Genomic DNA, 131,608 nt, shown 5'->3' with positions numbered 1-131,608 from the left:
TTTCGGACAAATGCGAAAAGCCAAAATTATTTGATTTGTCATTAATTATCAAAGACCATTAAGATTTTTGAATAATAAAAAAGCAAGTACCAAAGGATCAATCATTACTTTGGAGTGAAAAATCTTTATTTGCAATTATGCTCAAAAACTTGAAAAAGGAAATTAAGCAATCAACAGAGGTAGTGTCGAAGCAAGTCTTGTCAAAAAACTTTTCGGCAAAAAATTCCAGCGTTTGAAGAACGAATAAGCAAAGACTGCCAAACCCTCAATCTGAATTCCGTATCTTTTTCGAAGCCTCTTAGTAACTCGGTTGACGATCTTTCTCGATTCCAACCATGATTTTCAAGCCGAAATTGTGCACACTATCAACCTTTTTCCTCATGATTGTTGGTTCATCGACTTCTGCGAGTTTCAAGTTTGTTTATAGATCAATGAATCTATTAATTTTCCCATTGCTCTCTCCGAGCAACAAAACTATTTTAACAAACTTCCACCGAATTTAAAAACTAATCTATCACCAATAACAGCAGGAAACTGTCTCTTTGACAATAACGAAATTATATTTGTAAAGGAACCAACTCCTTTATATTTTATCTCCCCCCACACCCTCATTTTCCTCCCCCCACCTACACTTTCGTCCTCCAAAACCCATTCATTTCCTGATTTCCATTCCCCCAACCTATTTCCAGCTATTTGAAGCAATTTATTCAAGTTGATTTTATTGAAGAAGTCAGAAGTGGTTGACATTCACTTTCAATATTATTCATAGTAAGGGATTTCCCGTTTTTAACCACAACTTGTGTGCCAATGGCGCGAATTATGATGTACTTATAGAGATTGATTTGCTACCATGGTTGCGAATTTCAGAAATACAAATATTAATGAAAAGTTGTCTTGGTATGCAAGACTTAGGCCGAAGAGCATAAACATTTCTGGTGTATCCTAGGGTCAAAAAAGGACCTTTGAAACTTGCTCGAATCAGATTGGGGAATTTTTGATTTTATGGAGGGAACTTAGTCATTTGACACTTAGCACATTTAAACTCTGGTTTGATAACTTCACCTGTTTTAATCAAAAACATCACAACCACAAAAGATCCAACTGATTTTTAATCTGGCTCTAGAAGTGAAGACTGATTTGAGAGTTCTCCTGAGAAGGATGCTTGCGTGGGATGCCTAGTCACGACAGATGGGCTAGCCTTACTTGCAGAATTGAAAGTCTTCATTTCGAAACTTGTATTTTAATAGGCGTCTAGATATCGTTGGATCAATATAGTATCTTTCCGCATTAGTTCTGAAAGGAGTAGGTCCTCCTCTAGGTGAAATTTGAAAGCACCACTAACACACACACATTAAATTAGGATTAGTTGCAAGGCCTGGTATGCCCTTGCTACATTAAGGTTTATAGGAACGTGAAGATATCCCCCCAACTAGTGTCAGTAGACACACACATTAGTCAAAAGTTAGCCACCACAGGTTAGGGTTCTTTCTATCGCGCTCGAAAAACAAATATGCAACCGGACAAAAAATTATAATTGTCTACGTCTGCAAGAATTTCACTGATTAGTGAAAAGGTTTAACTCTATACAACTTATTAACGAAGCTTCATCAAACTTCACTGATTAGTGATTGCGACACGCTAAAACATAGCAAACAAACATTAGGCAAAAAAACATTAGCTAAGCACAGTAAGCAACAGCCTCATTTAAATTAACATTTAACACTAGGTTTTAACATAACAAAAGATAGAATAGGGCTGTTACAAGGAAACATAGTGCAGTAACAGTGCAGTATAAACTTTGTAAAATAAGAAAAAACTTCTAAAACAATCAATATGCCAAACAAGTCCAAAGCATCATCAGCAGCAAAGAACAGCCTAAAGCAACAACTTCAGTTGAAAGTGAAAGAGTGGAACGCTGTAAAAGACCTCTTCGAAGAACAAAGCAACAGTAAGGAAGGTCTAAGCACACTACGTGAAACTTTGGAACTCTTGAGGTCTCAAAAAGAGAAGTTAGACAGAAGTTGCAATGAACTCATGAAGCTACAGCTGACAAGTGAAGAGTTGACAACATTTGCAAATGAATTTGCCGAAAGAAACATAACCATGCTGAAATTCAAACAAAGAGCAAAAGCACACAGAACAGATGCAAGTGACACTGAATCTGCTTTTAACACATCAGCAGCGCCTTCCCCTAATCTATTGAGAAAGTACCCTTTACGCAATAGAGCAATGAAACATCATTTCGCAAGCCGCAACCATCAGGAAAGTAACAACGCTGACTCGTCCGACTCAGAAGACCCTGATAATTCTCAACCCGTTCTTAACATTGAAGATAAAAGAAGAAATCGCGAATTTCTCACAGGGGCACTGAGAACGGATGAACGATCGAGAGAAGAGAACAATGTTCAAGGACAGAGCCGACATGAGAGTGAGGACAGCAGAGCAGGTCATTTGCAACAACCATGTTCTTTTCACAACAATAACCAGGCTGCTCCGACCATGAGCCATTGGTACACACCGCAAACCAATCAACTAACAGTGAACAATTTCAGTGGACCTGATGGACTCAATAACAACGGCTATAACAACAACCTATACAATGGCTTTCCGAGTTTCCCACCAGACTGGATGCAACACCAAGCACTGATGATACAGAACACATTGCGTTTGCCCAGGATATCAAATGATATTTTCACAGGCGATCCTCTGAAATGGCACCAGTGGTTCAGTTTCTTCAAAGCAACCATTCACAACAACAGTGGCCTCTCAGACGCCCAAAAAATGACATACCTCCAAAACTCTGTAACACATAAAGCAAGAGGTTCCATAAGTGGATACTCCTACAATGGGGACTACTACCATGAAGCCATCGGTGAACTGACCAAAAAGTTTGACAAACCACAGCACATTGTCGCTGCATACCTGGATCAATTGGAGAAGTGGGCGAAACCCAGACAGGACGAACCAAACACTTTTGTGAGCTTTTCAACTTTCTTGAGGCGACTGGTACAAACATTCAGGCTTCACAACTTTGAAGCTGATTTGAAGTCTTCAGCTGTCTTGAGAATGGCCAGAGACAAACTGAACCCTAACATGATAATCAGATGGCATCAGCACACAAGAAGCCAAGGCTTGCTGCCACCTAACCTTACCCACTTTGCTGATTGCATTGACTCATACGCAGAGGCGTGCGAAGACATCTCCCCACAACGGAACCAAAGAACCAGAGTAAACACTTTTTCTAGAAGGGGGCCTTCAGATGTTTCATGTCAACTCTGCTCACAAAACCACAACCTTGGTCGTTGTCCCGAATACTTGGAAACGTCAGTATTTGACCGACAGGGTTGTGTGAGGAGGTTCAATTTCTGCCCTAACTGTCTAAGAGCTCACGAAAAGGGTCTCTGCCAATCGAAAACAAGGTGCCTTGTGGACAGATGCGATGTCTTTCATCACTCAACGCTCCATAAGACAGATGCAAGGCAACAGCAACAAAATGCACAACCAATTGGTTACTGGAATCAAAACTCACAAAACAATGTCTTCAGAAACCAAACAAACCAAAACCAGTCAAGCTATGGACGTAACTGTAATAATGAAAACCAAAGGCAGCAGTTGAGTTCAAACTACAACCAACAGAGTGGAAACGAGAACAGGCAAAGTGGATCTAACAGCAGCACTTCACACAGGGGCAACTGGAACAAAATCGGTTTTCATCCTCAGCCGATGAACGCGCAGAACAACGTCAACAGACAGCAGAGTAACAATAAACGCACTATAGCCCAACAGCAGGCAACTACTCCGCAACAAAACTACACTTGCAGCAACCAACAGGAAACTTCATGGATCAGACCGCAGATACAATTGCAGGCGATACGAGTAACACTTTTCAACACAGATCTTTGCATTGAAACCTACGCTTTGTTGGACAGTGGCAGTGACATCACTCAAACAACAAAGAAGTTTGCTGATGCACTTCAAGTGCAACAACCGAAAGACATAACCCTACACCTAGCTTCACTTCACGGTGAACACTCATTTAAAACAGCAGAAGTAACGATCGGCATAGGAGCTTTGTGAAGCAGTTGTCCTGTGATTCAGAACCCCTGTGTACGGAACAGCAATGGAGGAGTTTCGAATGCCAAGAGTTCAAATTGAAATGTTGAATGAGATCTGCAGAGACCACTCTCTCCTCCAGAACATAAGATTTCCAACAGTCAGAGACAACCGGATCGGAAGTTTGATTGTAGCAGATGCATTCACAGCAACGGTTTTCAGAGAGTTCACAACAGGACCCACTGGCACCCCATACGGAGTCAACACTCTGCTTGGCTGGACACTGACAGGGTCCATTCCTCAGAGGTACACACAGAAGAGGGTCGGACATTCAAACAGCACAAGCATAACACTTTTCAATCATATCAGGAGACGACAAGACGAACCAGATGAAGATCTTATCCAACTCTTCTGGACAATTGAAGGTGTGAACTTCAACCATTGTTCTTCAAAGGGACAGTCTGCAGATGACAAAGAAGCTCTGTCCATCCTCAATGATACCATAAAACACATTGGTGACAGATACCAGATTGGACTTCCATGGAAGAAAGACATCAAGTTTCCTAACAACTAGTTCATGGTCAAAGTTCAGTGGCACGCTCTGCAGCAGAGACTGGAGAGGGAAACAATTTTGAGAGAACGCTACGAGGAAACCATCAAAAATGATTTGGACAAAAACTACATCACAACTGCAGACCCCAGTTGCAGACACTCTGTCTGTTACCTTCACCATCACCCAGTGATCAACAAACAGAAACCAGATGAAATCCGCAGAGTCACAAATGCTGCTTCCAAATATAAGGGTGCCTTACTCAATGATGCGCTGCTAAAAGGGCCGGGTCTACTCTGCAACCTGCATGGCCTTCTTCTCCGCTTCAGACAGTACTCAGTGGCAATCACAGCTGACATCGAGGCAATGTTCATGCAGATTGGCATCCAACCACAAGGCCAGGACTATCTCCGTTTTCTGTGGACACAGAATGGCAATGGAAAGATCATCAAATACAATCGACTCATTTTTGGAGCCACATGCTCACCTTCATTGGCGATTTTTGTTCTGCCGAAGTGTGCAAATGACCACCAACAAGAACATCCAGAGGCCTACACATCAATCATGCAGCAGTTCTACATGGATGATTTCATGCAGACCTACCCTTCTGAAGAGGAGGCCCGCAGAAGTGCAGATGAGATCAAAACTGTTTTGCATACAGGAGGATTCAATCTGGCAAAGTTCCTGAGCAACAGACCAGCCGCATTAGATAACCTACTGGAAGAAGACAAGGCGGAAATGAAAGCCCAAAGAATCCTTGGTCAGACGTGGGACCCCAAAACTGACAAGTTGATGTATGCAAAACCGAAGTTTCTCTACACAGGACAACAGATGACTCAAAGAAAAGTGCTTTCAATGGCAGCTTCTCTGTTCGATCCAGTCGGACTGATTTCACCTTTTGCCATCGAAATTAGATGCATTCACCAAAAAATCATTAAAAAGGGAAGAAACTGGGATCAACCTGTGTCGGAATGCTACCAACAGGAACTACAGGATTGGATGGATGAGTTCAACAGCATGACTTCAATTGAAATTCCTAGATGCTTGATTCCCAGCACCAATGGAACCCATCAACTTCACACGTTCACTGACGCCTCAATGAGTGCAATTGCTGCCATAGTTTATGTGAGGACAACCAAAGCCTATGGATCTTCCACATCCCGATATGCGATCAGTAAAACAAAAGTGGCGCCGATCAAGCAGCTGAGCATTCCAAAACGGGAATTGGAAGCGGCGACGCTTGGAGCAGAGCTAGCTGGATTTTGTGAGAGCGAGATGACAACAACCATAAGTTCAAAACACTCTTGGACAGACAGCACCACTACACTTGGATGGATCCAATCCAAGGAGAGACAGAAGATGTACATTGCCAACAGATTGACCAAAATTCATGAGAATTCCAACCCGGACAATTGGAGACACATCCCTGGAAAGATTAATCCCGCTGACCACGGCACACGAGGCCTCAACCCATCAGACATACAAAAGCTGTGGCTTCAACCACCGGACTTTCTGAGCACACCTCAAGACTCCTGGATTTTTGCCGAAGACAGTGATCCCCACATATGCGCTACACAAGCGACACCACTTCAGACGCCAGTCGTTGAGGTTGAAAAATTTTCAACATGGAGCCGACTACTCAACTCTACTAGAATGGTGTTCCAGGCAATAGGACGCTTCAAGGCAAAAGTCCGAACTAGAAGACAAAATGAATCACCTGAGACCTCCAACAATGACAGTTTTGCATCAGATGAGAAAAGGGCAAGGAACCACCTCATTAAAATGTCCCAAAACGAGCTGTTCTCAGGAACACTTTTTGCACTGTTGAAGGGAGGCAATCTTGAGAAAGGAGACAAGCTGATGCCCTTCACTCCCTTTCTAGATGACGACGGACTCTTGAGGTTAGGAGGAAGACTCGACAAGGCAACTCTAACCTACAGTGCGAAACATCCTCTTGTTCTCCATAGCAGGAGCAAAATTGCAAGACTGTTGATTGAAAAGGCGTCCCATGACTGTGGCTCTCAGGTCGTGGAATATGTGAAGGCTCACCTGCAACAGACTTTCCTGATGATTGGGTTGAGAAGGGCGCTGAGAAGTCTTGGCAAATACTGTTTCATTTGCAGACAATGGAGGGCAGACAATGTGAGACCGAAGATGGCCGATCTTCCTGAATTCAGATTACCAGATGCAAACAAGCAGTACCCCTTCGTCAACATAGGAATGGACATGTTTGGATCATTCTACATTTGGGACAAGAGAGAGGGCAAGCCAGACAACGAGTACATCAGACTGCAATTGGCTCAACAGAACATTCAGTGGACTTTCAACCCTCCATTGCACCACACTTCGGAGGAGTCTGGGAGAGGCTGATACAGACCGCGAAGAGGAGTCTACTAATAGTGCTGGGCAGTCGGAAACTAACACTCTCAGTTTTCCAGACAGTTGTGGCAGAGGCCGAGGCAATTTTGAACTCCAGACCATTAAATCATGTGGGCTGCAGCATCTCAGATGAGGGACCACTTACTCCGAATCATTTCCACCTTCGCAGACCTCACATGTGTTTAAAACTTCTTGTGAACAGCAGCCAGTGGTTCTCCACTAAGGATTTCAAGTTAACGCAAACACTACTTGATCACTACTGGAGTAGGTTGCTGAAGGAATATATTCCTGAGCTGAACAAGAGAACGAAGTGGCAAAGATCAAATGATGAGCTGGATGAAGGTGACATTGTGTGTGTGCTCAGGGACTTTACACCCAGAGGCATCTGGCCTCTCGGGAGGATTGCAATAGCACACAGAGGTTCAGACGGAATAGCAAGGAGCTTCGACATCCAGACGTCTACAGGAATGGTACAGAGACCAGCAGTAACCCTAAGCCGTGTATTCCCGCAATTGTCAAGTGCGCGGGAGGGTCACGGAAACAAGTTCATAGAAACACACACACAAACACAAACACATTAGAAAAACTCAATATCAGAAAGAAAACTTTTTGTGCTTTATTTTATTGTTTACATTTTCATTTCAAATGTTGCCTTTTTTATGCCGGGAGTGTAAAAAAACCAAATTCCTTTATATTTTATCTCCCCACACACCCTCATTTTCCTCCCCCCACCTACACTTTCGTCCTCCAAAACCCATTCATTTCCTGATTTCCATTCCACCAACCTATTTCCAGCTAATTGAAGCTATTTATACAAGTTGATTTTATTGAAGAAGTCAGAAATGGTTGACATTCACTTTCAATATTATTTGTAGTAAGGGATTTCTCGTTTTTAACCACAACTTGTGTGCCAATGGCGCGAATTATGATGTACTTATAGAGCTTGATTTGCTACCATGGTTGCGACTTTCGGAAATACAAATAGTAATGAAAAGTTGTCTTTGGTAATCTGTCAAATTGTGCTAGTCTTAGGCCGAAGAGCATAAACATTTCTGGCGTATCCTAGGGTCAAAAAAGGACCTTTGAAACTTGCTCGACTCAGACTGGGGAATTTTTGATTTTATAGGGGGAACTTAGTCATTTGACACTTAGCTCATTTAAACTCTGGTTTGATAACTTCACATGTTTTAATCAAAAACATCACAATCACCCCATAACAGTTCTTTGCCATTATTACCAAACAACGCAGTGAGTGGTCATGTAAAGTATAGCCCACTCCGCATTTACCTTAAAGTTATAATGATGCGAGAGTGAACAATAGATCCATTTATTTATATATACCCTAGTCCAGATCTCAACATATGAATAGACTATGCTCGACGCAAAAATTTACGCTGGACTGCTGCGCGACCCAAAAAAAATTAAGTTGAAGCTTTGCTCGACCAGAATAAGCTCTGAACTTTTCCTTGTCCAAAAATAAATTATCAAGGACTAAAAATTGCGTCGATCAACAGTCAAATCACAAGACAAAAAGTTGTATTTGTCAAGGCTCTTTTTTTGACCAAATCAAATCATGTGTCGAGAAAAATTCTTTTCGTGAGCCTGCAGTTTTGGCTTAAAAGTTTAACATGCAATTTTGCTCACTATTGCTTATAAGGCAATCTGCAATCTTCTTTTCAAATCCGAAAAGCCCTTAATCTGTCAAACTTCTGCATTTTTCTTGGGAAATGATACTTTATAGTATTGGAAGGAAAAACAAATCAACAATGCCACATTTTCATCATAATGGCTCATGGGAAGAAAATCATTACAATTAAACTACCTAGTTTCATTCAACCAAGTAATGCAGAAAATATAGTCCCGCTGGGATAACTGCCTAATCTTAAGAATTGCATAAATTCTTGAGACTTTTAGCAGTTTTACAACTGCGTTTTAGTTCTGTGCAGTGCGGAGCAACACTATTTAGTCTTGCTCGGACTCCATAGTTGCTTCAGTATGTGTAGCAGCAGATAAAACTTTTTTCGCCAATTTAGAAGCAAGCAGATTTATGAAAAAACTGAGAAGAATTTTGCTCGACGCAAAGGGCCTATGAAAAAAACGTTCTTGATTCCAAAATCTCTTGACCACAAGTTCTATGAAATGACTAATTATCTAAACTAATTCAAACATGAATTATGTATTTCCTTATTAGTCATACAAAAATCAAAAAGGAGTTTTTTTTGAAATTATACGAGGGTCATAGAAAAATATGAAAGCCGAAAAATTGTTTCATTTTAAATTTTTGTTATGGTAAATAAAACATTGAAGAGGCCAAAAATGTCCGTATAAGGCAGTCAGAGAGCATTTTAATTTATTACTTCGTTTGTGCAGTCAACATTGGAATAACTGCGTGCGCTAAAATCCCTCGTTTTTGTTTTTATACCTAAATAGACAATAATTTACAACCGATTGAGAAAATTATTTATTTGAAAAACCAGGATCTTACTAAGAAATCAAGCATGGACAGTATGAAATCATATATCATCCGTATATGAAATCAAAGACACTTCAACCCGTACTTTGTGACTCGTAAGATCGTGAATATTCCTCCTGTCGTATCCGGTAGGTCGCTAAAACACATCTTGTTTGTCTATGGAGATCATGAATACCCCTCCTGTGCGAGCAGATAGGTTTTAAATGCACCTTCTCAATATAACAGCTGAACCGGTAGTTCGTGATTACATCTCCTATGTGTCTCAGTAGGTCGTGAATGCGCCTCCTTTGTGAACAAACAATGTCGACCCGCCTTCACACCGAAGTTAATCCGAACGCACCCACCTGTATCCAGTAACCAATATCCAATATCAAGTTTCCAATTTTAACAATCATATTATGGCAAGGTCCTGACGGCAAAAACGCATGCGGCTTTGGTTATCCAAGGGTAAAACCATAGCATTTTTGCCATTTTGACAAAATGTTTCTATAAGACTCCAACCATATTTGGCGCTTCATTTAGGTTGAATCTCTAACGGATTATTTTTGTACGAGTCATTTTCAACCTTATCTCTTTCATCATCATCCATTAAAGATTTCAACTCCGTTGTAGGTATTTTGAGCCATGGTCTCTGATAATAGTATAAAGTTTACCACGCCAATCCATAAATCCTGACACTGTGGCTAGGTACGATTCGCTGCCTAATGACCGCAATTTGTACTGATCTGATTGCGAGGCAAGTACATAGGAAAAAGCGTCCCCAGGTCGCGGTGGCCAGACCGAATTGAGCTCTGATCAGACCATCTTCGAGCGCACACATGTTCTCGTTGCGCTCGAATTACATGGTCTGGAAAAGGTTTCGAGCGCACTTTTGTCTGGACAATGGTCTGGAACTTGCCTGATCAGAGGCCACTTTGGTCTGAGACCGTCTGATCAGAGGTCACTCTGGTCCGGGACGGTCATATCAGAGGCAGTTTCGAGCGCACACTAGTCTGATCAGAGGCCTATTGGAGCGCACACTAGTCTGACCAGAGACCACGTCGAGCGAATTTTTTTTTCAAGTTTTCTTTACTGACATTTGTTGTCTATGGTGCGAGTCAACAAGAAAGCAGCATTCCGATCAGAACTCCATCTGAAAATCTTATGGGTTTGATCAGAACCAAGAGATCCAGCTGATAGCAACTGCCGGTCCCATCAAGAAAAGATTTTGAATCAAAGTAGATCAGGACGTTTTTATGCAAAGCTGTCTAAGTTCATTTATTCAGTTAAAAACATATATAAATGGCACGCTCAATAATTTTTTTGAGTACCTTTTTTGGTTTTAGTTTCATTAGCAAATCTTTCAGAATTGGCTTTTCGTTAGTTGAATATAAGATTCATAACATCAATTTTCATGAAATGAATATATTATAACGATATTGAGAGATTTGCTCATGTTCAAAACCATTCTCTGATCAGACTATTTTGAACGCAATTTAGTCTAAACAGAGGCAACTTCGAGCGCACTTTTGTCTGATCAAAGGTGATTTCGAGCGCACTTCAGTCTGATCATAGGCAGTTTCGAGAGCACTTCAGTCTGATCAGAGGCTATATCGAGCGCACTTCAGTCTGATCAGAGGCGAATTCGAGCGCACACTAGTCTGATCAGGGTAAGACTTTCGAGCGCACAATAGTCTAATCAGAGGAGTTTTTCGAGCCCACTTTAAGAGCACATGGAGCTTCGAGCGCACTATAGTCTAATCAGAGGACCCTTCAGTCTGGGTCGGTCTAATCAGAGGTCACTTTTGTCTGGGACGGTCTGATCAGAAGCCATTTTGGTCTGGACCTCAACCTGGGTCGTTTGAGTAAATTTTTAGAAACCTGACTTGGATTGGGCTGCAGTATTGTAAACTCATGGGTATGTGAAAGGAACCATATCTCTGTTAAATATCACAGGTGGCTTCGTTTGGTTGGCGTTATTGTGCCGCATTTTGAAACTTAGAGCCTCGGTTTTTCGCAGATTAATGTGCTTTCCAGTGATCTAGAGCTCTTGCTGGAAAAAAAATTGCATTTATTTTGTAACTTTTTGTCAGTTTTTGCAATTTGTTGTCTCCAAGCAGAGATGCGCTCTGTAATATATTACGGTTTGCCATAATGGAGACTACTCAGATTGTAGTCACTTATCAAATTTTTAGGTCGATCTTCAAACAAATTTTGCGACATTTATAACAAGTGGCTCTAGTTGTTGACGAGTAAATGTATCGCAAGCTTTCAATTTGAGCCATTCGGATCTTTTTGTTAGCGGCCTTCCAATTAAATTTGGGATGTACCTTCTATTTAAATTTGAGTCATACCTAATTTGAGACGTATCTTCTAATTCTTGTTTAAAACCAGCCAGGCTTTATGTTTATGCCAAAGTACACAATAAAAGTTACATCTCTCAGATCTGTTCTTGCGATGATACCTGGTAGCACTTACGAAAATGAGAAAAATTTTGGCATGATTTAAAAAAAAACTGCTCGGCGCAAACATTGAAACACACAAGATGCTAGAAAAAATTTCGAGTCATTTTTTGATGTTGAGGGAAAAATAGATCAAAAGGTATGTGGATGACATCGTTTGCACAGCTAGTGGAAGTACCCCGTGTATATCAGATTATGAAAATCAATACACAAAGGTTTGTAATTTATTTAGAAAAACTGTACAATAAAAAACTGGAAGTTTCTTAATATCAAAGTAAACGTGAGCAACGATAATAAAACTACATGTCATTGGCATCAAAAACCAACTATTAAGTGATTTATACTGGGTTTCAGCAGCTGTGCGCGCCTTGAACGTAAGAAAAACGTAGTTCAAGGGACGGTTCACAGGGATTTTAACGCAAGAACTAGTTGGCTGTCCTTCGATTGGGAGCTTGTAAAGAACAATACATGCTGGAGCAAAAGTTGGCGTACAGATAACTGGCAAAAAGGATCAATTGAAGACAAAAGAAAAACAGGAGTGAAAAAACCTGACTAGATCTCATAAACATCCAACAACTTTTCTATAATACAGAAGCAACTATAAACAAACTTTTGCAATTTTTGAAAGAAAAATCTGAATTGCAAATTTCATTCACTATGCAAAAATTAATTTTATGACACCACACCCGGGAATCATCTTTTTAGTAAAAACTTGCAATAACACCTAGTATATGAACTGAAATGTAATGGATGCAGATCTAACCATGTTGGAAAAAGCAGACAGGCATGTTACAGCTAGGATATGAGAACAACATAAGAAAGACTTACCTTGCCGAATGTTTTGGCTTCCTGAGTAGCAATGAATGAAATATTCTCAATGTCTGTTGCACAATAGAAAAACTCATGACCATCGAACCTATATACATCAGCAGCTTGGCAACATAGCTAAACACACGCGGGGAATCTCGGGGCGTGAGGGAAATCACACTATAATCTTAGTTAAAAATATAATTTTGGTTGAATTATAGTTAAAAAAATATTTGGTGCATGGCGAACTATATTTTGCAAAACGCCTCAAGAATGATGCTTAGGATTAAAGCAAAATTCTGAAGTATTCTGGAAATCTGGAATAGGAACTTTTCAGTGTAAATGATAACAGATGTAAATATGATGTTGTGAGTAGACTAAACATTGTGTGCATATGCTAAAAAAATTTAAATTCTTTTAAGATATCGCTTAGAATTGTTTAGAATTCTGGTCAAAGGCAAATAAAAATATATGTTCACTTCATCCTTGGTTTTGCGAAAACGATTTAACCTGACCATGAATGTAAAGTTCGAAACTGTTTGTTTTAGAAATCAGAATTATATTCAAATTGACACATCAGCTTCTAAATTTAGAACTCTTTCTGATGATAATTCTAATAAAAATAACACAAATTCACAACCGATAGAAGATCAGATTGGTAAAGATTGGCACAAAGGTATAGAGAACTATTGTTCAAATATTTCAGGAACTGCTTCCGGAGACGCTTTCCCATGCGATGCTGCAAATTATGAACGCCTTGGTGACCAAATCATGCAGAATATGACTCTTTTCTCTCCTGATCCACTGCTACAGGTGTCTATCTGCTATCTTAGTGTATCACTGTATCGAATTGTACGCTGTACTGGTAATTGCAGTCTTTTGATTGCCTTCTCCTGGAACTGGTCGCTATCATTGCAGCGCCACACTAAGTTGTTATTGCAAAATTGAAATAGGAAGAACAGTGCTGTCACAAATTTTTTTAATCTGCACCATTATATATTGGAAATTTATCAACATCAAAGTCATGCTTGGTTGCTTATGATTCTTCTTAATCGTCAGTTGAATATGTTAATCGAATTGTCAGAATGAATATTGCCAAGGAAGCCCGTCTCTTCTTGCTGGGCAAATCCATGAACGCGGCTTAAGCGTTTCTTGGTCTCTTAATTTAACAAACAGTTCAACGGAATTCGAGTTACCTATGGCTAAGCCGTTGCTCCAACACCATGGATAATTATAATTGAGAATAGTGACATGATGATAACTATAATTGTAACAGCCCAAGACAATATAAGTAGCGCGTCGATAGCAAATTTAATCAGAAATAAATTCAAACCGGTATTTTGTAAATGATCAACAGGACTGAATAGGATTGGGTCGAACACAGCGAACTGAGGTACCCCTAGATTTATGGTTCTCAATTCTGGGTTCTTACCTACCCATAGTCGTAACAAAATGCTTTCGCCTAACCAGGAAGCTGGCAAACAATTTTCACTATATTTCCAGGTATCTCTTGAGCTGAAGCAATTCTGTTGATAATCACATAATGCGGAAACCGATTAAACGCTCTCTCAAGATCCAATTAGATAATTCGAACGTAATCAAGCGCGCTGTGATCACGGAAAATAAGTAGCAACTTCAACAAGTTCATGTGATCGCCCCAGTTTCGGCGAAAACCAAACTGTTTTCACAATATTGCTGTTGTAAAGATTTTAAATCCGCCTCTCGAAAATGGGCAATAAAACTGAAGTAAAGGATATAGGTGTGATGTCATAGCGAAGGGTATTTGACTGGGAAGGGTAGTTAATTTCTTGATTTCTTTTGTAAAGGTGTAATTTTTGCGATTTTCGAAATTCCTGGAAAGTGCCTTTTTGTAAACAGAATATCATAATATGATGTACAGATGCAGCAATAATGTGTGCACTCTGCTTAACAACAAAACAAAGTGGTGAGTTAAACATTATTGAGAGCGGAAGAGACCTGGGTCACACAATCAATTAGAAACTCGAGAGCGCTCAGAAACAATGTAAATATACATTGTGGAAATATTAGCGATGTGATTGTGAATTTTTTTATGTAATGCTGTTATCGGTTTCCATTTGTCCGCGTTTGCCAGAAAGGGTTTCCGCGTCGTTCCACCATCTTTGAGCCTTTCGTAGAACGACTAGGGTCATGACCAAAATAACAAGATTAGAATTCGATCATGAATATTACAGATTGCATTTTTTGATTGTTGCTATCTTTGAAAGTGTGGTTTTATAGTTTCTGCTGATTGTATAAAAAGATTGTTATAATTCTATTCAAATGCTTAAATGTAATTGGATAGAACCTGAAAAACAGGGAAGTTGTCTTACCAAAAAAATGAATTGAAGAAGAGTTGATAGAAATGAAAGTTGATTGATGAAATAAAAGAAGAGATAGGTCTTAATTGAAGTTTTGCACAAAGATTTTACAAAGGGTATAGCCACATCGAATTCACTTCTCATCCGAAGACTTGAAACATAGAGTGATAAGATTTATAGGAACAAAATAACGCAAGCGTTAAAAGATGGTGACATTTAAAAGTGGCTATAAAAATGCCTGATTTTATGAGCACAAATGTTAGCGAACAAAACATTTCACTCAAACAAAATTCGAAAATTGCCAAACTCAACTCGTTTCACATTAACATTGCAAATTTTGATATAAACTGAAAACCTTTCACATGGGAATTAATATTTGCAGAAATCTCATTCAAATTATGGATCTATTTTCAACTCACTATACAAAACAAACACAATTATTGAACTTGAACATTCTTAAAAAGAATTAATAAAAAGAAAGCTAATTGCACAAAGTGTTGTTGCCAAGATTGATAGATTTAGTTTACGACTTGTTGAGTGACAACAATAAATTTTCTACTTTGTACTCCGAACAAACGTTTTTCAAATTACCTGACTGCAATGCTACACTACTTGCAACATTTTTGGACAACTGTTATCATTTTATAGCAATGATTATATCAAAAGACTTACAAAATAAATAAAAATTTTTATATTTCTGTCTCTCACCTCACAAATTTTCTGTTATATAAACAACTACGTAACAAATTCTTCATTAATTGAACTTGACTCATTAGAAGTTTATTGTTTGAATTTATGATTTAACAATGGGTGATGTAGAAGCAGCAGCTATGGCTTTTGCCAGCGCAATAACAACAAGTTTAGCTACAAACCAAGCAGCTCCAACTGTTAATATTAGTCCCTTTTCCTGGGGACCAACAGAAGACTTGAAAATTTTAAAAGAGCAAATCCGAAGCTCTATGACACTCGAGCAAGTCCCAGATGGACTTAAAGTTGATTTTCTAGAACCTCATTTGGCCGGTGGTGCACTCAGCTATTTTCTTGAACTGCCAGCGGCGGTTAAAACAGAGCTTGCCACAGCACTTACAGCTTTAAAAAGACGGCATTTTAGCACAAATCAACTTGAATTCTAAAGAGTCGAATTTCAAGAAAAAAAAACTCGATACCTCAGAAGAAACATCAGAAGATTTCTTAAAGGATCTATTACAGATTGCAAACTTGGCCTTTGCTAATTTTTGAGGAGTAGATGGATCAGGCGAGCAAACTCGAAGAATTTGAGATGCCTTTATAGCAGGAATGCCAACACAACTTCGTTTGAACTTACTCATATGACCATATACAGATACAGTTGACACGCTTTGTACCTAATTTTCTAAATGACTAATCTTGAAAGCATATTACCTGATGAAGACTCGGTTTCGACTGCAATCAATGTTGTTTCAAGTACTCATCCATCTACTATCTTGACACAAGTGCTAATCTCAGTGGTTAAAGCTCAAAAAGGTCTGGCAGAAACACAGAAGAACAATTGACAACAGGCAACAGATAATGCAAATTGACAGAAACATTGAACAAATGAGCCGTGGTGGATCAGTTAGGGGGAGAAGAAACAGCAACAACCGCAACAAATTTGGACAACGATACAATCATAATTATTCACCCGCAACATGGCAAACTGCAGACACTCGTTTCCGCGATCAAACTACAGCTCGACAAGAGTGCCTATAGAGAAAAGTACCTATAGAGCTACGTTTAACTATGTTATATGTCGAATATGTGGTAAACCTGGCCATATGCAACGTGATTGTCTCTTAAGACAACCTGCTCAATGTGGGAAAAATATTTTTTTAATTATTACGGAGGAAACTAAAAAAACTAATGCAGCCACAGTCATATATTCTACTTTCATCAGTAATCACAACTAAACGTACTTTATCCAATCAACTGCATGAAGACAAATTTTATTACATACAAATGAGTTTCCCCAAATTTCATATAGATGCTCTTGTTGATACTGGAGGCGTTTCAAATTATCTGCCACTCAAATCGTTTCAACTTATCCAGAAACAAGCAACAATTTGAGTATAAATCAACCTCAAGTATCTCATTTCCCAAGTTGTTTAAATTAGATAATGGAGAAAAATTATCTGCGCTTTTGAATTTTAAATCATAGTTTACATCACTGGCACATTTTTCATTGAGTAGTTCCTTGTTTAGAAAGAAATGAACTCACCCTTATTAGGCATGCCCTTCGTTAAAAAAATGATACTATATTACATCTTCACAAAGATTTGCTTTGCGCTACCTGATTTTACACTCAATTTGAACAACATTAGCTCATCAAAATCGGAACAAGGAAACTTAACAATGGCAACCATTTCCAAAATAACCATATTACCAAATCAGCAAGAGATAATTGAATGTAAACTTGATAAAACGCACCGATCATTACAAAGTATTATTGGAATTATTGAGCCGTCATTAATTTTTGAACGAAAATCTGGATTATGTGTCATGTCTTCCATAAGCAAAACTGATTCTAACTTTCGAACCAAAAATGGAATAATTAACTCACAGCCTTACAATGTAACGGTGTCACCACAAACTTGAATTGCCAATTTTCAATCGGTTACACCAAAACAAGCATCATATTTGTTACCAAAACATCCATCAATATTTAACTGCCATACGGGTCTAAACACAATTTTTGAAATCCATCCAAATTTAGCGGCCTCCAGAAAACTATTCATAATACAATAAAACGTTTCAAACAACTACAAATAATGGATCCTACAACCAATGAGGGAAACAGCAAACAATTTTTAGAGAAATTGAGACGACTCCATTTTTACACAAACGGAGCAACGTAAAATGGACGATTTGCTCGTAAAACATCATCAGATATTTGCGCGACACAGATTGAATCTTTGAAAAAAACTGATTGTCTAGTAAAACTGACGCCAGAAAAAGATAAACCAATATACACATCGAACCCTACAACACCAATTTATTTACGTGATAAAAATTTTTTATAGAACTTGCTTTAATGCAGTACTATGACATTATTACAACGCTCACTTTTTTAAAATATTAATCACCTATATTTGCACAACGTAAATCTTGGTGTTGATTTTCTAAAACTTCATTTGGCCGGTGGTGCACTCAGCTACTTTCTTGAACTTCCAGAGTCAGTTAAAACAGAGCTTGCCACAGCACTTACAGCTTTAAAAAGACGGCATTTTAGCGCAAATCAACCTGAATTCTAAACTGTCGAATTTCAAGAAAAACATTCGATACCTCAAAGGAAACGTCAGAAGATTTCTTAAAGGATCTAGTACAGATTGCAAACCTTGCCTTTGCTGATTCTTGAGGAGTAGATGGATCAGGCGAGCAAACTCGAAGAATTTGAGTTGCCTTTATAGCAGGAATGCCAACACAACTTCGTTTGAACATACTCATATGACCATATACAGATACAGTTGACACGCTTTGTACCTAACTTTCTAAACGACTAGTCTTGAAAGCATATTACTTGATGCAGACTCGGTTTCGACTGCAATCAATGTTGTTTCAAGTACTCATCCATCTGCTATCTTGACACAAGTGCTAATCTCAGTGGTTAAAGCTCAAAAAGGTCTGGCAGAAACACAGAAGAACAATTGACAACAGGCAACAGATAATGCAAATCGACAGAAACATTGAACAAATGAGCCGTGGTGGATCAGTTAGGGGGAGAAGAAACAGCAACAACCGCAACAAATTTGGACAACGATACAATCATAATTATTCACCCGCAACATGGCAAACTGCAGACACTCGTTTCCGCGATCAAACTACAGCTCGACAAGAGTGCCTATAGAGAAAAGTACCTATAGAGCTACGTTTAACTATGTTATATGTCGAATATGTGGTAAACCTGGCCATATGCAACGTGATTGTCTCTTAAGACAACCAGCTCAATGTGGGAAAAATATTTTTTTAATTATTACGGAGGAAACTAAAAAAACTAATGCAGCCACAGTCATATATTCTACTTTCATCAGTAATCACAACTAAACGTACTTTATCCAATCAACTGCATGAAGACAAATTTTATTACATACAAATGAGTTTCCCCAAATTTCAAATAGATGCTCTTGTTGATACTGGAGGCGTTTCAAATTATCTGCCACTCAAATCGTTTCAACTTATCCAGAAACAAGCAACAATTTGAGTATAAATCAACCTCAAGTATCTCATTTCCCAAGTTGTTTAAATTAGATAATGGAGAAAAATTATCTGCGCTTTTGAATTTTAAATCATAGTTTACATCACTGGCACATTTTTCATTGAGTAGTTCCTTGTTTAGAAAGAAATGAACTCACCCTTATTAGGCATGCCCTTCGTTAAAAAAATGATACTATATTACATCTTCACAAAGATTTGCTTTACTCTACCTGATTTTACACTCAATTTGAACAATATTAGCTCATCAAAATTGGAACGAAGAAACCTAATATTGGCAACCATTTCCAAAAAAACCATATTACCAAATCAGCAAGAGATAATTGAATGTAAACTTGATAAAACGCACCGATCATTACAAAGTATTATTGGAATTATTGAGCCGTCATTAATTTTTGAGCGAAAATTTGGATTATGTGTCACGTCTTCCATTAGCAAAATTGATTCTAACTTTTGAACCAAAAATGGAATAATTAACTTACAGCCGTACAATATAACGGTGTTACAACAAACTCGAATTGCCAATTTACAATCGGTTACACCAAAACAAGCATCATATTTGTCACCAATACATCCGTCAATAATTGACTGCCATACGGATTTAAACACAATTTTTGAAATCCATCCATATTTAGCGGCCTCCAGAAAAATATTCATAATACAATAAAACGTTTCAAACAACTAGAAATTTTGAATCCTACAACCAATGAGGGAAACAGCAAACAATTTTTAGAGAAATTGGGACGACTCCATTTTTACAAAAATGGAGCTACGTAAAATGGACGATTTGCTCGTAAAACATCATCAGATATTTGTGCAACTTATATTGAATGTTGGAAAAAACTGATTGTCCAGTAAATCTGACGCCAGAAAATGATAAACTCATATACACAACGAACCTTACAACACCAATTTATTTACATGATAATTTTTTTTATAGAACATGCTTTAAAGCAGTACTGTGACATTATTACAACACTCCCTTTTTCAAAACATTAATCACCTATATTTGCACAACGTAAATCTTCAGGGAAAATATGAATACTAATTGATCTTATGAGGATTAACCACTTTCTTCGATATGACTATACTAGTAAAAATTTCCTCTCAACCCTACAATGTCCAATGCTTCAGCACACTTAACAGGAACAATTTTTTCGCAAAAATGGATTGTAGTAAAACCTACTTCTCAAGTTTGCCTACAAGTTTGCCTACATGTTGGCAAATTTTTGGATTTACTTTATATTTCCTAATTGAGCAGTCAAATTACACTTTTTTTCAAGTTATTAGGCATAAACGGAAAATTCATAATCGTAAATGAACACACAGAAAACATTGAGATTTTGAAACAAGCTGGCCAAATATCACTGAAAATGACCAAACCAAACTCTCAAATTATTCTTGTTTGTGACGCTAGCTTTAATGCAGTAGGATATATCTTATTGATTGAAGATTATCACTATCACTTAAATACACCCACAGAAAAATTGTATGCTCCAGCCGGTGTTGGATCACACTTGCTCTCTCCGAAAAAACTCAAGCATTCTAATATGTGAAAAACTTTCTGAGCGTTTATTTGGCATTTGAAACATTTGAACACCACTTATGGGGAGTATCTAAGAAGCCAATTATTGTATTAACAAAGTGTTAACAAAATCATTCCTGGAAACCATTTAAAAGCTGCAAAGTATATCTTATATTTTAATTTTGTAATTGGTCACATCCCTGGAAAAGGAATTGCGGTGGCAGATTATCTGTCACGGACCAACTTAAATGCAACTACAAAAAGGAGACTGAAATTGGAAAGCCGAATATCAGTAAGAACAAAAAACATTTCATTTCAAAAAAATACGCCCAAAAATCAACTTTGCTAATTTGCGCCTGTAGAACATAACTAAAAAATTGAAGACAATTTCAAAATATCAACAATTGTAATTGAAACTGAGGAACCCAAAATTGATACAGTCATTGATGAAATAACGTCAATAGAGTCGCTAATCAACTTGATTGATGCAACTAATCCGTTAGATGAAATAAACTTTTGATCAAAATTGACACCATTGAATATCGAAAGAAAACAAATAAAATACGTATAAAAGACGTAGATATTCAATTGCTGGAATACAGAAAACTAGGCCTGATATAACTGATTCACCTTACGATTGTCAAAAAATCATAAACAACTCAATAGATTAATTACTGATGACGGAATTCTTTATCGAAAAATCAATGATTTAATTGGTCAAATATTCACCAATAAAATTAATGTGCCAAGGCAGCTCTGAGAAGAACTAATTTTTAGAAAACATTATTTAAAATTAAAAGGTCATCTTGGCAATGCAAAAGCAGTTACTGAATTCTGCAAGATATATAATTTTCCCAGTTCCACTGAACTTTTAATTATTTGTGTTAATAATTGCCTCTGTTGTCTTCAATCAAAATCAACAAAAGCAAAAATTTTACGCTGTCATTAAACTCAGTTTAATCTACATAAAAATTTTTCTGCAGAATTGTTACAAGCTGATATTGTTGGACAACTTTCAAAATCAGGAAGTGAGTTGTACGTGATTACCGCAAAGTATGTATTCTCAAAGTACATCTTTGGTCAGCCTATTACATCGTTTTCTGCTGAGACAATAGCTAAAATATTAATGCAATGGTTGTTGCAACATTCCTACATTCCATTAGGAATCCTAACAGACAAAGGTTTAGCGTTCACATCGAAACTAATTCAAAGCCCTTCAGAAATTCTAAAATTTAACCTAAACCATGCAACGGTTATACACGCCCAAACAATCGGGCTTCTTGAAAGATCTCATGGACCACATAAACGATATGTTAAGATTTATGAGAACGAAAATGAACATGACTGGCATAAATGCGTTGATCTGGCTGTCTTCCAACACAAGACAAGCTATCATACAATACTCGGATGCCCACCAGTTTCGATTTTTCATGGCAGGATACCAAAAAACCCGAATTATCTTCGTTTAAACAAAACACTGCCAAACTACTCAAGTAAATTTGATTACGTTAGAAATCTATAAACTAAGTTAAGTGACATTATTGCTACAACCAAGAAAAATTTAGTTGCCTCCCTCAACAAATACAGAGATTATTATTAAAAAAAGTCACACCGTTGAAAGTACATGACTTTGGTATGTTACTACGGCTACTGATAACAACAGATAATGAGAAATTAAGAGACTTACAAATCAAATTGACAGGTATCTTCCGTGTTGAAAAGATTCTGACAGAGTAGCAACTACCTAATCCAGAAATCAGAAACAATTTTTACACAATTTTTCTAGAGTCAGACTGAAACCATTTTCACCGCAGTTCAAATTGGAGATATCGATGATATTGATAAACAAAATCTTCTTGAAAATCCCTCAATTACTGAGGCACTGAAAAAACCCTCCCTTTGATGCACACGTAGATGATAGAAGTTCTATAGATGATAGAAGTACACCACACATAAAATCAAAAGTTTTTCAACAACAAAGACTGTCACAATCAGACCCTACTTCAACACCAGCAGCATTACCTTTAGCAGAAGCAATTACAAACCCGGGAGGAGCAACTCCACAATCTACAAACAGCTCTCAAACAACACCTCAATTTCTAAAACCTGAGCAATATAATACACCAACTTCAGATTCATCGGCAACAACATTGTCATCAATTCAAGCACAACCCTCTGCTTTCATACAACCACCAACGTCTAATCAAGCAAGGTTGTTAAAAGAAAAACGTGAGCGTCGAAAGCAAATAACAGAGCAACAGCCGTCATCCTCTCCGACATTCTCTCAACCTAAACAAACGCACTCAACGGTACAATCAGTACAAAAAATAACAGAAACTGCATTTCGAGTTGCTAACATTACAATACGATATGGTCGTCAAAGAAAACAAACGCAGTTTTTTCTCTTCAGGTAAAAAGTTCGTGAATTATTGCATTAGAAACAAGAATAAATAGAATTATTTTCCTTACATTTACCTAACTATGTCAATTTTTTTAAGCTTAATTAGTATTCAAATTTGTTTGCTTACTACAATTCGTTTTTAAGGAACTTAACCATTGCAAAGTAGTAACTCACAGAATAAAACGTCAGCTCTTAATACATTGGAACAACTCTATATAGAGCTATACTGAAATTATTAGATTAATGTGTATTCAACAGTGTATAATAAGAAATAGCAAAATAAGTATGCCATTACAATTTACGTGCAGGCGCCTTTGGAATGCATTGGTTACTCATTAGTTCCACAATTTGAAACTTCAAACTAAAATCTTCATCCAAAGCGTTGTTCGTTTGTCATTACCTATCTTTTGGTCTATAATATGTTTCAAAACCTTTACTCAGAGCTAAAGGAGTAAATAATTTGAACTTATTGTAATACCTTATTGACACGGAATTATGCCTTTCTGCATGACTCAATGTACTAGGAAGCCATTTTCAAACAGCTACATCAATACGGGAAGTAACTGCCAGGCATTGCGTGTATTGCTGTAAAAATGCGCTGTGGTCCAAAGTAGGAATTTTAGCACAATTGGCCACACATTCGCGCCAGGTGAATTACTTTATAAGTTTTATCCACTTTCTTAATTAACACCTACAAAAAAAATATAATTTCAAATACTTGACACTTCTTATGTTGGATTCATCTTCTTCCTTAGCTCACTTTGCATTGTATTTGTTTTTGTTGGCTGGATATTGGAGTCTTCTTTTCATTCGTTTACTGGCGTCGTCAATAACCGGTTTTCGCCCAAGCTTTATTCTGGAATTATTACTACTTGTTTTAGAGGACTGACCAGATTGTGTAAACGCATACAAATGTTCTGTTAAACCACGTGTTAGAACTTTGCTCCATTTATCCTGTTCTTGGCTTATTTGACACGCGCCTTCAGTTCCGGCAGAAATCAAGTTGATTTAAAGCCTTCATGTCTAATTCCACTTCCATAACTTCTCAGAGTAATCTCCGCCCTGTTCAATTCTTTCATGTTACAAGCTTTACCAACCCACACTAATGATATACCAATGCTTGAAGTTAATACTGTATGTGCACATATACTGGGTTTGCACAAAATACGGTCAGGTTTTTGAATGTAATAGAAAACATTTTTCTGAATTACTGAAGTATCAGGACGATCAGATGTAAACTTTGAAAAATCGTCCAATGTACGCAATCGTTTTTCAAAATTTACGGAATGAACACCAGGCGTGCAAACAAAATATATTATCTCCCCAATGGAAGTAACTGAGATAGAACCTTTGCCTCCTGTTTCAATGTGTCCATCAGTCCACAAACAATTGTATTGAATAATATCATCGCTTTTTGTTTCCTTTAAAATTGATGCAATTTTGTACTCGACGAAATCTCGCATAGTCATACTATGACACCATGAACTTCTACGTAAACTCTCCTCTGGACGTTCCAATTTTGAATGCAAGCAAGATTCTCGTCCCCTGTTAATGTTCTTGATGGCAAATTGAAACGCTTATTATTTTTTGTAAGAAAATCAAACTCGCTAGTATCGTTATTTATTAAAGAAATAAATACAGATTAAAGTCAAACAACTGATAATTTGTTATAGCAGTGGGAATTTTCACCTAATCGTTTTCCACATAATTCAAATATCCTTCCGATATTAATTTCTCGGCAACTTCTAGCCAATCGGTAGACTGATTCTATTTGACCACGGGTTCAGGCTGTCAACCAATTGATTTTAATTATCTTGGTTTAAATACTCATTATTGAAGTTCCGAAATCGTGTCTGAGTATCCTCCAAGTTTCATTTACAACGAGTAATTGCCATTTGATCTTAAAAAAGAGTCACTGTTATTAAATTTTGCAAAAAAAAACTATCTTTGAAATGCCTTATAAAAAATTTTCATTTACTAAAAACCTAATTTAGTAACGACACTTAATAATTAGAGCAATTAATGCCGGAATAACAGAGAGCCCAGCTACAAAGCCCGATCACCCAGCACAGCATAGAAGAGTCATCGTCACCAAAATCGATTGTTGCCTCACTAGGTAATCCAACTTGTCAGTTGAGAACACCACAACGCCATTCTCAACCCAAAACATATTGTCCTGACAACAAAAAACCTTCGTTTCTGCGTCAACCCAATTGTGGTACAACATAAAGGAGAAGAAAAATATGAAGCCAACAGAATGATGACAAGCGTTATTAATCTAAAAAACCTAAACTTGTTCGCAACGTATTTGTTTAAAAGGTTATAAGTTACAATTGAAGAGCTGAAAACAAAAATATAGTTAGTTAGTACAAATTTCAACAGATATTTTATCAATGCGTCTCGAGAACACCTTACACCTTACCTATTTTATGCATGCCTATGAAAACTAATTAATACATAGAGCGCAGAAAGAATGTTATAGCTAAAGCTTATAATTAAATATCTTGACTCACAAAAATCAATTTTGAGAAGAAATTTCCACTTCAATTCAAGTTATTGCTTCCTCCTTGAGCCTTGTTTAGATTACAAGCGAAGTTTTTACTTCCTCTGAGCCATTATAGCACTCTAGGATTAATTCCCACATTGGGATGGCTGAATTCTGTTAATTTATAGTCAGGCGACATTACTAAATATCCCTTAAAACTTTTTACTTTCTTTAGGCAGTGAAATTTTTTCTGGCCGACTGAAGTAAAACTTAAGTCTTGCTCTTACTTCAACTTCTGAATTACACAAATCATGTAAGTAATAAGGAAAAGAATTGACCATGAATAATGGCCTCCAAAGACTTTACAGAATTTTTTCTATCATAATTTTTACAAAAATTGCTTTGTTCTGTGATAAAATTATCAATAATAGCATTAAATTTGTTTATTAACAGAAACTGTTACCCGCAGAAAAGTTTATCAATGTAGATTCATAATTCGTTTTCCTTTGTTGCCCAGTAGTCTTGATATTCAACTGGCAAATATTTCATCAATGTTAGAACAGTCTTAGAACAATTATAAAGACGGATGAAACCTGACCTAAATGAATAACAACAAAAGCCTATTAAATTTTAATTATTTGTCCGGATTTGTTGAGAAAGAATTTTATCTTGTCAAGATCTGCAAGACTTGCGAACAGATATTTCTGAAACATATTTGAGAAACGATTCACTTGATAGAAAACGACTTGGAGTCCCTTTGATTGCCTTTGCAGCTCCTACTTCTGTTACAGCCAGAGCAGGAATCGCCTGTTTGAAGGGAAGTATATTTGGAGTTTGTGGGCGTTCAACGAAAAGTCGGGATGACACTAATTTTGCTCTACAAAATTTTGAAGAAATTAAAAACCTATGGATCGAAGTTCAAAGCAAACTAATGAAAAATTCTATAACGTAGCACCCCAATTGAAAGATGTTAAACAGACTCAAGAACAGGTTAATCAAACGCAGCAAAAACACGCAATTATACTGAATAAAGCGATAGATGTCAAAAACTAAAACTCGAGAAACCTGATGACCTGCACACAATATTTCAACGCACGAGACCAGAAATTGAAATTGCAAAGAAAACTAGATAATTCTCTTTTGGGACCTATCAATGAAATTGCGAGTTATCGCATTGCTACTTATTTTTACAAAGTATCAATGCTCAGCTCAATTATGACAATGGTTAATAAAGTCATGCCAACGGTTTTTTCTATAGAAAAATACTTGATGAAATTCTTCAATCTTCAGCTACTCAACAAATAAAAGAGGATGATTGATTGACGCTAGCAATACCTCCCTCTTAAACTCTTACAAATTATGAAAGAGAATTGCTGACAAATGTCGGTGTAAAAGACTATGAAATGATTTTCTGTCTCGCCGTCCCTTTGCATCTGGGTAAGCTGCAATCAATATTTATTGTGCTATTACAATATCTATCCCGACAAATGATACAGACGGATTCGCCTCTTAGTATGATACTGACGCGAATTACATGGCAATTGCGGAGTCAACCAGACGAATTGTTCCTCGATCTCAACCTGAAAGTGATTCTTGTATTGGATCAAGCTGTTTCTCAGTATACACAACTGGATTTTCTCTTGAGACAGCCGAGGACACAAGCCTTGGAGCATCGGAAACCAGTTTGCGGCTCTACAGAATTGTAACATAAACACTGTGAAACTTCCTCTCAAAGTGAAAGCTAAACACTTGGGTATGGCAAATGGTTAATCACTTCAGCTTCGGCAAAATTTGACATGTTTCACAGTGAAATGAAGAATAATGACCCCCTGAAGCAAAAAAGATTGCCAGGATGTGAAACTTGCGTGTTAGAATTAAAATGTGAGACAAAAAAAGAACCAAAATTCATGAAACTGAGAGCTGAAATGTTTTCTTGTGGATATGATACTGCAGTTATGGTTGATTTCAACCTTACGGATCCCTTAGAACATTTATTCGATCTTTGAACGGGATGTCAAATATTTCAAGTTTGACTCATGCAACAGAAAAATTTATTGGAAAATAACAAATTGAATTGGGAAAAATACCAGACTACCATGAGAAATCCTTCGATCGCCTTGACGAGTTAACTGAACCGATAATTGGAAACATGAAAACCTTTAGAACAAGCCTGAGAAACAGCTTCACATATAGCTCATCATAGAATGTAACGATTACCCTTGGATTCATATCATTTCTTATTTCTCTTGTCCTACAATTACTATTTGGTTATCTGACAAACAGACATGGACAACAGTACAATATAAAAAAAATTCTTGCCGGCGGAACTATCAATCAGCCGAGACAAGTAGTGGTTATCAGTGATACGCAGATTAACGTTCTAAAGTTTTAAGGGACCGACTTCTTTGAAAAAAACTATGCGCTAAATGAGAAAGATCCAAGAGAGCCAACCCTAGTGACTCCAGCAGGAGCACCACAAAAATGAAGAACAAAGTCCTATGCAATATTTGTGTGAGCAGATTGCTCTCCAAATTAAAACCTGAACTCAGCCCAGCTAACTATCGAAAATAAAATTCATGACTGTGAGAGAAAAGCTGCATGTGTAAAACAAATAAATCAGACTGAACGCTATTCATGAAAATTGAACAAATTCTTTTACATAGTCATTACAAGTTTTTCTTTAACATACATGCTACATCCGAAAAGAACTCATACTAAAACAAGGCGCGGTGTCATTGCTTATATGATATAAATAAGTTTATTTAAAAAACGCATCGTCTTGACCGAAATAACAAGACTAGAATTTGATCATGAATATTATAGATTGCATTGTTTGATTGTTGATGTCATTGGTGTGTGGTTCAATAGATTTGTCCTGATTGGATGGAAAGATTTTTAAAATTCTATTCAAATGCTTAAGGGTTGTTGTTCTTGTTGTTGTTGTTGTTGTTGTTGTTGTTGTTGTTGTTGTTGTTGTAATGTCTTTACATCAAAGATTAAGGGCATTGATCCCATGCCTTCAGTTTAGTAAACTGTGCACTTTTCTCTGCAGTTTTGGCAGTTGTATGCAAGCAGCCAGTTGCAGGTGTTGTTTTTGTTGAATTTCAACTCCACGATTTTTCAGAGGAGCTATATAATTTTTTCCTCACGTCCAGTCGATGAGCTGAATTCAATCAAGTGTTTTGTTTTTAGCCAGTCGAGATGTGCGGAAGATGAATTCTTCTCGCACTTCTTCTGTCCTAGTCTTTTGCATTTTGATCATTTCATTCAATCGTGATGACATCCTGTGTTTGTAGTAGCTCGATACTCTTTTGTGGTTCCATGAGAGATGGGAAAGTAGCAACAAATTTAGCGAATGTATGTATATCGGCAACGGGAGTATATTCAGCACTCTGATCTGTTGAATCTATGAGCAAGTTCCACAGATAAAATTCAATATTTTCTTTGGAAACATTTCCAAGATGGAAACATTTGACTTTGACAAATATATGCATTGAATGCCATATAGGAGAATTGGCAGTTTCAACGAGTTGAATCGGCATGTTTTAGCTCCCATGCTCACATTGTAAGCAATGTTTCTTCGGAGTAAATGAATGAAGCTGTCTGTTTTAGCTATCCGTTTGTTGATCTTAGCGTTCCAGTTTAGTTCTGAGGGCAGTAGGATTCCTAACTCTCTAATTTTGTTTTACTTTTCAGCACTACACCGAAGAGATTGAAGTAGAGATTAGAAGCACGGAGTTTGACTTTGGCATGTTTGTCCAAGACAAATTCCATCTTGTTCTAGGTAACCCAGTTTTCGATGGAATGCAGGTCTCTCTGAATTTGAGCTGGAGTGCATTTTTTCTGTCCTAGTCTTTGGCATTTTGATCAATTCATTCGATCGTGATGACATATCCTGTGTTTGTAGTAGCTCGATACTCTTTTATGGTTCCTTGAGAGATGGGAAAGTAGCAACAAATTTAGCGACTGTATGTACATCGGCAGCGGGAGTATATTCAGCATTCTGATCTGTTGAATCTATGAGCCAGTTCCACAGATCCAATTTACTACTTTCTTTGGAAACTTTTCCAAGATGGAAACATTTGATTTTGAAAAGTATATGCTTTGAATGCCATAAAGGAGAATTGGCAGTATCAGCGAGTTGAATAGGCATGTTTTAGCTCCCATGCTCACATTGAAAGCAGTGTTTTTTTGGAGTAAATGAATGAAGCTGTCTGTTTTAGATATCCGTTTGTTGATGTTAGCGTTCCAGTATAGTTCTGAGGGCAGTAGGATTCCTAAATCTCTAATTTTGTTTTACTTTTCAGCACTACACCGAAGAGATTGAAGGAGAGATTATAACCACGGAGTTTGACTTTGGCATGTTTGTCCAAGAAAAATTCCATCTTGTTCTAGGTAACCCAGTTTTCGATGGAATGCAGGTCTCTCTGAATTTGAGCTGGAGTGCACTTTTTCTGTCCTAACCTTTGGCATTTTGATCAATTCATTCGATCGTGATGACATATCCTGTGTTTGTAGTAGCTCGATACTCTTTTGTGGTTCCTTGAGAGATGGGAAAGTAGCAACAAATTTAGCGACTGTATGTACATCGGCAACGGGAGTATATTCAGCATTCTGATCTGTTGAATCTATGAGCAAGTTCCACAGATACAATTCAATATTTTCTTTGGAAACATTTCGAAGATGGAAACATTTGATGGAATGCAGGTCTCTCTGAATTTGAGCTGGATTGCACTTTTTCTGTCCTAGTCTTTGGCATTTTGATCAATTCATTCGATCGTGATGACATATCCTGTGTTTGTAGTAGCTCGATACTCTTTTGTGGTTCCTTGAGAGATGGGAAAGTAGCAACAAATTTAGCGATTGTATGTATATCGGCAGCGGGAGTATAATCAGCATTCTGATCTGTTGAATCTATGAGCCAGTTCCACGGATCCAATTTACTACTTTCTTTGGAAACTTTTCCAAGATGGAAACATTTGATTTTGGAAAGTATATGCTTTGAATGCCATAAAGGAGAATTGGCAGTATCAGCGAGTTGAATGGGCATGTTTTAGCTCCCATGCTCACATTGAAAGCAGTGTTTTTTCGGAGTAAATGAATGAAGCTGTCTGTTTTAGGTATCCGTTTGTTGATGTTTGCGTTCAAGTATAGTTCTGAGGGCAGTAGGATTGCTAAATCTGTAATTTTGTTTTACTTTTCAGCACTACACCGAAGAGATTGAAGTAGAGATTAGAAGCACGGAGTTTGACTTTGGCATGTTTGTCCAAGACAAATTCCATCTTGTTCTAGGTAACCCAGTTTTCGATGGAATGCAGGTCTCTCTGAATTTGAGCTGGAGTGCATTTTTTCTGTCCTAGTCTTTGGCATTTTGATCAATTCATTCGATCGTGATGACATATCCTGTGTTTGTAGTAGCTCGATACTCTTTTATGGTTTCTTGAGAGATGGGAAAGTAGCAAAAAATTTAGCGACTGTATGTACATCGGCAACGGGAGTATATTCAGCATTCTGATCTGTTGAATCTATGAGCAAGTTCCACAGATAAAATTCAATATTTTCTTTGGAAACATTTCCAAGATGGAAACATTTGACTTTGACAAATATATGCATTGAATGCCATATAGGAGAATTGGCAGTATCAGCGAGTTGAATAGGCATGTTTTAGCTCCCATGCTCACATTGTAAGCAATGTTTCTTCGGAGTAAATGAATGAAGCTGTCTGTTTTAGCTATCCGTTTGTTGATGTTAGCGTTCCAGTTTAGTTCTGAGGGCAGTAGGATTCCTAACTCTCTAATTTTGTTTTACTATTCAGCACTACACCGAAGAGATTGAAGGAGTGATCATTACCACGGAGTGTGACTTTGGCATGCTTGTCCAGGGCAAATTCCATCTTGTTCAATCTAAACCAGTTTTCGATGGAATGCAGGTCTCTTTGAATTTGAGCTGGAGTGCGGTTTATTGGAAGAACTTTGAGATCATCCGCAAAGAGATATTTTTCAATGAAAATAACAAACTCAGGTAGATCCTCAGTATAGAAGGCAACAATTTCACTGCTACTATCGTCGCGGAGTGCTTTGTCTTTCCTTTTACAGGAAAGACAGCACGTTCGTTACTGTGGATTTTTTGTCGAACAAATCCGTGTTGAAGTGTGCTGAGAAATTTTGAGAAATGATTGTACAATGCATCATACAGGTATTTTGCAGTCAAGGTTTAATAGTGAGATTGGCCGATAGTATTTGACGAGGTACTCTTCATCTATTTTGTGGATTGGTGTTACCGCGGCAGTTTTTCTGCAGGTGGGTATTTTTCGTAATCTCTTGATGTTCTTGAGCATCACATGGAGCGCGCTTATCATGCCTGAACTGGATAGAACCTGAAATACAGGGAAGTTGCCTTGCCAAAAAGTTAGAATTGAAGAAGGGTTCATCCGAAGACCGGAAACTTAGAGTAATCAGATACTTAATGGAACATAATAACGTAAGCGTTATAAGAACTATTGCGCAAAAATTCACTTGTATTCTCTTAGTCAGATTTCTAACCAAGTTGCTGTTACCAGCCTAATTTTCTGATCTTTGCGAAATTTGATGCAAGGGGAACACGGGGAGAATACAACTATACATTTTAAACAGCAATTTTAAGGGACAAATGTAATCATAATAATAGAACAAGGTTGAATAAATGGTCTCGAAAGCTTTATTTGGATCATGAATAGAATGAACTTCAGAAAAATTAGCGTAATCTACGGAGACATACTGAGCTTGCTTCCGCGTTTTACATGGGAATATTTTGCTGAATGGCAAGCAGGATTAAACATTATTAGGGACAAAACTATTAAAATCTCGCGGTAGATTTAAGTAGGCCCCAGGATGTTGAAAATGTAGATTCTCAAAAACCGTCTAAATGTGGTTCTCGAACTTTTTGGTCTGTGTCAGAAGTTTTTGATCTGGTAACTTCTCTAGTTAAGGGTTTGCGACCTGACAAAATGCTGCTTCAATTTCCGCCAATTATGGGGCAATTAATTGTGTCGTTCCAATCAATTATTGCAATTAAAATAGAGTAACCAGTCAATTATTGCAATCAATTAATTGCCAATTATTGCAATTACAATTAATTTTTCCGAATCCCTGGTCGGTCTACGTCGTCCTTCACCAATCACGTGTATAAAATTATTTAACAAGTTGATCACAATAATTAGTCTACATCAAAACAATTCTGCGAAATTTTGTTTTTAAATTTCGGAAAACCACGAGATGTTCATCGGTAGTCAAAAGATTTTCTCGGTTGCTTTTGTGCGGCGTTAAGCTATTATTTATGACGTCAGGTGAAAAGATAATGTTGTGGGCAGGTCTGTTTTGGAACATCTTTAGAGGCTCCTTCGCTTCGAAGTTAAGGGATAAACCAAAAGCAAGCTGTAACTGGACTTATTTCGTATTTGAATTTCTGTCGTATCTCAAAAGACTCGGGGCATACTTTGGCAAAGGAGCTGGCAACAACAACTTATATAACTGGGGACCATCACGGCTGTCTCAGGAAATAACTTTATCTGTTTAGTTTGTTTTAAACGGGCTTGACTAGTTCAATGAACGCGAACTTTTTTGATTTAGAAAACTACTTTTTTCTTTCCTACGTTTGATGAGAACAAACAACAATGCCTCAGCCTATATGTACACCAAACCCTAAAGTTTACGTCATCGATGTTGAAACAAATATAAACAAATAGCTAATCAAATGTACGGCGCTTGATGATTGCCAGTTTTTTCGGATCTTTTCCGTTTGTGTACGTTATGCGCCCCCAGTTACAGAGCACATGCCATTAAATAGTAAAACATCATGTAACAATATGGCACTTGCGTCTGGGGGGTGCAAATAATATGCGCCCACTAAGCTGGGGGGCACAAACGGGAAAGATCCGTTTTTTCAATTTATGTATTGAAATGTCCTCCTATTCTAATAAAAATCATAATGCATTTAACAGATTCATATTCATTCGAATTCAAATTCATTTAACAATTAACTGTTGAATTATGGCTCAACTAGTGACTCTGTCCTTGAGCTGATTTTTAATGTACCAAAACAATGCTTAGAATAATAATTTTCAAATGTCCGCGTGATAGATCTACTTCGTTGTTTCACTCCGTGTTGGCGAATGACGTTTTTCAATTTTGTTTTCTTGAGATTAGACAGTATGATGGAAATCAGAAAACTTAAGTACTAATGATTAGCAGCATAGATGTCCAATATAAATGTGATTTAAGAATTAATTGCCATTGCAAGCTGTGTCTCATGAATATATTCTGCTTCAAAAAACATCTTGTGATGTTTCTTCTGTTCCTAGTGGTATCGAATTCAATCTTTGAAGATTTTTTCTTTCGGTTTTGTCATACTCTGCAGCCCTATATTTTGCTGTGTTCCATTTAATCAAAGAGAACTAATTTTGATGGCTTCTTTTGGTCTTAGTGTTCTCCTATTCTAATAAAAATAATAATACATTTAAAGATTCATATTCATTCGAATTCAAATTTAAATGTCCTCCTATTCTAATAAAAATCATAATACATTTAACAGATTCATATTCATTCGAATTCAAATTCATTTAACTTATCAAGACTGAGCTCAGAACGAAGTGGCCTCAGTCTTGATAAGTTCCTCCGCGTATCAGACATTCGGTAAGTAATATATTTTTCTTTTTTTTTGTTTCACCCATCTTTTCGAAAAATTCATGCGGACTTTCAGGATCACGGTCTCGAGAATATATTCTGCTTCAAAAAAGATTTTGTGATGTTTCTTCTGTTCCGAGTGGTATCGAATTCAATCTTTGAAGATTTTTTCTTTTGGTTTTGTCATACTCTGCAGCCCTATGTTTTGCTGTGTTCCATTTAATCAAAGAGAACTAATTTTGATGGCTTGTTTTGGTCTTTCAGTGTCCTCCTATTGTAATAAAAATCGTAATACGTTTAACAGATTCATATTCATTCGAATTCAAATTTAAATGTGCTCCTATTCTAATAAAAATCATAATACATTTAACAGATTCAGATTCATTCGAATTCAAGTTCATTTAACACATTCATTTAACTTATCAAGACTAAGCTCAGAACGAAGTGGCCTCAGTCTTGATAAGTTCCTCCGCGTATCAGACATTCCGTAAATTATATATTTTTGTTTTTTTTTGGTTTCACCCATCTTTTCGAAAAATTCATGCGGACTTTCAGGATCACGGTCTCGAGAATATATTCTGCTTCAAAAAAGATTTTGTGATGTTTCTTCTGTTCCGAGTGGTATCGAATTCAATCTACGAAGATTTTTTCTTTTGGTTTTGTCATACCCCGCAGCCCTATGTTTTGCTGTGTTCCATTTAATCAAAGAACTAATTTTGATGGTTGTTTTGGTCTTCAGTGTCCTTCTATTCTAATAAAAATCATAATACGTTTAACAGATTCATATTCATTCGAATTCAAATTTAAATGTGCTCCTATTCTAATAAAAATCATAATACTTTTAACAGATTCATATTCATTCGAATTCAAGTTCATTTAACACATTCATTTAACTTATCAAGACTAAGCTCAGAACGAAGTGGCCTCAGTCTTGATAAGTTCCTCCGCGTATCAGACATTCCGTAAATTATATATTTTTGTTTTTTTTTGGTTTCACCCATCTTTTCGAAAAACTTATGCAGACTTTCAGGATCACGGTCTCAAGAATATATTCTGCTTCAAAAAAGATTTTGTGATGTTTCTTCTGTTCCGAGTGGTATCGAATTCAATCTATGAAGATTTTTTCTTTTGGTTTTGTCATACTCTGCAGCCCTATGTTTTGCTGTGTTCCATTTAATTAAAGAGAACTAATTTTGATGGCTTGTTTTGGTCTTTCAGTGTCCTCCTATTCTAATAAAAATCGTAATACGTTTAACAGATTCATATTCATTCGAATTCAAATTTAAATGTGCTCCTATTCTAATAAAAATCATAATACTTTTAACAGATTCATATTCATTCGAATTCAAGTTCATTTAACACATTCATTTAACTTATCAAGACTAAGCTCAGAACGAAGTGGCCTCAGTCTTGATAAGTTCCTCCGCGTATCAGACATTCCGTAAATTATATATTTTTGTTTTTTTTTTGGTTTCACCCATCTTTTCGAAAAATTCATGCGGACTTTCAGGATCACGGTCTCGAGAATATATTCTGCTTCAAAAAAGATTTTGTGATGTTTCTTCTGTTCCGAGTGGTATCGAATTCAATCTACAAAGATTTTTTCTTTTGGTTTTGTCATACCCTGCAGCCCTATGTTTTGCTGTGTTCCATTTAATCAAAGAGAACTAATTTTGATGGCTTGTTTTGGTCTTTCAGTGATTTTGATGGTGACAAAATGGAAATCAAAGTCTATGTTCTGTTTGCGAATTTTGAGTCCAAGTATAAATGCAAACCATTAGGATTTACAGCAGCGCTCTTAGAGTGCGCTTATTTACGCTACCAAGAGATTGACGCTAATTTTTACTTGGAGGTAAGGAAAATTATTCTAACATTTGACAGTAGTCTGCTTTGTATACTTGCTATTATGCCAGTAGATTTAGGGTGATGAGAATGCATGGCTGGCTTGCAGTTTATATGAGCAGTACAAAGAGAGCTCAGAACGAAGTGGCCTCAGTCTTGATAAGTTCCTCCGCGTATCAGACATTCGGTAAATTATATATTTTTGTTTTTTTTGGGGTTTCATCCATCTTTTCGAAAAATTTATGTGGACTTTCAGGATCACGGACTTCTTCAATAAAATGAGCAATTGGATGGAAATGGCGGCTTCAACACCCACATTTCAAGAGCACGTTAATGGCTTGAAAGACATGTATAATTGCAGTATGACTATCTTCAGGCGTTATCGAGTTATGTTCTGGGACATTTTTGACAGCGTTGAACGGCACGATGATCTGGAAAGTAACATGTATGTACGTAGCAGCCTTTTTGATATTTCGTTACGCTTTTTGTTTGTTTTCTTCTCAAATTTGGGTTTTATATTCGTGGTTTTTTTGTTTTCTTGATAGTTTTTTATCAAGATTTTCATTGCAAAAATGATCTTGCAACTTTGCAACTTTTCGCCTTTTTATAGGACCTTCTTGAGCTTAGATGAGCTGTTCTACATAGTCTGGCTACTGCACATTCAGATCAAAGGTATTATTTTGAATTATAGAATTATGAAGCTTCTTCTCCGTTGTGCCCCCCCCCCCCCCCCCGGACGTTATGCTCCCCCCCCCCCCCCCCAAGTTACAGAGATTGGCACGTGCGTTTGGGTGCAAATATACCCACTAATTTGGGGAGGAAGGAGGGTCGGGTGAGGTGGGCAAAAGGAAAAGATAGAATTATAATGTATTATTATAAATTTAAATTATATTTTGAATGCAAGATTTATCAATACTTGGGAATGAATGTTCTGAATATCGTTTCTCATGCTTACTGTGGAAGTATAATAATTTTCAGCGTCTCTGGGAAATATCAGGGATGATTTGGCGACCAGTGCTCAGTTATTGCTTTGCTGCCTGGATTTTGTGGCCTGTAGTTTGATTCAGACCGGTCGCACAGATCTCTTCAAAGCTATTGTTCTAGGTAAGTAGAGATTGTTTCTTCGATTTTTCTTCTGACCTTTATAACTTTTTGTCCGCAAGAATGGGATAAACAGGTAAAGCCTGAGCGGCATTAAGTGACTGAACAGCTCTGTATGAGCCGTACGCTTTTACTAGTCTCCTAAGTATGCGATTCACCAAAATTGTTTTAAGAAGACAATTTCATGGCGTAAAGGGCGGTTGTTAATTAATAGCCGCAAAGCGATAGCTGGGGCTCTTATTGGCTTTATCTTGGTTGTTTACAATTCAAATAATTTAAATTTATTTGGGGTGCTGTCTTTTTTTAAAGATCTGTGGTTTTCATGATTTTTAAGTCAAATTGAAGTGATGGTTTTGGTCACACTGAACAGAAAGTGGAGCGAAAGAGCAAGTGGTTGTGGGCTGTGAATTTTCTTTGCTTCAATTTCAAGGTAGTGTGAGAAAACGGTGTTTGAACGAAAATTCGCTTTCTCGCTCATCCTTTATTGTTCCTATGCGGGATTTTAACCGTGAGGATCTGATTTTTTTCTAAATGGTTTTCCTTATCCCTTCATTGTCCATTCTAGGTCTATTTTTTTGTTTAGTCAATGAAAATTCTTTGAATTGTGTCAGCACTTGTTCTGCTGTATTTTTCATCAAGATTTTTGTTACGACCATATGACGGCAGAATCAATTGAAATCGCTTTTTGTTCATTCGTTAATGCAAATTTCACTGAATTGCTTGCGTGACGTCAGTTTTAACTCTTAGTAGAGTGTTTTTTTGTTCATTTGGTTGATAAAGTTTTTGGTCAAACGAGACCTATCTCAAAAATGACTGCCTCATTCTGAATTTGACTTTCCTTTACTTTAAGGAGATGTAGCTGTCGGACAGAGCGGCAATTCGCCGGTAATTTTGGCACGATACAGGCGCTTATTGCCGTTTTTAACTGGTACCCTAGATTGCATTTGTATCTTAATAATAATAGGTATTTTAATAGTAGTGTGTGACTGCCTACCCACAGCTTGCTTGTGGTGCGGCGACCTTTCTGCATCTACGCCGTGGTGAATGACTTGTGTTCACCGGATTAATGGGGACCAGGAGGGGCATCGTCAACATCAGGGGAAAGAGGCAAGGAAGGCGGATTATTCTGTGCAGTGCGGTCGTGTAGGACTGATTGAATCAAGTCCAGCCATTTGGCTACCTCTACTGGTCTTTCCCACAGGTCAATTAATTTCAGGTCCGTGGTATTCTTACTGCAATGAAAATGTTGTTTACATCATGTGGTGCTACATCACATTTGGGACAGCGGTCATCAACATTGTTACAGATCCTACTCAAGTAAGAGTTTAGCAGGGGACAGTATCCAGTTCTCAGTTGCGCTAGTCGGTTACGTGCAATTCGTGGCAACGTTTGTTCTTCTTCTGCTATCTCTGAGGGAGGTGTACCTAGTTGCTTGCTGTCTTTGTTCAACTGAGTATGGACCGTGTGTCGGTGGCTCCTTTTGAGCGCATTTTTGTATTGTTTGCGATTTAATTGCTCTTTATTGTTTGTGTTGGTTCACGCGGTCCCTATAAGTATCATTTAGTGTCGGTCTCTTGGGACGAAGAGTGGTTGACGAGGTGGTTTCATAATCAGCACGATGGCTCTGATAACTGCCAAATAGCAATTGCTCTGCTAACATTTCAATGCGAGCCTTGACAGGCAGAAGTTCACCCACATTGTGTAAGTCATTGATGTCAGACATTTTTACAGAGCCAGTAATTGTGCGAAGAGCAATGATTTGTTTGGTATTCAGATGGTTCCAGTTTGTATTGCTAATTGTGGAAGGCCAAATGGGAGTCGTAGTTCAGGACGCTTTGACCAATAGCTTTGTAAGTCACTGAGGGTGTCTGTTTTGTGCATCCCCAGTCGCTACCAGCAATCTTTTTCAGTATGTTTGCGCTTTTGTAATTTCTTTTTGGTGCTTCTTACATGAGCATACTATCGAAGGTGGCGCTCAGTACTTTGACTTTGGACTTTACTGGTATTGGTGAATTGTTGATGGTAAGGTTTGGGTCAAACTTGGCATCCTTGCTCCAGGTTGTGAACACGGTTGCACTTGATTTTTAAGCAGATAACTCAAGTTTTGTTGATTTTAGCCAGTCCTGTAATGTGTTTAGGTATGGGGTTGTTATGTCACGTAAATTTTCAATTTGTGGGTGACATGTAGTTAAAGTTATATCATCAGCGTACGACGTGATGTTTATATTTTTGGGGGTAGAGGCAGCTTGCTCATGTGGTTGTTGAAGAGCATTGGCGATAATACACCACCTTGGGGGACACCATGTTTGACTTTTCTCTTCTTCGATTTTTTATTATATTCTACGTAACAAAAACTGCCTTGTAAGTATGAAGCGACCCATCTTTTAGCGCTGTTCTGTATTGGTGCCTCGAGTATGTCTCTTAGTAATAGGTTGTAATCAATCGTGTCGAAAGCGGCGGTGAGGTACGATTGCAAGGTTTCTTTTGATTAAGGCTTCTCTGTATGTTGTTGGTGGCAATGTTGAGAGCTGTTGTTGTAGAGTGCTCAGGTCTAAAGCCATGCTGATGTTCTTTTAGTGAATATTCTTTAAAGTCACTCAGTAGGAGTTTTTCTTAGTTCTCAAGTATGGACGCCTCTACGCGGCAGAACTACGAGCGGGCAACCGCTCCCAGTCTCCATACACACTGTACACAGACTGCGAGAAACTGATTTTTGCGGCGGGATCAGGCAAGCCCAGTCTCTCTGGTCCCTAGTATGCATTTGACTTTAAGAAGATAAGCTAAAATTAGTGTGTGTCACGCTAATTGAAGGGTATTTGAGAGCAGCTGATAGAAGCGACATTAATTTTTACAGGTTCTTAATCAAAATGTAACATTTAATTAAAGAGTATTCTTTTTCGGTTTCTATTACTATCTTTTTGTTAATGCAGATCTACGAAGCTATTACGGCTATTTTCAGGCAGTCTGCCAGCTCTGTTCCTAAAAGCTTGATCCCCTTCACTCTTAACTTAATAACACCTCTCCCCAACTATGGGTGAATATCGACTGATCCGGGGTGTTTGCAGCTCTTCGTCTACGCATTTTTATATTCCAATTTTATCAATAAAACAACGATAAATTGATATGAATACAAATGAAGATTATTGAAAGTCAAAGAATGGACGTCAAAACAGAAAAAATATTGTGATTACATTTAGATACGTTGGAGTTCCGCGACTCTGCAAATAATAAGCTCCAAAGTGGAATGATACCACACTTTTCGAATGTCCTGGAGCTTCTCTGTCGCAAACACGGAGGAGGACAGTTAACAGAATGTCATACAGTACGACAACACTGGTTCAGACCACACATTGTGAAGTTAGCAAGCGAAGGAGCTCTAACAGTTGATGATGGAAATTTTGTTTCCCTGTTTACTTCCAAAGAAACTTACTTCGCTAACAGGTTTGATGTCAAAGTCATATATTTGATTGGGTATTTTATGACCGCACAGAATTTCAACATGTCCGAGGCACCGTAGTTCAATTTCTGCTTTGATTAATGCCTCTTTGATGAAACAACGATATGTAATGATTGGCTTTTAATGCTGTTTTATTGCTCTTGAACGAAGTTTGACGCATCATTGTAGTCATGTGTCTTTTAGGTAAAGTTTTTACTTGACCGTTTTCATTTTTCGAGTAACTTTCAAATCTGTTCTCTCGTTCACAGTTTTGAGCAGCTGAACTCAAGTGGCGACTGTCTTCTACCAGAAGCCAAATGAAAACCGAGCTGTAATTGGTTTCATTTTATTGATTCAAATCTCACTGAAGCAGGTTGCAATAGAATCGCGCCACCGCCTGTTGTGTGAGAGCAATTTGTCCGGCGCGAGTCGATTGTTCTTTCACGAAACTAAGGCGAAATTTACCTCTGAAGTTTAACAAGCTGTAGTGAGTGTGATGGTATTCTCGTACACAGAAAACTATGATTTTTTCATTTTGTAATTTACTGCTGTTTTTACCACCAAAACCAGAAATTTTGGAACTTAGAATGCTGACTTGAAATAAATAATGATTTCAGAAATTATCTCGACACCAGTTACGAGCTTCTAATTCATAAGGCTGGCCTCATTGACGAGCGAGTGTTCGTCCGGGAAGCAGTAACGGGAGATTCCTCGTCATTTAGTATTCTGCCAATTTTCGACGACGTGAACGATAACTCGCGCAGGTGTGACAAGGATCCAAAAAATTGCGAAAGTGACCTCTCTGGAATTGTACGGTTGCAATCATTGCTTTATGGTTACTCGAATTCTCCAAGTCATGACTTGCTTCGTATTCTTGAAGACTGCTCTCCAGTGACCGTATCAAATGTGCTGCAGCGCGTGACTGAATTTGGAAACAAGTTTACGAAGTGTAGTCAGTTGGTGAGCTTTTTAATGCTAGGAATATTTGCCTCGATCCCTACTCTCCGGAAGCATTTTGATTTATTAGGGTCTGCTGTATGTGTTCGAGTGAGCTCGTTGCGGATCCTTGGTGATACTGTATCTTTTAAATGATCTGTATCACCAGAATAAGTTCACAATTCAATATAGGTTTTAAGCAACATGGTAATGAGAAATGCCGACAAGATTCTGATCTGTCGACAAGTCATTCTCATTCGGAAGTGATCAAAGCATCACTATAAAACAATTACAATTGGTGGGACTTCGGATTGTTATTTTAATCCTCATTTTTAGTTTGTTCGGCGGTGACCGGTCAAATTTTTGCGGTGGGTAATTTAACTTAATTTTTGTTTCCAATTAACCTTTTCAGTGAGATGAAGTTGATACATGTGCTCCGTCGTAAACGTCAGTTAGACAATTTGTGTTAAGTTTATCTGATTTTGGAACAATGAAAATTTTTGATGTCTTCTTGCGCTGGGAGTGAAAGTTTATCCAGAAATGCCTGACGTCCAAATCGTTCATTTGGATCAGTTGCTTTTCCCCCCAGTAATGAGAAAGTATAAAAGCCTGAAAGCATTCGATTGATGTGCAGTTTTCTTAAAGTCTTACTAGTCTCTCAGCCTAGGGTTAACCGGAACTGCTCAGTTATTAATTGCTCTCGAACAACGTTTGAAGCAATAATTCTAATTGAATGTAATTGTAGTTGTTCTAGAAGATGCTGGAATTTCTTGCGTAACTTTTTCACACCTCTGAATTGTATTGGGGCGCTGTATTTTACGATTCGAAGAGGAGTATTGGTGGTGCGTTTTTTTTTGTGTTTTTGATCGGTAATTTTGTTAGTGTATTTGAAACAAGAAGTGAAATGCGTGAAAGCAAAGTGTTTGGTCAAATTGCTGAAGAGCTGTGAGAAGAGAGTGTGTGTTTTCATGTTGATTATTTGAGAGAGAGAGAGCGAGAAAAGTACGCGAGGAAAAATCTCCCATAGGGCGTCTTAACTCCCATTTTTTCAGTCAAAGGTGTTTCGCTCAATTATCTAATAGTGCGCCTGGAAGTTTTTTTGACCATCTAAAACGAATTTTACACTGTTGTCAATTTTCAGCTATTTTATCATTTTGCTTTATTTTAAGCTTTGTCAGCAATTTTTCTATTCTTCAAATTTAAATAGCGTTTGGAGCGTTTTGTGGGTTAAATCGGTTTTGGTGTTCTTCTTGCACTTTTGGTTGTCTCTCAAGTCCATTAGTATTAACTTAGAGTTGTTTTTGTTCAGGAAAATTGAGTAAAATTGAGCAAATTTCTGTCAGTTTTTAATTTTCCTATTCCAGTTTTCTGGTTCTTGTTGTCGTTTTTTTGATCAATTCTTTTTTAAGAGGAATTTTATAGGTGTTTTTACACTGAAGTTACTCTAAAAGCTAGACAGGGCACTCTTCACTGAAATAAGTCAGACAAATTTCTCATTTTTCAGGTTTTTTCTTTGCTTTTCTAACTTTCTAAATTTTTTTCTGCAATGTTTTGGTCGGATGTCTGATCCCGCAGAAAATTTAGTTGTAAATTCTCGAAATATTGTTTGAGAGCTTGCATTTTAACCGTTTTAGAGAGTTTTGTTTAATTTTTTCTAGGGAATATTGTTTTTCATTTTGTCCTTAGTTCCTCTGCACTCAATTTTATCGTTGCTCTATTTTTTCTTTGGTCCTTTTAGATTGTCTTTCAGTTCATACTATATTTTTGCAGACTAACTGTTTTTCGGTATTTCCAAGTCCTAAGTGTACTTTTTGAGTCTCAACTTGATGTAAATTTTATCAGATGCTTTTTGTTTTTGTCAATTTGTTTTCTTTTGTGACTGCTCCTGTCATTGTTTCAGACTGATTAGTGCAATGAATTAGGAGGTGCACCAAGTCAGTGGGGATTGCAGGCCTTCTACTGCGAGTCGTTTCCATATTTCGTCCGGCTATGTTTTTAAGATCTGTTCACAAGTTTTCTAGTTTTGTTAAGTAATATTGCAGTGATGGATTTGGTCACACCGAAACAGGAAGTGGAGCGAAATTGGAGTGGTTTTGCGGCGTGAAATGTTTTAAGCAGAGTGAGAAAATCGTGCTTGAACGATAATTTGGTTTTTCGCTTGTTTCAAAGTTTTTTCTAAATGATTTTAATTAATGTAATCTAATTATTGTCTATTCGAGGTTTAGTTTTTTATGTTTAGTCAATGAAAATTCTCGAGTTGTATGTCAGAACTTGTCCTGCGATGTTTTTAATAACGATACGTTCACACATTTTCAGATTTGAGGTCGAATTGGAGTAGTTATTTTGGTCACGCACTTAAAATTTTTTTGCACATATCTTTTATTTTTTCAATCCCAATAGGGATTTTGGGAATCAACGTTGGCTTTTTTTTGCAGTTTTGGGTGATCTGTACTCCTCTCGTGCTGAAATAAAGTCCGTTGGTATATGGGAGTATGAGCGAACGAAAATCAAAGCCTATGTAGCTCAGTGGTTAAGATGTTCGGATGCCAAAATGGAAGTCTGGGTTCGAACCCCGTCTGGGGAGGTTTTTGGGGAGTTTACACCACCTCTAAAATAAAGTTTCCATGTTTGTCGTTTTTGAGCGACATTCGGTTTATGTTCTGTGACACACACTTTTCGTCGGATATTATTGCGCTCCTATCAGTAATTGCTCTCGAACGAAGTTTGCTGTGTGTAATTTAACTTAATTTTTATTTCCAATTTACAATTTCAGTGAGATGAAGTTGATACATGTGCTCCGTCTTAAACGTCAGTTAGACAATTTGTGTTAAGTTTTATCTGATTTTGGAACAATGAAAGTTTTGGATGTCTTCTTGCGCTCAGAGTGAAAGTTTATCCAAAAATGCCTGACGTCCAAATCGTTCATTTGGATCAGTTGCTTTTCCCCCCAGTAATGAGAAAGTATAAAAGCCTGAAAGCATTCGATTGATGTGCAGTTTTCTTAAAGTCTTACTAGTCTCTCAGCCTAGGGTTAACCGGAACTGCTCAGTTATTAATTGCTCTCGAACAACGTTTGAAGCAATAATTCTATTTGTATGTAATTGTAGTTGTTCTAGATGCTGGAATTTCTTGCGTAACTTTTTCACACCTCTGAATTGTATTGGGGCGCTGTATTTTACGATTCGAAGAGGAGTATTGGTGGTGCGTTTTTTTTTGTGTTTTTGATCGGTAATTTTGTTAGTGTATTTGAAACAAGAAGTGAAATGCGTGGAAGCAAAGTGTTTGGTCAAATTGCTGAAGAGCTGTGAGAAGAGAGTGTGTGTTTTCATGTTGATTATTTGAGAGAGAGAGAGCGAGAAAAGTACGCGAGGAAAAATCTCCCATAGGGCGTCTTAACTCCCATTTTTATAGTTTTAACTACCATTTTTTCAGTCAAAGGTGTTTCGCTCAATTATCTAATAGTGCGCCTGGAAGTTTTTTTGACCATCTAAAACGAATTTTACACTGTTGTCAATTTTCAGCTATTTTATCATTTTGCTTTATTTTAAGCTTTGTCAGCAATTTTTCTATTCTTCAAATTTAAATAGCGTTTGGAGCGTTTTGTGGGTTAAATCGGTTTTGGTGTTCTTCTTGCACTTTTGGTTGTCTCTCAAGTCCATTAGTATTAACTTAGAGTTGTTTTTGTTCAGGAAAATCGAGTAAAATTGAGCAAATTTCTGTCAGTTTTTAATTTTCCTATTCCAGTTTTCTGGTTCTTGTTGTCGTTTTTTTGATCAATTCTTTTTTTAAGAGGAATTTTATAGGTGTTTTTACACTGAAGTTACTCTAAAAGCTAGACAGGGCACTCTTCACTGAAATAAGTCAGACAAATTTCTCATTTTTCAGGTTTTTTCTTTGCTTTTTTAACTTTCTAATTTTTTTTCTGCATTGTTTTGGTCGGATGTCTGATCCCGCAGAAAATTTAGTTGTAAATTCTCGAAATATTGTTTGAGAGCTTGCATTTTAACCGTTTTAGCGAGTTTTGTTTGATTTTTTCTAGGGAATATTGTTTTTCATTTTGTCCTTTGTTCCTCTGCACTCAATTTTATCGTTGCTCTATTTTTTCTTTGGTCCTTTTAGATTGTCTTTCAGTTCATACTATATTTTTGCAGACTAACTGTTTTTCGGTATTTCAAAGTCCTAACTGTACTTTTTGAGTCTCAACTTGATGTAAATTTTATCAGATGGTTTTTGTTTTTGTCAATTTGTTTTCTTTTGTGACTGCTCCTGTCATTGTTTCAGACTGATTAGTGCAATGAATTAGGAGGTGCACCAAGTCAGTGGGGATTGCAGGCCTTCTACTGCGAGTCGTTTCCATAATTCGTCCGGCTATGTTTTTAAGATCTGTTCACAAGTTTTCTAGTTTTGTTAAGTAATATTGGAGTGATGGATATGGTCACACCGAAACAGGAAGTGGAGCGAAATTAGAGTGGTTTTGCGGCGTGAAATGTTTTAAAGCAGAGTGAGAAAATCGTGCTTGAACGATAATTTGGTTTTTCGCTTGTTTCAAAGTTTTTTCTAAATGATTTTAATTAATGTAATCTAATTATTGTCTATTCGAGGTTTAGTTTTTTATGTTTAGTCAATGAAAATTCTCGAGTTGTATGTCAGAACTTGTCCTGCGATGTTTTTAATAACGATACGTTCACACATTTTCAGATTTGAGGTCGAATTGGAGTAGTTATTTTGGTCACGCACTTAAAATTTTTTTTGCACATATCTTTTATTTTTTCAATCCCAATAGGGATTTTGGGAATCAACGTTGGCTTTTTTTCAGTTTTGGGTGATCTGTACTCCTCTCGTGCTGAACTAAAGTCCGTTGGTATATGGGAGTATGAGCGAACGAAAATCAAAGCCTATGTAGCTCAGTGGTTAAGATGTTCGGATGCCAAAATGGAAGTCTGGGTTCGAACCCCGTCTGGGGAGGTTTTTGGGGAGTTTACACCACCTCTAAATTAAAGTTCCCATGTTTGTCGTTTTTGAGCGACATTCGGTTTATGTTCTGTGACACACACTTTTCGCCGGATATTATTGCGCTCCTATCAGTAATTGCTCTCGAACGAAGTTTGCGATGTGTAATTTAACTTAATTTTTATTTCCAATTAACAATTTCAGTGAGATGAAGTTGATACATGTGCTCCGTCGTAAACGTCAGTAAGAGAATTTGTGTTAAGTTTTATCTGATTTTGGAACAATGAAAGTTTTTGATGTCTTCTTGCGCTGGGAGTGAAAGTTTATCCAAAAATGCCTGACGTCCAAATCGTTCATTTGGATCAGTTGCTTTCCCCCCAGTAATGAGAAAGTAAAAAAGCCTGAGAGTATTTGATTGATGTGCCTTTTTCTTAAAGTCTTGGTAGTCTCTCAGCGTACGGTTAACCGCTCAGTTATTAAGCAATAATTCTAATTGTATGTAATTGTAGTTGTTCTAGAAGATGCTGGGATTTCTTTCGTAACTTTTTCACACCTCTGAATTGTATTGGGGCGCTGTATTTTACGATTCGAAGAGGAGTATTGGTGGTGCGTCTTTTTTTGTGTTTTTGATCGGTAATTTTGTTAGTGTATTTGAAACAAGAAGTGAAATGCGTGAAAGCAAAGTGTTTGGTCAAATTGCTGAAGAGCTGTGAGAAGAGAGTGTGTGTTTTCATGTTGATTATTTGAGAGAGAGAGAGAGCGAGAAAAGTACGCGAGGAAAAATCTCCCATAGGGCGTCTTAACTCCCATTTTTATAGTTTTAACTACCATTTTTTCAGTCAAAGGTGTTTGGCTCAATTATCTAATAGTGCGCCTGGAAGTTTTTTTGACCATCTAAAACGAATTTTACACTTGTCAATTTTCAGCTATTTTATCGTTTTGCTTTATTTTAAGCTTTGTCAGCAATTTTTCTGTTCTTCAAATTTAAATAGCGTTTGGAGTGTTTTGTGGGTAAAATCGGTTTTGGTGTTCTTCTAGCACTTTTGGTTGTCTCTCATGTCGATTAGTATTAACTTAGAGTTGTTTTTGTTCAAGAAAATCGAGTAAAATTGAGCAATTTCTGTCAGTTTTTGTTTTTCCGGTTCCAGTTTTCTGGTTCTTTTCGTCGTTTTTTTGATCAATAATTTTTAAGAGGAATTTTATAGGTTTTTTTACACTGAAGTTACTCTAAAAGCTAGACAGGGCACTCTTCACTGAAATAAGTCAGACAAATTTCTGATTTTTCAGGTTTTTTCTTTGCTTTTCTAACTTTCTAAACTTTTTTCTGAAATGTTTTGGTCGGATGACTGATCCCGCAGAAAATTTAGTTGTAAATTCTCCAAATACTGTTTGAGAGCTTGCATTTTAACCGTTTTAGCGAGTTTTGTTTGATTTTTTTCTAGGGAATATTGTTTTTCATCTTGTCCTTTGTTCCTCTGCCCTTTACTTTAAGGAGATAAGCTCAAGTTAGTGTGTTTCACGCTAATTGAAGGGTATTTGAGAGCAGCTGTTAGAAGCGACATTAATTGATACAGATTCTTAATCAAAATGTAACATTTATTTAAAAAGTATTGTTTTTTGGTCTCTTTCTTTTACTATCTTCTTGATAATGCAGATCTACAAAGCTGTTACGGCTATTTTCAGGCAGTCTGCCAGCTCTGTTCCTAAAAGCTTGACCCCCTTCTCTCTCAACTTAATAACATCTCTCCCGAACTATGGATGAGTATTGACTGGTCCGGAGTGTTCCCAGCTCTTCGTCTACACATTTTTATTTTCCAATTTTATCAATAAAACGAAGATAAATTGATATGAAAACGAATGAAGATTATTGAAAGTCAAAGAATGGACGTCAAAACAGAAAAGCAGACTACATTTTAGATACGTTGGAGGTCCGCGACTCTGCAAATAATAAGCTCCAAAGTGGAATGATACGACACTTTTCGAATGTCCTGGAGCTTCTCTGTCGCAAACACGGAGGAGGGCAGTTAACAGAATGCCAAACAATACGACAACACTGGTTCAGACCACACATTGTGAAGTTAGCAAGCGAAGGAGCTCTAACAGTTGATGATGGAAATTTTGTTTCCCTGTTTACTTCCGAAGAAACTTACTTCGCTAACAGGTTTGATGTCAAAATCATATATTTGATTGGGTATTTTATGACCGCACAGAATTTCAACATGTCCGAGGCACCGTAGTTCAAATTCTGCTTTGATTAATGCCTCTTTGATGAAACAACGATATGTAATGATTGGCTTTTAATGCTGTTTTATTGCTCTTGAACGAAGTTTGACGCATCATTGTAGTCATGTGTCATTTAGGTAAAGTTTTTACTTGACCGTTTTCATTTTTCGAGTAACTTTCAAATCTGTTCTCTCGTTCACAGTTTTGAGCAGCTGAACTCAAGTGGCGACTGTCTTCTACCAGAAGCCAAATGAAAACTGCGCTGTAATTGATTTCATTTTATTGATTCAAATCTCACTGAGGCAGGTTGCAATAGAATCGCGCCACCGCCTGTCGTTTGAATGCAATTTGTCGGACGCTAGTCGGTTGTTGTTTTCACTAAACTGACGCGAAATTTACCTCTCAATTTTAACAAGTTGTAGTCAGTGCGATGATATTGTCTTACACAGAAAACTATGATTTGTTTGTTCATTTTATAATTTTCTTCTGTTTTCATCATAAGGCAGACTTAGAATGCAGAGCTGAAATAAATAATAATTTCAGAAATTATCTCGACACCAGTTACGAGCTTCTAATTCAGAAGGCTGGCCTCATTGACGAGCGAGTGTTCGTCCGGGAAGCAGTAACGGGAGATTCCTCGTCATTTAGTATTCTGCCAATTTTCGACGACGTGAACGATAACTCGCGCAGGTGTGACAAGGATCCAAAGAATTGCGAAAGTGACCTCTCTGGAATTGTACGGTTGCAATCATTGCTTTATGGTTACTCGAATTCTCCAAGTCATGACTTGCTTCGTATTCTTGAAGACTGCTCTCCAGTGACCGTATCAAATGTGCTGCAGCGCGTGACTGAATTTGGAAACAAGTTTACGAAGTGTAGTCAGTTGGTGAGCTTTTTAATGCTAGGAATATTTGCCTCGATCCCTACTCTCCGGAAGCATTTTGATTTATTAGGGTCTGCTGTATGTGTTCGAGTGAGCTCGTTGCGGATCCTTGGTGATACTGTATCTTTTAAATGATCTGTATCACCAGAATAAGTTCACAATTCAATATAGGTTTTAAGCAACATGGTAATGAGAAATGCCGACAAGATTCTGATCTGTCGACAAGTCATTCTCATTCGGAAGTGATCAAAGCATCACTATAAAACAATTACAATTGGTGGGACTTCGGATTGTTATTTTAATCCTCATTTTTAGTTTGTTCGGCGGTGACCGGTCAAATTTATAACGATACGTTCACACATTTTCAGATTTGAGGTCGAATTGGAGTAGTTATTTTGGTCACGCACTTAAAAATTTTTTTTGCACATATCTTTTATTTTTTCAATCCCAATAGTGATTTGGGAATCAACGTTGGCTTTTTTTCAGTTTTGGTTGATCTGTACTCCTCTCGTGCTGAAATAAAGTCCGTTGGTATATGGGAGTATGAGCGAACGAAAATCAAAGCCTATGTAGCTCAGTGGTTAAGATGTTCGGATGCCAAAATGGAAGTCTGGTTTCGAACCCCGTCTGGGGAGGTTTTTGGGGAGTTTACAACACCTCTAAATTAAAGTTCCCATGTTTGTCGTTTTTGAGCGACATTCGGTTTTTGTTCTGTGACACACACTTTTCGCCGGATATTATTGCGCTCCTATCAGTAATTGCTCTCGAACGAAGTTTGCGGTGTGTAATTTAACTTAATTTTTATTTCCAATTAACAATTTCAGTGAGATGAAGTTGATACATGTGCTCCGTCGTAAACGTCAGTTAGACAATTTGTGTTAAGTTTTATCTGATTTTGGAACAATGAAAATTTTTGATGTCTTCTTGCGCTGGGAGTGAAAGTTTATCCAAAAATGCCTGACGTCCAAATCGTTCATTTGGATCAGTTGCTTTCTCCCCAGTAATGAGAAAGTAAAAAAGCCTGAGAGTATTCGATTGATGTGCAGTTTTCTTAAAGTCTTGGTAGTCTCTCAGCCTAGGGTTAACCGGAACTGCTCAGTTATTAATTGCTCTCGAACAACGTTTGAAGCAATAATTCTAATTGTGTGTAATTGTAGTTGTTCTAGAAGATGCTGGAATTTCTTGCGTAACTTTCTCACACCTCTGAATTGTATTGGGGCGCTGTATTCTACGATTCGAAGAGGAGTATTGGTGGTGCGTCTTTTTTTGTGTTTTTGATCGGTAATTTTGTTAGTGTATTTGAAACAAGATGTGAAATGCGTGAAAGCAAAGTGTTTGGTCAAATTGCTGAAGAGCTGTGAGAGGAGAGTGTGTGTTTTCATGTTGATTATTTGAGAGAGAGAGCGAGAAAAGTACGCGAGGAAAAATCTCCCATAGGGCGTCTTAACTCCCATTTTTATAGTTTTAACTACCATTTTTTCAGTCAAAGGTGTTTCGCTCAATTATCTAATAGTGCGCCTGGAAGTTTTTTTGACCATCTAAAACGAATTTTACACTTGTCAATTTTCAGCTATTTTATCATTTTGCTTTATTTTAAGCTTTGTCAGCAATTTTTCTGTTCTTCAAATTTAAATAGCGTTTGGAGTGTTTTGTGGGTAAAATCGGTTTTGGTGTTCTTCTAGCACTTTTGGTTGTCTCTCAAGTCGATTAGTATTAACTTAGAGTTGTTTTTGTTCAAGAAAGTCGAGTAAAATTGAGCAAATTTCTGTCAGTTTTTGTTTTTCCGGTTCCAGTTTTCTGGTTCTTGTTGTCGTTTTTTTGATCAATAATTTTTAAGAGGAATTTTATAGGTTTTTTTACACTGAAGTTACTCTGAAAGCTAGACAGGGCACTCTTCACTGAAATAAGTCAGACAAATTTCTCATTTTTCAGGTTTTTTCTTTGCTTTTCTGAGGATTTGAGTGATGGATTTGGTCACACCGAAACAGGAAGTGGAGCGAAATTGGAGTGGTTTTGCGGCGTGAAATTTTTAAAGCAGAGTGAGAAAATCGTGCTTGAACGATAATTTGGTTTTTCGCTTGTTTCAAAGTTTTTTTTAAATGATTTTAATTAATGTAATCTAATTATTGTCTATTCGAGGTTTAGTTTTTTATGTTTAGTCAATGAAAATTCTCGAGTTGTATGTCAGAACTTGTCCTGCGATGTTTTTAATAACGATACGTTCACACATTTTCAGATTTGAGGTCGAATTGGAGTAGTTATTTTGGTCACGCACTTAAAAATTTTTTTTGCACATATCTTTTATTTTTTCAATCCCAATAGTGATTTGGGAATCAACGTTGGCTTTTTTTCAGTTTTGGTTGATCTGTACTCCTCTCGTGCTGAAATAAAGTCCGTTGGTATATGGGAGTATGAGCGAACGAAAATCAAAGCCTATGTAGCTCAGTGGTTAAGATGTTCGGATGCCAAAATGGAAGTCTGGTTTCGAACCCCGTCTGGGGAGGTTTTTGGGGAGTTTACAACACCTCTAAATTAAAGTTCCCATGTTTGTCGTTTTTGAGCGACATTCGGTTTTTGTTCTGTGACACACACTTTTCGCCGGATATTATTGCGCTCCTATCAGTAATTGCTCTCGAACGAAGTTTGCGGTGTGTAATTTAACTTAATTTTTATTTCCAATTAACAATTTCAGTGAGATGAAGTTGATACATGTGCTCCGTCGTAAACGTCAGTTAGACAATTTGTGTTAAGTTTTATCTGATTTTGGAACAATGAAAATTTTTGATGTCTTCTTGCGCTGGGAGTGAAAGTTTATCCAAAAATGCCTGACGTCCAAATCGTTCATTTGGATCAGTTGCTTTCTCCCCAGTAATGAGAAAGTAAAAAAGCCTGAGAGTATTCGATTGATGTGCAGTTTTCTTAAAGTCTTGGTAGTCTCTCAGCGTACGGTTAACCGGAACTGCTCAGTTATTAAGCAATAATTCTAATTGTATGTAATTGTAGTTGTTCTAGAAGATGCTGGGATTTCTTTCGTAACTTTTTCACACCTCTGAATTGTATTGGGGCGCTGTATTTTACGATTCGAAGAGGAGTATTGGTGGTGCGCCTTTTTTTTGTGTTTTTGATCGGTAATTTTGTTAGTGTATTTGAAACAAGAAGTGAAATGCGTGAAAGCAAAGTGTTTGGTCAAATTGCTGAAGAGCTGTGAGAAGAGAGTGTGTGTTTTCATGTTGATTATTTGAGAGAGAGAGCGAGAAAAGTACGCGAGGAAAAATCTCCTATAGGGCGTCTTAACTCCCATTTTTATAGTTTTAACTACCATTTTTTCAGTCAAAGGTGTTTCGCTCAATTATCTAATAGTGCGCCTGGAAGTTTTTTTGACCATCTAAAACGAATTTTACACTTGTCAATTTTCAGCTATTTTATCATTTTGCTTTATTTTAAGCTTTGTCAGCAATTTTTCTATTCTTCAAATTTAAATAGCGTTTGGAGTGTTTTGTGGGTAAAATCGGTTTTAGTGTTCTTGTAGCACTTTTGGTTGTCTCTCAAGTCGATTAGTATTAACTTAGAGTTGTTTTTGTTCAAGAAAATCGAGTAAAATTGAGCAAATTTCTGTCAGTTTTTGTTTTTCCTGTTCCAGTTTTCTGGTTCTTGTTGTCGTTTTTTTGATCAATACTTTTTAAGAGGAATTTTATAGGTTTTTTTACACTGAAGTTACTCTAAAAGCTAGACAGGGCACTCTTCACTGAAATAAGTCAGACAAATTTCTCATTTTTCAGGTTTTTTCTTTGCTTTTCTAACTTTCTAAACTTTTTTCTGCAATGTTTTGGTCGGATGACTGATCCTGCAGAAAATTCAGTTGTAAATTCTCCAAATACTGTTTGAGAGCTTGCATTTTAACCGTTTTAGCGAGTTTTGTTTGATTTTTTCTAGGGAATATTGTTTTTCATTTTGTCCTTTGTTCCTCTGCACTCAATTTTATCGTTGCTCTATTTTTTCTTTGGTCCTTTTAGATTGTCTTTCAGTTCATACTATATTTTTGCAGACTAACTGTTTTTCGGTATTTCAAAGTCCTAACTGTACTTTTTGAGTCTCAACTTGATGTAAATTTTATCAGATGGTTTTTGTTTTTGTCAATTTGTTTTCTTTTGTGACTGCTCCTGTCATTGTTTCAGACTGATTAGTGCAATGAATTAGGAGGTGCACCAAGTCAGTGAGGATTGTACGCCTTCTACTGCGAGTCGTTTCCTTAATTCGTCCGGCTATGTATTTAAGATCTGTTCACATGTTTTCTAGTTTTGTTAAGTAATATTGGAGTGATGGATTTGGTCACACCGAAACAGGAAGTGGTGCGAAATTGGAGTGATTTTGCGGCGTGAAATGTTTTTTCTCTAGTTTTAAAGTAGAGTGAGAAAATCGTGCTTGAACAAAAATTTAGTTTTTCGCTTGTTTCAATGTTCACATGCGGCACTCGAATTTTAATGTTTTTCATTTTTTTGGTTCTAAGTTTTTTCTAAATGATTTTAATTAATGTAATCTAATTAATGTCCATTCGAGGTTTATTTTGGGAATCAACGTTGGCTTTTTTTCATTTTTTGGGTGATCTATGTTCCTCTCGTGCTGAAATAAAGTCCGTTGGTATGTGGAAGTATGAGCGAACGAAAATCAAAGCCTATGTAGCTCAGTGGTTAAGATGTTCGGATGCCAAAATGGAAGTCTGGGTTCGAACCCCGTCTGGGGAGGTTTTTGGGGAGTTTTCACCACCTCTAAATTAAAGTTCCCCTGTTTGTCGTTTTTGAGCGACATTCGGTTTATGTTCTGTGACACCCACTTTTCGCCCGATATTATTGCGCTCCTGTCATTAATTGCTCTCGAACGAAGTTTGAAGCATTTATTGTAAATGTGTTGGTCTTTTTTATGCAAAAGTTCTGCTTGACCGTTTTGGCTTTTTGAATTGTTTTTTTTTTGTTTTGCGTGATCTAAATATCTCTCTCATTCTCAAGAGTCAGCAACTGAACTCAATTGTCAGCGCTTTACTACTGAAAATCAAATGAAGTGCGCCGAAATTGGTGTCGTTTTCACTTCAAGTTTTATTAGCAGTTATAATGGTATATAAGCCGGCTGCAATATATTCCGGCTCTCACTAGTTTTTCGAGAGCAATTCATCCGACGTTATTCGGTTATTAATTGCTCGCAAATTTTTCGCTTGACAATTTTGCGCTTTTCTTCTAGAACATTCTTTGACTTCTCAAGTGACTCCCTTTGCAAGTAACTCCGTGCAAAAGAGGGAACGAACCCCAACATTGTACGGTTCTCCCGAAGAATGGCAAAATAGACATTATGAAGATGAAGAGAAAGCTTTTTGAGAATGACAGCCAGGTCAGGATATTTGAAGACGTCAGCAGAGCGAGACTAACTTCATTAACATGATGAAAAGTGACAAAAGAATTTCTGTAGTATGGACCAAGGAAGGCAGTATACTATACACATTCCATAATGATAGAGAAGTTTTGAAGATTTATAATCTGTATGATGGTGCTATTGCTCTAAGCTATGATGTTGAGGATGCTTTACAGTGTTTTCGTAGGCAGGTATTTCCTGCCGGTAACTTCTAACTCCACCAATATCTAACCAACTGCCAACTCTCCAACTCATCTTTCTGTTCTGCATTTAATCATCAGATCTTTAAAAAGTCCGTTAAGGAACTGGAAGCACTAGTTTCAAGCTTTGAGTCTCCGCCTGATATTTGTTGAACTGAAACATGGCCAACCGATAATTATCATCTCCCAAGCTATACACTTAAAGGGGTACAACCAATTCGTTACCAAAAATAGGGAAACCCCATATGGAGGTGTAATGGTTCAAGCAAAAGAAAACCGCACCATCCGTAGACAAAGCCTTCTAGACTTTGATGAAGCAACCTCCGCAGATATAGCGCTTGGGAGATACCAGTTTAAATTAGTTACCATTTACAATAAGCCGCGCACCAACAAAATGGACTTTATAGAAAAATCGGATGAGTATTTAGAAGAAATTATCTCAGCCAGCGTTCCTTTCGTGCTCTTTGATTATTTCAACATTGACACTCTTTCTACAAATCTGGTCTCTAGTAAATATAAAAATGCCTTAATTGCCAATGGATTTGAAATTCAGCCGGAAAATCCTACACGTGTTACCGAAAATTCAAAAACATGCATTGACCATTTTATCTACCAGAATATGCTGAATTCAAGCATCGAAGTGTTAGAGAATGAGGCGATCACAGATCACTAACCTATTCTAATGAAATGGGATGTTGAACTGGATTGCTCACCTTCATGCCAACTGTATAGAGACACAGCCTTCCTATCAAATCATCGAAATACAGAAAATTTCACTGAAACACTAACTGAAAATTTAAGAAACATTCAAAATCAGCTGAGTATTGAACCAGACGTTGATAAAGCGTTCCAGATAGTTCATGATACATTCGATTCAACACTACTTGAGTTTGCCCCATTAAAATCGGCTAAAAATAAGACAAAGGTAATCCCTGCCTGCGTTGATAATAAGCTGAAAATATATCTTCGATCAGAACAAAACAAGAGCTTGGAAATATAACACCACAAATGAAGCTCTCAAAGTGAATTTCCAGGAAATTCGGAAAGTTTTTGAAAGTTCCATTAAAAAAATCAAGGAAAATTTGTATTGAAATAAGTTCAATAGTTGTATCGGAGACTCAAGGCAAATCTATAAACTCAATAATGACATAAACGGCAAAGTGAAAACAATAAAAAAACATACCCCTCTAGATAATATTGTAAATGAAAACAACCAGACACCTACTGAAATAGCTAATCAATTAAACGTTTTCTTTACTAGCGTAGCGGATTCTCTCACAAAAGACATCCCCAAAACTCCATTACCAGTTATTGAACGCGTAGATAAATCAATGTTTCTATATGATGTCACTCCAGCAGAAATAAAGTTTATCTTAGATAGTCTAGACAATAAATCATCTTCAGGGGACGATTAGATTCTCATTCTGAAGTCAGTTTCTCATGAAATTGTTCCTTATATGGTCTATCTCATAAATCTATCTTTCAGAAATGGCATTTTTCATCAGAACTTAAAAAAGCAAAAGTCATTCCGCTGCGCAAAGAGGGTTCCAAGACGGATCGAAATAATTACCGGCCCATATCGTTAACTTAGTGTTCAGTAAAATTTAGGAACGTGCAATGTATAACAGAATATATAACTTTCTAGAAAATTTCATGCTTCTATATGGAACACAATTTGGCTTCCGTTGCAAGTTCGGCACAATGGATGCTCTAGTTGAACTGCAAGATTGAATAAGACAAAAAACATTTACAGTTTCTTCTTTGATTTGAAAAAAGCCTTTGACACTGTAGATCACAAAATTCTGCTATACAAATTGGAAAGATATGGTGTTAGGGGCAACGCTTTTACTTGGCTGAAATTGTACCTGTCCAATAGAATTCAGAGGGTACAAGCAAATGGATACTTATCTGAGTGGCAGAAACTAACTACGGGTGTACCCCAAGGCTCCATTCTCGGTCCATTAGTTCCTTATATATATTAACGATCTGCCTCTGTCTTGTCCGTCTGTTGACGTACTACTCTTTGCCGACGACACTAATTTGACAGCTATCAACTGTAATGTATATGACATTGAGGTTGTTTTACTCAATCTTATTAACTGGCTGAATGCCAATAGGCTGAAACTTAACTTAACCAAAACAGTCCAAATGGATATTAAATCTAGTGCTTCCCATTCTACCTTCTTCCTAAACTCTTTGCCTTTAGAATTGAAACCTGTTACATACATAGGTGTCTATGTTGATAACAAACTTTCATTTCTCTCGCATGTAGACCAGGTAAAAATGAGACTCGGGGAAACAATCAGGCATTTTATCTAAGCTTAGACACTTCGTTCCTCGTTCCCAATTAATACGATATTAAAATAGTAATGAGCAACCCATTATTCAATATGGACTTGTGGTTTATGGCTGCACTAGCTACAATAACCTTGAACCAATTTTGAATTTTCAAAAGAAAGTTTTGAGATTCATTTATTTCAGAAACAGACGTGAGAGTTGTAATGATGTTTTTGGAAAAGAACCAAATCCTTACGGTTTATGAGCTTCATATGTACGAATTACTCAAGCTTTTACTTAGATCTATCAATAACCTGCATAAACAAGAGTTTTTGAATAATATGTTTTGTTTTTCGAAAAATTCTAGAATGACAAGATCAACTGAACTCGCCCTTCTCGATGAACCTCTTTGCAATACGAAAATTGAGCGATTTTCGATAAAATGCCGTGCTAGCAAATTATTCAACCTTCTCAAATGCAAAGGAATACTGCCTCCAGAAATAATTAAAATGAATATATCAAAAATACCGAAAGTTTATCACGAAATAAAAAATGTATTTTTGCTCCCAAAATGCTGACCTAGTGAAACATATATTCAGCTAATAAAATTTTCCCAAGAGTTAACCACCTTGGCTGCATGCTACAGGAGGTCATTTTTGAGCCCTGATTCTGGCCTGAAAATTTGACCCCTCTATCTTTTCTAGTTTGAGAGATATCGCCATTTTTCAATTTTTTTGAAATTTTCCAAAAAAACGGAAAAAATATAAAAAATGAGTTTTTGAATCCCAGTCTCCTCCGTGATCAACGCCATTTTTTAGAGTGACTTGGCAAGCTGAATTTGCCTCGTAAATATTTTAAAGATGAAAGTTTCTCGACCAGAAATCAACATTAGTAAAAAAAAGTATTTTTTAATTTTGTTTCCCATAAGCTGTTATAACTTAATTCTGCCATCAATTAACATTATGTGTAGCCAGGGCGGTTACCTGGAGGGTGGCAGGACCCCGTTTTCCGTCCTTTCCGGGTCTCATCCTTAACACTTAATATATTAAATTGTTTGTTGTTGATGATATACTGGATAAATAAATTCTTTCTTTCTTTCTTCTTGGTGGATCGCGCACTCAGTCCGCACTTCCCTCCCTCTAGCGCACCCCTCATTTAATTCCAGTCCTATCACAGCATGCTCTCCAACCACAGCCAGCTCTCCAGTCTATTCCCTAATCTAGCTTCCCTGAGCCCAAGCTGACTACTACGAAGCCAGCGGGTCGTTTGAGAGCAATTCGCCAGACGATAGTTTCTTATGTTTAGTTTCCCTCGTCTCTCATTTCACTAAAAGTGATCCATATTGGTCGAGGTTGAAAAATGCAGCAAAATAGGTAAGATCAACCCATTAAGACCAGGTTTAATGTTATGATTAAGTGTTATGTTATAAATCAAAATTATAAATCAAAGTACATTTCTTTGCTTCCTTGAAACTAATTTGTTCCTTTTTTTCGTTTGCTTCGTGTTTTTGGGTTTTCTCTTGTATATAACGAATGCTTGAAGAGAAGATTGAGCTTTGTTGATGATGGTAGTTTTTAGTCGTAAAGTTTAAATTTGAGGAGCGAATGCTGGCTCTTAGTTCATAAATGTTATAAATCAAAATTATAAATCAAAGTACATTTCTTTGCTTCCTTGAAACTAATTTGTTCCTTTTTTTCGTTTGCTTCGTGTTTTTGGGTTTTCTCTTGTATATAACGAATGCTTGAAGAGAAGATGGAGCTTTGTTGATGATGGTAGTTTTTAGTCGTAAAGTTTAAATTTGAGGAGCGAATGCAGGCTCTTAGTTCAATTGTTTCTGGGTTTTTTATGTTAACAAGCTTAAGGTTAGTAGGGTCGCAAAAGTTTTTTATCTGAAAAGAAAACTTTCCATCATTGAAGCAAACTTATGTCTTGAAATTTAATTTGATAGTCTTTGAATGGATTGTCTTGATCAAAAACATTTGTAATGGCTTAGATGACGAATTCTTAATTGCCCCTGAACGAAGTTTGAAAAAAATTCGAGTTCTCTATTTCGTTTTCTATGCAAATTTATGCTTGACCATACTCGATCGACTCCTACAACCTTGTTTTTAAATAGCCGCAAAGCGGTAGCTGGATTTGTTATTGGCCTTCTCCTGGTTTTACAATGCAAGAATTGGATTGTATTGGTACCCTTTCTTTGTAATTTTACATATTTTTCTATTACCTTGATCTTGCACAACGGGATAAACAGGTAACGCCCAGTGGGCATTGTTTCATTAGAGGTTCCCAGCTGGCTTTGGTATTCCCTAAAGTGCTTAGAGTAAAATAGCTGCTGGTAAGGCCGTAATTAAATACTAAAAGGTCATTTTTAGAAGATTTTAAGCCCAAAATAGTGCAATTTTTAGTGTTTTTTGTCATTTTTCAGGTTTTTTGTTCATCGATTTCAATTGACATTTTAAAAAATTGATCAATGTCATTTCCAAGACAAAATTTTTTTGCCCATTTTGTGAGCTCTATGTTTTGGTACTGCTTAAACACGCAAAATGATGCCAATTTTGGCATTTTTTTACAAGTTTTTTGGTAATTTTTAGCATTTTGAGCTTTTCCAGCCTCATAGAACAGGAAATCGCTTCTACGGTTTGGTAATAGGCTATTTGCAAATTTTTTCGGGGAATTGAATGACTTTCAGGATTCTAATATGAGAATTTTTACCAAATTTTTGATCAAATTTGCAATTTTCTGAAATAGTTGCTTTATTCGATCTTTATTGGCCAGTGAAAGGGTCTTGCAGATGGGTTACTGGACAGAATTGGGAGACAAATAGTTTTGAAGATGTTAATATGGCGAAATTTAGAAACTTACAATAATTTTTGAAATTTTCTGGTCTTTGTCATTTCTCTGGAGTTTCTATCTAAATGGCCGATAAACGCCTCTCAAGGCTTGTGCGTGGTTAATGGGTATATTTAAATGGATCAAATCTGGACTTGAGGTCAAAATATTCATTGTAGAGTCAATCTTATTTTTAGCTGTTTTGGTTGTTTCAGTTTCTCCAAACTTCTGAGAATGTCAGTTTAGCTGGCCTTGTTCAATTGGTCTGCTAGTCAGCTAGTAGTTTTAAGTTTTCTATTCTTTTCTTTAGATTGTGTTTCAAGACTTGTCCTGCTATATTTTATTTCGTCGTCAAGATTTTTGTTACTACCATATGACGTCACAATCGCTTCAGATCTGCTTTTTGTTCATTCGTTCATGCATTTTTGTATGAATTTCGTACGTGACGTCATTTTTCACTCGTAGTGGAGCAAGGTTTTTGCTCATTTGCATGATTACGTTTTTAGTCACATCTGACTCACCTCACTCCCAAATTGACTTTACTCAACTTTTAAATGAGATAAGGTCAACTGAGTATGTGTCACTCTAATTGAAGGTTATTTTAGAGCAGCTAATAGAAGCAGCAATAAGTTGTTTTGATTTTTAAACAATATATAGCATCTGAAGAATTGATAGAATTTTTTTTGTTTTTGTTCTAATCTTTTCGAAACTATGGCTCTACAAACCTATCACGGCTTTTTTCTGGCAATCTGCCAGCTATTTTTTAATATATTATTTTTTATTGCGCTCTCATTAATAGTTGCATGCAGCTTTTAAGCAGTCCAAATTTAACATGTTGACTGCTTTGGTCGTTTGTGAGCTTATGAACTTTAATCATATTTCAACATACTTGAAAGTTAGGTCGTGAATTTTTTGTATTAGTAATTGACATGAAGTATTCCAAAGAGCGTGCTGTACTCCTTTTTAGTGGCAAAATTTCAAAAGTTAAAATTAGCGCCATTAAATTGGCCGGGTTTCAAAATGGTAACGGGTTAAATTTATTTCCTGTTGTTGCAAGAACGATCCGTTACCTCAGTTGGAAAGTTCTGTTTAATTCTGCTTTTTAAAGGATCAATTGCGTTAAAGGATAGCTTTAGTTTTTCCTCGAGAATCTAAGGTTATAAATTCGATACAAACACATTTCATATCTGATTGTGTGAGTTGAGTTACTGTTTCAGGCTCCGGAAACGACAATGAAAAATGAACAGCTTGGGAGTATTATTGATTGTCAGTTATTTTATATCGAAACCCTCTACTTCAAATTGCTTCAAACTCTTTTGACAGCTGAGGTGAAGAGAGCGAAGAGCCCATCGCCAATAGACTGCGTCCGAAGTCTTCTTGAAAAAGACACATTTCACGGTAGCTTATTTGCATGCTGCGTCGAAATTGTTCTCTTCTTGTACAACTCCAAAAGGTTAACTGATTGTTTATTTCTTACCTTTAAAAAACAGCTTAATTTAATACTTTTAGGGCTAAATAAATTGGCAGACCGAATAATTTTGCATAGAAATGGACCAATTATGCAATCAGATATGATGTAATGACAATAATAAATAAATAACAAATGACATTTGGTTGTGCAATTGTTGCCAATTTTTCTGTTACGGTTTCAATTTGAAGAATCTAGTCTTGTAAATGTCGTATGTAATGATTCAACAGAGATTATTGGAAACTCTAATCGAAGTATTTGCGGTTCTTGTGTGCACTATAATTAAAAGTGGTTAATACGTTTGTTGATAATATTTAGAGTCTACTAATTTTCTACAATCTTTTGACCTAAAGTATTTTGGGCGCTCGATAATGAGGACTGCTGGCGGCTCGCTTGTAAATCTTTTGACCTAAAATTTCAACTTAAAAGAACTGAAAACCTGTGGCAATGGTCTCGGATAAGAACGGATCGCATCACACGTGTTCAACCGTTAATCAGCTCGTTAAAAATCTTCACATAAGACGAACAACAAAGAAAAAAAATCTCATATTTAAATTAAGTCATCATTGATGTTGTCAAAAATTTATGAATTCTGCTATACTTTTTGTGTTGTTTATATGAAAAGAATTGCTCAAATACAAGTCGAACCACATTGCTTCCTACCTTTTAACCATGTGTTCATTTAAGCTGTAAATTGGGCAATATTTATTTTGTTTTTGAGTTATAAATTTACTATGTCAATTGATCATGTGCGTATGTCTGTGTTTAGATTGTTCCCGTGGGTGTCTGGCATTTTGGACGTGAAGCCCTTTCACTTATATCGCATCATTGAAGTTGTGGTCAAACAGGAAGAGGCTCTCACAAGAGACGTGATCAAACACTTAAACTGGGTCAGTACTAAGCTCACCCCATGCCATTAACCTCAAAGCTGGCCCCTTTATTCTACTCTGAACTCTTTGTCATTTAGCCATTTCTTTGTCGTTTGCTCATTACTAGATACGGTCTTAGCTGTAGTAAGCCAGGCATCGAATGTAGGCTGTGGAATGTTGTACGGAAACCTGAGTTGGTGACATAAAACAAAATACTTAAGTAGCAAGCGTGGGTCCAGTTACAGGATTCTAATTCGCTCACTGAAACAAAATGTGCTATCGCAATTGTCCAATTGAGCGTGTTATCTAGCGGCTATTGTTGTCGAGTTGAGCTGAGCTGAATCTATGTCATATGTGCTAATGTAGAGTATGTATGCTGCCGTAATTATATGTTCAAACGACCTTTTAGAACTTGAAATAGCCAACTGGTATCTCAAGAGTTGGTGTAGCTAAATATTGTTTTACATGTTGAAACTTTCAAACTGGGTCAGACTGTCTGATATCAGCATGTTTCTTTGTTGTTTTTCAAACCGTTCATGCTGCGCTCTTTTGTTTAGAAAACTATGGTCGAAGACTAACTTCACTATTTTTGCATGAAAGCTTTTGTTGTAGTTAGCCTAGCTGTTGCGGCTACTTGCACAAAAATCATGTTCTATCGTAATTTGTACTATTCATAGTATGTTTGTGCTGTAATAAATTATTTACAAAAAAACCCCTAAAATTCCAGCTTTGAATAATTTGTATGAGTCTTTTTTCAATATCTTTTTCATCTGAAACTGAATGGGAGCATAAAACAAGGAGAGTAACTTGTGAGAAAAATGCAGTGACTTTTCGGGTCAAATCTGAAATTCCTTAGATTTCTATTCTTCAATTGTTACTTCTGATAACAATTTAAACAAATCTCAACGAGAGTTGAAAATTTCTATAAACAAAAAATGGTCCAAAAAGCAATTTTTGGAGGCTTGTTTACTCAACTGTGCTTTTAATAGTAAACAGTAAAAACATTTATTGTTGTTTGCTTTACTCAAATGTGTAAAACGTTTTATTGTTCTAAAACATTTTTAGGACTTTAAACGTTTTATTGTTGTTTTTGTGATTAATGGTCTCAGTTACTCAGCCAGCTAATTTTGATCACTTAATTTGCCCATTTTTATTCCTGCTTTAGAAAGGAGAGGCCTGGCAATGTAATCTATTGAGGGTGGAAATTGTCGAATAATAAACCAAGATAGTAGCATACTTGTATATCGAAGTTGTTTCCCGAATTTCATAAAACTACATCCGTATTTTTGCAGTCATAAACGTGGTTGATAGCTGTGAACGTGTTGGATGGATTCGGTCATTCATCTCATTCGCAGCTTGACTATTCCAATTCCCCTTATTAGTAATATCCTAATTTTCTTAGGACTTCTGCGAGCTCCCCCCACCCACTCCTATATAGCTCCTACTCTCACGCGCTCAATCCACCTGCGCTCAACTCACCGTATTTTTATTTAACGCCAGTTTATTAATTAAAATCAAATGGAAAGTGCGCGAGAGTTTCATTTAATTTTGTGTTGAAATAAGCACTAATAAAACATTTGAATAGAGCAAAAATGTGGACTTGCTGATTTGGTTTGTCAAAACTTTTTAAAACAAAAAAGTCAACAAGATTTGTTATGTGCGGATGTCCAAATAATCTTTTATCTTAAGAGCTAGTATAATAATAGAAAGTAGACAAAGCTATTGTATCTACTTGCGATCATTATACCAGCTATCTTAAATTTTTAGATCACTTTTAACCTCGCATATAACTTTTTTTGTTTTAAAAGGTTTTGTCTAACAAGTCAACATACTGTTTTCTCTAACAAGTCAACATTCACTGACTATAAATAGACTCCTCTAACAATTTGAACTCCTTTTTAGCATGAGGAATTCTAGATTCAGTTTTCGATATGAACCTATAGTCTGATGCATTTCGCGGTTTTGTAGGATCAGTGAGCAAAATAAAGTTACAACCTTTTTCAGCAATAAAAACCTCGGTTATTTCAATTTTTGCGAATTAATTTAACCGGAATCGTGGCTGTCGTATTTTAATAGTTCGAATTGAATCGGTGGAATCTCGTTGATGATATAATGTATGTTATGCAACGTCTGATCCTTCACGATTAATAACTAATTTTTTTTAGGTTGAAGAGAGTATTCTGGAGGAGTATGCATGGAGAAGCGATTCTCCTCTGTGGACTGAGTTAGACTTATCTCAGCCTCAGGTATCCTCAACCTCAGCAGTTCCTCGATGCATTGATGTTTTGCTCCCGAACCAGACCTCGGGCTCTCATACCCAGGTGTCCAATTCAGGAATTCCAAAACTAACAGGTGCAGTGAACAGTGAAGGGTCAAATGCAACGCTAAAATCTCTGTCTGCATCTGGACAAAGTGGTGTTGTCTCGACCTCAGTGATCCAGGAAGATGTCGGTGCTGCCGCTGTTCCACGGAACTCCTTCTCAGGTCAAAATTCCAGGCAAGAAGTTGTCTGTAGTGGTCAATTGGAGTCTTCAACAAAAGTAGTGACTCATGGTCTCTCCAATAGATCACCTGCTGTTGCAATATTCTTCAGAAAGGTAAATTGCCCACAAAATATGTTGCTTTTCGGTGAAATTAAGACTAATCGGCTGTCTAAGCAGGCGCAACAACTGTTATAATGGACAGGCACCGGATTCGAACAAGCATCGCTTACATGCAACCCTAGTGCGCTCACTTTTGCATCAACTGGTCTTAAGCTCTGGAACTTGGACATTTTTGTAACCCATTATCATGTTCTTTCTTGCTCCTCAAGGCTTCTTTTCTCTAGCTAAGCGTACGTTGAGCAAATAGAACCTATTGTCAAGCTTGTCTTATGCACAATTTACATTGTTGGTCTCTCAACCTTCAACCAAAGACTACAATCGAATCGTTCAATTTTTCTTGCCAGGTTTACCTCTTGGCAAGTGTCCGAGTGCGGGAAATTATAACCCGTCTCGAAGTTGCCGAATCCACTGCAACTCCAAAAGGAGACGTCAGATCTCATTCGGGCATGAAAGCTGCAATTGGATGCAACTTGACTGCAGTTGGTGAGGAATCAAATGAGATGAAGAAAGTGTGGGCCTTGTTGGAGAATTGTTTTGTGTTATCTACAGAGTTGCTAGTCAATCGCCATCTAGACCAAATTATTCTCTGTTCAATATACCTAGTTGGAAAAGTGAGTGCCAGATTTCAATCATTTTGGCTGCCGTGAAATTTTTGCTCTTGTGAAAGTTAAATCAATGCCAGCTAGCAAAATTTGTTCTGCGACTAACTTTTTAATAGATGCAAAACTTGTGAGCTCAGTAACTGTATGGTGGTTGTAACTTTACGCCTCAGCCAAATTCAATCCCCGGCCTCATTTCGCCCCTAGCCTAACACACTCGAACCCGAAGCAACCACAACACCTTTGATTTCTAAAATTCTCAAAAGTCAACAAAAATTTTGAAAAAAAATCATTAGAGCTGTAAGCTGAGCGTGGCTATATTGAGTTCCTGTCTTTTGGTATATATTGGTATATAGAGTTACTGTCTTTTTAAGATCTCTTCGCACATTTTCTTGATTTTTTGAAGTCAAATTGAAGTGATGATTTTAGTCACGCCAAAACAGGTTGAACGAAAAGGCGATTGGTTTAGCGGCGTGAAATTTCGCTCTAAATTTAAAGTAGAGTGAGAAAACGGTGTTTGAACAAAAATTCGCTTTCTCGCTAGTGGTTTTTTGTTCACATGCGGGATTTTAACTTTGATGATCTGAGTTTTTTCTAAATGGTTTTCCTTAACATTTCATAGCCCATTCTTGATCTAATTTTTTTGTTTAGTCAATGAAAATTCTTTGAATTGTGTCAGCACTTGTTCTGCTGTTTTTTAATCAAGATTTTTGTTATGACCGTATGACGTCACAATAGTTTGAAATCGCTTTTTGTTCATAAGTTAATGCAATTTTCACTGAATTGCTTGCGTGACGTCAGTTTTAACTCTTAGTAGAGACAATTTTTTTTATCACTCGGGTGATGAAGTTTTTGGTCAAACGAGACCTCACTTTCAAAAATGACTTCCTCATTCTGAATTTGACTTCCCTTTACTTTAAGGAGATAAGCTCAAGTTAGTGTGTTTCACGCTAATTGAAGGGTATTTGAGAGCAGCTGATAGAAGCGACATTAATTGATACAGATTCTTAATCAAAATGTAACATTTATTTAAAAAGTATTGTTTTTTGGTCTTTCTTTTACTATCTTTTTGATAATGCAGATCTACAAAGCTGTTACGGCTATTTTCAGGCAGTCTGCCAGCTCTGTTCCTAAAAGCTTTACCCCCTTCTCTCTTAACTTAATAACATCTCTCCCGAACTATGAGTGAGTATTGACTGGTCCGGAGTGTTCCCAGCTCTTCGTCTACACATTTTTATTTTCCAATTTTATCAATAAAACGAAGATAAATTGATATGAAAACAAATGAAGATTATTGAAAGTCAAAGAATGGACGTCAAAACAGAAAAACAGACTACATTTTAGATACGTTGGAGGTCCGCGACTCTGCAAATAATAAGCTCCAAAATGGAATGATACCACACTTTTCGAATGTCCTGGAGAACGTACAAACTTCTGAATGACATCAACGGACTCGAGGAGAACGTACAAACTTCTGAATGACATCAACGGAAAATCCAAAACGCTTAATGATCCCCCGCTTTTTTGAACACTTGCATGCAAAATTATATGCTCCCGACAGTTAAAAACAATGCAGATGTCTTTAATAATTTCGTTGCGAGCGTTGATAAAAAACTTAGCGATCATTTAACTGCCGCACATGATGTTGATATCCCAAATCTCGTGCACTCCATGTTCTCTTTCCCAACAACAAAAGCCCGAGGTTGAATCCATTTACCGAAGTTTACAAAATAGGTCGTCCTCGGGAGTTGACCTAATAAGTAACCATATTGTAAAAGTCTCAATGCCAGCAACCTTAAACGTAATTACAAATTTGATTAAGCGGTCATTGAGCGAAGGCCTTTTTCCAGATAGCCTGAAAGCAGCCAATAGCGTTCCGTTATTTAAAGATGCCTCAAAATTGGAGGAAAATAACTATCGTCTAATTTCACTACTCATAAATTGGAGCAAATGTTTTTGAGTCATTTTTAATAGAGTATACGGCTATTTCGAAAAACTAGGAATTCTCTCAAGGTATCAATTTGGTTTTCGCGACAAGCATAGCACCATTGATGCACCCGTGGAACTCACCGAAAAAATTTGTCATTCTGGAAAAAATAACGCTATCGATTCGTTCTTTTTGGACTTGAAGAAAGCTTTCGATGCTATAAATCGTAAACTACTGCTGAAAAAACTTAAAAGATATGGTATCAGGGCGAAATGCTAAATGTGGTTTGAATCATATTTAACAAATAGGAAACAAAGAGTTTTTAAACAATGTGTCATCGGATTGGAAATTTTCACACTGCGGGGTAACACAAGGTTCGATTATGGGACATCTAATCTTTCTAAATTATATTAACGATCTCCCTCAAAATTGTAATCTTAATGTCCTGCTGTTTTCTGATCAGACACTGATATTACATCCATAGGAAACAGCCGTGCTGAAATTAGTCTCAAACTTGCGAAGATAATTAACTGGTTGAAATCAAATAAATTGGTACCTAATCTTGAAAAGACTGTTTTAATGAAAATGCTGGTTCCAAAGTAGATGCTAGAGAACATCTGTTTGATGATCAAGTGTCCAAACTTACTATATGTGCAAGTATCTTGGTGTAACAACTGATGCAAAGCTTTCATTTATCAGCCATATTGAGCATGTAAAGAAAAAATTAAGCAAACAATGTGGAATTGTATCAAAAATGAGAAATTTTGATCCTAGAGCACAACTTATAAGCTATTTTTCGAGCAGCGTAATTCCCATTAGTCAATATGGCGTTCTTATATATGGATGCTGTAGCTACGCTTCTTTACTACCATTGTTTATGTTGAAGAAAAAGTGTTAAAGTTTATATCCTTTCAACGAAAATCAGACAGTTGCAGTGACTTGTTTCTCGAACATGGATTTCTCTCAGTCTACGAGCTACATATTTACGAGCTACTTGAATTCCTTCCTAAATCTGTTTGCAATTTTCTTTCTGAGGGTTATTGTAACGAAATGTTTCAATTGAATAAACAAAGAGGAATACTAGGCAATTCGAGCTAAGATTACTCGATATTACATGCTGCAAGAGAAAACTTGAAATTTTCTATCAAATATTGTGCTGCTAAACTGTATAATAAGCTTAGGGAGTCAAATCTTCTACCTGGAAACGTAGAAAAAAGTACAAGTGATGAATTAAAAATATACCATAAGTTAAAGGATGCTTTTCTTTTAACCAAGAGCTAGTAAATTATGTTTAAAATGTAGTAAAAATGAAAAACGTTGAAATGTTTCTGAGTTAAATATTGGGCTTTCTGCAATAGAGAATCAGCAGGATTTGGTCCACTTGTGCCATGATAAATATATCTAATGGTTGTATATATATTCAATCATGTTCAAGAAAAATTCCTTTTAATGCTGATTTAGAAGAAACCGTTGGAACAAAGATTTGCTATCTCGATTGTGACGGTATGTTCACGTGGGGAAATTTAGTTTGACTGCTTTTTCTCCAGTTTTTACACTTTTATTCGAGTTTTTCATCAAGTTTTCTAATTGTTTTTCCGAATCAATGCGTCAGGGTCTAATTTTTGTTCAGTCAATGGTAGTTCTTCGAATTGTAGGCCAGGAATTGTCCTGTTTTTTTTTCTTTTATCGTCTGATGTTTTTTTCAATTTACATTTGCTCATACAGCAAAGCTGAAAAATTGAAGTTTTTTGAGTGACTTTATCATCTCAATGTTATTGTCGTATGTGATGTCCTTCCTAACTCTCTCAAAAGCAAGAGCATGATAAGATTTTGATCATAAGTGATCTATCATCTCGCCAAAGCGATTTTTGCTTTTTCAGTTTATTTTTAATGAATTTAAGTGAAAGAACGCATTTGTAATAAATGTTCCTAATAAATAGGATTTTGCTAATTGAATTTCAAGTTACCATATCCATTTGTTGCCGAAAGTTTTTTTCCATAGTTTTATAAGCGGCGTCAAATCACTTATTCTTTGAGGGTATGTGTCTCATAAAAATGTTAGTTCCAATGTAAAAAGTCTCGTGGTCTATTAAAGGAATTGGTCAATCTGTATCTTATTTTTTTAGTTGTTTCAATTGCATGGAAAGCAACAAGCATCTATCGGGGCTATTTTCCGGCAAAAAAATTAACACAAGATAATGAATACTGTAAGGCTGAAAAGAGCAGAAGGATGAAAGAGTTTTTAATAGCTGCAAAGCGATTGGTGAGGACATTATATGCCTTCTCTGTTTTTTACAATCCAAAGAATGGATTGTATTGGTGATTTCTTTTGTAGGATGTTTTCACCTTTTTCCATGTCTGAGCTTTTGAAACGGGATAATCAGGTTTATCATGGCGGGCCTAGAGTTGTAGAAGCGGACATGATCTGGCTTTACAGTATCTAGTTGCTGAAACTACTATAAGGCCTAAATTCAGGGTGAGAAGATTCAGGGTTCTTTTTGAGCCCTGAATGAGGCAAATTTTCCTTTTTTGTCAATTTTCTTTATTTGTTAAGATGGTTTGTTTAAAGGTCCGTCATAGTTTATATTATGCTTTGGAAAATTTTTTCTATGATTATCTTTTCTCGTTTATTATTGTTGTTTATAACAACCTCAACACCAGAGTCCAAGCATTTTCCGCTAATTTTGGAATTTTAAAACGTTTGGAAAGTTCTGTCATTTTTTGGTTTTTCTAGCGTCCTTTTGATAAGTTTCGGTTAATGCATGCTTTCTAAGGACAATGGGCTGGTTTACAATATTTTAAAATTACTAATTTTTGCAATGTTTTTGATATAATTCAAATTTTTTCAAGTTATTTGAAATTGTTTTTGATTTTCAAGTTATTTGAATTGTTTTCTTAAAATTGTTATTGCATTCTGAGTTAGTAGATCCTTATGGGCCAGCGAAATTTGATTTTGGCCTGAAATTGGGTTACTGTATAGTTTCTGGAGTCAATGAATTGGTTTTGAAGATGTTAGTATCACGAATTTTGGCAACATTTCAATAGAATTTGCGATTAATTTCGATTTATAAATTTTCAAGCATTTTGAGCTTATCGATCTTTATGGGGCTGTGAAACTTTGGACGTTTTGAAGATGGATAATGGGGCAGTTTCGAGAAACAAAAAATTGTTTTGTACATAATAATACTGCAAAATTTACAAAAAATTTTTGCAGTTTTTTCGTAGTTTTGAAGAATTTATCTTCTTTCTTTTTTCTAGAGTTTTTTAGTATTAAGTGGCCAATAAGCCCTTTTCAAGAATTTGCGTAGGTTAATAGGTTTATGTAAATGGATCAACTTTGGCGTTCATAGTGAAAGCAGAGTGAAAGAGGTTTAGAATCGACTATAATTTTTAGTTCGTTTGACTATTTTAAACTTTGTAAACATTTTAGCTTCATTGTTCGATTGATCTGCTGCTCAGTTACTATTTTCCAGGACTTTTTCTGCAATATTTTAATATTACTGATTTTTGCAATGTTTTTGATAAAAATCAAATTTTTTCAAGTTTTCTGAAAATTGTTATCGCATTCTGAGTTAGTAGATCCTTATGGGCCAGCGAAATTTGTTTTTGGCCTGAAATTGGGTTACTGGATAGTTTCTGGTGACAGTGAAATTGTTTTAAATATGTTAGTATCACGAATTTTGGCAACATTTCAATAGAATTTGCGATTAATTTCGATTTTTAAATTTTGAAGCATTTTGAGCTTATCGATCTTTATGGCCCTGTGAAACTTTGGAAGTTTTGAAGATGGATAATGGGGCAGTTTCGAGAAACGAAAAATTGTTTTGTTAATAATAATACTGCAAAATTTACAAAAATTTTTTGCAGTTTTTTTGTAGTTTTGAAGAATTTATCTTCTTTCTTTCTTTTTTCTAGAGTTTTTTAGTATTAAGTGGCCAATAAGCCCTTTTCAAGAATTTGCGTAGGTTAATAGGTATATGTAAATGGATCAACTTTGGCGTTCATAGTGAAAGCAGAGTGAAAGAGGTTTAGAACTGACTATAATTTTTATTCATTTGACTATTTTGAATTCTGTAAACATTTTGGTTTCATTGTTCGATTGATTTGCTGCTCAATTACTGTTTTCCAGGACTTTTTCTGCAATATTTTATTTTAATGATTTTTGCAATGTTTTTGATAAAAATCAAATTTTTTCAAGTTTTCTGAAAATTGTTATCGCATTCTGAGTTAGTAGATCCTTATGGGCCAGCGAAATGTGTTTTTGGCCTGAAATTGGGTTACTGTATAGTTTCTGGAGACAATGAATTGGTTTTGAAGATGTTAATATCACGCATTTTGGCAACATTTCAATAGAATTTGCGATTAATTTCGGTTTTTAAATTTTCAAGCATTTTGAGCTTATCGATCTTTATGGGGCTGTGAAGTTTTGGAAGTTTTGAAGATGGTTAATGGGGCAGTTTCGAGAAACGAAAAATTCTTTTGAACATAATACTGCAAAATATACAAAAATTTTGCAGTTTTTTGGAGTTTTGAAGAATTTATCTTATTTCTGTCTTATTTGTAGAGTTTTTTAGTATTTAGTGGCCAATAAGCCCTTATCAAGAATTTGTAGGTTAATGGGTATATGTAAATGGATCAGCTTTCGCGTTCATAGTGAAAGCAGAGTGAAAGAGGTTTAGAATTGTCTATAATTTTTAGTTCGTTTAAATATTTCAAATTCTAAACATTTTAGCTTCATTGCTCGATTGATCTGGTGCTCAGTTACTGTTTTCCAGGACTTTTTCTGCAATATTTTAATGTTACTGATTTTTGCATTGTTTTTGATAAAATTCAAATTTTTTCAAGCTTTTTGAAAATTGTTATCGCATTCTGAGTTAGTAGATCCTTATGGGCCAGCGAAATTTGTTTTTGGCCTGACATTGGGTTACTGGATAGTTTCTGGAGACAGTGAAATGGTTTTGAAGATGTTAACATCACGAATTTTGGCAACATTTCAATAGAATTTGCGATTAATTTCGATTTTTAAATTTTCAATCATTTAAAGCTTATCGATCTTTATGGGGCTGTGAAACTTTGGAAGTTTTGGAGATGGATAATGGGGCAGATTCGAGAAACGAAAAATTGTTTTGAACATAATAATACTGCCAAAATTTACAAAATTTTTTGCAGTTTTCAGTTTTGAAGTTTTCATCTTATTTCTTTCTTATTTCTCGAGTTTTTTTAAGTTTTTAGTGGCCAATAAGCCCTTTTCAAGAATTTGCGTAGGTTAATGGGTATATGTTAATGGATGAACTTTGGCGTTCATAGTGAAAGCAGAGTGAAAGAGGTTTAGAATTGACTATAATTTTTAGTTCGTTTTAATATTTTAAATTCTAAACATTTTGGCTTCATTGTTCGATTGATCTGCTGCTCAGATACTGTTTTCCAGGACCTTTTCTGCTATAGTTTTCTGATGTTATCACACATTTTTGCATGACTTTGACCTTTCGAAACGGTTTCAACTGGTATTGCAGAGGCAGTGAGCATTAAGTTTTATTAGAGGACGTAATCTGGCTTAAGTAGTTTCATTCCAGTGTCTATTGTCTTGCAACTGTTGCGAAGGCCTTAGTTCAAGGTTAAACAGTCCTTTTGGAATTTTTGAGCCGATGGGGGTGCAATTTGTTCTGTTATATAAAATATTCTTTGGGTTTTGTTTGACTGGTCTTAAATTGACTTTTGTCAAAGTTGATGAAGGTTTTTTTGCAAGACATTACTTTTTGTGACCCCTTTGTCATTTATCATTTTTGATTTTTTTTCGAAAGAGATAAGGTCGAGAGATGGCGTATCACTTTAATTATTTCAAGGTCATTTTAGGGCAGCTAATAGAACCAGCAATAAGTTAAACAGATTCTCAATCAAAATATAATATCTCAGCATTTAATAAGTTGCTTTTTTCGTCTGTTTCTTTTCAACAGCCGCATATTGGTAGCTGGGGCTATTATTGGCTTTTCTTGGTTTTTATTTCAAGATTTTTGTTTCGATGACGTCACAACCACTTCAAATCTGCTTTTTGTTCATTCGTTCGCACAATTGCAACTAAATTCGTGCGTGGCTTCATTTTTCACTCTTAGTGGAGCGAGTTTTCTGTTCATTCGCGTGATTGTCTTTGGTCACTCATGACTTACCTCATTCTCAAAAATGACGTTCTGTTTCTGAAAGTGACTTTTAATATTATTTCAAAGAGACAGGGTCAACTGAGTGTGTATCACTCTAGTTGAAGGTTATTTAAGATTAGCTAATGGAAGCAGCCATAAGTTATAGATTCATAATCAAAATATAACATCTCATCATTTAATGAAAAATGTTTTTTCGTCCTACTATCTTTTTGATATTGCAGAACTACGAAGCTTTTGCGGCTATTTTCTGGCAATCTGCAAACTGTGTTACTATCTTTTTGTGACTGCTGATCTACAACGCTATTGCTTTTTTCTTGCAACCTGCCAGCTATGTTTTTAATCATATATGATTCTTTAATGCAATTTTTTTTGCATGAACGCACTTCTTTTGACCATTCTTGCTGAAACATTCTTTTGCTCGCTTTAGCGATAAGTGATAAGTTGACATTTCGTCTTCAAAAACTGGATGAGTCCGTTTAATAGGCGCTATGTGTACGTTGTACCATTTTTGCCGAGGGAACCTTGAAGAGGCAAATTTTAATTGTTCAAGATGGTATTGGAGCCGCCCCTCACTCGTTTTTCCTGACCCACCTTATCCTTGAAACTCCTAAATCTTTTCGCCCAGCTGTGAAACTAGCTACAACAAAACGCGAGCTCACGTCTGTCATTCTGTAGAATTTCATCCGACGGTAGTTGGTATGGTTGGAATTACTATAAAGCTCTACAGCCTTTAGAAGCACAATTTATGCATATTTGTGTAATCCAACGAAAACTGCGTTGTTAGAACTTCTGACACAAGTGTTTTGTAGTGAACCGAACAGCCCTATGGTTAGTTTTCTGTAAATTATAATGGCATTTTGAGGTAGTAGATCCTTATGTTCCAGTGAATCTTGTTTTTGGCCTGAAATTTGGTTACTGGATAGTTTCTAGAAACAATAAAATGGTTCTGAAGATGTTAATATCATGAATTTTTGGCAACATTTCAATAGAATTTGCAATTAACTTCGGTTTTTAAGTTTTCAAGCATTTTGAGTTTATCGGTCTTTATGGGCCTGTGAAACTTTGAAAGTGAAATGGATAATGGGGCGATTCGAGAAACGAAAAATTGTTTTAAACACAATAGTACTGCCAAAATTTACAAAATTTTTTGCAGTTTTTAGTTTTGAAGTATTTATCTTATTTCTCGAGTTTTTTTAGTTTTTAGTGGCCAATAAGCCCTTTTCAAGAATTTGCGTAGGTTAATGGGTATATGTTAATGGATGAACTTTGGCGTTCATAGTGAAAGCAGAGTGAAAGAGGTTTAGAATTGACTATAATTTTTAGTTCGTTTTAATATTTTAAATTCTAAACATTTTGGCTTCATTGTTCGATTGATCTGCTGCTCAGATACTGTTTTCCAGGACCTTTTCTGCTATAGTTTTCTGATGTTATCACACATTTTTGCATGACTTTGACCTTTCGAAACGGTTTCAACTGGTATTGCAGAGGCAGTGAGCATTAAGTTTTATTAGAGGACCTAATCTGGCTTAAGTAGTTTCATTCCAGTGTCTATTGTCTTGCAACTGTTGCGAAGGCCTTAGTTCAAGGTTAAACAGTCCTTTTGGAATTTTTGAGCCCAAGGGGGTGCAATTTGTTCCGTTATTAAAAAAATTTTTGGTTTTTTTTGATCGGTCTTAAATTGACGTTTGTTTTGTTTTTTTTGCAAGACATTACTTTTTGTGACCTGTCATTTTTCATTTTTGACATTTTTCATGTCTGTTTGGTTATTTTAATTTTTTCCAGCCTCAGATGCCAGGGAACGTCCTTGAGAGTTCGATAAGAAAAAGCTTACTGCATAGTCCCAAGTGACAATATAATGGGTTATAACATTAACATGGTTTATAGCATCACGAACTTTAGCAATTTTATAATAAAATTTGAAATTTCTTCAAATTCTGAATTAAATATTTGTCCGAGTTTATCGATCTTTATGGGCCAATGATACTTTTAGGCTTGATTTGGGTCACTGGATAGTTTCTGGAAACCATGAAAGGGTTCTGATGATAATATCACGAATTTTAAAAATATTGCAAAAAAACTTTGCAATTGTTTTCAAATTTCGTGAGAATTTATCTCATTTTCTGGATTATCAATGGGTTATTTGACAGAATTGTTCCGAGTTTATCGATCTTTAGGGGCCAATGATACTTTTTAGGCTTGATTTGGGTCACTGGATAGTTTCTGGAAACCATGAAAGGGTTCTGATGATAATATCACGAATTTTAAAAACATTTCAAAAAAACTTTGCAATTGTTTTCAATTTATCTCATTTTCTGGATTATCAATGGGTTATTTGACAGAATTGAGAGACAAAAAGTGTTTTGATTATCTGAAAATTACGAAAGTTAAAAACTTAATAAATTTTGCGTTTTTCAGTTTTCATTTTTTTGCAATTTTCTAATGTTCCCATACTTCTAGGTTTACTATCTTCAGTGGTCAATAATCCCCTTTTAACGGCTTGTGCGTGGGTTAATAAGTTTATTCAATTGGACAGTATGTGGCCTTCAGGTTAAAAACTGAGATTCTTTGTCATTTTGGCAGGCATTTTACAATTGATCTGCCGGTCGTATACAGAAAATCTAAGTTCTCCATTCAGTTCTTTGGATCATAATTCATTACTTGTCCTGCTATGTTTTTTGTTACCGAAATTTTAGTTACCACCTTATGACATCGCAATTACTTCAAATCTGCTTCTGAGTCATTCGTTCATACAATTCCAACAGAACTGTGCGTGATGTCATTTTTTCCCCTTAGTGTAGTGAGTTCATTGCTGGAACATTCTCTTGCTCTCTTTGAGTTGAGATTTTGTCTTCGAAAACTGGATGAATCCGTTCAATAGGCGCTATGTGTACGGTGCACCGTTGCTGCCGATGAAACCTTGAAGAGGCAAATTTTGATTGTTTAGGATGGTCTTGGACCCGCCCCTCACCCGTTTTTCCTGCCCCACTTTATCCTTGAAACCCCTAAATGTTATCACCCAGCGGTGAAACTAGCTACTACAAAACGCGACCTCACGTCTGTCATTCTGTAGAATTTCATCCGACCGTAGTTGGTATGGTTGGAATTACTATAAAGCTGTATAGCCTTTAGAAGCAGAATTTATGTATTTTTGTGTAATCCAACGAAAACTGCGTTGTTGGAACTTGTGACAATAGTGTCTTGTAGTGAACCGTGCAGCCCTATGGTTAAGGGAACTACTACCGTTTATTAAGAGCTGCAAAAGTGATTTCAAGGACCTAGAGTTTGTCTGGTTTTAACTCGAATGGGGTTATTGGTTGTCTCCTTTGTTTTTAGGGGCTAGGAAACGAAGTGCAGCGTAGACTTTGTGGATCACATGGTGGAATTTTTTCTATCGTCCAAAAATGGATCCCAGTTGTTCATTTTCAAAATAATCTGGGCCAACTACTTCATCATACCATAACGAAAATCAGTAATCCATCCTTTCTTGCAATTTCCAGCAAAACGTTCAGAAGTTTGGCAATTTACACCGAATGATCAGTACCAAGTTTTTTCGTTGTCAAATCGTTTACAAATTTGTTTTCCAGAAAAGACTTCAAATTTCGTCATTCTGTATGCGATGAGTTTTTAAAATGCAATTATTGCCGATATTTGTTAACATTACGCAGTTATTCTATTTATCGGCGCTAGTGGGTAACAGAGCTTTTTGAGGATTGAGGTTATGGTAACTCTCTGCAGAGTGATTCTATAGGAGTTTCCTACTAATACTTAGGTTCCGTGTGCAGTTTTTATGTTTCCTTTCAAATATTTTTTAAGTGTTTAGGTTCGCAAGCGTCCGGTATTCTGCTAAGATGTGAAAATTTCACAAGTTCTGAGGATGGCAAATAGCACTAAGTTTCACAAGAATCAATTGAAGAATGAATGAATAATTCGTCTTATGCCTTTCTTATTTATACTTTTTATTTACATTTTTGTCCAACCAGAATTGAGTTCATTCTATTAATAGATAGTGAAAATTTTATAAGTTTTGTTTGAGTCTAAGTCTTCATGCTCGATACTGTGGCTATCTAGAAAAGCGTTAAGCATGGGTTGGAAAACCCATTAACATGTGAGTTTGATTTCTGGTTTTAAGTTGTGTCATGTTTTTCTAGATCGAAAATGTTCAGTTGTGTGGCTTTGTTATGTGCACTTTTGTGTGTCAGTTTTGCTTGTGAGAGGGTTCCTAGGAATGATTCTGTGGCAATTTGTTGCCAGTATAATACAACTTTTGTCGTTGGAGATAGAAATATGAGCTTTGTCCCCTTTCGTCATTCTGTATGCGGTGAATGGGTGGAGGCATCTGGAGCCCAGGGGATTAATTTTGCTTTTATTCCCTGCGTAGCTGCATTGGCAGTCTCTTCCTTACTGTGATTAGGAGACCCAGAGAAGTCCATTAGCATTAGTTGTAACGTCAGTGAAGATTAGATTTGAGATGAACTAATGCAAATTTTTTGGGAAATGTGGTTAGAGTTAATTGAAGTGGTTCCCCAATGTCTTTTTTAATAGCCGCACAGCGATAGCTGGGGCTATTATTGGCCTTCTCTTGGTTTTTTTTTTATTTCGTCATCATGATTTTTGTTACGACCATATGACGTCTCAGCCACCTTTTGTTCATTCGTTCATGCAATTTCAACTGAATTGCATGTGTGACGTCATTTTTCGCTCTTAGTGGAGCGAGTTTTTTTGTTCATGCGCGTGATTAAATTTTTGGTCACACTTGACTTACCTCACTCTCAAAAATGACTTCCTCACTTTGAAATTGACTTTTATTTACTTTAATTCAAAGAGATAAGGTCAAATGGGTGTGTGTCACTCTAAATGAAGGTTATTAGAGATCAGCTAATAGAGGCAGCAATAACTTATACAGATTTTTAATCAAAATATAACATCAGCCCTCAATGAAAAGACAAATTTTTTTTGGTCTGTCTTTTTTACTGTTTTTTTAGACTGCCGATCTACAAATCTATTGCGGCTATTTTCTGGCAATCTGCCAGATATGTTTGATTAGATTTTGTGGGATCAGGAGGAAACGAACTGACCGAAACTGGGGAAATTTTAATGGGAAGGGTGATTGTGAATCAATGATTTGAAGTTCAGTTGAATATTTAATACTTCGATTGACTGCTAGCGTTCACGGGTTTTTGGTACAAATTTGTTGGAAAGGGGGGGGGGGTAGATTCTTTTAAATTGTGTTTGCAGAGTTTTATTTGGAAGTGTTTTTTTTGTTTTATTATTTTTCGAGTTTAGAAATATTATTTCAGTGAAGTGTTATGGCTCGACAGTTAATGGGGTTAAAGGTGTCAAATATTCTATCGACACATCCAGAAAGGTTCGTTTTTTGTTATAGCGAGTCTTGGGTATTGTTTCAGGTACTTTTTCAAGTCTGTTGAGAGATATTGGCCGGTTGTCGGTGGACCTCTTTCGAACCAAAGGATAACTCTTTTGATGTCTGAGTCTTTTTGTTGTTCGGCTCTTAGATTTAACGGCGAGTGTCCGGTTGTATCACAGTCGTCCATTGGGTTGTGTTCGTGGATTGCCTGGAGTTGCGCCGGTTTTATTTGTTGAATATGAACCTCTTCATTTATTTCTGTTTGATCTGTTTCGTTGACTGTCTGAAAGAGATAGTGTTTTCTAGTTTTTTCCTTGGATGTTACGTGCAGGAGTGTATTAGTTGAATTGTCCGGGGCTTCGGCGGTAGTGTCAATTTTGACTTCACTGATTGGTATCTTCGAGTTGATGCGAAGTGTAAGTTCTTCCTTCGGGTTTATGTGTATCCTTGAAAGGTAATCTGCCGCGAGGTTGGCTTTTCCAGGGATATGTCCTAGTATTATGTCAAAACTCAAGACGTGATCTAATGCGTTCCACAGCGTTGGTGGAATAATCTTTGTTTGAAAGAATCTGGTGACAGCTCTGTTGTCTGTTAGGACTAGCACTGGTTTCTCGCATCCCCAAAGGATGTTTGCAAACATATCAAGGGCGAAATGAACGGCAAGAAATTCTTTCGCGTAGATTGACATTATTAGGTGGTTTGGTTTGAAAATACGTGATCCGAAACTTACGGGTGCATAAATTTTGTGTTCAGACGTTCCGTTTGCCGTTTGGGTGTAATCCTCGATCATTAATACAAATCCGGCAGCATAGAATGATGCATCCGCCATAATGACATATTGTCTATTGGTCATCGGTAGCCTCAGTGATATTTTACAGGCTGATTGTAGATCTCGTGTCAGTTTCTTTAGCATTATGTTGTGCTCCTCGTTTATTTCAAAGTCTGTTTCTTTCTTGAGTAATCTATAAAAAGGAAGCAGCTTTTTTCCTAGCCCTGGTATGAAGACTCTGTAAAAATTGAAAAAACCGATCATTCTTTTTGTTTGCTTAACATTTTTCGGCAACTTGAATGTTCTGAGAAACGTCGCGATTTTCTGTTTGATGGGGGTTAAACCTTCTGAAGTTATCGTGTTCCCCAAGAACTGAATTTCCTTCAAGCCAAAGGCGCATTTATCTGTAGCTAGCTTCATTCCTGATTCTCTGATGCACGTAAAGACTGCTGATAGTTTTTCCAGCATATCTGGGAGATCTTGAGCACCTACTCCAATATCGTCTACGTATTGAAAACAATTGTCAGCGGTAATTACGGGGTCAAGATTCTGTCGCATGAATGAGCTGAATGCGCTGACACTTCTGCTCAGTCCTTGTGCTAATCTTTTAAATGCGTAAGTTCGCGATGCAAAATTGAAAGCGAGTTGTTGAATAGATTGCTCGTCGGCCATTGGCGCGGAGTAGTATCCGTGGCTTCCGTCCATTTTGCAAATGAGGTTTTTGCCTGCAAGATGGCTTCCTGCGTCATCCAGTGTTGCTGTTGGGAAAGTGTTGTTGTTATAGTCATTTCGAATCAGGTGGTTGATTTTACGCAGATCTATTAATATTCGTAGTTTTCCATTTGGTTTTCTGTTTGTGAAGATTGGTGATGAATATCTACTGAATGGCAATGTTGTAAGCACGCCGTAGTATTGCAATAAGGCGAGTTCGACTAAGAGATTGTCTTTGAGATGGATGGAGACTCTTTGGTTTTTTGAGTATACTGGTCTATCAGTATCAGGCGTTAGTTTTACTGAGAATTTTGAGGTGTAGCCAATGTCAAGGCGATGTCTTGTAAAGATGTCGTTGAATTCCAAAAGGAGATTTTCTGTCTTTTTCTTTTCGTCGTCTGTTAGTACACTTCCATGCCAATTAAAGGAGTCCAAAAATGTTTTTCGATCCTCTACGTTACCCAGTGGTCGAATGGACTCTCTCTTCTTGAAGCGAGTTGGCCATAAATTCGTTTTTCTAGTCCTGTCAGTTTAGATGGATCTTGTGTTGTCTCTGGGGTTGGAAACCAGTATTTTGCGTTGTGATGTTAATTGTGATGTGATTTAGCTGCCCCTTCGTTACTTTCTCTGCGTTTCGATATGGTTTTTCTTGTCTTTGGGAGATTATTGGGTTCCAGCAACTTGGGCTCTAATGGGATAAGATAACGAGCTTGTTCGGGTGTGATTATTGTGAAGGTTACGGGTAATGTGTGCCGTTCGATTGTGATGGGTACTTCCGTTGTGATGATAGCCATTAGTTGAATTGGTTTATCCTTTAGCACTTTGTCTATCGTACTCGTAAGGCAGACTCCTATGTTTTCGAGTTTTGTTGTAGGCTCTAATATTCCAATTTGGTGATCTGCTTCTAATGGTTGATAGGGCATGAGTTCAATCATTTTCTGTTCGCCTGGATTAATTACAACTCGAGTGGTTGTTTTTAGATAAACTTTACGCTTATTATTGAATCGTTTTGATGTTTTTGAGTCTGCCGTTTGCATCAAATTCAACTGAAATGTAAAATCAGGGAAATGTAGATAGCGGTTGTGGGCGTCGATTGTTATTTCATTTTTGTCGAAAAATGGGAATCCAAGTAGTATGCCGGAGAGTTTCTCAATAACCATAAAGTCCTCTGTGAGCTCTAAATGGCCAATTTTGAATGCTAGATTTGTCGTGAATAAGATTTGAGACATGCATAAACGCTGTGGAGACGGTAATTTCCGGTGGTGCCTTTTTATGATTTTTTGCTTTAGATGATTATAGATTTTATCAAAATGTTTTTGTGACATAGCGCTACTAAATGCTCCAGTGTCAGCTATGGCTTTCATTGTAATTGAGCCTATAGAATGGGAATCAGGAAAACGTTTTCGTTATAACTAGTTGTACAAAAAGAAATATTCTGTAGAAAAGCATGCAGATTGTTCAGTTTTTTGGCTGTTGGTTGAATGGCATTGTGGCGTCGCGATAAGGTGGTTGCCTCTGTGTGCAATCACGTGCGGTATGCTCGTTGCTTGCGCATATCCTGCAAAGAATTCGCATTGGTGTGGGAGATCGTTGTCGCTGGTTGTATTGTTGACTTTGGTTGTTGTATCAGCTTATCGCGTTTGTGCCTCTTCCTCTACCTCGATAGAAAGGGCGGTTTCGATAGCCTGAGAAGCTTCTATTTTGGTTTGGCGTTCTGTATGCTGTGTTATTTCTGTTGTAGTTTGTGAAAGGCTTGTTAAATTTATTTTGGGTGGTGTTCGGCCATCTTGGTGGCGTTGTTGAAGCTATTCCTGCTGCCATTATATTTTCGACCGCTTGGTTAAAAGCAGAGTTTTGGGAGCTTGTTAGTGAGTTGAAGGCTGTGGTGTGTTTGCTCTGGGTTTAATTGGTCTATTCGAAGCCGTCTTTTGACTATGGAGCATAAGTCGTTTACTCCGGCATTGTCCTTTTCTCTGAGAAGAACTTTTTTGGTATTTGAAGGGCATCCCCTGTATAAATTGTTCTCGGATTCTTCTTGTCCGCTCGTCATTGCGGTCAATCCTGGCACCAGCATCATCGACGATTGCTAAGTTGGCAAGCCGCTGTAAGTCAGTTAGAAAATCATCTGGTTGCTCCTTCACAGGATCAATTTTTCTGCTCTGTAAATCTAACTCAAAATTACGCCGTTGGTCTGGTCCCGAGTAGCGGTTGCGTAACTGTTCTAATGCGTCATCAAGCGCGTTTCGTGTGTTTTCTGGTAAGCGTAGATAATAGTTTAATGCGTTTCCGTCGAGGTGTAAATGTAGGTATCGGGCTTGTTGTTTATGATCCGCCGGAATCCTGGCAACTGCTATGCTTGCTCTCAAAAGACCTTCAAACTGGTCCCAGTTTTCCTTGGGTAGCCCGGCAAAACGTTTGAGCGATACGTGGTGGGTGTGGCGCGGCCATATCTGTTGTAGTATTTTATGAGTGAAAGGAAAAACTCTCCTGTGGATCTTGTCCGTTTGCTTTTAATCGACAAAGTTTGCAGGTCTGGAGTATTGGTTTGTGTGAGGTGATTAAGCTTGTTTTTTATGTATTAGCTTCTATAGAGCTTCTAAGTTCATGCATGTCACTTTCTGGGAGTTTAAGTTTTGGTGAATTTGAGTAATTTTTGATGATGAAGATTCCGTACCTCTTGGAGATCGGTGGAACAATTTTGATGTCGGGGAGTTGTAACACGGCATCTAGAATTTGCTTGTTTTTGAGTGATAAATTTCCCAAAAGAATAAACATTAGTTTGAGATAAACATGAATTTTGAGATAACTGTTTTTTTGTGAAGCTTTAGCTGTGATAATTTTTCTGTGATTCCGTTTCTTTAGTGTTGCAGAATGACGCTCTTGATCTCTGTCGCCATATGATAACTCTCTGCAGAGTGATTCTATAGGAGTTTCCTACTAATACTTAGGTTCCGTGTGCAGTTTTTATGTTTCCTTTTCGAATATTTTTTAAGTGTTTAGGTTCGCAAGCGTCCGGTATTCTGCTAAGATGTGAAAATTTCACAAGTTCTGAGGATGGCAAATAGCACTAAGTTTCACAAGAATCAATTGATGAATGAATGAATAATTCGTCTTATGCCTTCTTATTTATACTTTTTATTTACATTTTTGTCCAATCAGAATTGAGTTCATTCTGTTAATAGATAGTGAATATTTTATAAGTTTTGTTTGAGTCTGATTCTCCATGCTCGATAGAGGTAATTATTAGAATTTTTAGTTTCTAATTCATTTTAGGGATAAGATTTGAATGTAGAGATTTAGCTGCGAGAACCTTCCACGGGCGCTTTTGAATTCATCTGAGAGTTTGCTTTTCCAATTTTTTTGATTTCCTTCATCGGCTATTTTGAGCTGAAAGCGAAAGTGGAAAGGCTTCCGTGCTAAACAACTTTTTATGAAGATGTTTTATATTCTGACAAAGCCTTGAACGGCACATTTTGACCTGAAATGTTTTGATAGAATAATAGGGCCAGTTGGAAGCCAATTGATGACAAAGTTGGCCTATGTTGGTGATTTTATCGTTTGAAGTTAATATATCAATAAATTTAGTCTTCTATTAAACCCTAAGTCTTCTGAAATTTTGAAATTGATCATATTTTAGTTAAGCCATATCGGTAGTTTACCAAGAGAATATTCGTTTTTGTTCATTTTCACGCTTAATAGCCACTTTTTTCTCTTGTATCGTTTCTTGGTAGATTAATTTGCCTTTTTAGGCACTGACATCGAGAGCTACGACGTATCAAAAGTTTTCAATTGCTCTCAAACGAAGTTTGCTGCAACTATATTAGTCCTGTGGTCTTTTTATGAGATTTTTTTGCTTGAATGACTTGTCCCACCCATTTGATGTTTCGTCCTGAAAAACGGGATAAACAGCTAGCGCACAGAGGACATTAAAGTCTCTTAGAGCCTTTCCAGTTCACTAGTCGCTTAGTATGTTTCACAGAAACTGTTTTGGAGACGTATACTCCCATGGTATGATGGAGCGATCTTAGTTTGACCCCCAACCCCCCTTCACTTTACCCTTCTCCCAAATCAGCCCCCCTCACTTCACCCCACCCTAATCCCCGCCCCTGCACATCGTTCAGGCCTTGGCCGCCCATGCAGCCAAACACCCCCCCCCCCCCACCATTGCCCCCAACAATCCCCCGGTGCACCCCCGCTGCGCTCGCCTCACGCTCCTTCAATTAAACTAATGCTAGCGGTAGCTAGCTACTGAAGTAGCCAACCGCTCACCAACCGTTAATAGCCGCCCTCATCTTCTCAGCCGGCTATTATAGCGCTCCTAATTTTTTTACAATTCAAAGAATTTGAATTGTATTGGGGCACTGTCTTTTTTTTAAAGATCTGTTCACACATTTTCATGATTTTTGAAGTCAAATTGGCGTAGTGATTTTGGTCACGCCGAAACAGGAAGTGGAGCGAAAAAGCGAGTGGTTTTGCGGCGTTAAATTTTTTTGGCTCTAAATTTAAAGTAGAGTGAGAAAACAATGTGTGAACAAAAATTCACTTTCTCGCTAGTGGTTTTTTGTTCACATGCGGCAATTTCACTTTGATTTTTACAGTTTTTTCGATTTTTTGGATCGGATTTTTTTCTAAATGGTTTTCCCAATCCATTCGTAGTGCGTTCTTGGTCTAGTTTTCTGTTTAGTCAATGAAAATTCTTCGAATGGTACGTCAGGACTTGTCCTGCTATGTTTTTTTTTACTTCGTCGAACAAAAAAATGTTTCGCTTTACCTCAGTTTGCCGCTTTTTGAACATTTTGCGTGAAATCTTTCATCTCTTCTCTCATTCTGCTAAGTGAATTTGAACATCAGTTGCTCAGCAAAGCAATTCAAAATGAACAGAGTCAGTATAAAAAATTGAAGTCAGAAATAGAAACGGGATAAACCCATAAAGCCCAATTTTAGATGCCCGCTATTTGAACGTCGTTCCTCTAAGTCTTAGTTACCATCTCTAATGCTTATTGGTATTGATAGTAGCCCCTGTAGCCTCTCTCTAAGAAACAGAAGTATGTTCAACTACGAAATGCCATCAAAATAAATCGGACTTAAAAAATGTTTTTGTGCAAAAAATCTTATTTTTTTAATACCCGCCCTCATCTTCTCAGCCGGCTATTATAGCGCTCCTATTTTTTTTACTTCGTCGAATAAAAAAAATCTTTCGCTTTACCTCATTTTGCCGCTTTTTCAACATTTTGCGTGAAATCTTTTCGACTTCTCTAGCCTAGTTTCTCTCTTCTCTCATTCTGCTAAAAGTGATTTTGAGCATCAGTTGCTCAGCAAAGCAATTCAAAATGAACAGAGTCTGTATAAAAATTGAAGTCAGAAATAGAAATGGGATAAACCCATAAAGCCCAATTTTAGATGCCCGCTATTTGAACGTCGTTCCTATAAATCTTAGTTACCATCGCTAATGCTTATTGGTATTGATAGTAGCCCCTGTAGCCTCTCTCTAAGAAACAGAAGTACGTTATGTTCAACTACGAAATGCCATCAAAATAAATCGGACTTAAAAAATGTTTTTGTACAAATCTTTTTTTTTCAATATCTTCTATTCTTTCAATCCCAATCATGCTTATTGGAATCAACGGCGGCTATTTTCCGGCAATCTGCCGGGTATTTTTTTCAGTGTCTTCTATTCTTTCAATCCCAATCATGCTTATTTGAATCAACGGCGGCTATTTTCCGGCAATATGCCGGGTATGTTTAAATTTTTTCGCTGCATTTTATATAGCTGCATTGGCCAGACAAATTTTTACGTGTGTGTTTTTTGCACGCCCTCAAACTTGTCTGAGGAGTTCAGTTGCGTTTTGTTTGTGTCAATTTTGCCACTTGATTTCTTTCGCTAGCTGGAGGAATTATGGTCAACTGAGTTGAAAACGCTACAAATGAGAGCAAAATTAAGCATTTTTGCCTGAAGTAATTTTAATTCAACATACGACGTCACAGCTAGCAGTTGGATCAAAAGTTTAATTTCTGCTCCTTTCAGAACCATTGGCCAATTCGCCCGCAGCTAGTCAGCTATGTTATCACTTCTTATATGGTTTTAACTATACTTTTTGTCATCCGCAGATTTGAACCGCAGATCTAGAAGTTTTAAGTTTTTCTATCATTTTGCGAGTCTGCTACCAATTTTCGTCTATGGCAGTTGTTTTCTGTCCTTATGTATACTATTTATTGAAATAAAATTGTTTACGAAATCCATTGTTGGTTGACTTTTGACGGTTTAGGTGATTAACAAGTCGTGGTCATTCAAGAAAATATTGAGCGTGTATCGGTTGCAATCACAGGCTAGAAGTGAGGTCTACAGAAGTACTACTATTGGCTACATTCAGACATTTAGAAGTGGTAAGTAGTGGATTCCAAAGTGTAGGATACGTGACTCTAGTGAAGTCATTGAGAAAATCTGGCACCGAGAACAGCTTTCGATCATGTATAGCCGAAATCTGACGAGAGAACTTTTCAGTTTAATCAGTTTGCTTTGATTTTGTTCCAAAGCTGATAAATGAGACGTTGGCAAATGTTTGTTTTCGAATTGAAAGAATAATATCTTCAAAAACTGTACTTTGAATTTTTCAGCCTTTACCGAGAGCCGGGATGACATTATTGCATTTTACAACAAAGTGTTTCTTCCTAACTGCGGTGACTACGCCCGCCAATTGAATACTTCTGGCCTCGCCTTCTCCTCAGTGACGTCATCTATTAGTGATGAAACAGCGCCTGCGGTCAAAAAACAATGTCTTGATCGGTCAAACTGCGTTATACCCTGTCACAAAGAGAAACCCTTGGCAGCTAGAAGGGTGACTGGGAACGATAACTTGTACTTGATGCCTTACAGAGAAGAAGATGACAAAAGTTGTTATGAAAGGACTACTTTAACGTATCAGTTTTCTATCAGCCCCTCCAAGGTTTGTTGTAGCATCCTCTGAACAAAGTTTTTAGCAAGTATTTGGGTCCTATCGGTCTTTAACTGCTCTCAAACAAATTTTTAGCGTTGTGTCTTGTGCGTGTAACTTTTTGTTCAGAATTTAATGTGTTAAAATATCTGATAGCCTCATATTTTATTTTTGGTCATTTTAAAAAAAAATTTAATAGCCGCCGTCAGCCTCTCAAACGGCTATTTAGGCTCTCACATTACACATTTTCATGATTTTTGAAGTCAAATTGGAGAAGTGATTTTGGTCACGCCGAAACAGGAAGTGGAGCGAAAAGCGAGTGGAGCGAAAAGCCTCGTTAAATTTTTTCGCTCTAATTTTAAAGTAGTGAGAAAACGGTGTTTTAACAAAAGTTCGCTTTCTCGCTAGTGGTTTTTTGTTCACTCTCACTTTCCTTTTTCGTTCACTGCGGCAATTTCACTTTGATTTTTACTGTTTTTTCGTTTTTTGGATCGGATTTTTATCTAAATGGTTTTTCTAATCCATTCATAGTTCATTCTAGGCCTAGTGTTTTTGAACCATATTTCCATTTCTGGCTAGTGGTTTTTTGTTCAGATGCAACATTTTGACATTGATTTTTTTTATTTTTTATTGGTTTTTTTTAGAAATGGCTTTCCCAATTCACTCATAGTCAGCTCTAGGTTTGGTTTGTTGTTTAGTCAAAGAAAATTCTTTGAATTGTACGTCAGGACTTGTCCTGCTATGTTTTTTAATTCTCTTAACCTTTTGATCACGTTCTTCGTTTTACATAAATCACGATTTTCACATTTGACTTCTGTCTTACCTCACTCACTGTTCCAACTGAATGGATTCTAAATTCTTTCACCCATTGAATTACGCGATGTAGTAAATACGGCCAATGTCAAAAGAGCAAAATCAAAAGAAACGGGATAAACCGATAAAGCCCTGTCATTAAGCCATGGTGCATTAGGTTATCAGAGTTCATTAGAGCGATTGCTAGCTGATATTAGTATTAAGCTCAATACCCTTTAGTTTAGAAGATGAAGTAAGTATAGGTTTAGAATCTAACTGAAACTGCACACTGAAATAGAACAGTTTTTGAAACTTTTTGTCAATTTCAATCTTTCTTTTTTCTTTTTTTTCGGTTTCAATCCCGATGTGGGTCTAGGACGTCAACGGCGGCTATTTTCCGGCAATCTGCCGGCTATGTTTTAAAAGCCGACTTCTGGCTTACTTCAATCACTGTTTCAACTGATTGGACTTGAAATTCTTTCACGTGATTGAATTACGCAATCTAGTGAATACGGTCATTGTCAAAAGAGCAAAATCAAAAGAAACGGGATAAACCGATAAATCCCGGTCATTAAGTCACAGTGAGTTAGTTTATCAAAGTTCATTAGAGCGAATGCTAGCGGACATCAGTATTAAGCTTAATAGCCTTCAGTTTAAAATTTGAATTAAGTATTTTTTAGAATCTAACTGAAACTGCACAGAACACTTTTTGAAACTTGGGGAAAATTTCTATCAATTTCTATCTCTTCTTTTCGTTTTTTATTTCAACCCCATACCCATATGAGTCTAGCGCGTCAACGGCGGATGTTTTCCGGAAATCTGCCGGCTGTGTTTCATGTGTTAAGTTAATAGTCATTGAATAAACGACTTGAAATCCGACGAGTATTTTACTCTCGGCTTTTATGAATAATTTACGCCCCATAGGTCGAATGTGCTATCTAAGCAGCTGTAGGACAACTAGACGAGAGAGAACAAAATATGCGAAGCTTGAATTTCGAGGTACAAACCCTGTCATTAGGCTCGCGGAGAGTGTTCTGTCAAGGAGCTTGGAATACGGGTCAACTTGAACCTAAACTGGAGCGAGCAGATGCAGAACAGGCTCAAAAAGTGGATCACAGGGAACAGTAAATGAGACAAACCTGCGATTACCAAATCTGATTGACCTCCTCATTTTGTCCCCTCTAATGAAAAGAATATAAAACTGAGCGCCATATACACCTAACGCTTTTTTTGAACACAGAGGAAGAACAAACAACATGTTCAGCTTGTAAAGACCGGGACTGAAAGAGCTAGAGGAGAATTTCCTATTGAAGTTTGCAGAAACGTAAATAGGGTTGGAAGTGAAATTAAATTGAAAGAATCGAATGTCTAAAGAAGAGCTTCCTATCCACAATGTATCGATCCTTCAATAATTTTTTCTCACTTAGCAACCCTTGCACTTGGCAGTTAGAGTGCGACTGTCAGAGAATTCAAGAATTGCCACTATTTTTTTCCTCTTTGAAAGTTTTTTTCGAAGTCAAGGTTGCTGTTCGTGAGAAGGCGTGATCTGGTCTTTTTTAAGAGAAAATTGTGCCTTATTTCCAGTAAAGCGAAATCGCCTACCTGTTGAATGTAGTGGGTTCCATAGAATTTTTGTTCTTCCTGAAAGGTTTGTCAATGCAAGTAGAATTGCTGACAATGAACGTGTCTATTTTCTAGAGCAGTTATTTCGAAATTCTCAAGTTTTCCCTTTTTCAGAGCACATGATCATAAAATGTCGGCTTATTTTAATGATCAGCTTGTTTTTCTTACCATTAAGTCTCTTTTTACTATAAGTAGTCAATCGAGAAGTTGGAAACTTTCTCAACAGTGAGCGGGGAACTATCGTTATCAGTAGAACCTAAACAAAGAGGCTCGGTAATGTGCTTTCGCACATATGTTCTGACCCCTCTCATCCACCTTTTTGAGAAAATCCACAAGCCAAAGTGAACACACGGCTTTCAGAGTGCTGTCATATTTCAATTGATTCGCTTCGTTTGCAAAATGTAATACAGTAATACATGATTCCCTCTTAGTGAGTTGTACATTATTATGCTTCAAAATTCTACTTTAATGTTTCAGACGCTTGACGATATAAATTCACATATACGATCACAAGAGTTGAGTAGAAAGAGATCGCAGACAACTACGAGAATTGCACAACCGTCAGCTTTGAAATCAGCCATTATAACTGGTTCTAGTTATAAATATAGCAACCAATTGATTGACGCTTCCAATCCTCGAACGGGAGTGCAAGGTGCGCCACCCTATGTTAGACGCAATGCCCAAACAATACGAATCGGTAACAATTCGAGTGTTGTCACTACTTTCAGTAGTGCATCAAACAGCGACAAATCGACGCAGTCATTTGCAACCATTATTGATAATCGGTGATAAAAATTGACGAAAGTTGTGATCACAAATAGCTCTACGTCTGCACTGCAAGATTGCTCAAGTTTTGCAATTGCAACCTGACCTTGTGAATTTCTGCCTACCGCAATTCAAGGGTTGTAATTGGGCTAAAGTAGTCACGTGTCTTTTGCCAAATGACCTCTTGACTTAGAGGATTTTGCCAGTGAAAGCTGCAGAGTTTAATGAGCTTAGAAAAGTTCAGTTTGTCTAGTTAGAAGCTATACCGACTTTAATTATTTTAAAGATGTTTGAAAAGTGTTTGAATGATGATCTATTTTGATACTAAAAATGGCGTCAACCTCTATATATCAAAGTCAACTGCGTTTTAAAGGGCGTGAGAAATTTTTACTAATGACATCTCATATCCGAATATAACCAGGAAGTCATTAAAATTATATGAATGTAATTACCCAAATGGAACGACCAATTGGCGCGAAGTGTTTGCAAGGAATGCAATTTGAACTCGGAATATATTGGGTTGATGATCATTGATGATGTGCCAAATTGAACTAAGAGTTCATTCAAATTATTTGCGAGATTTCATTTTAATCGTCCTGAGTTTAATGATCGCTGGAGGGGAAGAAAAACTGTGATTAGATTTTATAAGCTCCCCTAGTCCACACAGCTCCACGTCTTATATAATCCGACGTTCTCTATAAGGTTCCTGTTGAGTTCATAAATCTTAATGAACTTCCTAGTTCAGATCTGAGACAAATCTGTTTCGCAGTTCATCTTCACGTAGATTTTGAGGTTTGTTCTTAATAGTTTTTAATGAAAGAAGAATTGAAAATAAGAAATTTTGGATATTTTCCGTTTGTGCCCCCCCCCCCCCCCGAGTACGTCGTTACGCACCCACTAGTTACAGAGAACGTGCCATTGCATCTTAAATCATTATGTGGCACGTGCGTCTGGGGTTGCAAATAATATGCACCCACGAAGGTGAGGGGGGGCACCAACCGAAAAGATCAGATTTTTTTTGTACTTAGCTTAGACAGCTAATTTAAATGCGAGTCTTTGCTTGTTGGCTGATTATTAAGCTTTTTAGTTCCTCTCAAACGAATTTTGTAACAATTATATTAGTCCTGTCGGTCTTTTTTAATGCAATTTTTTGCTTGACCGATTTTTTGTCTGACCCAATTGACTTTTCGTCCTCAAAAACGGGATAAACAGATAGCGCCGAGCGGGCATTAAGTGCTCATAGAGGCTTTCAGTTCACTAGTGTCCAAGTATGCTATTAATAGAAACTGTTTTGGAGACTTATATTTATGGTGGGATGGGCGGTGCTTAGAGGTTGAGCCACCCCTCCCCCCCTCCCTACATCAGCCCCCCTCTCACTTCACCTCCAATCCCCACCCCTGCTCATCGTTCAGACTGTAAGGGCCTCGTGCAGTCAAAACCGCCCCCCCCCTCCCCCGGAATGCAGTAACTTTTCTTAGAGTCTGTCGGCTGGCTAGACTCTAACTATTCGATTCTACGAAGAAAATTACGAGACAAATTCATGGTATGAAGGGCGTTTGTTAAGAGTTTGACCCCGCACTTCACCCCTACGCCCGTTCAATTAAGACTAGCCTCCCTAAACCGTAGCTAGCTACTGAGGAAGCCAATCGCTCGACAGTCGTTGAGAGCGGTTCGCCCATTATTAGTCTCTCAAGTGCTTTTTTCAAGATAATGCTCCTCTGTATAAAGATTTCCGAATTTATTCAAAAGAACTAGGAGTTGTTGGAATGGTCATGATTAGTCGTCCTTATAGTCAGCATCTGAACGCCATTGAAAATTTGTAGGTGATCTTGGCTGTTTTTTGGAGAAGTTTTAAAAAGCAGGGTTGAAAGTTTCATGGTTATGACCCTGACAGCGGTAAAACATTTATCAAAACTATAAACGCCTAAAATTAGATATCCAATTGGAACTCAAAATCTTTGTTTTTAAAGCGTCACGAATGAAGTATTCTTCCATTTGCATTATCTCATTTTGCATAAGTGACTTATAAATGTTCAAGGTAGAACATTTGGGTAGAACATTTTGTGCAGTAGGGACAAAATATTAGTTGTTAGGTGTAACCATGTTCTTTTCTTCGATGTAATTAAGAATAAAAACAAATGTTAATAAACTGGTGGTCTTTCAAATTTGTAATTATATTCCATAGAAAAAAATTTGAGTCGAAGGATTCTGAAAGTTTTGAAAGCACTGGGATTTTAAGTACTGACTGCGCTCAAGTTGTAACCCTTTCATGAACTGTTTGATATAAAAATAATTGGGTCATCCCAGCTTCAATTATGATAACAACTAAAAAATTTGATGTCGAAACTGCTATCATAGCACCAGTAATGGCTGCGCTCAAGCTCATTTCAGTTACCGTCAAAAAATAGTAGATACAAAAGTGTTCTGAGGTCTAGAAATAAACCAATCGTAAAAAAAAATTTGACTGCAGTGGCTTTTCAAATGGCGATATTTTAATAAAGCATATTGGTAAATATGTATGTTCCGTGTAGGCATAATTGAATGCGATTTTTGGTGCGAATTTTACAAAATATGCCTTAATCAAAATAGAATTCTTTTTTTTTTATAAAAGTTGAAAGCATTGATAATTTTGAAAGCAGGGAGGCTTCAAAACTCTTCCGAGTGACCAATAGGCATGCAATATTTAATAGCCGCCTCAGCTTCTCAGCCGGCTATTATAGCGCTCCTATTTTTCTTTCAATTCAAAGAATTTGAATTGTATTGGGGCGCTGTCTTTTTTACGACTCGAAGAGAAGTATTGGAGAAGTCTTTTTTAATCAATTTTATTGGATTGAATTTTGAAGCGGGAAATGAAACGCGTGAAAAAATTTGGTGCGATTTTGTTACAATAAAGAGTGGACAGAAAAGAGAGTGGTTTTTTGTTCATATCGCTATTTTCCAGAGAGCGAGAAAGTGAGGTGTGAAAAAAATTTTCTGTAAATTGTTCTTGTGCATTTTTTGTTCTTGTGCGGTATTTTCAAGCAGTTTTTTTTTCGTTTTTGGTTTAGAATTTTGGTTATGTTTTTGTTTTAATTTTGGGCTGGTTTTGGCAGTGGTATGAAGGTTTCTGGAAATTCATATGAATTTTATGCTAATTCACAGGTTTTTCATGTATTTTGCTGATTTTCGGGCTAACTTTTGCGTTTTTTGACAATTTTTTGTTTAACTGGCTCAAATGGGTATTGAAAAGATCCCTTCTACTTGAGCAAATTTCAGATAAAAATTGGTTTCAGTTTTGCGGATATGAATTATTTTGTTGAGAAGTATGACAAAAAATTGCGAAAATTGGTACTATTTTTCTTAATTTTATGCAGTTTTCGTTTTTTTTGTTTTTTTAGACAAGTTTCTTAGCCTATTATGAGTTGCCTATTGTTTTGCGAGCATCTGGATGCCCTATTGGCTGAAAGGATTTTTTTTCTTTGGATTTATATGCTTTGTGTAATATTAAAAAAATTATTAACTTGTTCCCGTTTGTTAGAACAAGTTGTTTTTGAGTTTTTTTTCATTATTTGACTTCAAGTATTTAAAAAAACTCATAAGTGGATTTAGTAGGCGCTAGTTTTGTTTAAGTAATTTTGGCAGGGATAGTGTTTTCGTGATCTCAATTTATGACAAAAATTTGATCAGATTTTATCATATTTTAACAGATTTCATTTTCTTGATTTAACTTTTTTGTTTTATGGTTTTGTTTCAAGATAATCATAAATTAGTGGAAGGACGTTTTGTCCGATGAGTAGTTGGATGGCGTATAAATGGATTTCCACTTCGATTTGTTTCCGGAATTCTTCCGGCTATCTTTTAAGATCTGTTCACACATTTTCATGATTTTCGAAGCCAAATTGGAGTAGTAATTTTGGTCACGCTGAAACAGAAAAAGGAGCGAAAAAGCGAGTGGTTTTGGGCGTGAATTTTTTTCGTTCGACTTTTTGAGTAGAGTAAAAAAAATTGGTGTTTGAACAAAAATTCACTTTCTCGCTAGTGATTTTTGTTCACATGCGGCAATTTCAATTTGGTTTTTACTTTTTTTTCAATGTTTGGATTAGATGTTTTTCTGAATGTTTTTCCCAATCCATTCATGGCTCATTGTAGGCCTAGTTTTTTGTTAGAATCAAATTTACATTTCTTGCTGTTGGTTTTTTGTTCTTGCTAGTGGCATTTTGACATTGATTTTCTGTTTGTTTTTTATCTGATTTTTTAGAAATGGTTTTCCCAATTCACTCATAGTCCGTTCGAGGTCTAGTTTTTTGCTTATTTAATGAAAATTCCTAGAATTGTACGTCCGGACTTGCTTGTCCTGTGATGTTTTTTACTTCGTCGGATAAAAGTTTTTTGATTTAACTCATTTTGCCGCCTTTTCGACATTTTGTGTGAATTTTTTTTACTTCTCTCGGCTAGTTTCACTTTTCTCTCATTCTGCTAAAAGTGTTTTTCGACAGCAGTTGCTCAGCAAATTAATTCAAAACGAACAGATTCAGTATCAAAAACGCCTTCAGAAATAGACACGGGATAAACCCATAAAGCTCGATTTTAGATACCCGTTACTCGATCTTTGTTCTTAGTTACCATCTCTAATGCTTATTGGTATTGATACTAGCCCCTGTGTGGTCTCACTACGAAACATGAGTATGTTCAGCTCCAAAATGACATCAAAATAGTTCGCAATTTGAAATTGTTTGTACAAAAATCATTTTTTCGCTAATTTTTTGTCTTGTCTTTCAATCCCAATCTTGGTTATGGGAATCAACGGCGGCTATTTCCCGGCAACCTGCCGGGTATGCTTAATCAAGCCCACGAAACGAAGTTCTTATTGGAATTGAAAGCCTTCTCTTCATCACAGTTCGTTCTGATTATGCTCATTCTGAAAGCTAGGAGGATATTTTCACCATGTGGCAGCGCAAAAATCAGCTAATTCTTTCCCGTTGTCTAATAGCTCAAAGCCCAACGATCAGTTGACCGAAATTTTTTCTCATATGGAATATATTTTGTGAGCATGTTTTTCGGAAAAACTTTAAGAGTTACCGCATTGCTCATGACAAAAAAAAAACGATTTTTTGTAGTTTGTCCATCGAAGAGTTTTTTAATCCACTCAATTGAAAGGCGGAGCCATTCAATCCATGTCTTGAATCGAACTTCAATCAATGTCTTGAAACTTATTCAATCGAAACTTATTCAATGGGTGCGCATAAGTTTTTCGGCGAATTTAATGTTCCTTGAATAATACACAAATTGTTTGCTCAAGGCTTTGAATGCTTGTCAAAGCAACTTGAAACAAGAAGCAATAATTTGTTTGCAATTTTTGAAAGTTTTTAGTTGAATGTTATTATAAGAGGCAATATTTATAATCGATGTTTGTCTGTCCCCCTCTCCCAGCTAAGTCGGCACATAACTTTTACACCATGAAAGCGGACGTTCTGTTCTTTATCTAGTAACGTCCTATATAACAACCCAAAATTTTTAAGGGGGGGGGGCATAAAAATTGGGGTGGGTCTTAGAATAGATCCAGCCATTTTCCGATTGTACTTGGGTTTCGATTACTATATTTTTCGCTGTATCCAAAAATTGATTAGCAGTTTTCTGTGGTAGAAACTCCAGTGAGTTAAAATGATGTATCTCGCTTTTGTTTCCTCTAACCAAATAAGTATTTTTTAAAAATTTTGTTTACGAAACTAAGCAAATCTTGTGCTCATTGTTCAATCAGTAGTTATCACCCTTTTCGATATAAATGCGTTTTTGAAACTTTTCAATCTTTATTTTGTTCGTTTTCAATTCTGAGACTCCTGAAATGTTGATTGTTTTGTATCATTAATAGCCGCCGTCAGTCTCTGTGGGTATTATTTAAACTTTTTTGACAATCCCAGGTAATTGTATTGTGTGGGGTTGCTGTGTAAGATAGCAGAAGACGGACGAGTTTTTCTTAGGAGAAAGCGGCTTTTAGTAGGGTTTTTTTTAAGTGCCTAGTGTTTTTAAGTGCCTAGTGTGCTGAATTTGCCGGGAAGGAATTTTCAACCTTTAAGCTCAAAAGTGTGCTGTTTTTCATTGTTTTTCGAGATATGCTTTTGATTGCCAACTTAAATGCAAAAATTGTAGTAAATTTCGCGATCTTGTAAGTTTTTCACTAAGTTTTGTCAACTAAGTTTTTGTCACTGAGTTTTTTTTTACTTCAAGGGGCCAATGAAATTTTGAAGTGTGTTAACGGAAAGACTTTGATAGCACAAAATATGTCCTTCCGGATTTTTGCTCAGCTCTAATTAAGTTGTCATGTAGATTTTCATTAGACAATTTTGAACAATTGTGCGTAAAAAGTTTTTTGACAATTTTCTGGCCTATTTTTTGAATTCAACAACAATACTGCCTACTCAGTGGTCAAAAGAACAGTTTTGAGCTTGTAGGTGGGTAGTTGCGTAGAATTTTTATCACCTTGTTGTTTCTGAAGACTTGAGCACCAAGAATTTTCAGCAGTTTCTCAGCGGCATCTGTCGTTTCTGCCTGCTTCTGCTTGCCTTTTGTAAGTCAAGCTAGTTTTTTCTTAGATGCCAAGTTTCCTGTTTGTTTTCCTTTGCATTTTTATTGGCCACCTTGGTTTTCAACCCAGATGTGATCGCGCATTTTTGATGACTGGTTCAAAACGGGATAAACTGGTGAAGCCCATTGGTAATTAAGTTTCATCAGAGTCTCTAATCTGGCTTTAGGAATCTTTCAAGTACTTAGTGTCCTTAAACACTCGCAAAAGCTAACTGAAAGGCGAAAAGGTCTTTTTGAAGCTTTTGAGTCCCAAATCGTGCAGTTTTTCTTGTTTTTTCCACGTTTTTTAGTTTTCTGTTGAATGGGTCTTCCACTGACGTTGGTTCCATTACATTAAGGTCTTGAGCAATTTAGATGTTCATTTCGCTTCTGTTTCTTGAGGTTTTTGCATTAGTAATTTTCACTCAAATAAAAATCAGTAAACAATTTTGCTATTTTCAAGTATTTGAATTTTTTTCTTCGATTAGGCTCCAATGAACCGTTTATATGGTTTGTACTTGCGGGTTTGAATATATATATATATATATATATATATATATATATATATATATATATATATATATATATTTGTTGCTCAAAATTGGTTTCGAGGATATTTATGTCAAGAACTGCACCAACCAACTATTAATTAAATTTTGCTCATTTCAATTTTTCTAATTTCTCCATTTTTTTTTTGCGTTTGCTTGTCTATTAGATGTCCAGTTTTTTTGCAAAAGAGTCAAGATTTCATAACAAGTTGTCGGCGGCTCCCGCTGGATGAAGCTCAAGTTTTCACTAATCTTGCTAATTTTAAATTAGTAAAACGATTTATAATCTTTTGTTTTCAAGGCAGTGCGCTCTAACTTGTTGGGTGTTCTTAACGAATCATACAGTGGGACAAACATACAGTACTAGTTAATGGAGTTGATTTTATAGTTTTTTGTGAGTTAATGGAATGTGACAAGTATTTTACTAAATGGAAGGTCGAAAATCTTATGGGAGTAGGTCAGCTTTAAATGTACCAAATGTCAAAGCAACACCGGTCACGACATATAAGTACTGCCGTAGTTTTATTCAAGTTCAATTGTTTTATTGATTTTATGCTAAAGTTCAGTTTTTCGGTGGTTCAGGAACTGCATACCTGCACTACTTAAACTAATTTTGGCCGACGATGCTTTTGCGGAGATATACAATAGTGGTATCATTAGAAAGAACGTGAGAAACTGAATAGATTGCCTGAGAGACATTTTTTTCTTATTTTCTCGAGATATTGAGGTTGAAATTTTTTGGTTTCTTCTCTCCGTCAGATAGGCTGATTTGAAATAATTCTTCAGTTGGCAGGTCTTTTTGGTAAATTTCATTGCAACTTTGGAAAATTCAAAATTCAGACGTTTCATGAAAACAAAAAGTGAAAAGAAAACGGCAGAAACTTTTTAATGTAATTAATGGCACTTGAAATCTAATCAGTCTTTGAAAAGGAAGTTCAATTTATTGGTTTCCAAAATAGATGAAGTTTCTATAAGCAAGTCTTAAAAGAGAAAAAAGACTCTTACTTTTGTGGCCCTCGTATACTCTAAGTTAATATACTCTGCTGATTACTTTTTACTATTTTGTCATGGAGAAGAGAGTTAACATGCAAGAATAATGAGTTCCATGATAATTTCTGTTTTTTTGTTTGTTTTCTTATTGAATGCTAATAATACTATACTGGTAATTTTACTTTCTAGCAATCCGATGATAAGCGCCTCATTTTCCAATTTGAACAATGTTTCGGATAATTAACCCTAACCTAAAATTCTGAAGCCTCTGATAATTGTTTCGCCTTTTCTTTTACATCATTTTTTCAGGGCTATTGAATTTAAAGCATACAAACAAAAAACGATCACAAGCATTCATCGATTTAAACAAAAATCAATATTCTAATTGCTCTCCGATCTTCAATATCTCTAACTAGAAATTCACAACAAAGTTGACAAAGGCTTTCATGTTTTGTCTTTGTCGATATTTTTTCATGTGAGATTTTCTGTGAGTGCTATCACTCGCTGTGATAGAAATTTGTGCTTACGGAAGAAACGACTATTTAGCGGCGCTGAGAACTTTCAAGTGAAGCAAAAGTATTATTTCTGTTCTCTACATTGATCAACGAATTTTCAAGTTGCTATTATACACATTAAGTTGGCCATTTTGTTATGACAAAAAGCCGTTAATGTTAGTAACATTTTACTAATTCTTTCGTCAGGAAACGTTTTCTCGTGAGTAAGTTTAGAGATTTTGCCCTGATGAGGTCTTGAGACCTCCAGTTTTACCCATCTAAATTTTTACCACTTTGCAATTATTTTACAGATTTGGTTCCATTTTCGATTAATTGAGCTTGAATGCATATAGCCGGTCGATTAAAAAACTTTTGAAGCTTATCAAAACAGAATTTGAAAGTTTTTTTCTCTCCCTGTCGTTGTGGATAACTATTACTCGCTTTAACCTAGAAAAAAAGGAAATTTTTAATCATGATTTCTCTAGATTCCAATAGTAGACTTGCAGGCCAGATATTGATGAAATAATTTTTGTGCAAAAATTATCGAACTTTTAAGGTTCTTAAATCTCCAGTTCTGTGTGTTGTAGACAAAAGAATATAACGTTCATTTTGGCCCTTGATGAGCAGCTTTTTCATTATACACGTGAACCGACTATGTTGAATGTAAGAAGCCGCATACGCTTCTTTGATGAACAAATTTTTTGTTTAGTTTTTACGTTTTTTTAATATGATAAATTGAAACCTTATTTCCAAACGTACCTTTCTGATTCTTTTATTTTCACATGTGGCATTTATTATTTCAATTTTAATTTTTCGTTTGTTGGAAACTTTGATAATTCTTTTATATTTGGAGCGAGAAATTTTGGAAATGAAGTTAAGTCAAATGTTGACTAGTGAGATGGAACGGAAAACGATTGAAGGCATAAAATTTTTCCACCATATAATGAGAGGATGGAAGGATGAAAGAAGGAAAAAGATCATTAATATTACTATCTAAAATATTGCAATATTGGGAAAATTGAGACAGTGGAGTGAAGGAAAAGAGGATTTGGTCGGTTCCTTCAGGTGCCTTTATCTCCAAAGAGTCTGTTTGTCTTTGCCTTTCTAAATGGCAGTTGAGCTAAGATCGCCCATTTCGCAGTAGTTGTTCAGCATCATAATTTGAACATAGTTTTTGTAGTGGAGCTTGCGATTTTTTTTCTCTCTCTCTCTTAGATATTAAATTATTAATTGTCCCTCTCTCTCTCTATCGTTTCCATTCAATTGAGCAAGTATTAAGGGACGTTGAAGTCAAGTCAAAATAGTGGAGAAATATAGTGCCACTTGTTTTTAATATGTTCAGCGAGTGTACAATTGGAAAAGCAGTGAAATTGGCCTAGAAAACAATTAGACTACCAGTTATTGTGTCTCTCAAGTTGTTGATGTTGTTGCTGTTGAGATGGAGATATTGGATAGGAGCCGTGCTTGTTTTGCTGTTCTGTTCTGTTAGTTAGTTGCTCTTCTTATCATAAACAGTGTTGTGGTTATGATACTATTATTAGTTATGTTTTCCATATTATTTTTTATCCTTCACTCTTTAACCATTAATGGTGTTCGTTTTGCTATTTCAGTTGTAGCAGTAGCAGTATTATTTGCGGTGATGCTGTTGTTACTTGTCGCGTATTGAACATTAATAAATGTGTACTATAAGGCGTAGGAGAGTCTATTGTTGTTCTTTTTCAGCGCTGTGAACGTGCATTTCTCATTCTCCTTTGATGTCAAAAATATTATTGTTTACTCTCATTTACTCCGACACTGGCCGTGCTTTTAGAACAGGTTTGTGGCGTTTTTTGTTTATTTTTGTTTTTCTCCTGCCTTATCAATTAATTCCCACCTCGTGGGAAAATTTTTGGGATTAGATAGGATGGTTTGTTTTGTGGGATTTTGGCTAGGAAACAATGGTACCGCCTCAGTTGGAGCTGCCACGTGAAGATCAAAACTACACTTTTAAATCCTCTCTTTCTGCCGCGGTCGAATTGTTTGCAGATTAATTCACTATCGTTGCCTTTTGCTTTTAACTTGTTCGTCCGTCGGGAGATGGATTTATTTGGAAATACAGTTTTGAAGAGACATTTGTTTTTACCGACAGAAAAACTGGTACCTGAATTTCTAAGCTCGCCGGAGAGCTTTAAACTAGAATTTTGCACAGGTATGTTTTCCGTAGATTCGTGCGAGTTATTCTATATTTTTAAATTTCTATTAGTAGTTTTTATTCGCCTCTTACTTTTAAATCAGTTTCGATAACTTTTATTTCACAAAATTTTCTCAATTATTATATTGATATTAAGCGTCTTAACCAATTCTTGCCCAGTCATGACTGTACGCGTTTTATTGGCAGCCAAATTTGAGGAAAATAAATATCTGCAATGAATGCTTTCAAAATAAAATGTTTGGACAAGATGTTTTGAAATCTGTGAGCAGTTAAGTTCAAAAATTTATTGACATGCAAAAAATGCATTTTACTTATTTAATCACTGTTGTGTCTATAGATTTAACAAATAGCAAATTAATTGAAAGTCAAGCATGGCATACTTGAGTAATTTATTGACAATTTCATTAATATAAGTCCAAACTTAGTAATGTTCGTTTATAACCATTTTATTGGGTTCGTTTGGCAAACTAGGATAAATGACAGTAAAGTTGTTAATTTTTTGGATCAGTTTTATTGCGATATAAAATGGGAAGCATTTAATTAACTTCATAGGCTGTTCATGTGCTCCTCTTTTTAACCGTAAATTCTAGTTATTATGGCTAAAATGTTAGGGAAAATGGCATTTGGCTTTGTTTGGGGTTATTCCCCCAAGAGATTGGTCTGAATGGATGCCTGTGAGGGTCCGGACCATGGGCCACAGGATCCTATCTGCGGGGCTTTGATTTTGTGGACCAGTGAAACGCGTTCTTTGAAATGCCATTACCCCCTTGAGATTTTGGGGTTATTTTTGTCAAAATCTGATTGCTTTGAAATTGTTTGTTCTTTTAACTTTACCTCGGGGAATTTTTTCTTTGATATGAAATGTTTTGAATTCCATGTAGTGTAAATTTTACCAGACTTGATGCAACCTTTCTGATCAGAAGAAGAAAGTGAAAACAACATTTTTTTGGGAACCAGTTTTGAGAGTTTGAAAAGGTAATTACTTAAATTCAACAATCAAGAAACCTGCATCTGTCGTGAACAACCTTTAGACAGCTGCTTTAGTGAACTCCTTTAGACGTGAGAATAACAGACGGAACTGTATGCTGCTCCTATTTTTTTGTTCAGCCAAAAATGAAGATTCGATATATAAAACAGACGTGTAGGATAACATCTGAAAGACCTGCATAGCAGATTTTCTGCTAAGATATACGACTTCAAAAGAATTGAAGTTTTTTTTTTGTAAATTAAGAGAAGACCAAAGGAAAATGTCTGTCTAATGATGGTCCGATTGGCATATATTTGTTAATAGCCGCCATCGGCCTCTCAAAGACTATTATTTAGGCGCGACTCAAATAGCAGTTACTTGTTACGACTCAAATAGCAGTTATGGTGATCTAAATTTTTTAATAGGTGGAGTGGTTCTAAAACAGGCCTTAAAGTTATTTCTGCAAGTGAACACAAGCGTTTACGTCAATCTAGCAAAAGTCAAAAGCATGGCGCAATAGAGAGTGGTTTTTGTTCATGCAACTTTCGTTGAGAGAAAGAGAGAGGGAGAGAGCGAACGAGAAAGTTTGGTGTGGAAAAATTTGCGCCAGCCGAGCGATTTTTTTTATCACGTGAGGCTTTTTCAAAGCGCTTTTTTTAGTTCTAACTAACTCTTTCAGCCTAGGTGTTTGTCTCTATTATCTGAGCTCGTAATATGGCGTTTTTAAATCGGTTTGACCATCTGAGGCAAATTTCTCAGATGCAATTCTGAGTTTTTTGTGCCTTGTTGGGCATTTTTTTTAAGCAGTTTTTGTCATTTCTTTCATTTTTATATCATCTGGGAAGTTTTTAGTGAAGTTCGTTGTTCTAAAGATTTTGGTGACCTTTGGATACGATTGAAATTAGTTTTTTATGTTTGCAAGGTCGTTGCCAATAGTTGTTTCGGGGTCTGATTTTTTATCAGGTATTGTTATCGGATTTGACAATTCTCATGTTTTTACTGATAATTTTTTAATTGCTCTTGAACGGCGTTTGAAGCATTTATTGTGTTTTTATGCAAAATTTTTGCTGGACCGTTTTTTCTTGAACAAGTTTTTGGTTTCACGTCTTGCGTGACTTTTCACGCTTGTGACCTAAATTGCTCTTTTTCAGAGATGAAGTTGCTAAAACAAAAGCAATTATAAGATAAGATAGCACAAGGACTTGATTGCCAAATGCTTCTGTCCACCGCCCCAGAGTTTGGGTTTGAATCCATCCCTAGTCAGAATTTTTGCACCCGCGAAGAAAATTTTATCTAAGCTACAGCCCCCCTCTTAATTAAATTGTCCCACCTTTTGTTCGAGAGCAATTTGTTCGACGTTTTTCGGTTCATTTCAGAATGTGTTCTACAATTAAGTATGAGGTTTATTGTGTTTAACGAGTTGTTTGCTGCGGCCTAAGTTTATAATTACTTGGGAGTACTTCGGCTATTTTTTTTGTCCGTCTTACCTTCCGATCACGTTTTTGGTTTACATAAGTCACGACTTTCGTATTTGACTTACTTCAACTGGCTGGAACTGACATTCAAGGTCGCAAAGTGGAATCGAAAGAAAGGTGATAAAACAATAAAGCCCAGGCAATAAAATCTAGTCTTATATAAAGACCATGCATAAAGTTATCAAAGTTCCTTAGAGTATAGTCCTAATTGGTGTTAGCATTGAGCTTTTTCTCTCAATTTCAAGCTGGAATGATCATATTTATCAATTCTAATGAAACTTTTTTAACGCTTACGAAAATATTAGACAGTTCAAATTACTATTTTTGTTCTAGTGGTTTAAGAAAAGGTTTACTTGTGAAAGCAACTATTGTTTAGGACGGGACAATTTTTTTTCAAAAAGTTTTGTTTTAGTATTAGCGAAGCTCTATCACATTCTATTACGTAGAGTAGCAATTTTTAGCTGAGTGGATTATAAAGTACTGCTGCAAACAAAATTTATATCCTATGACAAGATATTTTTTTTACAAATGAGTGACGCGTCGGCGAATTTAAGATCGAGGAAAAATTCTTATTTTTGCATACTTAGTTTTCAGAACGCATACATACCTTTGATTGATTACTAGTTTTTTTTCTTCTTTGAGCTGTTCTAATTCGCAATTCTACGAAACAATTTTTTGAGTAAGCTGCTCTTCCATATCGCAACAAAAATGATATAAAAAATTCATTCGTAAAAATATAATAAAAATTCTTTCGTTGCTTTTTAATTTCTCTCGAATGAGAAGCAATTATTGTAAACGTATGCGTCTTTTTAATGAAGATTTTTAGTTTTCCAGTTTTTGCGGTTTTCTTCTAGAATAATCTTTGACTTTCAAGTGACTTTTTCTCTGACTTCTTGATTTTTGAGTTATTTGCTCTCACTCCGATTGTTAGAGATTCGATGACAAGGCCCTGATAGCCGAGTGGTTAAAGCTTCTGTCGAGGTGAAGGAATTGGACTGAGGATGTCGGGGTTCGAACCTTTGGTTTTTGGACCCATTAATAAAAATTTACGCCCAGCCTGTTATTCGAGAGCAATTTTTCCGACGTTAGTCCATTTATGTTTTGAAATCCTATCTGTAGGTACTCTGTGGTTTAAAGTACTCTTCAGTCTCGTATTAACTTTAGTAATTGACATCATATCACATTTTTTGAAATGAAAATCATTTAGATCGACGAGTGAACGTAGTTTTCTGATTTCAACCTTTTTTCCTTCAATCATTTGGTATTCGTTTTTTTTTCTGTAATTGCAGTAACAATTGGAAATTGAGATGGTCAAATAAAACAGTCAATGGGAAATATTTAGCTAAATTGACTATAGCAAAAAGTCTTTTCCATGGCAGCTTTGAACAGAGAAAAATCTTATTTGTTCACTTCGCCCCTTTTTTAACATGAAACTAAAGCCGAATATAAGTGGTTAAAACAAAATTGATAAAACAGATGAGGTGCTATCAGTTAATTTATCGGCAATTTATGCAGTTTTTCTTATGGCAACGAGAGTTGATTGAAAGCTGTTGGATGGCTATTTTTTTGTAGTGAGAAGATGAACAGCTTTCCCTTAATTTCATAAATTTGGAAAACTTTTTTTTTGAGAATGACGCCAATTTTCACAGAGGTCAAAAATGTTTTCCCAAAATACTTCTGTTTGGCTCAGCTGATATCTCAAAATGTTGTTTCAAGATTCTGATACTTAAAATATAAGACTTAGAGTGGCATTTTTGTTTTTGAAAATTTTCCTTCCACTTTTCGATCGAACGATACAACAATCATTGGGAATAGCCGACTTCGGGAAAAAGTACCTTGAGATTTTTTGAACTTGTTCGTGCAATAGAAGGGAAAAAGTTAATCTATATCGGAGCGAAACCCCGATCGTGCATTATGACGGAAAAGATGCACAGTTTTTCTGTATTCATGTTTTGACGAGTTGCTTATGACGGGCTGGAACTTAGTGAGGAAATTTTTTTTGTTAATCTGGAAAAATTTTAAAAAGGGTTAATCAGAAAATCACATTCCTCAAATAATTCTCCCCTCTACAAAGAAGTCAACGCAACGAAGTTCCCTTCTAGAAATCTTTTTCTGCTTTTCTATTATCCGATAAGAATCTGATAGAATGTCTTGCTACTGATTCTCATGTTCCATCGCGTCATGTTTTGCCACGACATAAGAACTGTACATTAATTGTAGCTAATTTTTGTGGCATATTTTTGTTTATAGCAGAAAAGACGTAAATTAAAGATATTTGGCCACCTGTTTCAATTCTCGCTCGACTAATTTCCACTTTTGTTTCGGCTTGCGGGAGATACATGAATTTCTTGTGTTTGACCATTTTTGATTTGTTTTGGGGTTTGTATAATCTTTTGCAGTATCATTCCATTTTTATTTTGGCTCGATGTTGATAAACTGTTCAAAGTTTTAGGTGAATTTTAGCCCATTTGGGTTAATTTGATCAAAATAAGATTATTGGGTCCGTTTTCATTTTACAATTTTATGATCTGACCGCTGATCTCTAATTGTCATTTTGACCGACTTGAAATAGTGGCTAGAAATGTGTTTTGGTTTACAATTAGTTCGGATTGACAAAACATTGAAGGTGCTTTGTTGTGTGTTTGTGTATTTTGTAACCGAGTTTCGCTTTTGAAATTTGTGGCTCTCAAACAGCAATTAAATAGGATTATATGGCTGTAGTTAAATGGAACCATTCAACGAGAACGGTGTAATGAAAGCCGTGTGTTTCAGGACCAATGTTAATTGTATTCGCTACTGTCAACTGGCCAAGAGAAATGTCAGACAAATTTAATTGACTATGACCATCTGGACGGATCTGGCTATTATGTTACACGTGTTGCTTTAACATCTGCTCCACGCATGTTCTCGAAATTACACTACACTGCTCCAACACTACAAATATTACCTTGGATATAACTATACTACTAGTGCTGCCGTCATTTTGAACGACGCTTCAGGACTATATGCAAGGAAATGCGGCAAAAGCCTCGCCAGGAGAAAAAGCCACCTGATAAATTTTGACCATTGCTATCTCTGCACCAATCTCGGTAATCGGGTCCGGATTGATTTATTACGCAACTTTACTCGACTCTGCAAATACGCTGAATCCTTCCTTACTTAGTGGAGTAAGAATGAAATTGGACGCCCATTAAGTCTTTCTTGGGAGTTAAGCAGTAGGTCCCTGGATCGGGACTTTAATTCAAGCATGTCTTGAGCTTTTTATTTTCCTTATAATCTGTGCCTCTTTCTGTTACTGCTCTTTCCGTATTTTGATGTCAGGCTCTTTATACGTTACCTGCCTTCATAGAAAACTTGCTAACTTTCTTTTTCACAATACTTACCAAATATCACTCCGAATGTATCAGCTAAATTTGTAATAACTTTTTTTTCGTTTCTTAACTTCATAACTACCTGTGGTAATTTTGTTCGAAAGCTTACCATTTTTATTGGTTGTCTAACGTTAGAACGACATATCAATTGATTGGTTATTTTAAATTACGTTGAAAACGTGGTTTTGTGGTATATTATTCAATTGTATCATTAAAGAAATGACAATCCCTATTCTAGGATATCTTTCGCATCATCACTTTCTATCTGCCCTAGTGCTGCTAGCCTTTACTGCAACATTCCACTTTGTCCTAGCCAAATCAGACGACCTTCCTCGAACTGCCTACGAGTTGGTTGGGCCTCAAAACGCATTAAAAGGTTCCCAGATATTCCACGTTCAGAATGAATCTCATTTCAACTTTACCTGGACTATAAGAATCGCGAGGCATCTTATCGCCACTAATGAGGAACTGCCAAGGCTGTACGTGAAAAAGTTTAAATCGTACTTTGTTAATTGGCAGTATGATGATTTTAAAAGTCAACCATTTAGAGTCATCAGCGTCACGAACGCAGTTGATCTTTGCGATGCCTCATACTTCACAATCAAACCTTCAACCTTGTTCAAAAGCGACAGTGATTCTATCAAATATTTCGACATAGCTTTAAAAATTCCGAAAATTACACAAGATTGTATCGGTGAATATAAATTACAATTAACAGTGAGAGATGTTGAAACAATCGTCTCCGATTTCGACATCAATGTTTATGAAAAAGCGAATTTTGGCCAGCATGATGTGATTTTGAAAGTTGATTCAAATCAAGCTCAATTGCAGTTCGATGCCGATATACACGGTCTTCCGGCGCCGAACATCCGGTGGACGTGTGAGCGGGTGCTGGCTTCGGAATCGTTCGAATTCCGAGAAGTCGAAAACCAAAATCAACTTTGGATATCGACCGATTTTCTATCATACATGCAATGCATCAATGTTAAATGCACAATTTCTAATCATGTTTGTGAAGGGTTTGAATTCGCCAAGGAGTCGGTCGGAAAAGGCAATGTTACTTGTTATGATCATACACTGTCTTTATCGCCAATGCAGGAAATTTTGGGCACTTTTTTGGCGCCCAGAACTATTTCTCCTGGTCAAAGTACAATTGCAGACGATGAACCAAAACTGCACGAGTCTATGTGTAAAATGGAAAACAAATTTTGTAAACGAGTATTTGAAAGTGATTACTTAACATCTAAATTGAATCGAGATCTTATGATGGTTGTGAAAGAGTCTCTGGCCCAATTTGGACCTGAGATAACTCCACTATGTGAACAGTTCGTGTTTAATCTAACGTGCTCATACAGTTTCACAGACGAAACTTGCTCCGAATCTGAGGACGAGAAAATTTTGGAATCGGAGTTTTACAAAAAGCTGTACAATGCTGATCAGAAATACTTTTGCAATGAAAATGTCAAATTGCTGCGCCAGTTTTGTCCGGCAAATTTCATATCTTCATTATTCATGGATACGTCGTTAGCGTCTGATTGTCAGTCTAAATATAAATTTGAAAATCAGTTCCCGGAGAGGAGTTGCTTGCACGGTCCGAGTTCTAACAAGGATTCAAATTTTGTGGATCTCTGGAGGTACAACGCAAAGCGAAGTAACTACACCTTATCCGGTACCTGTGTTAGGTGGGACACCTTACCCAAAAAGTTGTTTGACCCGGACACTGAATTTCTCCCTCATACGGATCTATCGAACAACTATTGCCGGCATGTTTTGACCAAGAATCTGACCCACCCTGGTTGTTTCGTGACATCCTACGCAGAGAATGGATACGTGTTCAGGACATGCAGTAGCATTGCCAAATGTCCGATCGGAGGTGTCATAGATGTTGACAAGGGGAATGTGTTCACAGTGAGTGGGAACGAGGAGCGGTTGACGCAACCGGATCCCTTGACAGATTCGTGGATTTTTTATGCAACTCCAGTCCTCTTTATTATCGTCATGCTCTCAAGTAAGTTCTAATGGAGTTATTGGATATCTAAAGGTTTAAATTTAAGGTGTAGGTTTTGTGAAGTCAGAAAATCGGAATTCGCCGAGAAACTTGTAGCAGATGAGGTAAGCCAGAATTACGAGGTTTCTTGAACAGAGGCAAGCAACCCTGGTTGAAACACAAGCTTTGCAAGTTTTGGAATGAGGCACTGTCTATATAGGTACCCGTATAATTCTAAAATCCGGCGCCTTAAAACATACACGTGAGTGGTTCAAGTGAGGTTTAATGGACTGGAATAAATTTGAAATGCCACATCGGCACATTTTTTCTCGATTGCTCGTGAAGGAAGTGCGAAGCAATTACTGTAAACTTATGTCTTTGTGGTGCAAACATTTTGCTTGACTATTTTCTTCTAAATTTTTTTATCTGACCTCTTAAAGGTGACAAACACTCTTTCGTATAGTAAATTATTCAAGACATAAGCTATCTCGTAAACACAGCTGTAAGTAACGTATCAGATTCAGCAAACTGCTTCAAAACCGGCAAATCTAGCAACATTTTTTGGCAGCTCTTAGTCTAAGAGCGATCACCAAGGAGAAACATAAGAATATTCAGCCTAAATCGAGCGCAATCGATTTAATATATTAGTAGGCTCCAGGTAAATTCGCTGAACGAATTTTTTCTGAGCTTTCAACGTATTAGTAACATTCTCCGGTCCGAAAGAAGATGTTGGGAGCATTGGTACAAGCTTAACGAGCGATCCGAACGACGTGCGTGCGATTGCAGAGCGGGCGACGCTGTCGGAACCGTACCGGAGTTCTTCAATCCGAGTCAACTATCCAGACTAAATTGCCGACCTTGAGGTGCTGCTCGGCAGGCGTCTGCCACTTAGATCTACGGTTCAAAGCGGGTACGTACTCTGTAAGCCAACGCGACCAAATGTCCTTGCGCGCGAGGGTACCGCTTACGATAATCAAACTCGTCAACGACAACGATTGACGCAATTCTTTTTGCTTGGTTACCAAGTAGAAAATGGTTGGTTATTATTGCGCCTAGGCCGGACGGGTTGGCGCCTACGGGCGTTAACGGTCGTGCGTTTAATGCATATTCAACCAGACAAAAAGTAGTGTTCAAAACCTCATCTCTGAGACGACGTGTACCGAGGGGATGGTATAAAATACTGTCTTAAAACTACGGACCAACCTCTCCCAGATGCCAACTTGTTGTGGGGGCACTGGGTGGATTGAAGTTCCTCTTAATGCCTTTATGCGCAAGTTCAGTGGCGATTTTGAGCGTGTTCCGTTTTTCAATGCATTCACGGAGCTCTGTGATAAAGAAAATGGGGAAAGATAATTTTTATTAGTGCGCTACTTAAAGGAAACAACCACAAACTAACCCGTTACTTGTGAGTAAACTATGTCACACAGCCAGTGAGTGGGTGAACAACAAAGCAAAACTAGGATACATTCAGGTTACCGAATGCTTCAGGAAGTTCCTCTTCCTCGAACGCACGGCGGTTACGAAGCGTTTTCCGACGACGCTTGGAGAGTTTTTTCCGTCGGGAGCGTGAGGTTAAAGACCTGAGATTGCTCTTATGCGCTAAAACTATAGTGAGTGTTTTCAGCTCAAGCACAGGCTTTTGATGTTTTGCTATTTATTCTTTAAGTAAACTAGGGTCTTTGTTTACGTTTAGACACGTCTTGTAAATAAATGGTAACTAGAGCACTACGCTTGAGCTGATCGTAAATGTCAGGAGTTCCCTCTCTGGGGCAATAAATTACAGCTTCTGTGCGCTCCTGATACTTTTCAAGCACTGCGATAAGCTGTGAATGTGTTAAAGGCATATTTTTCTTGCTGTGATAACGTGAAAGCGAATTGTTTACTACATCATGCCATATACCTAGGTGCTTTTTATCATGTGAGAAATGAATCAACTAGAATTGCGCTGTTTTTCAGGCTTTCACAGCGTTAGGGGTGAAGCTTAAACCCGGTAACGCTTAAACGTTATGTTTGTAACTTGAGTTTGTTACTTGAGGCGCAGCTTTTATGGCGTGATGAAGTGAGCTTGCAGCGAGGATGAATACAATTAATCTTTTTTCAGTACCTCATGGATGAAACTCGCTCGAAATCCGGAAGTTATTGTCAGATATCCGACTTTCAGATTTTTTCCCCGATTATGATGATGATGATGATTATGATGATCTTATGTAGAAAAATCCAGGTAAATCCAAGAGTGAGCGCAGATTGGAAGAAAATCAGTTACCTTGACAAATTTGACCCCTTTTCAAGTCGATAACTGTTATGCAATTGTTACATCCGCAATTTATCAGCTTTTCTATAAGTTTCAAAATTTGTTAATTTCAATTTTTTTGCTACTCTTTTATGTCAAGGACAGCAAAAAACACCGCATTTTGATTAATTCTAGATTTTGTCCAAAAAATTGTCAAATTCGTTGCTTTCAGCAAAAAGGATATAAGGGTTAGGTTATCGGTGACCGAAATTCGGAATTCAAATTATTGAGGATCAATAAACCGAAAAGAGTGTGACGATTAAATTTTGCTGGATTGCTCCGATAATCAATATTGGACTTCAAAGACTAATAAGTTTTTTTTGGATGAGTCTTACAGTTTAATCCATCTAAGTCTTATTACTGCAAACATCCTGACTTCTGCAATGTCCTGTTGTACACACCCCATGTCACACAGCCAGTAAACTATGTCACACAGCCAGTGATTGGGTGAACAACAAAGCAAAACTAGGATACATTCAGGTTACCGAATGCTTCAGGAAGTTCCTCTTCCTCGAACGCACGGCGGTTACGAAGCGTTTTCCGACGACGCTTGGAGAGTTTTTTCCGTCGGGAGCGTGAGGTTAAAGACCTGAGATTGCTCTTATGCGCTAAAACTATAGTGAGTGTTTTCAGCTCAAGCACAGGCTTTTGATGTTTTGCTATTTATTCTTTAAGTAAACTAGGGTCTTTGTTTACGTTTAGACACGTCTTGTAAATAAATGGTAACTAGAGCACTACGCTTGAGCTGATCGTAAATGTCAGGAGTTCCCTCTCTGGGGCAATAAATTACAGCTTCTGTGCGCTCCTGATACTTTTCAAGCACTGCGATAAGCTGTGAATGTGTTAAAGGCATATTTTTCTTGCTGTGATAACGTGAAAGCGAATTGTTTACTACATCATGCCATATACCTAGGTGCTTTTTATCATGTGAGAAATGAATCAACTAGAATTGCGCTGTTTTTCAGGCTTTCACAGCGTTAGGGGTGAAGCTTAAACCCGGTAACGCTTAAACGTTATGTTTGTAACTTGAGTTTGTTACTTGAGGCGCAGCTTTTATGGCGTGATGAAGTGAGCTTGCAGCGAGGATGAATACAATTAATCTTTTTTCAGTACCTCATGGATGAAACTCGCTCGAAATCCGAAAGTTATTGTCAGATATCCGACTTTCAGATTTTTTCCCCGATTATGATGATGATGATGATTATGATGATCTTATGTAGAAAAATCCAGGTAAATCCAAGAGTGAGCGCAGATTGGAAGAAAATCAGTTACCTTGACAAATTTGACCCCTTTTCAAGTCGATAACTGTTATGCAATTGTTACATCCGCAATTTATCAGCTTTTCTATAAGTTTCAAAATTTGTTAATTTCAATTTTTTTGCTACTCTTTTATGTCAAGGACAGCAAAAAACACCGCATTTTGATTAATTCTAGATTTTGTCCAAAAAATTGTCAAATTCGTTGCTTTCAGCAAAAAGGATATAAGGGTTAGGTTATCGGTGACCGAAATTCGGAATTCAAATTATTGAGGATCAATAAACCGAAAAGAGTGTGACGATTAAATTTTGCTGGATTGCTCCGATAATCAATATTGGACTTCAAAGACTAATAAGTTTTTTTTGGATGAGTCTTACAGTTTAATCCATCTAAGTCTTATTACTGCAAACATCCTGACTTCTGCAATGTCCTGTTGTACACACCCCATGTCACACAGCCAGTAAACTATGTCACACAGCCAGTGATTGGGTGAACAACAAAGCAAAACTAGGATACATTCAGGTTACCGAATGCTTCAGGAAGTTCCTCTTCCTCGAACGCACGGCGGTTACGAAGCGTTTTCCGACGACGCTTGGAGAGTTTTTTCCGTCGGGAGCGTGAGGTTAAAGACCTGAGATTGCTCTTATGCGCTAAAACTATAGTGAGTGTTTTCAGCTCAAGCACAGGCTTTTGATGTTTTGCTATTTATTCTTTAAGTAAACTAGGGTCTTTGTTTACGTTTAGACACGTCTTGTAAATAAATGGTAACTAGAGCACTACGCTTGAGCTGATCGTAAATGTCAGGAGTTCCCTCTCTGGGGCAATAAATTACAGCTTCTGTGCGCTCCTGATACTTTTCAAGCACTGCGATAAGCTGTGAATGTGTTAAAGGCATATTTTTCTTGCTGTGATAACGTGAAAGCGAATTGTTTACTACATCATGCCATATACCTAGGTGCTTTTTATCATGTGAGAAATGAATCAACTAGAATTGCGCTGTTTTTCAGGCTTTCACAGCGTTAGGGGTGAAGCTTAAACCCGGTAACGCTTAAACGTTATGTTTGTAACTTGAGTTTGTTACTTGAGGCGCAGCTTTTATGGCGTGATGAAGTGAGCTTGCAGCGAGGATGAATACAATTAATCTTTTTTCAGTACCTCATGGATGAAACTCGCTCGAAATCCGAAAGTTATTGTCAGATATCCGACTTTCAGATTTTTTCCCCGATTATGATGATGATGATGATTATGATGATGATGATGATTATGATGATCTTATGTAGAAAAATCCAGGTAAATCCAAGAGTGAGCGCAGATTGGAAGAAAATCAGTTACCTTGACAAATTTGACCCCTTTTCAAGTCGATAACTGTTATGCAATTGTTACATCCGCAATTTATCAGCTTTTCTATAAGTTTCAAAATTTGTTAATTTCAATTTTTTTGCTACTCTTTTATGTCAAGGACAGCAAAAAACACCGCATTTTGATTAATTCTAGATTTTGTCCAAAAAATTGTCAAATTGGTTGCTTTCAGCAAAAAGGATATAAGGGTTAGGTTATCGGTGACCGAAATTCGGAATTCAAATTATTGAGGATCAATAAACCGAAAAGAGTGTGACGATTAAATTTTGCTGGATTGCTCCGATAATCAATATTGGACTTCAAAGACTAATAAGTTTTTTTTGGATGAGTCTTACAGTTTAATCCATCTAAGTCTTATTACTGCAAACATCCTGACTTCTGCAATGTCCTGTTGTACACACCCCATAAGACATTCATCATCCGAACACTTTCAATCGCTGAATGCCCTTGCACGCTCCTGAAGATTTTTCTCTCGAGACGAAAGTTTAGTGTGATCCAAGTTTGTTAAATGCTTGAACACCTTAATATCTTGATAACTTCACAAGTGTTTTAGAGAACATTTTAAGGGCGAAATTTGCAAACGTGAACAAGCAGGATAATTTTAAACTCTGTTCGTTATGTAATTTGCGGTCGGATAATTGATTTAATAGCGTTAGCCCATTTAATCTGTCACCCAGTGGGAGAAGTTCGAATTAAGCCAATATTCGGTCGGTTATCAACGAAACTGGCAATCAGCAGTTTCAGAAATTAAGTTGCTTATAACAAAAAACCGTTTGTGAGCGAAGACAGTACATAGCCCTCTAGAGTCCCTAGTCAGATTTTATGCACCGTAAAATATCGCTAGCCTCAACAGTCGTTCGAGAACAATTCGGAGAACAGTTCGGATGGTAGCCGGTTTATGTTTGTAAATAAATTGCTGTGACCGAATGAATTATTTGGACCGAATGCTATCGAGTTTTGCTTGTTTAATTGCTCTTGAACGAAGTTCATAGCAATTATTGTAAACGTGTTGGTTTTTTATGCAAATTTTTTGCTTGACCGTTTTTGCGCTTTTCTAGAACATTCGTTGACTTCTCAAGTGACTTTTTCACGCTTTCATTCTTAGATAGCCGAGGGGGTAGTGATTCTGGTGAGGGATCGGGAGGTCCTTGGTTCGAATCCCGGCGTTGTCAACTGTTTTATAAAGAAAAATTGATCTAGTCTACAGCCCCTGAATTAAATTACCTCGCCAGTCGTTTAAGAGCAATTATTCCGATATAAGTCGGTTTATGTTTCTATAATGTCACCCTTTCTAGCCAATCATCTAAATATTGATTGATTACAGTTTGTTCTGCTTTGTTTCAGTTTCAATAGTTGCCTTTGTCTACTACAGACGTTGTGCCTCTCGTGTATCTCTCGTGCCTTTATCACCCGAAGTGTTGACACGAACAAATGTCCAGCTGCATCGCAACCCCAAATACGAGGGCAAGGAGGCTGACGCTCCCTCCTCTCACATTAATTCTTCAAATGGTGCTTTCCATAACCCCAGCCATACCAACACGTCTTCTAGTCTCCTTTCTGTGATCACCAGACCCTGTAAACACAGCCAACAGAACAACAGTGCCCCTCACAGTACCAGCATCAACATGAACAGACATAGTATGCACAGCAACCCCACTTCCGCTCGACACGATTCATTCACGAGCAACGCCGGAAGCGAACGAGCCATAAACACGATGCGTCCATCGCCTTCAGTCGGTTCTGAGTTTGGGTTCTTTCACTTCGATGTTCCCGATGGACACATGTTCAATACATTCAACAGGATCCATCATCAGACCCTCCGACAGATCGACCCAAGATTGGAGTACGATCGCAATTCGATACAGTACATTACAGATCTTGGAACTGGTGCTTTTGGTCAAGTTTTTCATGCACAGGTCACTGACAAGAACAATCCCGAGCGGAAGATCGAGGTAGCGGTCAAAATGTTGAAAGACGGCCAGTCGCCCGATACCAAAAGGTCATTCCAACTGGAAGCACAACTCCTCGCTAACTTCAGCCACCCCAACATTGTGAAGTTGAGGGGAGTGTGTTCCAAGGGAACCCCATTCTGCATGTTGATGGATTACATGAAGTATGGGGATCTGAGGAAGTACCTCGCTGCACACAATGGCAATTCGTCGGATGGTGCCAAGAGACAGCTTTCGTCCACAGATCTTCTCATGATCAGTCAACAAGTCGCATCAGGTTATCTAATCTCACTATTTTGTAGAACTCAACCCCCACCCTCGCGAAACTAACAGTGAAACATAAAAGATCAAATCAGGCAAATCAGAACAGGTGTAAACAGTTGCAAACTTAAAGGAATCAGTGTCTGCTCGGAGTTTTTCTCCTTGGATTTTGTATAAATTTTTAAAAGGGATGTTTAATAGCCGCACAGCGATAGCTGGGGCTATTATTGGCCTTCTCTTGGTTTTTTACAATTCAAAAAATTTGAATTGTATTGGGGAGCTGTGCTTTTTATAGCTGCGAAGCTGTAAGCTGAGCGTAGCTATATTGCGGTGCTCTTGGTTTTTTGTTTCGTCGTCTGACGCTTCATTTTCGTTTTACATTTGTTCTAGAACATTCTGTCTCGTCACTGCTTAAATGGCTTTTTCGCGCTTGATTTCACGCTTTCTGCGTGACCTAAATTGCGGTTATTCAGAAACAGAATCTGTTCCTAAAACAAAGTTGATTGTAAGAAAACAGATTGTATGGTCCGACAGCCGAGTGGTTAAGGCGACTGGATGTTAATCCGGAGATCGCCGGTTCGAGACGCGACAGGGAAAGTTTTTTGCACCCAAAAACAACCTCCTTTGAAATAAACTTGTAAGTTTTATAGGCGGCGGCGTTAACTATTATCAACTCACTTCTGTATCTTTTTCCATCTGTATTTTACGGCACGCAAGTCTATTTCGCAGCTATTCCGACAATCTGCCGGCTATGTTTTTTGTAAGATGTGTTCACACAATTTTCAATGAATTTGATCTTTCAAAACGGGATACACAGGTAAAGCCCAGCGAGCATTAAGTTTCATTAAAGGCCCAAAGTGGGGTTTAGTAGTCCTTCAAGTGCTTAGAGTGGTGTAGCTGCTGGGATGGCCTAATTTAAGGTTAAACGGTCATTTTTTTAGTGTTTTTGGGGCTCAAAATGGTGCACTTTTTCATGTTTTTCTTTGTGATTATTTTTTGTTTGAAGGCCTTTTGCGAGACAACATAACTTGTTATGACCATTTTATGAGATATATGTTTTGGTACTACAAATACAAACATGCAAAGTGATACGAATTTTTGCTATTTCTTTCAAGTTTTTTGAAAATTTTTGTCATTTTTTGAGTTTTTCCATCTTCAGGGGCCGCGAAATGTCCTTTGTCGTTTGACAATAGAGCACTGCATGGTTTCTAGTAATAATGGATTGGTTTTCAGCATTTTAATGTCTCGAAATTCGACACTTTTTTAATATAAAATTTGCAATTTTTTCAAGGTTTCCTAAAGTTTTGGTTTCTAAGTTGGATGACAGACTGGCATCAATGATTGAGATACTGTCGATGCCAGTGTTCCATGTCATGCATATGGTTTACCCCCCTTTTATTCCGTCCATAACATTCATCACCAGGTATTCAAAACTCTTTCCATAGAAGGAAAATAGCTTTAGGTTGAACTAGTCTCAAATATAGGTTTTATTAATAGCCGCCTCAGCTTCTCAGCTGGCTATTATAGCGCTCCTTTTTTACAATTCGAAGAATTTTAAATGTATTTGGGCGCTGTCTTTTTTACGACTCGAAGAGGAGTATTGGAGAAGTCCTTTTTCAATCAATTTTATTGGAGTTATTTTTGAAGCAGGAAATGAAACGCGTGAAAAAATTTGGAGTGATTTTGGTGATGAACAAAAGTGAAGAGCGGAGCGAAAAGAGTGGTTTTTGTTCATACCGCTGTTTTTGAGAGAGCGAGAAAGTGATGTTTGAAAAAAATTTTCTTTAAGCGAGCGAAATTTTTTGTTCACGTGCGGCTTTTAGAAGCAGTTTTCTTTGCAACTTTTGATGGTTATGAGGTCTAATTATGATATTGTATTAGTTTTAGGTTTATTTGTTTTGATAGAAATTGAAGTTTTCGAGTAGTTAATTTGAGTTTAATGCTAATTTGGAGGTTTTTGATCAGTTTTGCTGATTTTTAGACGAAATTTAATGATTTTTGGCCTGTTTTTTTTTTACTGTTTTAAATGGGATTTGAATAGAAGCTTGTTCCTTAAGTAATTTTAGATACCAATTGATTAAAGTTTTGGTTGGTATAAAATCTTAGACAAGTTTTTTATAGCCTGTTGTAAATTGCCCATTGCTTTGCGAGCTTTTCATTTCTCGAAATACAAAGGAAAGTTTTTCTAGTTGTTTTTGTTCAATTTGTTTTTGAATGCCGTTTCTCTTGTTCCTTATTTTTTATGGAATTGGTGCAGGTTTAGGCTTCACAATAATAGTTCTAGTAGTTTTGTCATAATTATGGGCAATTTTCTCCTTAGAGTCGTTTCCGGAATTCTTCCGGCTGCTTTTTTGTAAAGAGCTGTTCACACATTTTCATGATTTTTGGAGTCAAATTGGAGAAGTGATTTTGGTCACACCGAAACAGAAAATGGAGCGAAAAAGCGAGTGGTTTTGCGGAGTGAAACTTTTAACTCTAATTTTGAAGTAGAGAGTGAACAAAAATTCGCTTTCTCGCTAGTGGTTTTTTGTTCACATACGGCAATTTCACTTCAATTTTTACTGTTTTTTGATTTTTTCGATCTGATTTTTTTAGAAATTGTTTTCCCAATTCACTCATAGTCCGTTCTAGGTATGACTTGTTGTTTAATCAGTGAAAATTCTCTGAATTGTACGTCAGGACTTGTCCTGCTATGTTTTTTATTTCGTCGTTGCGATTTTTGTTGCGACCATATGACGTCACAACCACTTCAAATCTGCTTTTTGTTCATTCGTTCATGCAGTTTCAACTGAATTGAGTGCGTGACGTCATTTTTCGCTCTTAGTGGAGCGAGTTTTTGTTCATTTGCGTGATTAAATTTTTGGTCACACTTGGCTTACCGCACTCTCAAAAATGACTTACTCACTTTGAAATTGAATTTTATTTACTTTAATTCAAAAAAGATAAGGTCAATTGGTTATGTGTCACTCTAAATGAAGGTTATTTGAGAGCAGCTAATAGAGGCAGCAAAAACTTATACAGATTTTTAATCAAAATATAGCATATCAGCCTCCAATGAAAAGACGATTTTTTGGTGTCTTTTTTACTGTTTTTTTAGACTGCAGATCTACGAAGCTATTGCGGCTATTTTCTGGCAATCTGCCGGCTATATTTCTGAGATATTCCTAAGAGAAATGTTACTAAAAGAGATAGGGATATTTCTGAGTGCCAAGTCTCGTCGACTGTCTCAAAAAGGGCAATGGAAGAAGTATAGGAAAATAACCAGAGCTATAACGAGGCTATTTCTGGGATTAGGACATGAGAAATCGCTGATTGGTACTGTCCTGACAGTCCCGACATTTTCAAGTTAGAAATATTTTTCGAAAGTTCTGCAGCTTGACCTGTTTTAGAGTACCTTCCGCTGTAATTTGAAATCGATTTATCTGATATGCAATATTAGCAGGAATTGCGTCAATTTTAAATTTACATTCTGCGAACGTGGTTTAGGGCGACTTTGTTTTTATTGGCCGTGTGGTACATAAAACTTTCAAGATTTATAATACCGATTTTTTTACTGATTTCTTTTTAAATGTTGTGATTTATATCCAGGTATGTCGTATGTATCGGAGAAGAACTACATCCACCGTGATCTGGCCACTCGCAATTGTCTGGTCGGAGAGAATCTGGTCGTAAAAATTACTGACTTCGGACTCAGCAAACAGCTCAAAGATGGCTGTGAATTCCTCATGCTCGAAGTAAGAACAACCACTTGTTGTTTCGCCTGTTTACTCTCACTCTTTGTGAAAAACAGGAAAAACGTTAATGTTTTATGTTGCGCCTATATGCAGCTTTTTATGATGTCAGGATTCCCGTACACGTTTTTAAGCACAAAATTATGCACGTAGCTTGTCGTTATATCTGACTTTTTATAAATAATCCAGTAGCTATAGTTTCCCAGGATCTTTTCTGTCTGTGCCCCCCCCCCCACCGTACGTTATGCACCCCCATTACAGAGCACGTGTCATTATATAGTAAATTATTATGTAAAAATATGGTACGTGCGTCTAGGGGTTGCAAATAATATGCACGCACTAAGCGGGGGGGGGGGGGGGGGGGGCAAAACGGAAAAGATCCGTTTTCAAACTTGTCTGTAGTAGTTTCATTTTCTCACATCTGATGTTATTGATTCTGTATGAAGCTATTTTATTTTATAAATTGAAAATTCTCGGTAGAGGTGGATTTTAATGAACAGTGAAGTGTGATGTAAAGAAGACGATGAATTGCTTGGCTTCAGATTAATTGCTATCGCCCGTCGTTTCAGAGCACATTACCCTTGTTAATGCCGCCCTCATCTTCTCAGCCGGCTATTATAGCGCTCCTATTTTTTTTACAATTCAAAGAATTTGAATTGTATTGGGGCGCTGTCTTTTTTTTTTAAGATCTGTTCACACATTTTCATGATTTTTGAAGTCAAATTGGATTAGTGATTTTGGTCACGCCGAAACAGGAAGTGGAGCGAAAAAGCGAGTGGTTTTGCGGCGTGAATTTTTTTCGCTCTAATTTTAAAGTAGAGTGAGAAAACGGTGTTTGAACAAAAATTCGGTTTCTCAGTAGTGATTTTTTGTTCACATGCGGCAATTTCACTCTGATTTTTACGGTTTTTTCGATTTTTTGGATCGGATTTTTTTCTAAATGGTTTTCCCAATCCATTCACAGCTCTTTCTAGGCCTAGTTTTTTGTTTGGATTAAATTTTAATTTCTCGACAGTAGTTTTTTTTGTTCACATGCGGCATTTTGACATTGATTTTTTGTTTTTTTTATCTGATTTTTTTAAATGGTTTTCTCAATTCACTGATATTCCATTCTAGGTCTAGTTTTTTTGTTTAGTCAATGAAAATTCTTTGAATTGTACGTCAGGACTTGTCCTGCTATGTTTTTTTACTTTGTCGAATAAAAAAATGTTTCGCTTTACCTCATTTTGCCGCCTTTTCAACATTTTGTGTGAAATCTTTTTGACTTCTCTAGGCTAGTTTCTCTCTTCTCTCATTCTGCTAAAAGTGATTTTGAACATCAGTTGCTCAGCAAAGCAATTCAAAATGAACAGAGTCAGTATGAAAAATTGAAGTCATAAATAGAAACGGGATAAACCCATAAAGCCCAATTTTAGATGCCCGCTATTTGAACGTCGGTCCTATAAGTATTAGTTACCTCTCTCTAATGCTGATTGTTATTGATAGTAGCCCCTGTAGCCTCTCTCTAAGAAACAGAAGTATGTTCAACTACGAAATGCCATCAAAATAAATCGGACTTAAAAAATGTTTTTGTCCAAAAATCTTTTTTTTTTCAATATCTTCTGTTATTTCAATCCCAATCATGCTTATAGGAATCAACGGCGGCTATTTTCCGGCAATCTGCCGGGTATGTTGTTTTACTTGTATTTGACTAGTATGATCGAGCGATTATGTTAGACATGTATTTGTCTGTAGGCTAGTGACGGGGTGGTTCCGATGCGCTGGATGTCCCCTGAGGCGCTGTCTATTGGGAGGTACAGTCGGCAGAGTGATGTATGGAGCTTTGGAGTTCTTCTCTGGGAGGTATTCACTTATGCCATGCAGCCCTACTACGGTTAGTTGTGCTAAACGTCTTCTGTATTATAAACACACACAGGAAGGCTAAGGTCTCGAGTGAAAAGTTCTGAGCTAAGTTGCTGCTTGGCCCGTCATTTTCCACCCAAAGCAAGAGTTTTTTGGATTGTTGTGTTCTTGCTGCAAAGCTGAGCGGAGCTATATTGCAGTGCTCTTTGTTTTTTACGACTCGAAGAGGAGTGTTAGTTTTCTTGAGGTTTTTTTTTTGCCGGAAGTACTATTCGTTCAGACAGCGTTTAGAGTTGAAAGTGAAATTGAGTAGTTTGAACTGTTTTTTTTTACTAAGCGAGAGGACTAATTTGATCATGTGCTGCGCTCAGTAAATGACTTTTCGAAGTTTTTTTGTACAGAGGGACGCATATAGATAACCGTTTTTAGCCGTTTTTCGTCCAATTGGCCGTTTTTTTCTTGTAATTTGGGTTTTTTGTGAAAATAATTTTTTTCGATGCTTTTTTAAAACATAACCCTCGAAATTGATACCACAGTGTTTCTGAGAGCCTAATGACGTGTTTCGATTTAAAATGGGCTGATTTTTCTAGATTTTTAGTTTTTTTCTTTTTTTTTTCATTAAATTTTTTTATCTCTAAGCGGACTTTTTTCAACAATCATATGGCAACTTCCCTGTAATAATTCATGCCTTGAATGTCGCTGTAACGTGAGGCTTTTTTCTTTTATAAATTGTACATATGATAATCCGACTTTAGCAGTTTTTGACCAAGTTTCTTTCTTGTATTTTGGTTTCAGTTACCGTAAAAAGTTTTTTTTGTGCACCATCAGACATTTGAATATCGTTTTTATCGATAATCAAATTTTTTCTCGCCTTAAGTCTTTGAAATTCAGTGAAATTTTTTTTTATATGCAATTTGAAAATTTTTTTGGAATATATTTTAATAATTGAAATCTTTGAATTCTGTTTATATTTTTTTAATCTATACAGTAGAATGGTTATTTAATTCTTCTAAGTCTTGAATGCTAAATAATGGAATGTATTTGTTCTTCTACTTCAGTTTGTTGTCAATTTGATTTTTAACTTTCAAAAATCAAGAATTATTTGTTGATTTCTACGTTTTTTTTGTACAATGTTACTGTATTCTCCACATTCCAGCTTGTATTTGTACTATTCTAGCAGTTTATTGATACATATAGTTTTATGCGTTCTGCTTCTATCAACTGATAAAAAATTTAATGATCTTTGCTTCTTCTTAATATTCTTACTTTGATTATCAATTGATTTCATTTAACATTATGCAGCACTGAGAATTTGCCGGAGTTCCGTTCTCAAATTTTGACTGATCAGTATTTTTTGCGAATAATGTTGAGGCGTCAGTTTTGTTTTTAAACGTTTTGCCGTTGGTTAGTTGTCTTTTTTGTCTTCCTAATGGTTATTTTTTTGCAATTTGAATTTGTATTGTATATCATATCTCCAACAAGAGAGAAATATCTTTTTTTCTTAATTGCAGTGACTCCAAAACTATTTTTGTATTGGTTTTTACTCCTAAATTTTAGTATTTTAAAGGAAAAGTTCAGTTGGTTTCTAGGAATATTATCTGCCTTATGCTTTCACAATGTGCTTTTGAGCATTACAGTTGATTGCGAAGTTTTATTTTCTCCAGACCAGAATCATGAGTTATTTCATGACATTTTATAGCTCTGCCAATTTTTTCAGCCTATCAGTTTTTGTTTATCCTAAGATTTGTGGACATTTTTCAACGTTACCAAATTGTTTTAGTATGAAAAGTTGCGGCTTCAACATTTCTGTGAGTTGTTTTGTCAAAATTCTGTATCTTTTAGTTCTTTATTTGTTTTGTGTATCGTTTCTGAGTGATGTCGTTTGCGAAGCTTCAACGTTTCGACTCGCTTCCGGATTTCTTCCGGCTAGTTTTTTGTTTCGTCGTCTGACGTTCTTTTTTCGTTTCACATTTGTTCACACAGCACAGCTGAAGTCAAAATTTCTGATTGATTTCTGCTCACTAACGGCTTTGGCTCGCGTGACGTCATTTCTCACTCTCGCTAGCAAAAGTTTTTAAGTCTTTTGCGTGATTAGAATTTGATCGTACGTGACTTACCCACTCAGTAGAATGACTTTTGCACTTAAGTTTAATTTGATTTAGTTTAAGGTCAAAGGAACTCATATGTGCAGTAAAATGAATTTTAACAAGCTTATTAATTTATCGCTGATTTTTTTTCATAGCTTTTTGAGCGGCGTCGATTTTCTTTTATTTGGATTTTTATCTGTTTCTCTCTATAATACGGCACGCAAGTCTATTTCGCAGCTATTGCGGCAATCTGCCAGCTATGTTTTAATGTCAAAGCAAGATTTTTTAAATATTTTACCGCACTCGGCCTCAAAATTTTTATCTCAACTGAGTTTGCTTGTGTGAAGTTGTGATCCTGTTTAGTATACCTAAGTTAGGTCTTTGATTCATTACAATAATCAGAATCTCTGGAGCTTTTCCGTTTGTACCTCACAGATCAATAGCAAGGTATCGGATTTTTCTGTTTTTTTTTATCGTCCCTTAGTTTTACAAACCACGGATATTTAATAATTTTGAGACATAAAAGATAGTATTGTCAGTAAACTTAGTTGATATATTCGTCAACAACAATACTAATAATGTGTTAAAACAATATAATTAAGATATTTGCACTAGGAAGAGAGTAGGTCTGGATTCAATAATTTTAATACTACGCACCTAAAAAGTCTGAGTTTATCTGTCGTTATCGTGTGTGGTGTATTTGTGCAGACAAAGACAACCAATCATTGGTGGACTTTGTGACGGGGGGAGGAGTATTGGATAGACACTGTGGCAACAGACTCATACCAGAAGATGTCTATCAAGTCATGCTGCAGTGTTGGGCTATGCAGCCTGCCAAACGACCCTCTTTCAGGTGACTAACCACTCTAATCGTTAGCATTCCTGGCTTGACCCATCTTAGATTCCACATTTTGATCATCTATGGTTCCATCTGTCAAAATTCTATGTTCTTACCATGTTAAACAAGATACCATTAATGTTATTTAATTGCTCTCGAACAAAGTTTGAAGCAATTATTGTGGAAGTGTGCGTCTTTTTTATGCAAAATCTCCGCGTGACTTTTCTAAAAATTCTTTCCATTTGACTTCTTAAGCGACTTTTGGTTTTTTGATTGATTTGAATTGCGCATTTTCAGAAATTATGTCTGCTACTAACATAAAACCGTTTGTGAGCGATGAGAGTTGAGAGTGAATAGCCAGTGTGGTGTAGAGGTTAACATCATCGACGGTCTTCGGAGAGGTCGCGTTTTTGAACCCATCGCCAGTCAGAAGTTTTTGCACCATAGAAGTCTCTCTGGCCTATCCCCTTTCTAAATTATTTGCCTCGCCAGTCGCTTTCAAGTGACTTTTTCACGCACTTCTTGATTTTTGAGTGACTTCAATTGCTCTCACTCCGAAATAAAGAATGTTGTTCAATTAAAACCGACTGTTAGAGAGTTCATAACAAGGCCCTAATAGGCGAGTGGTTAATACCTTCGTCGAGGTGACGGAAGCGGATTCAGGATTTCGGGGTTCGAATCCTACCGTCGGCTGATATTTTTGCACCCATAAAGAAAAGTTTATCTCGACTACAGCCCATGAATTAAATCGCGCCGCCTGTCATTCGAGAGCAATTTTTCCGACGTTAGTCGGTTTATGTTTTTTATTGATAATAATAACGGTGTTCAGATCTCTCTACGAGCAATTGGACTCTCTCCTGAAAAAGTACACAGCTGCCTCGATGCCAGTGTTAAACCACCAACATTCCATGCCTGCCTACCCACCCCCACCCCCCATCATCCACCACCGCCACATGTCACAGCGCAGTCTATCACGTGACAGTGGGGGAACTACCGGATTGCCCGCTGTTCCAGCCACTGCCAGCACCCACTTGCCCTCCAACTCTTCCATTTGTTGATTGCTTCATTGTGTCTTCACAGCTGGTGAACATCTGGTGACGTCATTGATACAGAGGTACTCAGTGTGCTTTGTCTATCTAGAATAGAGAGCTTGCAATAGATCGAGATTGGGGTGAATTTTGACAGTCTGCTGAATTGGGCATACCCATTTATCGTCCCCTGATTATACCCCCGGTGGCGAATCATTTAACCAGCGAATGCCGGTTCCATATTCTAACTGGGACCTGCTTTGTGACGAGAGATAACCTCTGATTCATCAGAATCGAATCTTTGCATTAAGTCAAAACTAGTGTAGTTAGCTTAAAGAGAAAACTTGATTACGAAAACTATATAAAAATGCTTCTAAGAAGTTATCTTAGCAAAGTTTGTAAAATTGGTTACAAAGATGTGAAGAAAATTAAGTTGTGCTCTGAATTGATTGAGTTCAGAGAATAAAATTCTTGAGTTATGTGAATCTTGGCAACAACCGTGTTGATCGTATAACTATTGAGAGAGGTCTTTGCTATTCCAATTAAAGAAGATTTTTGGCTTTTTTCAACATTATCACCTGAACACGAAGCGAGTATCTACTTTATTGGGGACAAACGGTTGTTTTTGGTTTCACGTCCTGTAGTTAATTCTAATCGTTGGCTTTCTGGTTATAGAAAGGAGTATATAAATAATTTTGGTTAGTTTGTTGACTGAGGAGCTTTAGTTAAAAATGCAGGTAGTCAGTTCAGTTCCATTACAGAAGCAATATGAAGTGCAGTTTAGTTTAAAAGAGTATCTCGAACCATTTGTAAGCTGTTAAGTTAAGTTCAGAGAATGTCTTTATTTTGCATCGTATTTATTGTCATAGCTTAGATTAGTTCATCAGTAAGTTTAAAAAAATAAATGATGCCAACAATTTTCAAATACAGTTTCCTTCTGATAAAACTTTTAAAAGAGAAAAATTTTAAAGAACTTAGATTTTTTTAAAAAAATTTAAGCCTAGATGATTTTATAAATCGTAAAAATATTTATCAAACATAAGTGATAAAGAGATATTAACGCCCAAACAGAAGGTATAGCTTTGAGGTAAATTCGAGGAAACTGTTTTTTGCCGCTGATTGAATAAATTATGGAATTATCTGATGATTTGCTTTTGAGTAACTTTAATATTATACATTCCAATCCATGTTTTGATGGTGTTGGTCTCCCATTTCGTGGTAACGGCCCCAGTTTACATAATTTCTAATTCATATTTGGTGTATTGATTCCCTGATTGAAATTCGGTAAAAAAATGGCTCATCTTAGATTCAACTCCGAGCGGATTTGGTACTTGCCCCCCCCCCCCCATTATAGTGGATGCATACCGCGACCGATTGCACGTGATATTGTAAAACATATCAAATGTGATGACGAGGTGTCGTAAGTGGGTAAAAGGGGGGGGGGTCGAAACGTTCTAGGGTCATAAACGCGTTTGCTAACCCTTGCCAGAATGTTCTTTCAAGTTTTATGAATTTCATATAAGACTTGATTTATATTCTGCCCCCCCCCCTAGCTTAGTGGGCACATAAGTTTGACGCCCCTGGCGCACACGCTATTTTTACCTTGTAAAGTGCTATCTATATGAAAGAGCTAAAAACATTTTGGTGGGGGTGGGGGGGGGGGGTAGTGTAGATCCGAGACTTGCTATAATGAATAGAGGAATCAAATAAAATAATTGGCTCTTGGATTAAGACCTGATTTCTATCATTCAATCAATCGTTGCAAAAATACACCAGCTGTCAGAGTCTGAGCTCTATATATGCAAATTTTGCCCCCGAATTTATTGTTGCTCTTATTTGGAAATTTGTTTCCGCCTTGATGATCATTTAAGTTAAATGTTGATAAAAATCAGAGAATTGAGAGGTTAACTTGTGCTTTTTAACTTGTTAGTTCTTTGTTCGTTCTTCTTCGCAGTTTAAAGAGTTAGATACATATATATCATAAAGAATCATATTAAGTTAAAGTTCTATTTTGTTGTTCACTTTTGAGTTTTGAGCAATTTATACGCCCCTTGTGCTTTGTACTTTCGAACACTCAGCTACCCAAAAACCTGTCAATTCGATAGTGAATTCATTCAACTACCCAGAAATTTTCATGATCAAATGTTTTAAAGTTTTGCGTTTTCGCAAGAACACTATCGGCTCTCATTATTTCAGTTTTTGGGCGAATACAAAACTCAACATGCTTGAACGAACCCTTCGCGGGACGCCTGGAAACGGGTCTTTTTGTTCTGTAAAAGGGGTGGTAACAAGTAGAAATTCTGAGATTTTTCGGTTCTTATTCTTAATTTTTCTACAATAATCAACTTCAAAAAGCTAATAAAAGTGTCATATTGATAATATGTATAGTTAGGGTAGTTAAGTGTTTGACTTGTTTCGTCTGATCTGTCTTCATGAAATATATTGCGCTCTTTCTTTCTTTGTCTCTTCATTCATCATTATTCGCATTTGCCTACTTTCTCTCCACTGACTGACGTTGATACAATTCGGCTTCTTGTGTTCAATTTCAAATGGCATATTTAATATTCGCTATTACTCATACTACTGCTACTGCTCATTGTTGTTACTATTTGGAATTTAAAATTCAAAACTTTCATTTTTATAGCTGCGAAGCTGTAAGCTGAGCGTAGCTATATTGCGGTGCTCTTGGTTTTTTTACGACTCGAAGAGGAGTATTGGTTTTCTTAAGGTTTTTTTTTTTACCGGAAGTACTATTCGTTCAGACGATGTTTTGACCTAAAAGCGAAAGCGAGTAAAATTGCAGTGTGAACTATTTTTTTTCTGAGCGAGAGAAGTTTTTTGATCATGCGCTGCGTTTAGTGAATGATTTTTTGACATTGAAAAGTAGTTTTTGACTGAATGGCACATATAGATAACCGTTTTTAGCCGTTTTTTCGTCTAAGTTCCCTAGTTTTTTTGCTTGTAAATTGGTTTTTTGTAGAAATAATTTTTAATTGATGCTATGTTGAAATGTAAACCCCGGAAATTGATAGCACAGTATTTTGCAAAGCATGAAATTGCTTTTCAAATGCGAAATTGGCACATATTTTTTGATTTTTTAGTTAATTTTTGGCTTTTTTTTTCTATTAATTTCTTCATTTTTGGATCTTTCAGCTGTTTTTTGTCAAAAATCAGTTAATATGGCAACTTCCCTTTGATAATTCATATATTCAATGCCTCTTTGTACCTCGATGTAATTTTGTTTCATAAAATTGTACATTTGCTAATCCGATTTTCGTAGTTTTTTGCCAATTTTTTTTTCAGTTTTTTGTTTGTATTTTGCTTTTAATTACTAGAAATAGTATTTTTGGGCAATATGAGGGACTTTAATTTCGTTTCAATAAAAATTCAATAATTTTTTGGTGTTAAGTTTTTGAAAAAACAGATAAACTTTTTTCATAAATGCAGTCTTAAATTTTTTTGACCACTTTTTTGCCAAATGTTTCATTGTTTCGTATGTCTGAATTCTGCTTTTTCTTGTTGTATTCTGTTCAGCAAGTTGGATTTTTGTCTCGAAGGACTCGTTGTCTCTTCTATGTCTCGAATGCTGATCAATGAAATGTACTCGTTTTTCTTGTTTTTTTTTTAATTTACTTAACTTTCAAAAATCAAGAATTATTCTTTGTTACAGTGTTCCTAACATTGTGTCCATATTCTTCACATTTTCGTTTGTATCATTCTAGTTTTGTTCTGGCACCTACTTTTGAATTCGTTATATTGATTTTTTCAGTTGTTAAAAAATTGAATGAATTCAGCTTTTTCTTAGATCTTGTTTTCTTCGGTTTGCAATTGATTTAATTCAAAATAAGGCAGTACTGGGAGTTTGCTAGAAACTCTTTTCCAACATTTCGACTTATTACTATTCATTGCAATTTTCTTCCGGGCTTGGTATTGTTTTTAGACGATTGTTTGCTTTTGAATATTATTCTGTTGCTTATGTTTTTCTATGATTAATTTAATTTTTGAATTAGTATGAAATCATGTTGTCTAGCTTATGTACAACAAGGAAGAATCATGTATTTTTTTGTCTTAATTGCCGTGATTAGAAGTCTTTTTGTAGTGTTTCTCTGATTCTTAAGTTTGAGCACTCTTTTTTGAATAATTTTGACTTTCCTGTCTTTTTAAGTTTTTATCTGCCGTTTGCTTTCGCGATCTTTTTGAGATTAGAATCATTAATTATCTGAGGGCAATTGATGGCCATGTCAGCTTTGTCAGGCCATCAGTTTTTTGACCATCCTAAAAATTTCAGACTTTTTTAACGTTACCAAACGTTTTCAATAATGAAATTTTTGCTGCTTTTTTTTCCTCTTGGTGACAGTGGTTTAAATTTCACCGATTTTTAGATCAGACCCGTGGAGGTCATGAGTTAATGGTTTAATACAAAAGGTAATGGCTTCAGCTTTTTGTGAAGTTTTGGTTCTTCGAGTCGCTTCCGGAATTCTTTCGGCGATATTTTTTTGTTTCGTCGTCTGACGCTTTATTTTCGTTTTACATTTGTTCTAGAACATTCTGTCTCGTCACTGCTTAAATGGCTTTTTCGCGCTTGATTTCACGCTTTCTGCGTGACCTAAATTGCGGTTATTCAGAAACAGAATCTGTTCCTAAAACAAAGTTGATTGTAAAAAAATAGATTGTGTGGTCCGACAGCCGAGTGGTTAAGGCGACAGGCTGTTAATCCGGAGATCGCCGGTTCGAGACGCGACAGGGAAACTTTTTTTGCACCCAAAAACAACCTTTGAAATAAACTTGTAAGTTTTATAGGCGGCGGCGATAACTATTATCAACTCACTTTCTGTATCTTTTTCCATCTGTATTTTACGGCACGCAAGTCTATTTCGCAGCTATTCCGGCAATCTGCCGGCTATGTTTTGACTACTGTTTATAACATTCCAGTGTGTTACCATAAACTGTAGGTGGGTCTGATTAGAAGTTATTTCGAGTGCAGAAAAATTTTTCCATCACGCTGGAGTGATCTGAGTTGGAATCGAGCGCAGACAAAAAATTGAGTGGGGTTCATTCTGATCAGAGGTCACTTGGGCGCGGCTGAGTCTGAACAGAGGTCTGCGATGGTCTGATCAGAAGTGGGTTCCGCTGGAACCTCATACTGTTTGTCAACTCACGCATAATGACAGTTAATATTTCCTAACATTGGGTCATGTACAGAAATAATTTCTGGCAAAACCGACTTGCGATATTGGAGAGAGTGATATCAACTTTTTAGTTGCGACCAGCTGATGAAGATTATGACCAGTTCGAGATATGTAGGCTTCAAAAAAGTTATCACTTGCTCCTATGTAAAACATGAAAAGTTTAGTTGCAATATTTTATTATAGCTGCGAAGCTGCAAGCTGAGCGAAGCTATATTGCGGTGC

The 131,608-nt window shown here is 36.7% G+C and overlaps 4 protein-coding genes across 6 annotated transcripts in view; all 4 read left to right on the top strand.

The window, feature by feature from the left end:
• The window catches only part of LOC142344950 (retinoblastoma-like protein 2), a 1,829-nt gene extending 1,394 nt beyond the window's left edge, over positions 1-435 (top strand). The window contains exon 5 of the mRNA XM_075397035.1: positions 428-435. Coding sequence (XP_075253150.1) covers positions 428-435 — 8 coding nt within the window. The remainder of the gene's footprint in view (positions 1-427) is intronic.
• A 4,195-nt stretch (positions 436-4,630) lies between these two features.
• On the top strand, positions 4,631-6,973 carry LOC142344949 (uncharacterized). The gene has a single exon (XM_075397034.1). It carries the CDS (start codon positions 4,631-4,633, stop codon positions 6,971-6,973), a length of 2,343 nt encoding a protein of 780 aa, XP_075253149.1.
• Positions 6,974-36,039: 29,066 nt separating this feature from the next.
• LOC142344460 (retinoblastoma-like protein 1) lies at positions 36,040-91,388 on the top strand. The gene is made up of 14 exons (XM_075396119.1): positions 36,040-36,189; positions 36,260-36,366; positions 36,436-36,624; positions 36,790-36,851; positions 37,158-37,283; positions 40,478-40,721; positions 49,369-49,711; positions 61,632-61,867; positions 62,652-62,772; positions 64,917-65,348; positions 65,699-65,965; positions 87,147-87,264; positions 87,496-87,824; positions 90,705-91,388. The coding sequence occupies exons 1-14, from the start codon at positions 36,055-36,057 to the stop codon at positions 91,014-91,016; spliced, it is 3,021 nt and encodes a 1,006-aa protein (XP_075252234.1). The 5' UTR covers positions 36,040-36,054; the 3' UTR covers positions 91,017-91,388.
• A 108-nt stretch (positions 91,389-91,496) lies between these two features.
• Positions 91,497-126,739, top strand: LOC142344458 (uncharacterized). Of its 3 annotated transcripts, none has more exons than XM_075396118.1 (7): positions 91,497-91,784; positions 106,970-109,576; positions 115,806-116,687; positions 120,260-120,405; positions 122,137-122,275; positions 125,040-125,184; positions 125,999-126,739. In XM_075396118.1, exons 2-7 carry the CDS (start codon positions 107,788-107,790, stop codon positions 126,225-126,227), a joined length of 3,330 nt encoding a protein of 1,109 aa, XP_075252233.1. In that variant the 5' UTR covers positions 91,497-91,784; positions 106,970-107,787; the 3' UTR covers positions 126,228-126,739. The 3 variants fall into 3 exon arrangements, with proteins under 3 accessions (XP_075252233.1, XP_075252231.1, XP_075252232.1); XM_075396116.1 differs by lacking the exon at positions 91,497-91,784 and adding an exon at positions 101,150-101,379; XM_075396117.1 differs by lacking the exon at positions 91,497-91,784 and adding an exon at positions 101,517-101,752.
• The last annotated feature ends 4,869 nt before the right edge of the window (positions 126,740-131,608 follow it).

Source organism: Convolutriloba macropyga, chromosome 8 (assembly GCF_964194025.1).
Source record: "Convolutriloba macropyga chromosome 8, txConMacr16.3, whole genome shotgun sequence".
Classification (NCBI taxonomy): domain Eukaryota; kingdom Metazoa; phylum Xenacoelomorpha; order Acoela; family Convolutidae; genus Convolutriloba; species Convolutriloba macropyga.
This window is presented reverse-complemented; position numbering and strand designations above follow the sequence as displayed.

Bases quoted from the DNA above. Each gene is read 5' to 3' on its own strand.
- LOC142344949 (XM_075397034.1), top strand. From the start codon at position 4,631: ATGGTCAAAGTTCAGTGGCACGCTCTGCAGCAGAGACTGGAGAGGGAA.
- LOC142344460 (XM_075396119.1), top strand. From the start codon at position 36,055: ATGGAAATCAAAGTCTATGTTCTGTTTGCGAATTTTGAGTCCAAGTAT. The intron at 36,625-36,789 runs GTATGTACGTAG...GCCTTTTTATAG, and splicing joins GATGATCTGGAAAGTAACAT to GACCTTCTTGAGCTTAGATG. The intron at 65,349-65,698 runs GTAAATTGCCCA...TTTTCTTGCCAG, and splicing joins TTGCAATATTCTTCAGAAAG to GTTTACCTCTTGGCAAGTGT.
- LOC142344458 (XM_075396118.1), top strand. From the start codon at position 107,788: ATGACAATCCCTATTCTAGGATATCTTTCGCATCATCACTTTCTATCT. The intron at 122,276-125,039 runs GTTAGTTGTGCT...GTATTTGTGCAG, and splicing joins TGCCATGCAGCCCTACTACG to ACAAAGACAACCAATCATTG. The intron at 125,185-125,998 runs GTGACTAACCAC...AACGGTGTTCAG, and splicing joins GCCAAACGACCCTCTTTCAG to ATCTCTCTACGAGCAATTGG.